Source organism: Oncorhynchus nerka, linkage group LG4 (genome assembly GCF_034236695.1).
Source record: "Oncorhynchus nerka isolate Pitt River linkage group LG4, Oner_Uvic_2.0, whole genome shotgun sequence".
Taxonomy (NCBI): Eukaryota; Metazoa; Chordata; class Actinopteri; order Salmoniformes; family Salmonidae; genus Oncorhynchus; species Oncorhynchus nerka.
This window is the reverse complement of record NC_088399.1, coordinates 44580393-44721419: the sequence shown is the minus strand read 5'-3', so window position 1 is coordinate 44721419 and position 141027 is coordinate 44580393. Positions and strand designations below refer to the sequence as shown.

Genomic DNA, 141027 nt, shown 5'->3' with positions numbered 1-141027 from the left:
CTCAGTATCCTGCTTGCTTTCGGTCTTCCTCTCTCTCTCTCTCTCTGGTGGATTTCTGTGCTTGTATGTTAAATGTTTTAAATGTACAGTTCCATAGCTTTTCGTTGACCTAATTAAGTGTTTTTTAAATTCAAATAGTTTCTCTCTCCCTCTTTCCAACAGGGTTTCTGTTAGGAAACTGTGGCGCCGGACAACGTGAAGATCTTAATTTACTGGCAATTTGAGAATTTACCTGATCAATGGGTGCTCATAACCCGCGGTGATCAGAATGACAGAAATCACATGTAGATTATGGTAATGCATTTTAGCAGAACATGCAACTCAGGTAATGAAGCAGCCAATTAAATAACACAAAAATGATCAATGGAAATCAAATGTATCAACCCATGGAGGTCTGGATTTGGAGTCACACTCAAAATTAAAGTGGAAAACCACACTACAGGCTGATCCAACTTTGATGTAATGTCCTTAAAACAAGTCAAAATGATAATCCTCTCTGGATTATTGACCTCTGCCTGACCTGACCCAGCCTGCTGTTCCACCCTATCTGGATTATTGACCTCTGCCTGACCTGACCCAGCCTGCTGTTCCGGTGCTTTACACCTCTCTGGATTATTGACCCCTGCCTGACCTGACCCAGCCTACTGTTCCACCCTCTCTGGATTATTGACCCCTGCCTGACCTGACCCAGCCTACTGTTCCACCCTCTCTGGATTATTGACCTCTGCCTGACCTGACCCAGCCTGCTGTTCCACCCTATCTGGATTATTGACCTCTGCCTGACCTGACCCAGCCTGCTGTTCCACCCTCTCTGGATTATTGACCTCTGCCTGATCTAACCCAGCCTGCTGTTCCACCCTCTCTGGATTATTGACCCCTGCCTGACCTGACCCAGCCTGCTGTTCCGGTGCTTTACACCTCTCTGGATTATTGACCCCTGCCTGACCTGACCCAGCCTGCTGTTCCACCCTCTCTGGATTATTGACCCCTGCCTGACCTGACCCAGCCTGCTGTTCCACCCTCTCTGGATTATTGACCCCTGCCTGACCTGACCCAGCCTGCTGTTCCACCCTCTCTGGATTATTGACCTCTGCCTGACCTGACCCAGCCTGCTGTTCCACCCTCTCTGGATTATTGACCCCTGCCTGACCTGACCCAGCCTGCTGTTCCACCCTATCTGGATTATTGACCTCTGCCTGACCTGACCCAGCCTGCTGTTCCACCCTCTCTGGATTATTGACCCCTGCCTGACCTGACCCAGCCTGCTGTTCCACCCTCTCTGGATTATTGACCCCTGCCTGACCTGACCCAGCCTGCTGTTCCACCCTCTCTGGATTATTGACCCCTGCCTGACCTGACCCAGCCTGCTGTTCCACCCTCTCTGGATTATTGACCTCTGCCTGACCTGACCCAGCCTGCTGTTCCACCCTCTCTGGATTATTGACCCCCCTGACCTGACCCACCTGTTCCACCTATCTGGATTAGCCTGCTGTTCCACCCTCTCTGGATTATTGACCTCTGCCTGACCTAACCCAGCCTGCTGTTCCACCCTCTCTGGATTATTGACCCCTGCCTGACCTGACCCAGCCTGCTGTTCCGGTGCTTTACACCTCTCTGGATTATTGACCCCTGCCTGACCTGACCCAGCCTGCTGTTCCACCCTCTCTGGATTATTGACCCCTGCCTGACCTGACCCAGCCTGCTGTTCCACCCTCTCTGGATTATTGACCCCTGCCTGACCTGACCCAGCCTGCTGTTCCACCCTCTCTGGATTATTGACCTCTGCCTGACCTGACCCAGCCTGCTGTTCCACCCTCTCTGGATTATTGACCTCTGCCTGACCTGACCCAGCCTACTGTTCCACCCTCTCTGGATTATTGACCTCTGCCTGACCTGACCCAGCCTGCTGTTCCGGTGCTTTACACTCTCTGGATTATTGACCCCTGCCTGACCTGACCCAGCCTGCTGTTCCACCTCTCTGGATTATTGACCCCTGCCTGACCTGACCCAGCCTGCTGTTCCACCCTCTCTGGATTATTGACCCCTGCCTGACCTGACCCAGCCTGCTGTTCCGGTGCTTTACACCTCTCTGGATTATTGACCCCTGCCTGACCTGACCCAGCCTGCTGTTCCACCCTCTCTGGATTATTGACCCCTGCCTGACCTGACCCAGCCTGCTGTTCCGGTGCTTTACACCCTCTCTGGATTATTGACCCCTGCCTGACCTGACCCAGCCTGCTGTTCCGGTGCTTTACACCTCTCTGGATTATTGACCCCTGCCTGACCTGACCCAGCCTGCTGTTCCGGTGCTTTACACCTCTCTGGATTATTGACCCCTGCCTGACCTGACCCAGCCTGCTGTTCCACCTCTCTGGATTATTGACCCCTGCCTGACCTGACCCAGCCTGCTGTTCCACCTCTCTGGATTATTGACCCTGCCTGACCTGACCCAGCCTGCTGTTCCACCCTCTCTGGATTATTGACCTCTGCCTGACCTGACCCAGCCTGCTGTTCCACCCTCTCTGGATTATTGACCTCTGCCTGACCTGACCCAGCCTACTGTTCCACCCTCTCTGGATTATTGACCTCTGCCTGACCTGACCCAGCCTGCTGTTCCGGTGCTTTACACCTCTCTGGATTATTGACCCCTGCCTGACCTGACCCAGCCTGCTGTTCCACCCTCTCTGGATTATTGACCCCTGCCTGACCTGACCCAGCCTGCTGTTCCACCCTCTCTGGATTATTGACCCCTGCCTGACCTGACCCAGCCTGCTGTTCCGGTGCTTTACACCTCTCTGGATTATTGACCCCTGCCTGACCTGACCCAGCCTGCTGTTCCACCCTCTCTGGATTATTGACCCCTGCCTGACCTGACCCAGCCTGCTGTTCCGGTGCTTTACACCCTCTCTGGATTATTGACCCCTGCCTGACCTGACCCAGCCTGCTGTTCCGGTGCTTTACACCTCTCTGGATTATTGACCCCTGCCTGCCATTTTTTATTTTGTATTTTTTTCACAACCTTTTTTAACTAGGTAAGTCAGTTAACAACAAATTCTGAGAACAAAAACTGCCTCGTTCAGGGGCAGAACGGCATTTTTCTTTTACCTTGTCAGCTCAGGGATTTGATCTAGCAACCTAATTCCAATAAATCGTACACCCCTTGATCTTCAAGAATAGGACTTTGAATTATGGAAGTATAGGTTAGCCAAATTGTTTTACTTGAGCATAACCCCAAAACAAAGGACTTATTAGCCAGCTCTACTCTGTTTATGACTTTGTCATGGAGGACTGATTGGACTCATTGATTCTAGTTGAAAAAGTTTATGCTACGCTCATGGTATGGCTTGCTTTGAGCACTACTGAAAAGTGCTGTTTAACTGTGAAAAATGAATGCCTTATGCTGCATTTGCTATAGGCCTATTGTTAACCTTTTTAGTGGGTGACACTTTGATATCTTGATAATGCAGCTGTTTAAAAGACAAATCCACAGATGAAACAATAACAAAATGGCCGCCCTGCCTCTGTTTTGGTAAAAAGTTGAGGGATGGGCCTGGAGAAACCTAACTGCTCAGCACTATGGATGCAAGGACTGACCAGCCACGATATCAAAATGATTGTTTTAACCATGTTTTGAGGCTATACAGTGTGTTTACATTTACAATGTTTACAAACATTGGAGAAAAACACGCTTACTTGGGGTTTTGGGTGTGACACTTGAACTAAACTCATGAGGCATTTTAAAATTATATTCTTCAATAATCAATGTGTGTGTGTATATACACTTGAAGTCGGGAGTTTACATACTTAGGTTGGAGTTATTATAACTTGTTTTTCAACCACTCCACAAATGTCTTGTCAACAAACTATAGTTTTGGCAAGTCGGTTAGGACATCTGCTTGGTGCATGACACAAGAAATCTTTCCAACATGTGTTTACAGACAAATTAATTTAATTAATAATTCAACGGTATCACAATTTCAGTGGGTCAGAAGTTTACATACACTTAGTTGACTGTGCCTTTAAACAGCGTGGAAAATTCCAGAAAATTATGTCATGGCTTTAGAAGCTTCTGATAGGCTAATTGACATCATTTGTGTCAATTGGAGGTGTACCTGTGGATGGATTTCAAGGCCTACCTTCAAACTCGTTGCTTGACATCATGGCAAAATCAAAAGAAATCAGCCAAGACCTCAAAGAAATTGTAGACCTCCCCAAGTCTGGTTCATCCTTGGAGCAATTTCCAAACGCCTGAAGGTACCACGTTCATCTGTACAAACAATAGTACGTAAGTATAAACACCATGGGACCATGCAGCCGTCACATCGCTCAGGAAGGAGATGAGTTCTAAACGTACTTTGGTGCGAAAATTGCAATTCAATCCCAGAACAACAGCAAAGAACATTGTGAAGATGCTGGAGGAAACGGGTGCAAAAGTATCTATAACCACAGTAAAACGAGTCATTTATCGACATAACCTAAAAGTCCGCTCAGCAAGTAAGAAGCCACTGCTCCAAAACCACCATAAAAAAGCCAGACTACAGTTTGCACAAAGATCATACTTTTTGGAGAAAGGTCCTCTGGTCTGATGAAACAAAATAGTAGGCTATCTGTTTGGCCATAATGACCATTGTTATGTTTATGGCCCATTATCAGCAAGCATCGCTCCTGGTGTGCAAAATGGCAAGTTGTGTTAGCTAATCCAAGTTAATCATTTTAAAAGGCTAATAGATAATTAGAAAACCCTTTTGCAATTATGTTAGCACAGCTGAAAACTGTTGTTCTGATTAAATAAGCAATACATCTGGCATTCTTTAGACTAGTTGAGTATCTGGAGCATCAGCATTTGTGGGTTCGATTACAGGCTCAAAATGGCCAGAAACAAAGAAACTTGTCAGTCTAACCTTGTTCTGTGAAATTAAGGCTATTCCATGCGAGAAAGTGCCTGGAAACTGAAGAACTCTTACAACGCTGTGTACTACTCCCTTCACAGAACAGCTCAAACTGGCTCTAAACCAGAATAGAGAGGAGTGGGAGGCCCTGGTGCACAACTGAGTAAAGAACAAGTACATTAGTGTCTAGTTTGAGAACAGACGCCTCACAAGTCACCAACTGGAAGCTTCATTAAATAGCACCGCAAAACACCAGTCTCAATGTCAAAAGTGAATAGGCAACTCCGGGATGTTGGCCTTCTAGGCAGAGTTCCTCTGTCCAGTGTCTGTGTTATTTTGCCCCTCTTAATCTTTTCTTTTTATTGGCCAGTCTGAGATTTGTCTTTTTCTTTGCAACTCTGCCTAGAAGGCCAACATCCCGGAGTTTCCTCTTCACTGTTGACGTTGAGACCTCTGCCTTTTTCTGTGGCTAAACCAACTAGGCTCGTAATTTATTTTTATTTTTATACCCCCTTTTTTCCCCCAATTTCGTGGTATCCAATTGTTAGTAGTTACTGTCTTGTCTCAGCGCTACCCCTCCGGTACGGGCTCGGGAGAGATGAAGGTCGAGAGCCATGCGTCCTCCGAAACACAACCCAACCAAGCAGCACTGCTTCTTAACACAGCGCGCATCCAACCCGGAAGCCAGACACACCAATGTGTCGGAGGTAACACCGTACACCTAGCGACCCGGCCCGTCACAGAAGTCACTAGTGCGCGATGAGACAAGGATATCCCTCCTGGCAAAACCTTCCCTAACCCGGACGACGCTTGGCCAATTGTGCGTCGCCCCATGGACCTCCCGGTCTCGGCCGGCTGCGACAGAGCCTGGGCTCGAACCCAGAGTCTCTGGTGGCACAGCTAGCACTGCGATGCAGTGCCTTAGACCACTGGCAGGAGGCCTAGGCTCGTAATTTAACCATTTTATTTGTATTTACAGATGATATACAAGTTTGATAATAAGGCACATGAAAGTTCACATGTGCGAGAAGGCATTTCGGCCAAAAAGCAAGTTCAGGGAGTGAATACATTTAATGAATAAACAAAACATAATACAAAACACGAACAACGCACAGACATGCTTTTCTTGAACATGTGAACTTTCATGTGCCTTAACATCAAACTTGTAATGTCATCTGTAAATATGAATAAAATTGTTCAATTACGAGCCTAGTTGGTTTAGCCACAGAAAAAGACAGCAGTCTCAACAATTTTATTCGACATACAAGTTTGATATTAAAGGCACATGAAAGTTCACATATTCGAGAAGGCATTTCTGCCAAAAAACGCATTTTGATAAATATTTTTTTTACGTTCAAAAGGCTCTCCTGTGAAGTCGTGACTTGCGACATACGCCTAGTTTCTTGAACTGGGTCACATTTGGTGTGTCATCATAGTGGTCTCTGACTTGTGGTCGGACTCACTCAGGTGGAACAAACTTAAATGTGTGTCTTTTTTCAATGCTGATCTAAATGTCATTGAGAAGACATAGAAGTGTCAAAGATTGCGAAAAACAAACATCCTTTCTGAATTTGAAAGTAATCCAAGAAGTAATCATCTAATTTTTCAAAAGTATCTGCAATCTGATTACAACATTTGTCACGTGTGCTCCCTCTCCGGCCTCTAGGTCACCAGGCTGCTCGTTATGACGCACACCTGTCACCATCGTTACTCGCATCAGCGCATAATGACACTCACCTGGACTCCATCACCTGCTTGATTACCTGCCCATATATCACTCCCTTTGGTTCCTTCCCCAGGCGTCATCGTTTCGGTTTCATGTCTGTGCATAGAGTGCTCCATTTGAGCATGCGTCTGGTTACTCTGTCCTGATAATGTTGAGGGAGCGCAAGCACCTGAGCACCCATAGACTTTCCTGGCCTGCTGCACAGAAATGTAGGAAAGTGTTTGTTTTTTAACATCCATTGCAAATGGTAATATATTAAAACTGTAGTTCCTCACAGTAAGCTATTTGAAAAATCATTCCAACAAACTCCCCCTCGATGATCAACAATCCTCGGTGTGAAAGAGCAACCAATGAACGTTTTAGGCCTACTGCTGCATTGGTTTATAGGCCATCAGTTCCATGCGCTTATGTCTTTAGCCGCCAATGGATCTCGGTGTATCAATGTGTCATATGGTAGAGGTTGGTGATCTCACATTAGTTGACTTTTAACTTTCAATTTTTTGGTTTGTTTTGAATTTTCATTCACATTTTATGATTGACCATGTGGCAATGATTTTGAGAAACTTTATTCCTGAACTGAAACTGTTTCACGAAAATGCACACATGAAAATCATCACTGGGACGCAGAACGGTAGAAATGGTAGGATACATTTTAAGCTTCCCCAAACTTTAAACTCACGCTCAGCCGACTAAGTCTTTATTAAATAACTTCCTCGACGTTCCCATGTTTGGATTTTGCCTGTAGGCTACTTTGAAGCAAGGTAAGACATGCCTCATAATATAAAATAAAACATTTAGGTTTCAAACAAGTATGTTTTCAAAATGCATACGGCCTCCAGCTCACATTGTAAAGTGGTGGGTGAGTGCATTTAGCCTGTTCCCTGCACTTGAATGGTGAATGGGAGCCGAGCTTCAATTACCAGTTGAGAAATAAAAATAGTAGCTATTTTTTTTAATTCTGCACTAAAACTGTTTTAAACACGTGATGGCATTTTGAATTTTTCCATCATGAATGGTCATGTTTTACTCCAATGAAAATACGCACAAGCCTATTTAATTGCACAAAATTATGCAAATTAACCTGTAGACCGATAAGTGTGACTGTCAAATATTTTTACATGGAATGGTATTTCCATCATTGAATAAAAAGCATTATTTTGCAATGGGATTTGTTTTGTCCTGATCATTTTGGCCGGCAACAGTTTTATTTATTGGTTTATCTTTTTTTTTATTGGCCAAAAGCTGGCAATGGCAGGTTAACGGAAACTCTGCTCTCTAATTGTCACAGTCAGTTTTCAGGGTGTAGTGAACCGTGTGTACTAAGAGTAGACACCATCACAGCAGAGGGCCACACACACAACCTTTACAACCCTCCCCTCATTCCCTCCCTTTTTCTCATCACACATCATACTTAATACTGTCAATCACATCCCAGCTCTCATTTACAAACTCATCATCTCTTCCTCTCCCGCTTTCTCATCATCTACAATATTTCTCTCTACTCATCTCCAGCCTTTTACTCCCTTATCATCTCTCATTCTATCCCTCAGTCTTTCTAATTCTCTTTCTCTGCCAGAACTTGTAGACCACCTTGTATAACATTTCTTGAAGTGCTACTTCTCTGTGTGTGTGTGTGTGTGTGTGTGTGTGTGGTATGTGTTCTCAAACTGTGCCACTTCAACTATCAACCCTGGTAACCATGGTAACCCATCAATCAGCCGGCTGGCTGGCATTGAAGTAGCCTATAGTAGGCCGCGTCATTAGCATACAGAACTTTCCTATGTGAGACCACAGAGAGGTAGATTATCTAAGGACTTACATAAAGAGAGAGATGGGAAAGAGAGATAGAGAAAGAGAGATAAAGACAGACAGACAGACAGACAGACAGACAGACAGACAGACAGACAGACAGAAAACACTTACACACTTACAGGCAGTCTGCATTCCCTATCCTCCCCCCTTCCTCTCTTCATTCCATCCTTTCCCCCTTCCTCCATATAAAACAATTAAGGCTTCATTTGGCCTCATTTGCGTCTGCAGCTCTCAATGTTGCTTTAGGGTCCTTTGCACGCCCCCTCCCAAAATAATTAGAGGAAACACTGCTTCCCAAACTGCTGCTGTTTGCAAGTTTACAGTCTGTCCTTTTCACCAGAGACTGAGCCTTCACACAGAGGTTTCCGTGACTATCTCCCCTCTCTGCACAGAGTCTACACCCTCAGAGCCTGCAGCTTGGCTACAGACACACGCTATCCTCCACTACCTCACAAGAGCAGGACCACACATACACACACACACACGACATTAACAAAAGACACAGCCCAAACCCCCTAGACGCTTACAGTCGCTACAGTAGTTGGTTTAGTTGAAGTTTAAAAAAACGATGACAACAGCAACTTTAAGGACATGAGGCTGCGGCTCTAAGGCACGATATCATGTTCTGTGAGGATAAAGCTGCTGCTCTATTATTTCAAACTGTAACACTCTCTCTCTGTGTGTGTGTGTGTGTGCTATCTGAGAGGACATCAGTAGAACACTTCTCTGCCTCTCAATCAGACATTGCCACTTTGAAGCTCTCTGATGTTTTAGTCTGGTTTAAATGCTTCGACGTCTTTGTGGATTGCGCGCGTGCCTGCGTGTGTGTTTTTGTGAAAGTGTGTGTGTGTGTGCGTACATGTTTGCTTTTTTGATGGGTGTTTGTGTTTAAAACCCTCTCACTTTCCAGCCTTTGGAGCTGTGTGTTCGGTAGTCCACTAAGTGGCCTTGATCTGACAGAATCAAACACTGCATTGTTTTTCATGGATGTCCCATGAATATGTTAATCTGAAGCACCAGATAGACATCAATTAAGTTCACAATACATAGACATTACGACCTCCGTAACATCATTGTGATATGTGTCTAAATACAGTGTAATTACAGTCGCCAAATCTAATGGTATAATACTGTTGTAGGACTGTTCCACGTGGTTGTTGCACAGCTGTACCAAACCTGTTTAGGGAGCATGTTCCCTAGCACATGGTGGAAACGGTGACCTCACACACACACACGGTCAACCACATGCACATGCACACGTCACACAGACATTCACATACACACACACACTTCAACCGCACACACCAGAGCTAAACTGAGTACATGGCACACGGGAGGGTCATTGACCTCATCTATAACATCACAATCACAGGAGGAACAGAGTCTGAGGGGGGGAAAGAGTTGACACTTGTATGGACTGATTTGGTTTGTTCAATGTTCAATGGAGCCATGTGTCTGTAGCTGCTATTGCTGTTAGGGTCCTGTTGGTTTGCAGGGGTGTCAGACAGACACACACACACACACACAACACGTCAGACATGGGTGCGGAGGAAATCTAATGTGGTCAAAATGTGATCTAACTTGTCCGCAACACCAACACACAACACCAACCTCTAAGATAACATGACCTGATCTGATGTGACAATGAAAATCCCCCTTCCTGCTGCCTCCAGGCTATGAGCTGATCTCTGTCTCATTAGAGGATGATTGTGGTGGTGTGTTGGTGATTTTTGTTGTCGTCCTATTTCCAACAATGAGCCGCCCTTCTGACACTTCTGATCTCATTGGGGTTTTAACCCAAAAAAAGCACAAAACTGGAAATTATATTCGAAGGTGAATTATGTTGACACCCCTGATCTAGAGCATGTAAATTGATGTTGACGAAGTGATTGTTTTTCAGTCTAGTATAGTATAGTACAGTACATGAATGCAGGTTCATTTCAACGGCAGGGGTTGAATACTGTGCCAAGGTGACAGTAGCAGCACACATTGGAGAGATACAGACACAGGTAAGTACCTAAAGAGAGAAATGCCAAGCGTCGGCTGGAGTGGTGTAAAGCTCGCCGCCATTGGACTCTGGAGCAGTGGAAACGTATTCTCTGGAGTGATGAATCACGCTTCACCATCTGGCAGTCCGATGGACGAATCTGGGATTGGCGGATGCCAGGAGAAAGCTACCTGCCAGAATGCATAGTGCTAACTGTAAAGTTTGGTGGAGGACGATTCTGTGCTTCCAACTTTGTGGAAACAGTTTGGAGAAGGCCCTTTCCCTTTTTCGGCATGACAATGCCCCTGTGCACAAAGCGAGGTCCATACAGAAATGTTTTGTCGCAATCATTCTGCAACAACATGACTGGCCTGCACAGAGCCCTGACCTCAACCCCATCAAACACCTTTAGGATTAATTGGAACGCCGACTGTGAGCCAGGCCTCATTGCCCAACATCAGTGCCCAAGTCCCCACAGCAATGTTCCAAAATCGAGTGGAAAGCCTTCCCTGAAGAGTGGAGACTGTTATAGCAGCAAAGGGGGGACCAACTCCATATGAATGCCCATGATTTTGGAATGAGATGTTCGTCGAGCAGGTGTCCACATACTTTTGGTCATGTAGTGTACATAAGTAGATGTGGAGACCCACAGACAGATTACAGGTTACTGTGTGAATGCAAAAATATATATACGTTAGAAGAAACATTTGTATAAATGTGCTAACACAAAGCTAGTAGACTACTGTAGTGTACACAGAGCCAGTGAATGTGCTGTCTCCACCCTCCAACTGTGAGGATGTAATAGGTCAACAAGAAAACATCTGTACCCAGTCACTGACTCCATGCAGCTCATCACAATAACAAAGATGTCAGCCAGTAATGGAGCTCTTCATAGGGACTATTAGACTTGTATTTCCATATTTAGCTTCCATTCACTACACTCTTAGAAAAAAAGGGTTCCTAAAGGGTTCTTTAGCGGTCCCCATAGGAGAACCCTTTTTGGTTCCAGGTAGAACTCTTTTGGGTTCCATGTAGAACCCTCTGCGTAACAGGTTCTACCTGGAACGAAAAGGGTTCTACCTGAAACCAAAAAGGGTTCTTCAAAGCGTTCTCCTATGAGGACAGCCGAAGAACCCTTTTAGGTTCCAGATAGCACCTTTTTCTTCTAAGAGTGTACATGAGAATATATTAACTACAGCAACTGTCACGAGGATATGGCATACTGGTAGTAGTATGTGCTGCTTCATTCTAAAAGTGTAAAACCACATTTTGAAATATTCTACATGTATTCTAGGTAGGCCTAGCTGTGTAATATCTAACTGCCCATGCTGTCCCTCAACATCCCAGGCCTCTGGTTCTCTCTGGGACAGACACAGTATGCTACGGAGGAAATCAATTGTCATCCCTCCATCCCTCCTCTCCTCCCAACTAAAGTGCACTTTCTATGCGTAATCCCCGTCTGTGCTGCAAATCCTTAATCTGTTTTACGTAAGAAACCAGGGTGAGGGTAGGGTGCCAAACCTCAGTGTCAACACAGCGAGCAGAGACCCAAACCAAAGCACAACCATGTCAGGTGGTGCACTACCATGGTCACTAGGGTACCTAACCCACCTGCTGCTTGTCCACCATGTCCTTACTGACCGTGGCGCCTTTGGGCGCGGGAACCCTCTCGCACGTGCACCCCTCCAGCAAGTAAATCCCGGAGGGCCGAGTGCTCTGGTCGTTTTCGAAGTAAAAGAGCACATTCTGGTAGAGAGCAAAGTACTTGTCATTCCACCGACTGTTCTCCGTCGTCTTCTTGCTCAGGATGCCGCGTTTCGTGCCCTCTTTGCGCGCGACAAGCGACAGATATAGAGCGTGCCCCTCATTATAGCGCACGCTCTTCTGCATTTTCCGTGAGACCCCTTCTCTTTCAGTCGATTTCAAAAAGTGGTCGTTGTTTTTGATGTCATATCTGTGACATATCTATCATATTTTCGGAGAGAGTTGGACAGGATAGGAGAGAGAAAGTAGATGCGGAGGAGAGAGCGCGCTAATCCAAGTTCACCACAGACGCGCAGGGGGGAATTTGAGTCCGGTCCACTCTGTGCGCGGCGAAGAAGCCAGAAATAAATAAATAATCCCACATCTCATGCCTCAAACTTTTTATAAAGGGGATCCAAATCATCCCAAATGGCGAGGAAAATATAGCCTATACAAGTGGAAAATCGCAAAAGACTTATCGTCCAGGCTGTAGCAGCGTAAAACCAAAATAGATTGAGGAGAACAGACGGTGAAAACTGCGCTAATCGGCTTTGACAGTAATTTAAAGAGACAGGTCGCTGTAATGTATTCCACTGGACTAGAGCTACTGTTTGTGTCTGTCTAATCCACTGTACCATAGCCTGGCTACTGTCTGTCTGTCTGCCTGTCTGCCGGGGCGGGGCGGGCCGACGGACGGTCTTCTGTACAGTCTAGACAAGGGTTTGCGCTTCCCTCGCTCTCATTCACGGTAAAAGGTGAAACTGTAGGTTTTACTATGCTGGACCAGCAGTGTTGCTGACCAATGGAATGGAAATTATATGGACAAATATATTTTAACGCCACTATACCAAATCCGTGGCGTTGAGTGAAAACGAGTGTTTTTAGAGTGAACCTGCAACTCCTTCATGTTGCTTCGAGTCGCTGTGAAGTCGTTACTTATAAAATGTAAATTCTTAAACTTGTACTTTATATCTATGTTTGGCCTTTGTTGTTGCCTGCCTTTCTTTGTTTGCTGAAATCCATACTTTTTAATAAACGTTCATCAAATACAACCCCTAACTGTTTCCTCATTGAGATTCAATTGGCACATGGGCATTTGCACTGAGTTGCCTCTTTGAGCAACAGCAACAAGGAAACGGTATTCAATCGAGCAACAGCAACAAGGAAACGGTATTCAATTGGCACATGGGCATTTGCACTGAGTTGCCTCTTCCAGCAACAGCAACAAGGAAACGGTATTCAATTGGCACATGGGCATTTGCACTGAGTTGCCTCTTCCAGCAACAGCAACAAGGAAACGGTATTCAATTGGCACATGGGCATTTGCACTGAGTTGCCTCTTCCAGCAACAGCAACAAGGAAACGGTATTCAATTGGCACATGGGCATTTGCACTGAGTTGCCTCTTCCAGCAACAGCAACAAGGAAACGGTATTCAATTGGCACATGGGCATTTGCACTGAGTTGCCTCTTCCAGCAACAGCAACAAGGAAACGGTATTCAATTGGCACATGGGCATTTGCACTGAGTTGCCTCTTCCAGCAACAGCAACAAGGAAACGGTCAGTGGTTGTATTTGATTAACGTTAAATGAAAAAGTGTGGATTTCTACAAATATATATATATTTTTTTAAGTATCGACTTCACATGATGGAGTTGAGAAATACCTGACTAGAAACGATCAAACTTTAGTGACCACAGTCAGGACACCCCGTTTTAACGTCCCATCCAAAAGATGGCACCCTACGCAGGGCAATGTCCCCTTCACTGCATTGGGGTCTCCTTAGACCAGAGGGAAGAGTACCCACTACTGGACCTCCAACACCACTTCCAGCAGTATCTGTTTTCCCATCCAGAGACAGACCAGGACCAACCCTAGCTTCAGAGGCAAGGATGGAAGGCTGCTGGCGCAGGGTGGTATAGTTTCACCCAGTCCTGATTTCAGATCAGAATTTGACAAAAAAGCATATGCAGATCAACAGGTGATTTCAAAATGCAGTTGTTTGTTTTGAAACTGCCAGCCAGCTTGAGAGAAAACAACAGATGTTCCTATGCTTTAGTCTCTGTGTGTGTGTGTGTGTGTGTGTGTGTTGTGTGTGTGTTTGTGTATGATGTATGCCTCCCTTTGCATTACCAGATGCCAGTATAGTTATGTGATATTGTAAATACCCAGCAGGGGGTGGAGGGATGGAGGGAGGGAGCTAAAGAGAGGGATGGTTAACTTTTTTTTGGACTCGTTTCCAAACAGACTGCTGAAGCGACCAAAGGTGGGAGAGCACACACAGTACAGTACAACAGAGTATAGTAGAATATTTACTTTGAATTTATTTTGCTACATGTACATGTTGTAAATGTGTTATTACGTAATACTTACTTAATTCATACTATTTTGCTTCTTTAGGATTCATTCAAGCAAGCAAAAAAACATTTCATGAGAAAAATGGAACCACCTAGAATCGAGTGTATAATATGGAAAGACACGATAAAGTGTTCCAGAGATCCCCAGCGTTGCCCACTCACAACGCAACCGTCCTACGCTCAGCAGCTCCTCAGCGAAAACACACACACCAAGTGTTTCTTCAGGGGGCCTCTAGCGCCACTAAGAACAGCTCAAAGCTGCTGACTAATGTTCTTATACAGACTCTAAGTGAAGGAAGGCCATGCATGGAGGAACAAAGACGATAACCCCAGATGAGAATAACGCAAGCACTCTCCTATACAGACTTGTTCCACCTCATCGTACTGTACTGTATTGCCCTGAGCTGACCCGCCATCCACCAGCTAAACAACTTACAACAGCAGCCAGATTTGAAAAAAGTCTCATAGCGGCTTAAAATCCTATAACAGAGGTTGAGGGGGGACAGAGAGGCAAATAATTTCACTGAGGTTAGAGGAGAGGCAAGGACATGCTTCTGTTGCATCACCACAGGGGACTAGCTACAGCCAGACAGGGGGCGAGGGGGGGGCTATAGGGAAATGGTGACAAGGGGAGAGGAAAAGGGGACAAGTGACAGTGGGAGAGAGTGTCAGAGGGAGAGCGGGGTCAGGACCAGCGGGACAAGGCTACGACTGTAGAGTTGAGAGAGATTGGAGACAGGCTATCTTCTGTATACCAACCCTACCTTGTCACCTTGTCACAACACAAATGATTGGCTCAAACGCATTAAGAAGGAAAGAAATTCCACAAATTAACTTTTAAGAAGGCACACCTGGTATTTGAAATGCATTCCAGGCGACTACCTCATGAAGCTGGTTGAGAGAATGCCAAGAGTGTGCAATGCTGTCATCAAGGCAAAAGGTGGCTACTTTGAAGAATTTGGTGGAAAAGCACAGTGGATAAGGGAAGTACCAAAACACCTTGATAGGGGAGGAGCATGCAAGCGAATTAGGAAATGTGGCTATATGGAAGACATTATATAGTCAAACCTGCAAAATGGTGAATGTTAATCAGGGACAAAATGCACTACCCTCACCAAAGCAAAAAAAAGTTAGACAGCCCTCCCCTATTTTGGACCAGCCCCCCCATCCCAGTAAATGTCGAACTATCCCTTAGAAAAGGGGAGAGACATAGATAGTGGTCCTGTAGGGGTATTAAAAACCTCTCTCTCCTCAGTGGACAGAGGGAGCACTGAAGGATTATGGGGGATTACCAATACTGTATGACCGTCAATCCTAAAATAACCCCCACCCAGGCCATTAGTCGCTAAAATGACCATACCACACCACAATCTGTTTTGTTGATGTTTGGAGAATAAACAAACCCTTAACGGCAACAGCGAGAAAGGGATGGTGAGAAAGAGAGATTATTTCCTCGTCATCTATTTTATATGTACATATACTGTGCCTTCAGAAAGTAAGACCCCTTGACTTTTTCAAAATGTTGCTACGTTACAGCCTTGTTCTAAAATCGATTAAATAAATAAAAATCCTCAGCAATCTACACACAATACCATATAGTGATAACAGAAAAACTGAAAACACCTTATTTATATAAGTATTCAGACCCTTTGCTATGAAACAGGAAATTGAGCTCAGGTGCATCCTGGTTCCATTGATCATCCTTGCAATGTTTCTACAACTTTATTGGAATCCACCTGTGGTAAATTCAATTGATTGGACATGATTTGGAAAGGCACACACATGTCTATTGTGATGGGCATTTTTACATTTGTACTTTTCTAATAACCAATTTCTGTGTTCTGTTTGTGCTTTTCTATAAACCAATTTCTGTGTTCATGCAAGTGACTGATTGAACGAATCCTCACTATCAGTATCTGCAATTTGGCAGTACGCCCAGAACCTTGTTTAGAGAAAGGGATATCTCAGTTTTCCAGGTCTCAGCTTAGAGAGAAGAAGCGTTGTGAGGTATTGGTCTGTCATGTGCATGACCCAGTATTGGTCATCACATGACTGAAGCAAACATTAATTTTGAATGATGAATAAGCTAAATCATGCAAATATAACTTGTCAGTATATAAGGGAACTAACGGGACTGCCCTGTTAGGGCTCCTGACAGATGTTCACTATGGTGCATCAAGTTTGTTGGAACCTCTCCAGCGCGCTGACAGTGAACAATGATTAATTTAATATTGACTTCGGGGCCTTCCGAGTGGCGCAGTGGTCTATGGCACTGCATCACAGCGCTAGCTGTGCCACGAGAGATTCTGGGTTTGAGTCCAGACTCTGTCAAGACCGAGAGACCCATGGGGCGGTGCACAAATGGCCCAGCGTCGTCCAGTTTAGGGGAGGGTTTGGCTGGCAGGGATGTCCTTGTCCCATCGCGCACTAGCAACTCCTGTGGCAGGCCAAGCGCAGTGCATGTTGACACGGTCGCCAGGCGTACAGTGTATCCTCCGACACATTGGTGCTGCTGGCTTCCTGGTCAAGTGGGCATTGTGTCAAGAAGCAGTGCGGTTTGGTTGGGTTGTGTTTTGGGGGACGCACTGCTCTCAACCTTTGCCTCTCCCGAGTCCGTATGGGAGTTGCAGCGATGAGACAGGACTGTAACTACCAATTGGATACCACAAATTTGGGGAGAAAAATATGTAAACACAAAATAAAGATCAAATAAAAAATATAGCAAAAAAATAAATAATAATAATAATTAAAAATAATATTGACAGAGTGTCCCTGTGTAACAATTTCCTCGACGATTTGGCTCCAACGAACAGGATGACTGATTCTGCTTGCGGAGCTTTCCAGTGTGGGTCTGTGAAGAAAACCGCTTTAAGAAGCGTGAGGGAAATTCCCATCTTACCAAAAGATGACCAGACCAGCCCAGGCCAGACCCTTACTGTGAGCTTCCCAGGAGGAGACACATCATCCGCAAAACAATTGAGGGACGACAACTGATTTCAGTCAATTTAAATTAATTTGTATAAAAAATGTCAAATACAAATATGATAGAACCAATAAAACCAAACATAAAGATGTAGAAGGAGGGTACCACTAGTCTTAAGTAATAGCACAAAGTGTTATTCTATATGTATGGGAAGAGGCAAGACTATAATGTCTATAGAGACCATAGCATTTATTACTATATAAACTATTGATACTATGGCTGCTGAGGGACTATGATGCTGTCAGGACCATAGATACTATGGATGCTATAGGGACTGTGACGCTATAGGGACTATGGATGCCCAGGGACCATGGATACTGTAGAGACTATAGAGGAACCGTTGAAGATACATATGACAGAAGAAGACTAGTCTTAGAGAGAAGACTGGAGCGAGGGAAAGTAACGATACCATGCCCTGTTGACAGCTGTCTGTAGGCATTTATAAGTGTCTACGTGGTCTGCTGCCACTGGTAGAGAATAGCATAATGTGTACTACGTGCTATTCTATATGTATAGTGAAGATACATATGGTGCATAGGAAGTAAGGACAAAGAATTGTTGAAGATACACATGAGGTAATAAGGGAGATTGCTGAGTCTGTTTAGGAATAGTACTAAGTGAATGTGGATGTGAAAGTTGTGTATGGTTGTGTCAGTGTGGAAAGGACGTGTTAAGAGAGCTGTCAGGAGACTACCTCCAGTGTGAATGTGGAGTGAAGTGTGAGCTGAGTTTTCCAGTTCTGTGTGGCTGAGTTTAAAAAAAATCTATAACGTTATCTAGGGGTTCCGTCCACCACTGCCCATCGTAGTCTGAGACTACTAATAATAGCATGTGGTGTTATTGAGCACGGGGTGTTGTTTTATATGAGTGGTGTGGATGTGAATACCTAAGTATAGAAGTTATAATGGGAAAAGTGAATGTTAAGATATGAAAGAATATAAGTACTATTTCTGAATATGCTGTTAAATAGAACACTAGAGCGAAGATTTAAACTCCTGTATGAATAGAACACTGGTGTAGAGGAGAAATTTGTGATGTAACACAAATGTATAATGGGTTACTTGAGATAAAGGAACATAATAGTGAGTATAATCGGTTACTAGAGATCTGATGAAGTAACAATAGAAAAAGTATAATAATAAGCGGTGTAAAAGTATTCTGAGGAATGTTCAGAGTGGATCATTTGAGAAAAATAAGGTTAACGCATTGTACGGGACTTGACTTACCCCTACCCAATAAAACTATAAACAATTAGAGATTTCTTCCACCCTGGTAATACATTTTGAAATAAACCCCATTCCCTGTTAAATAGAACCAATGGTTTTCTGTATTCACCTACTCAACTGTTTTACGTGCTTGGTAGAGGCTTATTATGGGCAGAGCATGCCATCTATGGGGGACTGATAGACAGTGCCAGCCCAGTAATACATATTGATCCCTCCAAAGCATTACATGTTACAGCCCAGCAATACATGTTACTAAAATATTGGACATTTAATAAGTGTGAAGCAGAAAATGAGTATCCAACATAAATTTGAAATAAATATATAGAGTAACATTGTCATGACTTGCTCTCCTTGGTGAGGATCAAAGGTGCCAGATCAGCTTGGCAAATGGCTGACAGATAGCCAGACCTCCCCCTCCCCATCTCCCACAGGAGTGGAGAGGGGGGAGTTGGGACGGTTTTATGACTCTTAACAACCGGTCATAAACAGTTTGCAGAAAAGGACTCCTTTTGGTCTCTAGTATTGGAAGACTGAAATCTCCTTTGCTACAGAGAGACTCTTGTTGCCAAAAACGTTTTCTAAAAAAAGTAAACGTTAGAACATTATTCCTGACATCCAAATGTTTGGAATGATTAGTGGGGGTCTAAAGAATAATCATGTCATATTATTATTTTGTGATGTCATTAAGGATGGTATAATGAAATAAGAGTAACTCTGAAAGTGGACATGTTCTATTTATCAAGTTTACATCTAAATGTAGTATAAAATATATGATTAAGTATGAGAGTACTTTTGTGAAGATAGCAATGTGATTTTATTATTTTAATGAAATAATTGTTTTATATAAACCTTTTCTCAGTCAGTAACCATGCCCAAGTGAGCACAGACATTGTGTCGGTATGATGGACGATCAACAATGTTTCTCTTGCTGCGGGTGATTTCTTGATCCACCTCTATGCAGACAACACCATTCTGTATACATCTGGCCCTTCTTTGGACACTGTGTTAACAAACCTCCAAACAAGCTTCAATGCCATACAACATTCCTTCCGTGGCCTCCAACTGCTCTTAAATGCTAGTAAAACGAAATGCACGCTTTTCAACCGATCGCTGCCCACACCCACTAGTCTGAGCGGTTCTGACTTAGAATATGTGAACATCTACAAATACCTAGGTGTCTGGCTAGATTGTAAACTCTCCTTCCAGACTCATATTAAGCATCTCCAATCCAAAATTAAATCTAGAATTGGCTTCCTATTTCGCAACAAAGCTTTCTTCACTCACGCTGCCAAACATACCCTAGTAAAACTGACTATCCTACCGATCCTTGACTTCGGCGATGTCATTTACAAAATAGCCTCCAACACTCTAGGACGAACTGAAACACTATCTGAAGAAGAAAATGTAGAAATGCCAGAAGGATGAGTGCCAATAGGAAGGGGGTGGTTGAGAGAATACCAAGAGTGTGTAAAGCTGTCATCAAAGCAAAGGGTGGCTACTTTGAAGAATCTCAAATATAAAATATACATTTTTTTTTTTAAATGTTGGTTACTACATGATTCCGTATGTGTTATTTCACAGTTTTGATGTCTCCACTGTTATTCTACAATGTAGAAAATAGTAAAAAATTAAGAAAAACCCTTGAATGAGTAGGTGTGTCCAAACCTTTGACTGGTACTGTACATTTTTCCACCAGCAGTCTTAGATCGACAATGTCAAAAGCCGCACTGAAGTCAAACAAAACAGCCCCGACCGTATTTTTATCATCAATTTCTTTCAGCCAATCATCAGTAATTTGTGTAAGTGCTGTGCTTGTTGAATATCCTTCCCTATAAACATGCTGAAAGTCAGTTGTCAATTTGTTTACTGTAAAATAGCATTGAATCTGGTCAAACACAATTTTTTCCAAAAGGTAACTAAGGGTTGGTAACAGGCTGATTGGTCGGCTATTTGAGACAGTGAAGGGGGCTTTACTGTTCTTAGGTAGCGGAATTACTTTTACTTCCCTCCAAGCCTGGGGGCACACACTTTCTAGTAGGATTCAATTGAAAATGTGGCAATATCGTCCGCTATTATCTTCAGTAATTTGACCTTGTATTCCTACCACTGTATCATCAAAGGTATTATCTAAGTGAGTTTCAGAGATATTCAGAATATGAATGCCATCTGTTACTAGCAAATTATTGTTTTCAGGGACCTTGTTTCTTCAGCTACATATGTTAACGTGAGCTATTTTGAGCACTTTTCTTCCAGGATGCTTACTTGTTTTCATTGCTTTACTGGGAAGCTTAGCAGAAGTAGATATGCTCATGTTATTTATGTTAGTGCAGGGTGAACTGCACACAGTGGACTTCCTCCTAGGGCACACCGCCTCAGTGCTAACAGTATAAATCTGATTCATAGGCACATGATTACTACATACAATAGCTGTAGGATCAACAGAGGCATTCAGGGCAGTTAGAGTGACATAAATTAGTTTACTTACATTGTGTCTACCAATGCCCCTGGTGTAATGTACATTGGCTGAAGCATTATGACAACTCTGCGTCACAATGGTAGGGATTAGCTGAGCTGGGCTTTGGGTCATTGATAAGTCATTGTCTTAACGTAGCCTTATAATGCTGTGAAAGGATCCAGGAACCCAAATGATTTGGGTGGATCCCATCCTCCTTAAAAAACGTGTTTTGTTACCAAAAGGTATCCAAATGATCAACAAAAGTTACAATCATTGAGCTGCAATAATCACGAAGCCAGTTGTGAAGAGAAATAATCCTGCTAAAGCGTTCAATGCCACGATTCAGAGAGGGCACAGGGCCAGATATGATGGGTCTTTTGTTAGTGTCTAGCAGAGAGTCAATCAGCTCTTTAAAATCCAGTTTCAACTGTTCAGAGCTGCCTTCATAATGTTATTAAAACTCACACAAACTACATTTACATTTACATTTAAGTCATTTAGCAGACGCTCTTATCCAGAGCGACTTACAAATTGGTGCGTTCACCTTAAGACATCCAGTGGAACAGCCACTTTACAATAGTGCATCTAAATCTTTTAAGGGGGGGTGAGAAGGATTACTTTATCCTATCCTAGGTATTCCTGAAAGAGGTGGGGTTTCAGGTGTCTCCGGAAGGTGGTGATTGACTCCGCTGTCCTGGCGTCGTGAGGGAGTTTGTTCCACCATTGGGGGGCCAGAGCAGCGAACAGTTTTGACTGGGCTGCGCGGGAACTGTACTTCCTCAGTGGTAGGGAGGCGAGCAGGCCAGAGGTGGATGAACGCAGTGCCCTTGTTTGGGTGTAGGGCCTGATCAGAGCCTGGAGGTACTGAGGTGCCGTTCCCCTCACAGCTCCGTGAGGCAAGCACCATGGTCTTGTAGCGGATGCGAGCTTCAACTGGAAGCCAGTGGAGAGAGCGGAGGAGCGGGGTGACGTGAGAGAACTTGGGAAGGTTGAACACCAGACGGGCTGCGGCGTTCTGGATGAGTTGTAGGGGTTTAATGGCACAGGCAGGAGCCCAGCCAACAGCGAGTTGCAGTAATCCAGACGGGAGATGACAAGTGCCTGGATTAGGACCTGCGCTGCTTCCTGTGTGAGGCAGGGTCGTACTCTGCGGATGTTGTAGAGCATGAACCTACAAGAACGGGCCACCGCCTTGATGTTAGTTGAGAACGACAGGGTGTTGTCCAGGATCACGCCAAGGTTCTTAGCGCTCTGGGAGGAGGACACAATGGAGTTGTCAACCGTGATGGCGAGATCATGGAACGGGCAGTCCTTCCCCGGGAGGAAGAGCAGCTCCGTCTTGCCGAGGTTCAGCTTGAGGTGGTGATCCGTCATCCACACTGATATGTCTGCCAGACATGCAGAGATGCGATTCGCCACCTGCATTCTGCATGGACTACAATAGAATCGATTTCCATGTCCTGACGTAGTACAATCGGGAGCAGCTTAGTAATGTAATTTACTCAAGCTCCGGTATAGGACATTTTTTAATATACTGTATGTCAATGTAAATGTATATTCTGCCAGTATCGATGTGTCGGTGTGTGCTAAGTTGAGGGTCTTAAATTAAAGTGATAGAACCAATGTGAAGCACTAAGGACTGTCATTCTAAATTTGGGGGGGATAATTTATCAATAGTTATAATTATGATTTGGAAATGCGAGGCTTCTTGAGACAGAGCTATGCCCCTAAAATGTGAGGAGAGACACTAGATTTTAGCTTGGGCTAACCTTGCCCCAATCTCATTCTTATCAATGTTGGTGTGGAACTGTTATAACATGTGTTCTCTCTCTTCCCTGTGAAAGTCAATATGCATGTGCCCTAGACCAAATTCGGAAGATATCTAGAGACGTAGAGAAAATTGTCAATGCAAAAAAAAAAATCCCCACAACCAGACTGGATGCCTGCAACTTGGTTGGAATTCCTGTTTGGAAGTTGGGGATCCTAAGTTGCAAAATGGGCTGCAGCGTGTTTTTTTTTCTTAGTTTGTCCGAATTGTGATATTTAACATGCTGTGTGTGTGTGTGTGTGTGTGTATTTTGATCAATTCACTCCCGGTAATAGAAGTATAACCTTTATTATGATAATAATATTAGCATACTAATTGGATTGTACAACCAAGAATGAAGGGTTTGAAATGATGAAGTGTTTGGGTTTCTGTGATGATTTCCCTTACTGAAATAGAAATATGATATACAAGCTAAAATCTAAATGCTTACATTGAAATGGTATGATTATTTTCACACAAGTGATAAGAGGATGGAATGCGATGGCCATTTTTATGTTTGTGCTTTTCTGATAACACATTTCTGTGCTCTGTTTGTGCTTTTCTATAAACCAATTTCTGTGTTTGTGCAAATCTTCCCTGCAATTTAATATTGACATTGAGTGCCCCTGTTTAAGTATTTTCACAACACTATATAAGGCCCACAGTTATCAGAGCAAAAACCAAGCCATGAGGTCAAAGGAATTGTCTGTAGAGCTCCGAGGCAGGATTGTGTCGAGGCACAGATTTGGGGAAGGGTACCAAAGCATTTCTGCAGCATTGAAGTTCCCCTAGAACACAGTGGCCATTCTTAAATTGAAAAAGTTTGGAACCACCAATACTCTTCCTAGAGCTGTCTGCCCAGGCGAAATGAGCAATCGGGGAGAAGGGCCTTGGTCAACAAGATGACCAAGAACCCGATGGTCACTGACAGAGCGCTAGAGTTCTACTGTGGAGATGGGAGAACCTTCCAGAAGGACAACCATCTCTGCAGCACTCAACCAAACAGGCCTCTAAATATTACTATTAATCTACTCTATTTCTTGAACTGCATTATTGTTTAAGGGGTTGTAAAGTAAGCATTTCACAGTAAGGTCTACACCTATTGTATTCTGTGCATGTGACAAATATGATTTGATCTTTCTCCCTCCCCAACCAGTCTCCTGCTGCAGACAGGTTAGGTCAGACTGTGACTGGACAACACCAGGGTATACCTCTCATCTCACCAGCAGACCTTCCCATTGAGACATGATGACATTTACAATATATTATCCTGTAGTCATAAAGCAGGCACTTTTTATTATGTTTTTTCAACCAAACGATTCAACCATAGACTGTTAGAGGGGGGTGTCATCTGGTGGTAAAACATGGAACTGTCCTAGAAATCCATATTCATGAGAATGGCCCTGGCATGACCTCACTGAGAATCGTCTTTTAGGCCTACTGGTCCATCTGTGATCATGTAAACGTGTAACAGAGGTGATCGACTTGAGTAACGTTAGCTGAGACCTGAGGACTTGTTTTGGCTCCCCAATGGTTCACTAAGCGAATGCACAGGTTTTGGTTTAGGGGGTTATGTGCTTTTTTTTGGAACCTGGAGACCCAAGTTCAAATCCTGTCAGTCACATTGGGCCTGTAACTCAGCTGGATATCTGCAAGAATAATTAGGTCAAAATGTGGTGTAGTGTAAAAGTAGTTTGAAACCAGCCTTCCATGATGTGTGACCACATGAGACCTGAAGACTTCTGTTGGCTCATCTAGACTGTGAAACAAAGCATTATTAAAGAAAGCAAAGGTTTACAACATGTATGTCCCCAATCCCCAAAGCAGACACATAGGACAGGAAGACCACATATTTAACCGTATTTAACTACTGTTTAGCAAGCAGTGCCACACTCATAAACCTTTATATAGTGTTTGATTAAACTAATTTCAGAACAAAAAATAACGCAATTAAGCAGTTTCCCTTTAAGAGCCAGGTAAACAAAGAGCGGGGTTTGCTTTATGTGAGCGGTATTTTATTTTACGGATTTTAAAATTCTGTAAAGTTGCACCGGGCAACTTTCGTAAGGATTGCGCGACTCGCGAGCGTAAATGCTTACTGAATGTGAAAATCTGCGCGCATGCACTTTGTTAGGGGGAGTGAGAGAGGAGCATGAATGGAGCAAAATGGCGGATCATGTGCAGGTAACCACAGCTTTATGTTTTTGTAGTATATAAATCCACAATAACTATTTGAATGAGCTGTAATATATATTTCGATACATTATTTGATATATAGAGTGAATGCATCCATTAAGCAGTCGCCATACAGGTTGTGTGGGATATATGTATAGGATGCGGGCTGCAGTGTTGACTTGTGGCCTGTCATCGTGTTACGTTAACTTTCGCCGTTTAGCTAGCTAACTACCTAGAGATGCGGACAGAACACATGTTTGTTTATGAAAGAGGACGGTTTCAACTGGGCGATTGTATCGCTTGTACCGGCTAGTTACTGTGTCTTATATCTTGCCTATTTAAGGAAGTAACGCCAAACAAACCCTTCAACAGATATGTTCAATGGGTAGGCCTATCTGCTAGCTAGGAGAAGATGGAGGGGGGCTAACTTGCTACAGTAACGCTAGCTAAGTTGTTAGCTAGCACTAATTGGTTAGCAACTCAAGACCGCATTCGCCGCTCTGAACTAAAATGTATCTAATGTGCAAATGTAATTGTTGGATTGTGATTGGCTTGCTTGGTCAGACCTCAATGTTGTGCTATTGGTTAGCGAAGGAGTTGGCTGTTGCTAGCTTACAAGCAGCACAATACATTTCTCCCGCGCTACCCCTTTCGAAATATCATTGCGTTTTTACACGCTGTGAGCAGCAATGTCGCTAGCTCGACAGCTCGTGCATCGTTGTTATTTGGCTACTTAAACCACACCGTGCACATTATGCAACCAGAACAATGTTCCATTGCGAAACTGACATGCATAGTTAGCTAGCATAGCATTAGCAAATCAACTAACGTTAACGTTAGCCAGCTTTCCAGCCAATTCTACATAGCTAGCATTCCAGCTACAAGCTAGCTATGTCGAGCTGTCATGTGGGCACCTTGTACCATTGACATTCGGTAGCACTTACAGCTGTCACCTCAAGCAATGAATACATAAAACTACATTGAAAAATGTTTACCTGTAAATGTACAGCATTATACTGGCACCGGAGTTGCCAGCTTAATAGGTAGCCTGGTGGTTAGAGCGTTGGGCCAGTTGCCCGAAAGGTTGCTGGATCGAATCCCCGAGCTGACAAGGTACACATCTGTCGTTCTGCCCCTGAAGAAGGCAGTTAACCCACTGTTCCTAGGCCGTCATTGTAAATAAGAATTTGTTCTTAGCTGATTTGTCTAGTTAAATAAAACCTTTTTTTCTTCTCAACCCTGCTGTGCATTTAGAGATGCTGTAATATTTTACAGTAAAAAAATAGTACTATGAAATGTATTACATCTTTGCTGTAAATTAAAATGACAGTATTAAGCTGGCAAATCTGGTGTCTTAATCTAAATGTAAGACAAACAATACATTTGTACATGCATTTATTCAAATTGGTAACAGCAAATTAACAGAATTGGCAAAAGAAGTAACAGCAGTTAACACATTTAACCAAATAGGAGCATCATTACCACACTAATTTAAAAATTATATTTGGGGTGTGCTGTGGAGGGAGAGACAGAGTTACAATTGGGATTGGGTACAATCCTAGATCTATCAGAGGCAACTCTTATTTGGGGTAAGGGGCAGAGGCAGTGAAACCCACAACGGGACCATTTGGACAGAAGCGAGAAGTCTGCAAAGTGTCAGGTGTTCCTAATGGGGCTCCGGAACAATCATCCTCAGTTTGGATTTGTCAGCTCTTCTCACCCCTAGGACAAGCATAGAAAAATAAATCAATTGAATGACAGCACTGTGGGTTAAAAGACCGATGACAAGGGACATGTCAAGTTGTGTGTGTACATGTACCTCACCAGAGGTCTTCATTCAAACTCTGTGAGCTCTTGGAAGAATGGTTGAGAGTGGTTGAGAACAGGTTGAGTTCCATCTTCAGTGTTCATCTTGGGTTGATTTGAACCTACAGCATATATCCAATATAGTTTATGAAATCAATTGAGGCATTGAACAAATTAAAATAAGACGGCTAGATAAAACATTGCTATAGCCTACACCAAGGCTCTCCAACCTTGTTCCTGGAGAGCTATTCTCCTGTAGTTTTTTTTCTATCCAACCCCAGTTGTAACTAACTTGATGCAGCTGATCAACCAGCTAATTATTCAAATCAGATGCCAGGATTTCTGTTAGCTGGGAAATGCCTGCTTTTGACCTATTTTTTATTTTTTTTATTAAATGAAAAGTTGGTATATAAAATTTCCTGCCGAATTGTCTGGGAGATGGAAATACCAGTTGTGCTCCAAAATTGGCAAAGATTTAGTTGATTATCCCTGTTTCCAGTGTACCTGCTGAGAGGGGATTCTTTCTCCAAAACAGAGTAAACACCAGAGACAGAGTCAAGATCACGCCTTCTTGAGGACTTAGTAACAAGGCTGCAAGCTTCCCAACAGCAGCGACTACCTTTGAGCAGGCCAAGGCCCGCCGCAAACGCAAGTAAATTAGAGGCAAATGATTGTGTTGGTCAGGCCTGGTCCTAGCTGTTCTGCATATGCTGCCCCTGTGTCATGTATAGTATAAAGATTTGGAATGGCTTGAGTAGAGTGATGATGTGTATCATGCGCAATTGGTTCATTTTTAGTTGCGCTTATTCAGTAGCGCAACTTGTAAACGAAACATCGTTGCCAACTATTCACATCGGTGAGTTCGTTTTGAAGTCACTAGGCAGCCAACTGCCTTTAGTAGGAAACAGAGTTATCAGTAAGCCATTTATATCACACATGACACGAGTCAAGACCCCACGATGGTTTAAATTACAATAAATTTAACATCACCCAGTAGAAGTGTAAAAAGAGGTATAATTTGAGCTTTGGAAACAAGTGCTTTCATAAATACATGGCTCTGTCTTTGTTTCACATGAGCATTGTAAAATAAGCTTTCTTTCAATGAACCAGTCTTAACAAATTATGTTTATTTACATATCGAATTTGTTTGTCCAACATCAGTTTTATAATTTTTTAATTTTGTGACAGTCTGGAGTGGCCTCCTTCCACTGCTGTGGTGCTGAATCGCAGCGGGAGTGGGGCGGGCCGGCCCAGGTGTTACTAGAGAGCCATGTTTTTGTTAGTTATTAGGCCTAATTAAAATGTTCATGCCTAAGCTAAATTAAATTGGAGAGGCCAATATTGTATTTGAAAACGTGTTTTGTTATTTATTAATTAAAATGTTCATACAAATAGCCGATAGGACAGGTCGTTTGGAAATAATATTTTACAGATATATTTTGACATTGTTTTATTACTGTGTAGGCAACTTGTTATTCAAGGCTAAGTGTTTTAAATTATATTAGTTTATGATTTATAGCAGGGATGAAGACGCAACAGACAATGTTAGGTTTTATTGAAAAGCACATCATGTTGGCATACTTTATAAAAACTTTACAGGCTAATTTCTATTCAGATGAATTGCAATAATCTGAATGTGATTTTGAGCACTGTGTGTGGACGCCCTAAGGCATTACGCACCCAATGCATATGGATGTCTGGTAAGTTTCTCAAATGTCCAGTAAATTGAAATCTTGCCGGTCACTTTGTCCAGCGCCAAATTTTCCTAAGCGAACCCTGTCAGGTGCGCTAGATTAGGGCTGTAATGAAAACCTACTGGACGGTAGCTCTCCAGGAACAGGGTTGGAAGCCCTGGCCTACATAGATTAGGGCTGTAATGAAAACCTACTGGACGGTAGCTCTCCAGGAACAGGGTTGGAAGCCCTGGCCTACACAATACCACTGATTTATTTTTTACCAGACTCACAACCTTTTTCTTCTTCTTTCTGTGCCACCGAATGTTTGCGCACTACTGGTAAAGTGAACAGGTTTAGCTAATACTGTAACATTCTGGAACAATGTTTAAATGAAACAAATGGTTAGTGGGGAGAGGCTATACAGACACTCCTGGTCTGCAAACGGTTATGTATCTGACCTCAAGTGTGTTCTCTATGGCATTCAGAAGCTGTTGTACAGCGAGGCCTATCATCATCACAACATTTTATTTTTGTGTGACGTTTTCCTAGGTTGTACGTCAATATTTTGCAGAGCAATTTAGAAAACATGCAGTAATTCAAAGTTGGCTAGCAATAAAGATACTTATAAGCAAGTCAATCCAGCAGCTGCTGAAAATGTTATTCCACTTCACACCCACTTTACTAAAATAGTCTGAGCTTCATGTCTCACCCGACAGCATGAGATTGTTGCCTGGAACAGATCATTTTAATCTACAGTAGGCATAAGCTATTACTGAAAATAAATACATTATGTTCAAGTAATTTTTACCATAGGCTTCCAATTAGTGAAGTATTTTTCACAATTTGACCCACAATGGAGTCAGTGTTTAATGCTGTAAAGCACATTTACTGTGCTTGAAATGACAAAGTCTTTGTGTATATCTGCCTCATGCTGTCCATAGCTCCTTTTTGTGTTTGTAGTAACCTCAAGCTGTCGGTGACTACTTAACTTAGCCAGCTACACTGCTGATGCAACAGTATCTGGCTAATCATTTTGTTGATAGCTAAGTCGGACATGTAGCTATGTAGCAACACCTATGTGTTGATTAAATTGTCTTCACCCCTCCCATGTTAATTCTGTGCATAGAAATGCACAATATTAGAGATCCGCAGTGTCAGTATTTAGGTAACTTTAGCTTAGCGGGCTCGTGAGAGACCCGGATAGATAGCTTATCAATAATTACTGCAGGTGCATTTGCACTGAGAGATGCGCTTTCTGGTCAGGATGCCTGACCGTGTGATGTAACAGTCCCTTATTGCGAAGTCATCATGCACGACACACACTGCACGCTCTAGACACGCACATTCTATTTTGGCCTGCTCAAACCATTAGATCTTGAGACTGTTCTCAGGAACCTGGTATGACATGCTCTAGGTAGCCCACATCCTTAGCCAGCTATGGACTACACAGCATCAGGACTGTGTATTCATAGGAGCCATATTAGTGTGTGTGTCAGCAGTAGTGTTGGGGGTATTGAGCTCTTATCTATGCGTGGCAGTCCTCTTCTCACCAGCCATGTGGCTCCCACCCTATCTATACTAGTACATACTGTACTATATCAGCAGCTAGCGTCACACTATCTTTGGGATTCTGCTGACTAGTCCTTGAAACAATATGGTGTCGGTCAGGCTAGCTGGGAGGTGTGTGATTAGGTAAATAGTTCTTTACAACAATGGTGTTACTGACGGGAGCTGAGGTGAATAGTCGGCAGCAGTGTTACTGGTGGATTTAGTGTCAGTTAGGTGGATGGGTTTAGTTGGTAAGTTAACTAACCATTACCCCAGTACAACACACTATCTGGTGACTAGTCCCATCCAGCCCCTTTAACCACTACTGCACCCGTCTCTCTGTCTGTCTCGCCCCTGTGTTTCTATCTAACGAGGGGCGCGTTCAATAGGGTGCTGCTGAATGTTTATTTTGGTTAACTTTCTCCTCGTTGTAGAAATGAGAGCGAGGCATGTCTGTTGTGTAAAATGGGCTGTGGTCTTGTCTTATTTCTGTCTAAAAGGTCTACATCGTTGTGCCGTACTGAACACAGCCCAATACACCTATACACCCGTCTCCTGGCGGTTGACACGGAACGCTTTTAGTGCTCTACTCACTTCATGTCTCTCTCTCTCTCTCTCTCGTGTATGTGTAGAGCCTAGCCCAGTTAGAGATCCTATGTAAGCAGCTGTACGAGACAACAGAGACGGGGGTGAGGCTGCAGGCAGAGAAAGCCCTGGTGGAGTTCACTAACAGCCCCGACTGTCTCAGCAAGTGTCAGCTACTACTGGAGAGAGGCAGCGTGAGTAGTATACACACACACTGACGCTATATCAATAAACTGTTGATATTACATTATTACTTGATCAAAAAAAGCTCAGCTGATGTTGCGGTGTCTCCTGTCTATGCCTGTATCCCCATATTCCCTCTCTCTCTCTCTCTCTCTCCAGTCTTCCTACTCTCAACTCCTTGCAGCTACCTGTCTGTCTAAACTGGTATCGCGTACAAGCAACCCTCTTCCTTTGGAGCATCGCATTGACATCCGTAAGACTCAGTCACACACACCCCACCAGTCTATATTCATGCTCCACAAGTCAGTCCGTAAGGCTCATATCTGTGTGTGTGTGCAGGGAACTATGTGCTAAACTATCTGGCGACGCGGCCGAAGTTGGCCGAGTTTGTTACCCAGGCTCTGATCCAGCTGTACTCCAGGTAAACGTCTCTTCGCTGTCCTCTCTCCTCCTCCTCATCCGTCTCGCCTCCATGTGAGTAATTCTCTCCGTGTTTGTCTCCTCCAGGATCACCAAGCTTGGCTGGTTCGACTGTCAGAAAGACGACTATGTCTTCAGAAACGTCATCGCGGACGTCACACGCTTCCTACAGGTACAACCGTGTGTCGCCAATAGAATGTGTTTTAAGCCAATAGAATGTGTTTTCTTGAAACAGGAAGTGAGCTGATCGAATCTGCCTGTATCTGTCTGTCTGTCAGCAGGACAGTGTAGAACACTGCATCATAGGCGTCACCATCCTATCCCAACTGACCAATGAGATCAACCAGGTACACTACCTCTCCCTCTTTCCTCTCCTCCTCACCTCTCTAGCGTAGTACCTCGTGTTATTGGCATATTCAACAGAGTTTAAGAAATCTATTAACACAGTTGAAGGTGTCTTGTGATCAAGCCATTTAATGTTTTGTGATCATTAGTCTAGTAAAAATGTTATCTAAAAGGTTAGCAATTAGCTAAAAAAAAAGAATACATTCCGTATTATCTGCATGCAGTCCCCAGTTATTGACCACCGTACTATTTTGTTAAATTACAAGATCTGTCTGTTTTAAATTTTGTTTTAAAAAAGAGACGACAACCTCGTATCCGAAGTGTTTACTAGATAGTTGACTAGTTGGCTAGCCTTCCAGTAAAAAACCAATGGCTTGCCTGTCAACTTTCCATTTGCGCAGCCCTGGGCGCCCTCCTGTAGACTCTTAATGGTTCTTCACCAACGTCTTTTCTTCAGTGTTTTACACATTCATCTTATGTTTTGAGAAAGTAGATAACGGTTTAATATTCACATATACATGAGCATGAATAATGTAGGTAAAAGTTTGATATTAAATGTGTGGTCTGTCGCGCAGTCGAATTTGACAATATACAGCGTGTCCCACAATGTGACTTTTTGTTGTTGTTGTTGAAAACTCTCAAAACCTAACTTGCATAAACTGCAATGGAAATCGGTGGTCAGCTAGAAGGGTGTCTTTAGTCGCAAAACGCACTGTTATTTTCCAGGCCGTTTGAATGTTGAGCTCGAGGGGATTTTAATCCTCCAACCGCTAGAGAGTGTCCGATGTTAGGGGGTGTCCGATGTTAGGGGGTGTCCGATGTTAGGGGGTGTTCGATGTTGGGGGAAAATGGGCTACTCTTATTTTCCCTTCTTTCCTCTCATTTAAAGTGGTGGTGTTGTATGCGTTTTTGAAAGTGTGTGTGTGAGTTAAATCTGTGTTTGCGTGTACAGGCAGACACCAGCCACCCACTGACCAAACACAGGAAGATTGCGTCGTCGTTCAGAGACTCGTCCCTCTTCGACATATTCACCCTGTCCTGCAATCTCCTCAAACAGGTGTGTGTTTAGTGATGGTGGCAGTAGCAATAGTCGTAGTAGCAGCAGCCTGTGTGTTAGAGATTGTAGTAACGTATTGACATTTCCAGTCGTTCGTGTGTGTGTGTGTGTAGGCGTCGGGTAAGAACCTGAACCTGAATGATGAGAGTCAGCATGGTCTGCTGATGCAGCTGCTGAAGCTCAGCCACAACTGTCTGAACTATGACTTCATCGGAACATCCACAGACGAGTCCTCTGATGACCTCTGCACTGTTCAGATCCCCACCTCCTGGAGATCAGGTGACACCTTTTGCCAATTCTGTAAAATAGCTGTGCTGTGCCACCCATTACTGTGTAGTAACCTAACCGGTCTCTCTTTCTCTCGCAGCGTTTTTGGATTCCTCCACTCTCCAGCTCTTTTTTGATTTGTATCATTCCATCCCTCCCTCCCTCTCCCCGTTGGTGAGTAAAGCTGAACGTGTGTCTGGTATATTCACTTCAGAGCATAATGGATGTAGTGTTTAATGGTGTGTGTGTGTGTAGGTGTTGTCGTGTCTAGTCCAGATAGCGTCGGTGCGGAGGTCTCTGTTCAACAACGCAGAGCGAGCCAAGTTCCTCTCTCACCTGGTGGACGGAGTCAAGAGGATACTAGAGAACCCGCAGGTATTACACACAAACACTGTTGCGTGTTACATGTAAAACATTTGGTTTTGTTTTTTACCTTTATTTAACTAGACAAGTCAGTTAAGAACAAATTCTTATTTTCAATGACGGCCTAGGAACAGTGGGCTTAACTGCCTTGTTCAGGGACAGAACGACAGATTTTTACCATGTCAGTTCGGGGATTCAGTCTTGCAACCTTTCAGTTACTTGTCCAACGCTCTAACCACTAGGCTACATGCCCCTGTGCTGTGTGAAATGATGTTCTCCCTTCAGATCCATCCTTGCTTTTTGGGTTATTTTTCTTGCTGACCCGTATCTCTCTGATACCACATCGTGTGCCTCAACCAGCGCTGCTGTGCTTGTGTTCCAGAGCCTGTCAGACCCTAACAACTACCATGAGTTTTGTCGTCTGTTGGCGCGGCTGAAGAGTAACTACCAGCTAGGAGAGCTGGTCAAAGTAGAAAACTACCCAGAAGTCATCAGGCTTATAGCCAACTTTACTGTCACCAGTTTACAGGTACTGTGTGTGTGAGCTCCTATGCCTTAGTCATGTCACTTGTGCGTGGGGTGGGATGGTATGTTAGACGCAAGCGTTAATGTTCTACTGAAACCTTTTTCCTCCTTATTGATGTATCAGAAAAAGATTGTCATTGTTGTATGTTAACCTTTTTATATTGTGTGTGTGTCAGCACTGGGAGTTTGCCCCTAACTCTGTCCACTACCTGTTGAGCCTGTGGCAGCGCCTGGCAGCGTCTGTCCCTTACGTTAAAGCCACCGAGCCTCACCTGCTAGAGACATACACACCTGAAGTCACCAAGGCCTACATCACCTCCCGCCTCGAGTCTGTCTGCATCATCCTCAGGTAACTGTCTCAAACTCGCAGGTCAAATTGTGGAACTTTGAAACCATTTTCACGTGTGTGTGTGTGTGTAGGGATGGGCTTGAGGACCCTCTAGATGACGCAGGTTTAGTCCAGCAGCAGTTAGACCAGCTCTCCACCATCGGTCGCTGTGAATACGAGAAGACCTGTGCCCTATTGGTCCAGCTCTTTGACCAATCAGCACAGACCTACCAGGAACTACTGCAGTCTACCAACTCTAGTACCATCGACATCACTGTCCAGGAGGGTGAGTCTCTCCCTCTTAATCAATCAAAGAAATATGTGACAAAATAGCGCTTTAAACAAACATGTTTTTGTTACCTGGCAGGTTGTTGTTGGTGTATATAATTATATCTCTACAGGAAGGTTAACATGGTTGGTGTATATAATTATATCTCTACAGGAAGGTTAACATGGTTGGTGTGTATAATTATATCTCTACAGGAAGGTTAACATGGTTGGTGTGTATAATTATATCTCTACAGGAAGGTTAACATGGTTGGTGTATATAATTATATCTCTACAGGAAGGTTAACATGGTTGGTGTATATAATTATATCTCTACAGGAAGGTTAACATGGTTGGTGTATATAATTATATCTCTACAGGAAGGTTAACATGGTTGGTGTATATAATTATATCTCTACAGGAAGGTTAACATGGTTGGTGTATATAATTATATCTCTACAGGAAGGTTAACATGGTTGGTGTATATAATTATATCTCTACAGGAAGGTTAACATGGTTGGTGTATATAATTATATCTCTACAGGAAGGTTAACATGGTTGGTGTATATAATTATATCTCTACAGGAAGGTTAACATGGTTGGTGTATATAATTATATCTCTACAGGAAGGTTAACATGGTTGGTGTATATAATTATATCTCTACAGGAAGGTTAACATGGTTGGTGTATATAATTATATCTCTACAGGAAGGTTAACATGGTTGGTGTGTATAATTATATCTCTACAGGAAGGTTAACATGGTTGGTGTGTATAATTATATCTCTACAGGAAGGTTAACATGGTTGGTGTATATAATTATATCTCTACAGGAAGGTTAACATGGTTGGTGTATATAATCGGGGCGGTCATTGGAGGAAGAGTGTCCTTCGCCTCCACAGATGAACAAGATGCCATGGACGGAGAACTAGTCTGCCGGTATGTCCGCACACAAGCAACCTCACCCTAACCAATACCGCCACCTACATGTCCTATTGCAAATATTTGTCCGGATTAGGGCTGACCCCATTTAGTCGACTGGCCCATTGATTGGTCGATAGGCTGTAAAAAATGTCGCAACACTAATGAATCAAATATTATTTTATAACATGCGCTTTCTCCCACGTTTGATACGGTCGTTGTCAACGGTTCTGAAACATTGTCTTTAGTGCGCTGTAGAATTGGCTCTTTTCCCTATGTTGCTATGTGCATAATATATGGGGATTGAGGACATTGCGGCGGAGGCAGCAGACGAGGAAACAGCCCTTGCCTCATTGTCTAAGAAAATTGGGTCTATAATCAATAGCCTAACTGTTAAATGTGCTTAATAGCTTACTGATTTCGTGTGCACCAAGCCTCATGCAACGACAAAATGTTGCATGAAGCAATTTCACAGATTCGGCTGTTTTTCTTTACGCTTTTCATTGCTTTAATAAAGGCTTCACACTTTATTTTTCATTAGAATAGACTGGTATTTTTGTTCGAACGGACACTTTGTTTACACTTATAAATGGTCAGAAAAAAATATATTGTAATCTAACAGCAGTGTTCTGAGTTTATTACCAGTGTTTATGTGATGGGATATAGGTCAGGCCATATTGGTCGGATGCGATGCTTCCATGTTTCACGTAAGAGAGCAAGGGTTGAGGGAATAGGGAATGTTTTTCCTAAACAATTTAGGGATTTCGCTAACCAAAACTTTTCAGTTAGAAACAAGTAAAACAACTAAATGGCTGTAATGATGGTGCAGCATCAGCACGGACAGCGCAATAAACAGTTGCTGTGGTACCTTTTCGCTGCAGTAGGGAGGAGAGCGAGACAACGTGCGCCAGTCACACAGGCACTCACTGTCATTTCAAAAAAAAAGTGTGACCATCGGGCTCTTTTGAGTTATCTGTATCGTAATGATGTAATCAAACGGTGTGCTTAAAGCATCGGACAAGCTCATTGCATATGTCATTTTTATTCAAACACATAGGGGGGTGTGTCTGTCAATAAATGGAAAGAAACATTTCGATCGGTGGAAAGAACAGGATCGCTCTCGGTCGAAGATTTGTTGTTGTCTGGGACAGCCCTGCTATGGATGCTGCAGCAGATGAATTGATCAGTGTGTGTCGTCTCAGGGTGCTCCAGCTGATGAACCTAACAGACTCACGGCTGGCCCAGGCGGGTAACGAGCGGTTGGAGTTGGCCATGCTCAGCTTCTTCGAACAGTTCAGGAAAATCTACATCGGAGACCAGGTGCAAAAGTCCTCCAAGGTAAGTACTTTTACTGTTACCACACACACACTGTTATGCTTCAGATCTGAAATGTGATCTAATGTTGAGATGATCCACAGCAATGTTGTGTCTAGGACAATTTCCCCCACCAAGGACAATGCTAGGCTTGAGCGGTATACCGTATACCAGGGTGTTTGGAAAAAGCCACAGGATGGTTTTTCTTTGTAGTTTTTCAATACACTTGAATAGTTGTAGCTACTTTTTAAGTGAATGCCTTCAATCAACTTGTGCAATACGTTTGGAGATTAAGCCGATTGCGTTCTTCATTTCGCCTATCACATTATGAAGCTTACCGTAGTTCCCCGGGAAACAGTTGAGCCAGTCACGTGTTAGTACAGTAAATAGCACAATGGGAGAAAGCGAGCTGCTGGTGTTCTGTATCTATTGGTGAGTCTCTGTCTGTACAGCGCACATAAGGTGAAGTTAAACATGTATGAAACTACTAAGTGTTTGCCATCAGATATTTTGTAATGGATTGCTGCCAGAAGTTAGAGCTCTGGATGAGTTGTCTGTACAGCTACCATTTTGTTTTCCTTTGCTTCTTACTAGCGATTTTACTTTATTTATTTTCTATAAATGATTATTTTAAAAAATCCCCTCTGTTCTCCCATCTGCTCCGTGTACACATGCTGCATCCCCTTTGTTCATTTACACAATTTCTCTTGTAAATGGCCACATTTGCCAAAAATGATATTTGGTAGCTACTAGCCATTATTGTATAATTTTATAAGCTGGATTTTCCTGTCTTTGCAATTATTTTATGTTTGTTTTTGCTTGTTAGCATTTAGCTAACAGCATCTGTGATTTCGCTATTTGTTTGTGCTAAATTTGTTAACATTCTGGTAATGGATGCCCAATGGACTTTTCTTGCGTTTTTAGCACCCCCTTGTGTGCTATGCCAGTAATAACATAAATCCCGGGATGAGAGAAGGACGATATGAAAATCTGGATAGCACCCAAGCCTAGACAATACAGTTTATCCTATTAAATGTCTGACTAACTCTGTTAATCTCTCTCCCTTTCCCTCCCTCCCTCTTTCTCTCTCTCTCCCTCTCTCTTTTAGACTGTTACTAGTGAGAGTTATGTGTTATATTTTAACTAGCAGCTCTTTTGTCCCAGACTCTATTGTCTGTGGGTGTGTTAGAGCAGACACAGCCTTTCTACAATACAACTTGGGCTGACTGACTGCGTTTTCTTTGTGCTGGGCAGAGGCTGCAAAATGTGAACAGCCCAGATAAGTGGCGACAGTAGAGAGAGCAGCCCCCCACGCTACATGTCTGTTTGGTGTTATAGTAATCCTCTCCTACCCCTTCCTAGTGACATGGTCAGTGTTACTGCTAACATGGCTAGCCAGAAAGAGCCCAATGGAAATGGGGTGGAGGCAGGGGAGTTCTAGAATAATTTGTATGATGAGGGCTCTGGAATGTCTGATATTTCAAGTTGTGTATGTGTGAGATGGACCGTATGAGTCTGACCTGTTAGATTAAAGAACAATAAAGACCAGCAGATGATACATACCCCTCTATAATACCCCTCACTCTAATCCCCATCCCTCCCGCTACTTAGGCAAATCACCCTCAGCTCTGCTCAATTTAACACTCTACCACACACACTACCTCACATTTTCATTTGGCATTTTAAACATTTAGCAACTTAGAGATTTTATCTGAAGATGGCTAGGTTGGAAAACCACATACAGTGCATTCGGAAAGTATTCAGACCCCTTCCACTTTTCGACATTTTGTTACGTTACAGCCTTATTCTAAAATGGATCAATCTACACACACTACCCCATAATGACAAAACAGAAATACCTTATTTACATAAGTCTTAAGAACTTTTGCCATGAGACTGGAAATTGAGCTCAGGTGCATCCTGTTTCCATCATTCTTGAGATGTTTCTACAACTTGATTGGAGTCCACCTGTGTAAATTTCAATTGATTGGACATGATTTGGAAAGGCACACCTGTCTGTATAAGGTCCCACAGTTGACAGTGCATGTCAGAGCAAAAACCAAGCCATGAGGTCAAATGAATAGTCCATAGAGCTCCGAGACAGGATTGTGTCAAGGCACAGATGTGGGGAATGGTACCAAAAAATGTATGCAGCATTGAAGGTCCTCAAGAACACTTGCCTCCATCATAGTTAAATGAAAGAAGTTTGGAACCACCTCTTCCTAAAGATGTCCGTCCGGCCAAACTGAGCAATCGGGGGAGAAGGGCCTTGGTCAGGGAGGCGACAAAGAACCCGTCACTCTGACAGAGCTTCAGAGTTCCTCTGTGGAGATGGGAGAACCTTCTAGAAGGACAACCATATCTGCAGCACTTCACTAATCAGGCCTTTTATGTTAGTGGCCAGACGGAAGCCACATAACAGCCCGCTTGGAGTTTTCTAAAAGTAATCTAAAGAACTCTATGAGAAACAAGATTCTCTGGTCTGATGAAACCAAGATTGAACTCTTTGGCCTGAATGCCAGGCGTCACATCTGGAGGAATCCTTCCACCATCCCTACGGTGAAACATGGTGGTGGCAGCATTATGCTGCAGGGATGTTTTTCAGGGACTGGGAGACTAGTCAGGATCAAGGGAAAGATGAACGGAGCAAAGTACAGAGACATCCTTGATGAAAACCTGTTTCCGGACAAGTTGCTGAATCTCGAGTGGCCCAGCCAGAGCCCAGACTTGAACCTGATCAAACATCTCTGGAGAGGCCTGAAAATAGCTGTGCAGCTACCCTCCCCATCCAACTTGACAGCACTTACGAGGATCTGCAGAGAAGAATGGGACAACTCCCCAAATACAGGTGTGCCGAGCTTGTAGCATCAGGTAGCCTAGTGGTTAGAGCGTTGGACTAGTAACCGAAAGGTTGCCAGATCGAATCCCGAGCTGACAAGGTAAAAATCTGTCATTCTGCCCCTGAACAAGGCAGTTAACCCACTGTTCCTAGGCCGTCATTGAAAATAAGAATTTGTTCTTAACTGACTTGCCTAGTTAAATAATGGTCAAATAAAAAATGTAAAAATACCCAAGAAGACTCGGCTGTAATCACTGCCGAAGATGCTTCAACTAAGTAAAGGGTCTGAATACTTATGGAAATGTAATATTATCGTTTTATTTTATATACATTAGCAACAATGTCAACCTGTTTTTTTTGCTTTGTCATTATGGGGTATTGTGTGTAGATTGGGGGGGGGGCGATTAAATCCATTTTAGAACAAGGCTGTAATGTAACAATGTGGAGAAGGGGTCTGAATACTTTCCGTATGCACGTTCTCATTAATAGTACACTTTTCCTAAATAAACTAGTTTTACTATCAGCAAAGTCAGAGCTAGTAAGGGGGGGGGGGGTGAAGTGCGCATGTTTGTTCACAAAAGGCATTTTGCTCACACACAATAATATACCTCCGAGTTGTGGAGGAATATACGGCCATGCTGGGGAGATGAGAGCAGAGTTGATGGGTGTGTGTTGTCTTCAACCCTGTGGAGATGTATGGCTGGTGTCACGTTGCTAGCAGATTATATCCTAGTTTCTCCTAATTTAGCTGTGTAGCTGCTCTCTCTCTAGGGGGTGTTCCAATGGTTAATGACGTGTGTCTGTGTGTGTCCCAGCTGTACCGGCGGCTGTCAGAGGTTCTGGGGCTAAATGACGAGACCATGGTACTGAGCGTCTTCATCGGAAAAATGTGAGTTTACTGTGGTATTGGTACTAGTACTGGTACTATGAAGTAACGATTGATTGATTACCATTTGTAATTGCAGCATCACCAATCTGAAGTACTGGGGCCAGTGTGAACCGATCACCTCCAAGACACTTCAGTTACTCAACGACCTTTCCATAGGATATCCTTTACTGTGTGTGTGAAAAGGGGTGGGGTTTCGTTTTCTGTTATATTCCAGCTCCTGTGTTGTCTCCTTGACGGTGTGTGTGTACATACAGCAGTGTGAGGAAGTTGGTGAAACTCAGCGCTGTTCAGTTCATGCTGAACAACCACACAGTAAGAACCCTTACCCTGACAACTAACTGCCTGAAACTCAATTTATGCCTTTTGATCCAGTTATTTTTCGGTAATGCCTTTTGCTTTTCTCCTATGTCAGAGCGAGCACTTCTCCTTCCTGGGTGTGAACAACCAATCAAACCTCAGCGACATGAGATGCCGCACCACATTCTACACCGCGCTGGGACGTCTGCTGATGGTCGACCTAGGTAGACACACACACACCTATCTGCACAATTATCAGTAATATTTCTTATTTGGATAACTTTTCATTCTGTCACCTTTTCGTGTGTGTGTAGGTGAGGATGAGGACCAGTTTGAACAGTTCATGCTGCCCCTGACGGCAGCGTTTGAAGCGGTTGCTCAGATGTTCAGCACCAACACGTTCAACGAGCAGGAGGCCAAGAGGACGTTGGTGGGGCTGGTCAGAGACCTGAGAGGTATCGCCTTTGCCTTCAACGCCAAGACCAGCTTCATGATGCTCTTCGACTGGATGTATCCTTCACTGACCCCAGACCTCTATACACCCTCAATCCTGTCCTCTGACCTGTAACCCCTGATCTTTACTGACCAGGGTTTAGGAGGTTACAGAATGTTAGGAATGCGTTGTCTAGAAGAAATAAGACCGTCTGTCGCAGAATAGGGAATAACTGTAGCAGCGGAGATGTGATTGGTTGACAGTTTTGTCCTTAACCCCTCCACCAGCTACCCAGCCTACATGCCCATTCTGCAGAGAGCAATAGAACTCTGGTACCACGTACCAGCATGCACCACTCCTGTCCTAAAGCTCATGGCTGAGCTCGTCCACAACAGGTACACAAACATGCACACACTTCTAGCCCTGATTTATTGTATTTTTTTCTGACCAAGTGCATCCCCGATTCCCGAGGGGAAATTGTTTTTGGCAACTGGAACAAATATGTACAATTTTCGATGTCACACTAGTGTGGAAATACAAAATATGCAATGCTACCAGAACCCTGACACTTCTCCCTCGACCTTTAACCCTGTGTTGGGGTTAAAAGCTGGAATTCTTAATGGTGAAACTGCGATGTCCGTTTGTGATATGACAATGAGGTTTCTGTAGACAACAAACACTGTTTATTCCCCTCTGACATCATTGCATGTGCAATAGAACAGCGGTGTGCTGCAATTTCTTTTTCATCGTGATGTGCGACTCTTCCCAACTCTTCTTCGTCAACAAAACAATAACGGCCATGGGGGGGGCTGTTTTACCTACTGCGGATTCCATCTTCAACGCCGGTTTCACTGTAGTGCAACGCTGGTTGCACCAAAATAGAAACAGCGGCTGCTAACAAAACGCCTGATACATTGTCTGCAAAAGCGCTCAAGGAAATAGACATTCGCAAAAATGTTCCATGTTACACTAACAAAAGCGATGGGTCAGATTTACTGGGAATTGACCGAAAGCTGTCCATGGTGCTGATTTTATGCTATTAGTACTGTTAGGTTCTAAATGAACCTATTAAAACTCACGGGTGATTAGTAAAGCTTAAACCAAGTTTGTTCACCCATTGGGTCAATACAGCTGCATAAGACAAACATATTCACACAAGCACTCATATGGGGAGGCATGTAGCTTAGTGGTTAGAGCGTTGGACACCGAAAGGTTGCAATATCGAATCCCTGAGCTGATAGGTAAAAATCCCTGAGCTGAAAGGTAAACATCTGTTGTTCTGCCCCTGAACAAGGCAGTTAACCCACTGTTCCGAGGCCGTCATTGAAAATAAGAATTTGTTCTTAATAACTGACTGGCCTAGTTAAATTAAAGTTACAAAAAAAAAGAAACCTTTATTTTTTTACCCTTTTTCCTATGCTGAGTCTCCTCCTACACATCTGAACAGCCAATGCATCTCTGTTGCTAGATAGAACCTTAATGATATCTGTTCTTCCTCACTTCAGCTGACCTGACCTCTGCCCCAAAGTGCTCACTCATTCCTACTCACGGTTGTCATGTTGACTCTTCCCAGAATGTGTCTCTCTTCCTACCATATGGTCCCTTCTGGCTAACAATAATGCATACGGACAGAATGTAAACGTTATACATTCCCCTCTCTCCCTCAGGGACATGAATAAATATATTTCATATTTTCAGAACCCAACAGTACTATTTGACGCGGTTTGCTTGTCTGTCACAGTGAACATACAGTTGAAGTCGGAAGTTTACATACACTTAGGTTGGCGTCATTAAAACCCGTTTTTCAACCACTCCACAAATTTCTTGTTAACAAACTAAAGTTTTGGCAAGTCGGTTAGGACATCTACTTTGTGCATGACGCAAGTAATTTTTCCAACAATTGTTTACAGACAGTTTATTTCACTTATAATTCACTATCACAATTCCAGTGGGTCAGAAATTTACATACACTAAGATGACTGCCTTTAAACAGCTTGGAAAATTCCATAAAATTATGTCATGGCTTTAGAAGCTTCTGATAGGCTAACTGACATCATTTGAGTCAATTGGAGGTGTACCTGTGGATGTATTTTAAGGCCTACTTTCAAACTCAGTGCCTCATTGCTTGACGTCATGGGAAAATCAAAAGGAATCAGCCAAGACCTCAGCAAAAATGTGTAGACCTCCAAGTCTGGTTTGTCCTTGGGAGCAATTTCCAAATGCCTGAAGGTACTACGCTCATCTGTACAAACAATATATAGTATAAAAGTATGGGACCACGCAGCCGTCATACCGCTCAGGAAGGAGACGCTCTGTCTTCTGTCTCCTAGAGATGTGTGCAAAGTGCAAATCAATCCCAGAACAACAGCAAAGGAAGACCCCAAGCATACTTCCAAAGTTGTGGCAAAATGGCCTAAGGACAACAAGGTCAAGGTATTGGAGTGGCCATCACAAAGCCCTGACCTCAATCCCATAGAAAATTTGTGGGCAGAACTGAAAAAGTCTGCGAGCAAGGAGGCTGACAAACCTGATTCAGTTACACCAGCTCTGTCAGGAGGAATGGTCCAAAATCTTATTGTGGGAAGCTTGTGGAAGCTACCTGAAATGTTTGACCCAAGTTAAACATTTTAAAGGCAATGCTACCAAATACTAATTGAGTGCTTGTTTGCTTCTGACCATTGGAATTGTGATACAGTTAAATAATTGGTCTGTAAACAATTGTTGGAAAAATTGTCATGCACAAAGTAGATGTCTTAACCGACTTGCCAAAACTATAGTTAGTTAACAAGATATTTGTGGAGTGGTTGAAAAACGTCACTATGTAAAATTCCGATTTCAACTGTTTTTGTATGTTGACACCTGCTCGTCGAACTTCTCATTCCAATATCATGGGCATTATTATGGTATTGGTCCCCCCCTATGCTGCTTTGATAGCCTCTACTCTTTTGGGAATGCTTTCCACTAGATGTTGAAACATTTCTGCGGGGACTTGCTTCCATTCAGCCATAAGCAGTAGTGAGGTCGGGCACTGATGTTGGACGATTATGCCTGGCTCGCAGTCAGTGTTCTAATTCATCCCAAAGGTGTTCGATGGGGTTGAGGTCAGGGCTCTGTGCAGGCTAGTTGTGTTCTTCCAGAACAATCGTGACAAACCATTTCTGTATGGACCTTGCTTTGTGCATGGAGGCATTGTCATGTTGAAACAGGAAAGGGCCTTCCTCAAACTGTTGCCACAAAGTTGGAAGCACAGAATCGTCTAGAATGTCATTGTATGCTGTAGCGTTGAGATTTCCCGTCACTGGAACTAAGGGCCCTAGCCCGGACCATGAAACAGACCCAGACTATTTTTCTTCCTCCACCAAACTTAACAGTTGGCACTATGCATTGAGGCAGGTAGCGTTCTCCTGGCATCCGCCAAACCCAGATTTGTCCGTCGGACTACCAGATGGTGAAGCGTGATTCATCACTCCAGAGAACGCATTTCCACTGCTCCAGAGTCCAATGACGGCGAGCTTTACACCACACCAGCCGGCGCATAGTGATGTTCTCGGCCATGGAAACCCATTTCGTGAACCTCCAGACAGTTCTTGTGCTGACGTTTCTTCCTGAGATAGTTTGGAACTCTGAAGTGAGGGTTGCGACCGAGGACAGGCGATTTTCACACGCTACGTGCTTCAGTACTCGCCGGTTCCGTTCTGTGAGTTTGTGTGGCCTACCACCACGCGGCCGAGCTGTTGCTCCTAGACGTTTCCACTTCACAATAACAGCACTTAAAGTTGACCGGGGCAGCTCTAACAGGGCAGAGATTTGACAAACTTGTTGGCATCCTATGACAGTGCCATGTTGGAAGTCACTGAGCTTTTCAGTAAGGTCATTCTACTGCCAATGTTTGTCTATGGAGATTTCATGGCTATGTGCTCAATTCTATACACCTGTCAGCAACGGGTGTGGCTGAAATACCTGAATTCACTCATTTTGAAGGGGTGTCCACATACTCTTGTGTATATATGGTGTATCTAATGCTGCGCTAAACAAAGTCCCTACATAACTCGCTTATCATAGTATATACAGTCAGAATCTTCCCAATTGCCCTGATAGCCAGGCAGCTGCTCTTAAAGGGGAGAGGAGAGAGCATACAAGCTGGGTGACATCTTTCTGTCGGCGGTAAAATTACCATCATTTTCACTAGCTGTAATAACCTACAATTATTTGACCATTTGGCCAACAGTGCTTCATAGGCCTACATTCAAACTATAAGTTACAGCAACTAAGTAGTAGGATGACTTTGAAATAACTTTGAGTTGATTCAATTGCAACACAACAAGAAACCGTTAGATTCCTCTGTGTATTTCTCAATTTACAGTGGTATAATTGTCGATTTTCCCCTTGCTGGTATTATATGCTTTTAGATAGCATTTCCGGTTTGAACTAGAATCTCAGGATGTCTGGGAAAGTCTTGGGATGGAACATTTGTTAGATTTTTCTGTAAAATAGGAATCCCGAACTCTGTTTGTTTCCAGGTCACAGAGGTTACAGTTTGACGTGTCGTCGCCCAACGGAATCCTGCTGTTCAGAGAAACCAGCAAGATGATCACCACCTATGGTAAAACATTTAAGTGTCTTATTGCAACAGTTGCTGTTCACTGGAGCATTGTAATTTGGTTGGTCAGCCACACAATTTTATGTTCATTTCCTTGGTTCTCCCTCTCCCCTTCTCCAGGTAATCGTATCCTGACCATCGGAGAGGTGCCTAAGGACCAGGTGTACAGTGTGAAGCTGAAGGGTGTCAGTGTGTGCTTCTCTATGCTGAAGGCTGTGCTTTCTGGGAACTACGTCAATTTCGGGGTGTTCCGTCTCTATGGAGATGACGCACTGGACAACGCACTACAAACCTTCATCAAACTGCTGCTGTCCATACCACACAGCGACCTGCTGGTAGATGCATACATACAGTGATCTATTTCTCTGAACATTGTAAATATACAATCTGACAATGGCAGTTCCAGCAAAACTTGCACCAACTCTCCTTTGCTCTCCTGTCTGCATCCCTCCCTCCAGGACTATCCCAAGTTGAGCCAGTCGTTCTACAGTCTGTTGGAGGTGTTGACTCAGGATCACATGAACTTCATTGCTTCTCTAGAGCCGCATGTCGTCATGTACATACTGTCATCTATCTCCGAGGGACTCACTGCACTGGGTAATATATATATATATATATATATATATACACACACACACACGCACCACACTGTACTGGGTAGTATACAGTGAGGCAAAAAAGTATTTAGTCAGCCACCAATTGTGCAAGTTCTCCCACTTAAAAAGATGAGAGGCCTGTAATTTATCATAGGTACACTTCAACTATGACAGACAAAATGAGGGGGGAAAATCCAGAAAATCACGTTAATGAATTTATTAGCAAATTATGGTGGAAAGTAAGTATTTGGTCAATAACAAAAGTTTATCTCAATACTTTGTCATTGCCAACAAAGGGTATATAACAGAGGTGAAGACTTACAGAAAACATTTCACATACTGTTGCTGGTATTTTTGGCCCATTCCTCAATGCAGATCTCCTCTAGAGCAGTGATGTTTTGGGGCTGTTGCTGGGCAACACGGACTTTCAACTTCCTCCAACGATTTTTTATGGGGTTGAGATCTGGAGACTGGCTAGGCCACTCCAGGACCTTGAAATGCTTCTTACGAAGCCACTCCTTCGTTGCCCAGGCGGTGTGTTTGGGATCATTGTCATGCTGAAAGACCCAGCAAAGTTTCATCTTCAATGTCCTTGCTGATGGAAGGAGGTTTTCACTCAATCTGACGATATATGGCCCCATTCATTCTTTCCTTTACACGGATCAGTCGTCCTGGTCCCTTTGCAGAAAAACAGCCCCAAAGCATGGTTTCCACCCCCATGCTTCACAGTAGGTATGGTGTTCTTTGGATGCAACTCAGCATTCTTTGTCCTCCAAACACGACGAGTTGAGTTTTTACCAAAAAGTTATATTTTGGTTTCATCTGACCATATGACATTCTCCCAATCTTCTTCTGGATCATCCAAATGCTCTCTAGCAAACTTCAGACGGGCCTGGACATGTACTGGCTTAAGCAGGGGGACACGTCTGACACTGCAGGATTTGAGTCCCTGGCGGCGTAGCGTGTTACTGATGGTAGGCTTTGTTAATTTGGTCCCAGCTCTCTGCAGGTCATTCACTAGGTCCCCCCGTGTGGTTCTGGGATTTTTGCTCACCGTTCTTGTGATCATTTTGACCCCACGGGGTAAGATCTTGCGTGGAGTCCCAGATCGAGGGAGATTATCAGTGGTCTTGTATGTCTTCCATTTCCTAATAATTGCTCCCACAGTTGATTTCTTCAAACCAAGCTGCTTACCTATTGCAGATTCAGTCTTCCCAGCCTGGTGCATGTCTACAATTTTGTTTCTGGTGTCCTTTGACAGCTCTTTGGTCTTGGCCATAGTGGAGTTTGGAGAGTGACTGTTTGAGGTTGTGGACAGGTGTCTTTTATACTGATAACAAGTTCAAACCGGTGCCATTAATACAGGTAACGAGTGGAGGACAGAGGAGCCTCTTAAAGAAGAAGTTACAGGTCTGTGAGAGCCAGAAATCTTGCTTGTTTGTAGGTGACCAAATACTTATTTTCCACCATAATTAGCAAATAAATTCATTAAAAATCCTACAATGTGATTTTTCTTCTCAATTTGTCTGTCTGAAAATTACAGGCCTCATCTTTTTAAGTGGGAGAACTTGCACAATTGATGGCTGACTAAATACTTTTTTTTACCCCACTGTATACAGTTGAAGTTGGAGGTTTACATACACCTTAGCCAAATACATTTAAATTCAGTTTTTCACAATTCCTAAAATTTAATCCTAGTAAAAATTCCGTTTTTAGGTCAGTTAGGATCACCACTTTATTTTAAGAATGTGAAATGTCAGAATAATAGTAGAGAGAATGATTTATTTATTTCAGGTTTGAATTCTTTCATCACATTCCCAGTGAGTCAGAAGTTTACATACACTCAATTAGTATTCTGTAGCATTGCCTTTAAATTGTTTAAATTGGGTCAAATGTTTCGGGTAGCCTTCCACAAGCTTCCCACAATAGGTCGGGTGAATTTTGGACCATTCCTCTTGACAGAGCTGGTGTAACTGAGTCAGGTTTGTAGGCCTCCTTGCTCGCACATGCTTTTCAGTTCTGCCCACAAATATTCTATGGGATTGAGGTCAGGGCTTTGTGATGGCTACTCCGATACCTTGACTTTGTTGTCCTGAAGCCGTTTTGCCACAACTTTGGAAGTATGTTTGGGGTCATTGTCCATTTGGAAGACCCATTTGCGACAAAGCTTTAACTACCTGACTGATGTCTTGAGATGATGCTTCAATATATCCACCTAATTTTCCTTCCTCATGATGCCATCTATTTTGTGAAGTGCACCAGTCCCTCCTGCAGAAAAGCACCCCCACAACATGATGATGCCACCCCCTTGCTTCAAGGTTGGGATGGTATTCTTCGGCTTGCAAGCCTCCCCCTTTTTCCTCCAAACATAACGATGGTCATTATGGCCGACGAGTTCTATTTTTGGTTCATCAGACCAGAGGACATTTCTCCAAAAAGTACAATCTTTGTCCTCATGTGCAGTTGCAAACCGTAGTCTGGCTTTTTTATGGCAGTTTTGGAGCAGTGGCTTCTTCCTTGCTGAGCGGCCTTTCAGGTTATGTCGATATAGGACTCGTTTTACTGTGGATATACATATTTTTGTACCTGTTTCCTCCAGCATCTTCACAAGGTCCTTTGCTGTTCTGGGATTGATTTGCACATTTCGCACCAAAGTACATTCATCTCTAGGAGACAGAACGCGTCTCCTTCCTGAGCGGTATGACGGCTGCGTGGTTCCATGGTGTTTATACTTGCGTACTATTGTTTGTACAGATGAACGTGGTGCCTTCAGGTGTTTGGAAATTGCTCCCAATGATGAACAAGACTTGTGAAGGTCTACAAATTTTTTTCCTGAGGTCTTGGCTGATTTCTTTTGATTTTCCCATGATGTCAAGCAAAGAGGCACTGAGTGTGAAGGTAAGCCTTGAAATACATCCACAGGTACACCTCCAATTGACTGAAATGAGCGTATCAGAAGCTTATAAAGCCATGGCTACATTTTCTGTCATTTTCCAAGCTGTTTAAAGGCACAGTCAACTTAGTGTATGTAAACTTCTGACCCACTGGAATTGTGATACAGTGAAATAATCTCTGTAAACAATTGTTGGAAAAATTACATGTAATGCACAAAGTAGATGTCCTAACCGACTTGCCAAAACTATAGTTTAACAAGAAATTTGTGGAGTGGTTGAAAGACGTGTGACTAATGTGTGAGTGTGTGTGTGTTATAGATACCATGGTGTGTACTGGGTGTTGTTCCAGTCTGGACCACATCGTCACCTACCTGTTCAAACAGGTAACAACTGCCTCCATGTAGATCTATAATCTATTCATATGACAACTGTGTTGTGTTGTGTTGATATGAATGTAAATAAAATGTCTTGTCATTTCTATTCAGCTGTCTCGCTCCACTAAGAAACGACCTGCAGCTATGGCAACAGATGACCGCTTCCTACACATCATGCAGCAACACCCAGAGATGATCCAACAGGTACAAACACACATGATATTTCAGTTTTTTATTTTGAATACATTTACAAAAATGTCAAAGAACTGGCTTTTGCCTTGTCATTATGGGGTATTGTGTGTAGATTAAAATAGATTCCATTTTAGAATAAAAATATTTGGGAAAAGTCCCGGGGTCTGAATACTTTCCGAATGCACTGTAAGTAGGCCAGTTGTAAAATAAATATCATTGGCCTATTGCTGTCATTTTGTTGGGTAGCCTATAGTACAGGCACTCACCTTTTTGTTGGTAAGCCTAATTGCTGCAATATAGGCTGTTCAAAACTTTTGTGAAGGTTTAAACCAGTTTCTTTAAATATGCAACAAGTATTTTTTTTCATTCTGTTGAGCCATTTTCTTTGGCTAAATTAAGTTCTAACTTTAATGTTGTGTTTGCAGCAGTATAATGGAATTACGATTGTTAATCGCACTCAAACCATGAAAAGAAAAAACCAAGTAGACCGAGATGAAAAAAATTAACAATGTAATGCTGCAATTTAATAACCTGTTCATATTTTCCCTATCAACAATGGCTTTACTTACTTTTGTTATTACCCAAATAAAGTTTGGAAACTTTTGTGAACATTTGGTGTGTTGTGGCTATGATAGGCTTTAGCTACAGCAGGCCTGTCTAAACCGGTGCTCCCAACTACCTCGACAGTTGAACTTGATGTGAGGAAGAATGTTTTAGGCCTGCCAGAGTAACTCCTTTAATGTAACAATATATAATGCTCATCTTTATCAAAAATATTCTGATTTAAATGAACTATTTAGTCTCCTTCTGTACGCCTATCTCTTTGTAGCAGTAGTAGACGATCTGGGTCTGTTTTTCCAGAGTCCTTTTTCCGTACTGGTCTGACTGTCCTCGAGTCCATTCGGAACAGGCCCCAGTTTTATTTCTTTCTATTTATGCATATTGGGTTAGGTGGGAAAGCCACTGGTCCAACATTTAGGACCTGTGAAGACCTCTAATGGGTGCTATTCTGTTTCTCAACTGTGCTGCAAAAGAAAGGAAGACAAAGTAGGCAAATCGCCTCATTGTACAGTGCATTTTCACAAAGGCATGCACGTGGTGTCAGTTTAGGCCAGGGATGGGAAACTTTGGGGGTGGGATCCAGAGAGTTAATTTTGTGCAATTCTACACATTTTGCCTTGGGGCATAGAGAAAAAGTAGCTTTTTTTAAAGCATGTTTGCTGCAATTCTACAAATTGTTCCATAGGGTGGAGAGAGATGTTTGCAGGTTTTAATATGATACACTATATATACAGAAGTATGTGGACACTCTTTCAAATTAGTGGATTCTGCTATTTCAGCCACACCTGTTGCTGACAGGTGTATAAAATCGAGCCCACCAGCCATGCAATCTTCATAGACAAACATTGACAGTAGAATGGCCTTACTGAAGAGCTCAGTGACTTTCAACGTTGCACCGTCATAGAATGCCCCTTTTCCAACAAGTGTCTGCCCTGCAAGTGCTGCCCTGTTCAACTGTAAGTGCTTTTATTGTGAAGTGGAAACATCTAGGAGCAACAACGGGTGAGCCGTGAAATGGTAGGCCACACAAGCTCACAAAACAGGACCGTCGAGTGCTGAAGACTTTGTGGCAACAGGTTGGGGAAGGCAGTTTCCTTTTTTAGCATGAGAATGCCCCAGTGCATAAAGGGAGGTCCATACAGAAATGGTTTGTCAATCGGTGTGGAGCAACTTGACTGGCCTACACAGAGCCCTGACCTCAACCCCATCGAACACCTTTGGGATGAATTAGAACACAGACTGCGAGCCAGGCATAATCGGCCAACATCAGTGCCCAACCTCACTAATGCTCTTGTGACTGAATGGTCCCCGCAGTGATGTTCCCAGAACAGTAGAGGCTGTTATAGCAGGAAAGGTGGGACCATCTTAATATTAATGCCAATGATTTTGGAATGGGATGTTTGACGAGCATACTTTTCATCATGTAGTGTATCTGAGTGAGACTAACAAAATCAATGATCTGAGCGGGCTGCCAGTTTCCCATCCCTGGTTTTAGGCTTTTGTTTACCATTTTTTTTGGTTTCAGCAAACATTTGGCTACTGTTCAATACAAAAATGTTGAGTTAAAAACGTCATTGTTGAAGAGGCAAAAAGGGAACTAACTGTACAGTGCAATTTCTATATTTGCGGGTTAGGATCAGGCCTCAGGATTTCACTATCACATAGTTGGGCAGATGGGTTATTAGTAATTACGGGTGGGTGCTGGTGAACAAACAGCTGACCCACGCATCACTAACACAAACGCACCCTAATCAATCTGTGTGTTTGTCCTACAGATGCTGTCCACGGTGTTGAACATAATCATCTTTGAGGACTGCAGGAACCAGTGGTCCATGTCCAGACCTCTACTGGGCCTCATCCTGCTCAACGAGAAGGTACAGGTACACAACCACACACCCACTATCCCACCACTCCCTGGAACACATGTGCAGGGGTTAAAGGATTTTTCGTCATATGGATTCTGGAGAGGCCATTTTTGAGATCGGCAAGAAAAATCTCTGTGGGGCTTGTTTGAAAATGACATGGCCTAAATCAGAATCATGTCTGTTTTATGAAAGACACTATACTACCGTTCAAAAGTTTGGGGTCGCTTAGCAATGTCCTTGTTGTCCATGAAAACATACATGAAATGAGTTCCAAAATGAATAGGAAATATAGTCAAGACATTGACAAGGTTATAAATAATTATTTTTCATTGAAATAATAATTGTGTCCTTCAAACTTTGCTTTTGTCAAAGAATCCTCCATTTGCAGCAATTACAGCCTTGCAGACCTTTGGCATTTTAGTTGTCAATTTGTTGAGATAATCTGAAGAGATTTCACCCATGCTTCCTGAAGCACCTCCCACGAGTTGGATTGGCTTGATGTGTACTTCTTACGTACCATACGGTCAAGATGCTCCAACAACAGCTCAATAGGGTTGAGATCCGGTGACTGCTGGCCACTCCATTATAGACAGAATACCAGTTTACTGCTTCTTCCCTAAATAGTTCTTGCATAATTTGGAGCTGTGCTTTGGGTCATTGTCCTGTTGTAGGAGGAAATTGGCTCCAATTAAGTGCAAGGTATGGCATGGCGTTGCAAAATGGAGTGATACCCTTAAATTTCCCACTTTACCACCACCAAAGCAGATTCGTCTGTCCATATCACTTTTTTCTAATCTTCCTCTATCCAGTGTCTGTTCTTTTGCCCATCTTAATATTTTATTTTTATTGGCCAGTCTGAGATATGGCTTTTTCTTTGCAACTCTGCCTAGAAGGCCAGCATCCCGGAGTCGTCTCTTTACTGTTGACATTGAGACTACTATTTAATGAAGCTGCCAGTTGAGAACTTGAGGTGTCTGTTTCTCTAACTAGACACTCTAATGTACTTGTCCTTTTGCTCAGTTGTGCACCGGGGCCTCCCACTCCTCTTTCTATTCTGGTTAGAGCCAGTTTGAGCTGTTTTGTGAAGGGAGTAGCACACAGCGCTGTACGAGATCTTCAGTTTCTTGGAAATTTCTCGCATGGAATAGAACCCACAAATGCTGATGCTACAGATGCTCAACTAGTCTAAAGAAGGCCATTGATTCTTTATTCGGCGCAAGTCTTCAGCTGTGCTAACATAACTGCAAAAGGGTTTTCTAATGATCAATTAGCCTTGTTAAAATTATAAACTTGAATTAGCTAACACAACGTGCCATTGGAACACAGGAGCGATGGTTGCTGATAATGAGCATGTGTAGGTATTCCATAAAAAATCTGCCGTTTCCAGCTACAATAGTCATTTACAACATTAACGATGTCTACACTGTGTGTGATCAATTTGATGTTATTTTAACGGACAAAAAAATTGCTTTTCTTTCAAAAACAAGGACATTTTCTAAGTGACCACAAACTTTTGAACGATAGTGTATATTTTCTCTTGTGTGCACTGAACTGACATACAAAACATTAGGAACACCTGGTTAGTCTCATTCCATGACTGACCAGGTGAAAGCAATGATCCCAGTGTAGATGAAGGGGAGGACACGGGTTAAAGAAGGATTTTTGACCTTTGTTTAAAAAATTTGAAAAAAAAATGTTGATCCCAGTTTTCCATTGCTACCACCATACCACGTTTAATTATCTTCTACTCCTTCAATTGCGCGTGTGACATTTTACAAATGCAGTTACAAGTGAGATTTAGGTGTAGCTGCGCAACAAATGCAGAAGAACAAACCCCATGCTTCAGCCTATGTACACTTATTTTTTGCCATTATGCTGCATTAGTTGGGCTACAGGTGATCATGCTTATTGCTTATAACACCTTTGATAATATAGACCATGTGTAGGCAGTGTATGGTCCAGTATGTTATTGGGCTCATTTCTGGAGGTGGAAATTATATTTTAGATGGTGTCATTATTTTTTAGATTAGATTGTCTTTTTTAGCTTCTGTCCTACATAAAAATGATCCCGGGGAAGACCCCAGACCTCCTAAGCAAGTGAAAATACATGTTCAAAATGAACCCCTTTCCCTAAAAGCATAATGCTAATTCCTATCTTACATGAAAGGGGAGGTTAACTTGGTCCCAGACAATCAATCTGAGATCGATTTACGTTTGTCATGGGATTTTTTTTGCTTGTTGCTGAGTGCACGATCCTGGTAAAAAAAAAAAAGACAAAATCCTGACACAGCTTCTACCTGTGTGTGTGTGTATATACCTCCATTCCTGCAGTATTTGTCCGATCAGAGAAGTTGAATTTTTGTCTGGGTGTGTAGTATTTTGCAGACTTGAGAAACAGTATTGTGAACAGCCAGCCTCCAGAGAAGCAGCAGGCCATGCATCTCTGCTTTGAAAACCTGATGGAGGGGATAGAACGCAACCTGCTAACCAAGAACCGAGACAGGTACACACAATCCCAGCGACCCTCTCTCCACACGTGTTATCGGTGTGCACAGTCCCTGTTAACTCTCTCTGTATTAATCTGTGCAGGTTCACCCAGAATCTGTCGGTGTTCCGGAGGGAGGTGAACGACAGCATGAAGAACTCTTCTTACGGCGTCAACAGCAATGACATGATGAGCTGACCTTCCACGCACTCCTGCTCCACACAGAGCAGCTTCCCCCTCCCAATTCAACCCCTCCTCTCACCCTTCCTCTCCTCCCCCTTTTGGTTCCCCCCTCCTTTTTATAGAAGCCTATAAATATACAGATCTATTTTAAAGCCAGTTTGTAGAGGTCACCGCAGGTCGCTCTGCTGGGAGGAGAGGAGGAGAAGGAGGATACCTCTACACATTCTGGCGGGAGAGAAGTGGGGGGGATGAAAGAGGAGAGCGGGTGAAAAGGGGGAAGCTGGTAAATGTAGTTCTCTGCTTCTGCCTGCCTTGTATAGAAACAACAAAACAAGTGTACATTTTTTTTCATAACATTTTGAACAATGTTTATATTGATTGAATTTAAAACAAAATGAGAAACGTGTGATTGAACTTTTTACAGTGTAGTGAGTCAGTGCACCTGTTTGTCTGTGGGGAGCAAACTTTCTACAGGGGATGAGAGAGCACTAGAGCTGCAAAGGGGCAGAGAAAGAGTGGCTGTGTTGTACATTTCCTCTGGCCTTTTAGTTGGAGCGCTGTAAATACCCCCCCCCCTACTCCCTAGACACTAACCCTAGCACCGAGACACTTTGCCTAGAAAATGATTACTTGTTCCATTAGGATTTGGGTATGGGGCAGGGTTAAATGGGTTAAGGTTATGCTCCACTTTACCCTCTGGTAGGCTGGTTGGAGCTGACACTAACCTTAAGGGAGTTAGTTGGGTTAGGGGAGGGGTGTAGTGTCTGAGCAGGCTAGTGTGTAGGGGTCACATATCTGATAACTCAACAGATAGGAGCGTCACTGCAGTCTCTGGTGTGTTAGTGTGAGGTTTGTGTGTGTGGCCTCCTAGGGTGCTGTGAAGGAGCGATGAGCTCCAGCCAGGATCTACCAGGAAATTCTAGAACTTTCAGCACTCGTCTCCAAGCTCCCTGAAGGATTGTTTATTTCTAAATGATTAAATGAAGAATGCAACCTTTAGTAGAACAGAGCTGTGTATTACAGGGATATGGATGATAGGAATAAGAATACAGAACTGTATTAGAGGAGATGGGGGTTCAGAGTTCATTAGCAACTTGTGCTACTCTACAGATGTTGCTGCTAACTGTTTGTGACGACTAGCTCATCTCTAACCATGTTGATTTGACTTCTGGTTTCTATTGTTTTGGTTCCCTGAAGTTTGTGTGTGTGTGTGTTGGATCAGTAGCTTGGTTCTCTGATGTGAGTGTGTGTTGGATCGGTAGCTTGGTTGAGTTGTGTGGATGTCGGCTACATATTATAGTGTCATCATTGACTGCAAATAAACGTCATTTGGTTTGTATACCGCGCTGTCAGTTCTTCCACTGCACAACATGTGGTAATGTCTTTAGTGTGTGGTGCAGACTAGCAAGATAATATCGTCATAAGGATTAAACAAACACAGGCTACATGCTGATTCCAGACATCCATTTATTCAGATTTGTATTTTTACCATTCACGCAACCAGTCAGTGAATGTGGTCGGATACACTCACCGGGCAAATCAAAAAGGACACCCCATTTTCCAATATAGTGCACCACTTTTAACCAGCACACTGGTCAAAGTGGTTCACTATAAAGAATGTCATTTGAAACAAGCTGTACAAGAACGTACCCAGAAATTATTGCCACAAGTTAGAGAACCTAATTACATATACAACGCCTTAAAGTATTCACACCGTGGGATAAAAAAAGTCCTTGTGTGAACAATCTACACAATACTCATGTCAAAGTGGGAGAATTATATTTTTTAGACAAGTATTCAACACCCTGAGTCAATTCATGTTAGAATCATCTTTGCACACCTGGATTGTATAATATATGCACATTCTCTTAAATTCTTCAAGCTCTGTCAAGTTGGTCATTGTTAGACAGCCATTCAAGTCAACTATGCCACTCAGGAACATTCAATGTCGTCTTGGTAAGCAACCATATTTAGCCTTGTGTTTTAGGTTATTGTCCTGCTGAAAGGTGAATGTCTCCCAGTGTATGTTGGAAAGCAGACAACCAGGTTTTCGCCTGTGCTTAGCTCTATTCTGTTTATTTGTATCCCAAACTCCCTAGTCATAAATATTAAGTGCTACTCAGTGATGTTGGATTTGCCTCAAACAATGCTTTGTATTCAGGACAAAGTTAATTTCTTAGCCAATTGTTTGCAGTTTTACGTTGGTGCCTTATTGCAAACAGTATACATTTTTGGGAGAATGTCATTTCAGTTATTGTGGAGTAACTACAATGTTGATCCATCCTCAATTTTCTATCACAGCCATTAAACTAACTGATTTAAATTCACTATTGGCCTCATGGTGAAATCCCTGAGCGGTTTCCTTCCTCTCTGGCAACTGAGTTAGGAAGGATGCATCAATTCACCAGCCAAAGTGTAATAACTTCACCATGTTCAAATGGATATTCAATGTCTTTTTTTTTTTACCCATCTACCCTTTGAGACATTGGAAAACCTCCCTGGTCTGGATAAATCTGTGTTTGAAATTCACTGCTCGTCTGAGGGACCTTACAATTATCTGTGGGTTACAGAGATGAGGTAGTCGTTAAATCATGTTAAACACATTTCTACTCCTGAACCTATTTAGGCTGGCCATATAAAGGGTTGAATACTTGACTCAAGGCTTTGGATTTTCTAAAAACATAATTCCACTGACATTATGGGGTATTGTGTAGGCCAGTGACACAATCATAACTTCCACTTTAAATTCAGGCTGTAACAAGATGCGGAAAATCAAGGGGTGTGAATACTTTCTGAAGGCTCTGTAGCTACCATGCTCAGTTTGGACATCAGTACACGCACTCATGCACAGTGGGATGCAGGCTGCAGTGTGGACCTCTGGGCCACCCTCAGTAAGCAAACGTTGCAGATAAGTCATTGTTCTATATATCTATGTACGTTCCACAACGTGGTGCCCTGCTGAACGTGCCACTGGTCTAGTATCCAGTCGACGATCACAGGAAAAGTGTAAGGAGATGGATGTCAAGCAATGGGGATGGTAACCAGGGCTGTTGAAATGTTATCTGTTCCTGGGTTAGAGGTTGTAGGTGATGTGGGGTTCAGAGTATCCCATACCTAGGTCAAAAGGTAGGGTGTCAAACCAGGGCTGTTGAAACTCTTCCTTGGTTGGGTTTACAAGGGTGTTGGCGACTAGGCTAAGAAGGTTATAGGGTATGGGTTAAGAAGGCTGTTTTTTAGCCTGAAATACAGGGGTGTTGAATCCTTCTCTGTTCCTAGCGATCTCGATGGCAAAGAACTGGATCCTGGTGGCTGCAGGAACAACATGATCGAGGTTAACACTGGTGTAGTCACTCGGCTACAGAGGACCCTTACACTGCTATGCTCCTAATGCCACTTTAACAGTGACTACGTTTTGTATGTGTAATAGTGACTCGCTGAACATACCAAATATGGTGTTTTCCTCTGTGTAGTCCTTCTCACAGTCAAGTCGTAGCAAAGTCCCGTAGTTAAAGTCCTCCACCACCCCGTCGAACTGGTTACAGAACGGACGCCACTTCTAGACACCAACACAGAGACTTAAGTTAGTTTCTCACTCTTCCGCAGTCCCTTTTTGTATTTCTGACACCTATAACACACCCAGTCCCCTACCTCTTTGGCATCGGCCGTTTTGAGCATGTCTGGGTCCAAGTTCTTGATGTTGAGGTCTGAGAAGGATTCTCTGAAGGACGTATAGATCTGGTCATCCACCTTGGTCAGCTTCAGATTACTGGGGTCTACCGACGAGATCAGCTACACACACACAGACACGATTAGCTGGAGGGAAGGACTAGATCAGTGCAATGTGGCTGCTAGTATTGGTATTATGCTCCACCTACCCACATAAAAAAAACATACTATGGTCTAAATACTGTAGTATTATAGTGCGTTTGCAGACTTTACTGTTAACTTTTGTGTTTACTACAGTATTTAATGTAGTGTTTTTGTGGACTGTTGTATACTGTAGTACAGCTATTCTCAACTGGTGGGTCGTGACCCCAGTTCGGGTCCGGGGAGGTTTTGAATATATACATACAGTTTATATTTAAATGAAAACTACAAACCTGGAAGAATATATGAACTATCAATGTTTCAAAATAGATCTATAAGCAGCACTATTTTGGTTGATTTGGTGGTCTCAAGCCAGTGAGTTTAACATTCTTGAAGAATATGGGCAAAATGTATTTATTGAAAATGAGAGGTGAGAATGTTGTTCCCTTGTCAGAATTGCCACATTTACTATCAATATAACATTACATATAGTATTGTATATTGGGTCGCGACTGAGGCAACCTGGTTCAATTTGAGTCCTGAGGCAAAACCTGTAGATCCACTGCTGTAGTATTTACTGTAGTGTTTTTGAGGACTAATAATATACTGTAGTATTTACTGTAGTGTTGTCTATAACCTGTATGGCACACAATATGGTTATACTTAGCATGTAGGTTTCTCACTTATGGGTGGCAAAATTGGGATATTGGGGGAGGGAAATGGGCAGAGTATATGCAAATTAAATACTGTAGTGTTTTTGTATATAAATACTGTAGTATTTACTACAGTTTTTTTGTGGATAATACTGTACTATTCTATAGTAAACTGTAGTATCTTTTCCATGTGGGTAGTTTACCTGATTTCAGGTGCTTGTGAGAAAGAGATACTCACATTAAAGTAGATCTCTGCATGATTGTAAGCCTTCATCGCCCACATCACCTCCAGTTGAGGCTGAGGCACACACACACACAGGTTAGTTGCAATGTTGGGAAAGAATTCTCTAGGTAAGAATTGAATGACTGTTTTACACCTGTTGTATCCTGTGCACGTGGCGAATAAACTTTGAAACTAACACACTAGAAAACTATTGTGTTGTGAGTTTGTGTCAGAGAGGAAACCTAAATAGCACCGGTGTGTTACTCACATCGTTCCCATAAGCCTCAGCTGGTAGAGACAGAGCCTGGGCGGCTGCTGTAGCTCCCTCCACGCCCTGAATAACATAACCATTACAAAAGAAAAGTATTACAATTGATATCACACCCTATATAACGACAAAATGTCATTAGCATTTGTAATTCAATATTGCTGCAGTGTAATGGTAAGCACATGTTTAACTCAATCAACGTTGTCCTCGTTTAGCCAGCGGCATTTTAAACAGCAGGCCTGCATCAGTCCAAATAAAACATGCATCATATACTTTAACAGTTCCCTTATATATGCAGCTACAATATACCCGTATATTACAGGTACATGAAGTTAAAATACTGTTATTTAATCTTGTGGATTCTCACCAGAGAAGCAATTCCATTTCCCGACGCCATAGCTGTAAACTTTGACCCAGTGACGTCACGTCGTTCTAGCGCAAGCTGTCTACGCCTCTGCAATGCTGCAAGGCAAACGCAGCGTTTCATTGGAAATGAATGTAATTCTGGTGTACCAAAACGCAATAACGCTTCGAACACCCCGACAGTGAATTTGCGCTAAATAGTACGCAGCATCATCAACATTCACCTTCTGCTACTATTTCTGTCAAGCCGTCTACGCACACGTTCGATAAATTCAATGTATGCACCACAAACGAACGCACTGCAACTGCAATGCAATGTTGCAAGGCAAATGCGGCGTTTCATTGGAAATTAATGTAATTATGGTGTACCAAAAGGCAATGATACTGTTGGTGTGATCGAAGCGTAACGCTTTGAAAAATAGTATGCAGCGTCATCTGGATATGTGCGCAACAAAAGTTCATCATACCATTTTTGTCAAGCCATCTACTCATACACGTTCGGTAAATCCAACATATGTACCACACCGAACGAGCTGTATCTGCAACACAATGCTGCAAGGCAACGCAGCATTGGAAAGTAATGTATTTCTGGTGTACCAAAATGCAGACACTGTCGACGCGTTACACTTTAAGAGCAGAGGTGTCAATCACATTTTTCAATGTTTGGAAAAGATATTCCTCTATCCATTGTTTTTGGAATGTTTGATACTCTCCGACTGTTTAGCTTTAATTTTGGTGATTAGTAGAGAGCTGTATACAGTGAAGAAACTGTGTAGGTCCAGTGGTGATTTTAGCATGTAAATCTTGGTGGGGCAAACAAAAAACATGTGCGACACATGCCAGCAAAGCCACTACACTACACAACACAACACTAAACAATACATGAATTGCACTATAACGGTGTCAAACGGTGCACACAAACTATTAGGGCCTACATAAAGCTGCCCCAACAATGAGGTTAGTCATTTAATGTTAGCCATATTTGTTCGGTAACATTGAAAACGTTTGCATTGAAGATTACGGTCCTTGTAAATCTATTGATTCATGAGTTACCACTGCTACACCTGGCTATCAGCGGAGCCTTATCTGGCAGCGAAACAGTTCATTCAGTCTCATTTACTGCCTTTAAAAAAACACAGCTGATATGGCAGTCTTGCTTAAACAAGTGTGGTTTATACTGCCAATTGAGATGTACAAACTATGGCATAAGGGGAAGACAAGCGGGTAAGAGGCAATCCGTCATTTCAATTAAGACATTAATGAGCAAGCGATGACCGACAAAGTCAATATAACTATTTGTTCAGTACTTTTGAAATGTACAGCGACAGAATTCAGAACATGGGCGGTTCTTACAGTGTACAAGTCAGAACCGTAGGATAAATACAGGGGGCATATAAACAGACAATGAAAGCTCTTATAATATTCAATGATTACATTTCTCTAAAACAGGTTATAGGCTACATGTGCACCACCAAGTTAGAACAGTAGGCGAAATTAAGAGATGAAAATAGACTAAATTGTTAGAGTGAGGCACATTGAACGCCATTTGGGTCTTTGCATGTAAAAAAAAAAGAGCACTATTTGACGTGTGAAATAAGCTTTTAATTTGACACGTCAAATAACACAATTCTATTATAGAATGTGGTGTATGCTGAATTTGCAAGTGCAAGCCAAGCACAACCACTACTATCAGTAGCACTGTCAAATCTGTACAAAAAAAAGATGTAACTCTCTCTTGGACAAGGTGACATTTATCAATGTATTCAGCTTTATTTACTCTCATATTCGAAAATGCTAATTAACATCAAATTAGACATCATGCAAGACTACAAATCCCTGCAAGCTCTTGCATGTAATCTCTTGTCAAAGCCTTTGCTGTCAGCAAGCTAGCTAGTATCTACCTTGATCCAAAAGGAAATGTAACATTTTCATTAACTGTTCCATATTTTATTTAACAATTATTCGTTGACTTATTTATGCATTTGGTCTTCTCTTGTACATAATACTTTCCTAGTAGTGATCTTCATCTGGGCCTTGACAATGGGGCTGTGTATTATCATGCTGAATCATGAGATGATGGTGGCAGATGAATAACACGACAATGGGCCTCAGGATCTTGTCACGGTATCTCTGTGCATTCGAAATTGCCATTGATAAAATGCAATTGGGTTCATTATCCATAGCGTATGCCTTATCATACCATAACCCCACTGCCACCATGGGGCACTCTGTTCACAAAGTTGAAATCAGCAAACCGCTCGCCCAAACTACGGCTGCCATTTGCCCACTGAAGTCAGTTACCACACTGAACTGCATTTAGGTCCAGACCCTGGTGAGGACGATGAGCACGCAGATTAGCTTCCCTGAGATGGATTCTGACAGTTTTTGCAGAAATTATTTGATTGTACAAAGCCACAGTTTCATCCACTATCCAGGTGGCTGGTCTCAGACAATCCCGAAGGTCAAGAAGCCGGATGTGGAGTTCCTGGGTTGGCGTGGTTTCACGTGGTCTGCAGTTGTGAGGCAGTTTGGACTTCCTGAAAAATTCTCTAAAATGACGTTGGAGGCGGCTTATGGTAGAGAAATGAACATTACATTCTCTGGCAACAGCTCTAGTGGACATTCCTGCAGTCAGCATACCAATTGCATGCTCCCTCAAAACTTGAGACATCTATGGCATTGTGTTGTGTGACAAAACTGCACATTTTAGTGGCCTTTTATTGTCCCCAGCACAAGGTGCATCTGTGTAATGATCATGCTGTTAATCAGCTTTATATGCCACACCTGTTAGGTGGATTTATTATCTTGGTATAGGAGAAATGCTGACTAACGGGGATGTAAACAAATTTGTGCACAAGATTGGAGAGAAATAAGATTTCTGTGCATAATGTAACAATTCTGGGATCTTTTAACACTTTACATGTTGCGTTTATGTTTTTTTTCAGTATATATTTTTGCTCAGTATAGTTGACTGCTGTGGCTAGCCAAAAATGACTCGTTTTGAAAGTTGGACCGTCTTATCCATTGAAGCTTTAAGTGTTCTTACACTGTGATTTTGAACATTTAAAACAACTGGGGAACGTACATGGCAGGCATTGTCACCTTACCCTGCTACATAACTTCTGAGTGATAGCAAGCACTTCTACCAATCAGCCTACACCACTGCGCACACACTGGTTGTTACTATGACAACTAGGGTAGCCATGTCAGCAAATGATTGCTGTCTGAACACACATCCGATTTTGTCACATGTCACTTGTGGACAGTCAGTATTCCAAAACGGATATGAAAAATAAAACTTATTTGAGCAGTGTGAAAAAGGCTATAGTGCATACTAAAAGTATGTGAAACCTTGGATTTAATAACTGGTTGACCCTCCTCTGGCAGCACCAACCTCAACCAAATGTTTTCTGTAGTTGCAGATCAGACCTGCACAACAGTCAGGAGGAATTTTGGGCCATTCCTCTTTACAAAACACTTTTCAGTTTAGCAATATTCTTGGGATGTCTGGTGTGAACCGCTCTCTTGAGGTCATGCCACAGCATCTCAATCGGGTTGAGGTCAGGACTCTGACTGGGCCACTCCAGAAGGCGTATTTTCTTCTGTTGAAGCCATTCTGTTGTTGATTTACTTCAGCGTTTTGGGTCGTTGTCCTGTTGCATCACCCAACTTCTGTTGAGCTTCAATTAGCGGACAGATAGCCTTACATTCTCCTGCTAAATGTCTTGATAAACTTGGGAATACATTTTTCCGTTGATGATAGCAAGCTGTCCAGGCCCTGAGGCAACAAAACAGCTCCAAACCATGATGCTCCCTCCACCATACTTTACAGTTGGGATTAGGTTTTGATGTTGGTGTGCTGTGCCTTTTTTTCCTCCACACATAGTGTTGTATATTCCTTCCAAACAACTCAACTTTAGTTTAATCTGTCCACAGAATATTTTGCCAGTAGTGCTGTGAAACATCCATATGCTCTTTTGCGAACTTCAGGCGTGCATCAATGTTTTTTTTGGACAGCAGTGACTTCTTCCGTAGTGTCCTCCCATCAACACCATTCTTGTTTAGTGTTTTACCTATCGTAGACTCGTCAGCAGAGATGTTAGCATGTTCCAGAGATTTCTGTAAATCTTTAGCTGACACTCTATGATTCTTCTTAATCTCATTGAGCATTCTGTGCTGTGCACTTGCAGTCATCTTTGCAGCACGGCCACTCCTAGGGAGAGTAGCAACAGTGCTGAAGTTTCTCCATTTAGAGACAATTTGTCTTACCATGGATTGATGAACATAAAGGCTTTTAGAGATACCTTTGTAACCCTTTCCAGCTTTTTGCAAGTCAACAATTCTTAATCTTGGGTCTTCTGAGATCTCTTTTGTTTGAGGCATGGTTCACATCAGGCAATGTGTCTTGTGAATAGCAAACTCAAATTTTGTAAATGTTTTTTTATAGGGCAGGGCAGCTCTAACTGACATCGCCAATCTGGTCTCAATGATTGTACTCCAGGTTAGCTGACTCCCGACTCCAATTAGCTTTTGGAGAAGTCATTAGCCTAGGGGTCCACATACTTTTCCCAACCTACACTGTGATTGTTTAAACAATGTATTCAATATAGACAAGAAAAATACAATAATTTGTGTGTTATTAGTTTAAGCAGACTGTGTTTGTCTGTTGTGACTTAGATGAAGATCAGATCTAATTTTATGACCATTTTATGCAGAAATACAGATAATTCCAAAGGATTCACATAGTTTTTCTTGCCACTGTAAGCATTCAGACCCTTTACTTAGTACTTTATTCTTGGGTATGATTCTATAAGCTTGGCACACCTCTATTTGGGGAGTTTCTCCCATTCTTCTCTGCAGATCCTCTCAAGTTCTGTCAGTTTGGTTGTGGTGCGTCGCTGCACAGCTATATTCAGGTCTCTCCAGAGATGTTCGATCGGGTTCAAGTCCGGACTCTGGCTGGGTCACTCAAGGACATTCAGGGACTTGTCCCGAAGCCCCTTCTGTGTTGTCTTGGCTGTGTGCTTCGGGTCATTGTTGTGATGGAAGGAGAACCTTCCCCCAAGTCTGAGGTCCTGAGCTCTCTGGAGCAGGTTTTCATCAAGGATCTCTCTGTACTTTGCTCCATTCATCCTTCCCTTGATCCTGAAAAACATCCCCACTACATGATTCTGCCAACAACATGCTTCACCGTAGGGACTGTACCAGGTTTCCTCCAGACATGACGCTTGGCATTCAGGCCAAAGAGTTCAATCTTGGTTTCATCAGACCAGAGAATCTTGTTTCTCATGGTCTGAGAGTCCTTTAGGTGCCTTTTGGCAAACTCCAAGTGGGCTGTCATGTGCCTTTTACTGAGGAGTGGCTTCCGTCTGGCCATTCTACCATAAAGGCCTGATTGGTGGAGTGCTGCAGAGATGGTTGTCCTTCTGGAAGATTCTCCCATCTCCACAGAGGAACTCTGGAGCGCCTTCAGAGTGACCATTGGGTTCTTGGTCACCTCCCTGACCAAGGCCCTTCTCCGATTGCTCAGTTTGGCCAGGCGTCCAGCTCTAGGAAGAGTCTTGGTGGTTCCAAACTTCATCCATTTAAGAATGATGGAGGCCACTGCGTTATTGGGGACCTTCAATGCTGCAGACATTTTTTGGTACCCTTCCCCAGATCTGTGCCTCGACACAATCCTGTCTCAGAGCTCTACAGAAAATTCCTTTGATCTCATGGAGTGGTTGTTGCTCTGATATGCACTTTCAACCATGGGACCTTATATAGACAGGTGTGTGCCTTTCCAAATCATGTCCAATCAATTGAATTTACAACAAGTGGATTCCAATCAAGTTGTAGAAACATCTCAAGGATTACCAATGGAAACAGGATGCACCTGAGCTCAATTTCGAATCTCATAGCAAAGGGTTTGAGTTCTTATAAAAGGTTTTCAGTTTAAAAAAAAAATACATTTGCAAAAAATGATAAAAACATTTTTTCTTTGTCATTATAGGGTTGTGTGTGTAGATTGCTGAGTTTTTATTTAAAAAATATATATTTTAGAATAAGGCTGTAACGTAACAAAATGTGGAAAAAGTCAAGTGGTCTTGAAACTTTCCGAAGGCACTGTGTCGTGGAAATTCTTACACGGCGACACTCTAAGTCAATCTTAAATTAATCATTGTTTTACTGTCAGTGCATTGGAGAGGTTCCAACCAACTCAATGCACCATAGTACACATGTCAATAAGGAGCTCTCCCTGTAGACCCAGCAGTTGTCTTATATACGGCTATACATAGACAAGTCATATTTGCATGATTTAGCATAATTCATTATTCATTACCATTTTGTTTAATTCATGTGACCGACCAATACTGTTTCATAACATGTGAGAGACCAACACCTCACGAGGCTTCTTTCTCTGTAAACTGAGACCTTGAAACTGAGATATCTTTCGTTCGTTCTCAATACAAGGTCTGGGCATACTGCCAAATTGCAGCTACTGCTGCAAGTGAGGATTTGTTCCAGTCAGCCACTTGCATGAACACAGAAATTGGTTATTGGTTATTAGAACAGCACATGAATAGAAGACAGAAATTAGTTATAAGAAAAGCACAAACATGAACATTTCCCTTACAACTATACAGTAATAAGGTGGCTAGAGTTGAGGATACAGTTGAAGAAGGAAGTTGACATAAATCTTAGCCAAACACATTTAAACTACATTTTTCACAATTCCTGACATTTAATCCTAGTACAAATCCCCTGTCTTAGGTCGGTTAGGATCACCACTTTATTTTAAGAATGTGAAAAGTAAGAATAATAGTACAGAGAATGATTTATTTCAGCTTTGATTTCTTTCATCACATTCCCAGTGGGTCAGAAGTTTACATACACTCAATCAGTATTTGGTAGCATTGCCTTTAAATTGTTTAACTTGGGTCAAATGTTTCAGGTAGCCTTCCACAAACTTCCCACAACAAGTTGGGTGAATTTTGGACCATTCCTCCTGACAGAGCTGGTGTAACTGAGTGAGGGTTGTAGGCTTCCTTGCTCACACACGCTTTTTCAGTTCAGCCCACAAATTTTATATGGGATGCGATGGCCACTCCAATACCTTGACCGTGTTGTCCTTAAGCCATTTTGCCACAACTTTGGATGTATGCTTGGGGTCATTGTCCATTTGGAAGACCCATTTGCGACCAAGCTTTAACTTCCTGACTGATGTCTTGAGATGTTGCTTCAATATATCCACATAACGTTCCTTCTCATCATGCCATCTATTTTGTGAAGTGCACCAGTCCGTCCTGCAGCAAAGCACCCCCACAACATGGTTGCCACCCCCGTGATTCATGGTTCGGATAGTGTTCTTGGGGTTGCAAGCTTCCCCCTTTTTCCTCCAAACATAACGAGGGTCATTATGGCCAAACAGTTCTATTTTTGGTTCATCAGACCAGAGGACATTTCTCCAAAAAGTACCATCTTTGTCCCCATGTGCAGTTGCTTTTTTAGGGCAGTTTTGGAGCAGTGGCTTCCTCCTTGGTGAGCGGCCTTTCAGGTTATGTCGGTATAGGACTCGTTTTTACTGTGGATATAGATACATTTGTGCCTGTTTCCTCCAGCATCTTCACAATGTCTTTTGCTGTTGTTCTGGGATTGATTTGCACTTTTCGTACCAAAGTACAGTCATCTCTAATAGACAGAACGCGTCTACTTCCTGAGCGGTATGATGGTGTTTATACTTGCGTACTATTGTTTGTACAGATGAACGTGGTGCGTTTGGAAATTGCTCCCAAGGATGAACCAGACTTGTGAGGTCTTAGCTCATTTATTTTGATTTTCCCATGATGTCAAGCAACGAGGCACTGAGTTTGAAGGTAGGCCTTGTAATACATCCACAGGTACACCTCCAATTGACTCAAATGATGTCAATTAGCCTATCAGAAGCTTCTAAAGCCATGACATAATTTTCTGTCATTGTCCAAGCTGTTTAAAGGCACAGTCAACTTAGTGTATGTAAACTTCTGGTCCACTGGAATTGTGATACAGTGAATTATAAGTGAAAAAATCTGTCTATGAACAATTGTTGGAAAATGACATGTGTCCTGCACAAAGTAGATGTCCTAACCGACTTGCCAAAACTATAGTTTGTTTACAAGGAATTTGTGGAGTGGTTGAAAAACTAGTTTTAATGACTCCAACCTAAGTGTATGTAAACTTCCGACTACAACTGTATATGATAAACAGAGTAGCAGCAGCAGCATATAGGATGATTGTATGTGCATATTATGTGTCCGTGAGCAAGTGATGGAGTGAGTGTTTGTATGTGTGTTGGAGTATCAGTGTCCGTAGTGTGTAAGGGCTCTGTGAGTGTGCATGAAGCTGGGGCAAAAATAGGAATAAAATACAGATAGTCTGTGTAGCCATTTTGTTAGCTATATAGTTACCTATTTAGCAGTATTATGACATGGAGATAGAAGCTGTTCAGGAGCCTGTTGGTGTCAGACTTGATGCACTGGTACCACTTGCCGTGAGGAAGCAGAGAGAACAGTCTATGGCTTGGGTTGTTGGAGTCTTCTTTCAGAACGGCTGATATAGAGATCCTGCATGGCAGGGAGCTCGGCCCCAGTGATGTACAGGGCGGTCCGCACCACCCTCTGTAGCACCAATGCGATCGAGGGTGGTGCTATTGTCATTCCAAGCAGTGATGCAGCCAGTCAAGATGCTCTCAATGGTACAGCTGTAGACCTTTTTGACAATTTGGGGGCCCATGCCAAACCTTTTCAACCTCCTGAGGGGGAAGAGGCGCTGCCCTCCCCCTTTTCCTGTAGTCCACGATCAGCTCCTTCGTCTTACTGACAATGAGGGAGAGGTTGTTGATCAGGCCTATCACCGCCGTGTCGTCAGCAAACTTGATGATGGTGTTGGAATCGTGCATGGCCACGCAGTCGTGGGTGAACAGGGAGTACAGGAGGGGACTAAGCACACACCCCTGTGGGGCCCCCGTGTTGAGGGTCAGTGTGGCGGAGATGATGTTGCCTATCCTCACCTCCTGGGGTCGGCCCGTCAGGAAGTCCAGGATCCAGTTGCAGAGGGAGGTGTTCAGTCCGGGGGTCCTAAGCTTGGTGACGAGGTTGGAGGAGACAATAATGTTGAACGCTGAGCTGTAGTCAATGAACAGCATTTTCACATAGGTATTCCTCTTTTCTAGGTGGTTGAGGGCAGTGCAATTGAGATTACGTTGCCTAGTGATCTGTTAGGGTGGTATGTAAATTTGAATGGGCCTAGGGTGTCTGGGATAATGGAGTTGATGTGTGCCATAACCAGCCTCTCAAAGCACTTAATGATTACAAATGTGAGTGCTATGGGGTGATAGTTATTGTGGCATGAAGTCTTAGATTTCTTGGGAATAGGAATTTTATGTTTTACATTTTAGTAATTTAGTAGACACTCTTATCCAGAGTGACTTACAGTAGTGAGTGCATACATTTGTAATATTTTTTCGTACTGGGAAAATTCATAGATAGAGCTTTGGATGCAGTAACAATATGTTTTTTTTCCGCCATGTACACCCCTAAATATTTAACATAATCTTTCACTGGAATATTCTCAATGGATTGGTAATTTGAATTATGCAGGAACAATACTTCACATTTACTGTATTTAAGTTTGAAAATGTCGCTTTGGATAAAAACGTCTGCTAAATTACTAAAATGTAAATGTACGTTAAGTTCCAGATCAGAAGCTGAAGAGAATGATTTGATAGTGTTAAGTACAATAGATGACAGCTTTACACACTCTTGGCATTCTTCAACCAGCATCATGAGGAATGATAGTCCTACTAATCGCAAACCAGATGGGATGGGTTATGCTACAGAATGCGGTGGTAGCCATGCTGGTTAAGTGTGCCTTGAATTATAAATAAATCACTGATAGTGTGACCAGAAAAGCAACCCACATCATCACACCCCCTCCTCCATGCTTCATGGTGGGAACCACACATGCAGAGATCATCCGTTCACCTACTCTGCGTCTCACAAAGGCACGGCGATTGGAACCAAAAATCTCAAATTTGGACTCATCAGGCCAAAGGACAGATTTCCACAGGTCTAATGTCCATTGCTCGTGTTTATTTGCCCAAGCAAGTCTCTTCATCTTATCGGTGTCCTTTAGTAGTGGCTTCATGGTTCTCACCCCCTTCCACAGTAATTATGGCAACTTCCAGAGGACGTCCTCCAACCTATCAGAGCTCATGCAGCATGAACTGACATGTTGTCCACCCAATCAAAATATCAGAGAATAAACACTGAACGCATAATCTACAGCTAGCTAGCACTGCAGTGCATATAATGTGGTGAGTAATGACTCAGAGAGAGAAAGACAATAGATGAACAGTTTTGAACAAATTAATTTATCCTGAAATAAAAAAGAAGCGAGAGAGAAAGAGAGCTAGCTATATTTGGTTATATTTTAAAAAAAACTTTTACTTTGATTTGGCTAAATAATCTGGCTGTAGACTGTAATGTGTATGCTATGTTGACTATGACTTGACAATGATTTAGTCTGCGTGTCGTGGTTATAATGGTCATGATATGAAGGCTTGGCTTGGAAAGGTTTTTTCGGCTGGTCACAGTCAAGCGAAGGGAAAAGGTGAGAGGAGGAGATCGCGTAGATAGTTGCGAGAAGGAATTATATATACAACGAGCAACGTGATGACACTGTTTTTATGTGGCTGCTGTGAACGTGAACTGTGTTTGTGTGTGATAAGGGGTGTATTCCTTCCTCCGATTCTGTTGAAAACAAATGCTTAAACGGAAGCAAACGAAAGGAAACTGAGATAAGAAAAGACCTGAATTTATCCAATAGAAATGTACATTTGCAACTGTTGAACTAATGATTACTGTCTGGATCAGCTAGATGCAGGCAAGAGTGTGCAAGGTGGTATTGAATGTGTCACTGTCTGTCACTTTAGGTACTCAAAATCCTCTATGTTGTAAACTTACATTCATAGGCTAGGTTGTAGAAACCTCATGATGGGCACAGGGGAAATTCGAGAATCATGTAGCAGACTAAACCTGTTGATGTTGCATTGAGCTGGGTTAATGGAATATGAATGACATTCATCCAATATGATGTAATAGAAATAAGGCCATGCTCATAAAAAAACTGAATCATCCTCCCTCATCTGAAATGGCACCAACCGCCACTGGTTGGGTGGGGATGATGGAAGACTAGAGAATAGAAGAAGAGAAGAGAGGAGGAAGCTACTAGATTGAGATGCAGCCCAGGGGCAGTCTCTTTGCAGCCCAAGCCCCGTTTTGATACACGCACTCACGCACGCGTACATCCTCCCTTCCTCCACTGTCCTCCGTGTCTAGGAGCGCCGTTAAACCGAAAGCCTCTCGCCCATGGCACGCGACTGATGGGATTCTGGCATGCTTGATCTGTTCCCATCATTATAGTTCGTGTTATTTTGTTGATGACGGCGGATCGATCGGTTTGATTGGCAGGTAAAATCGGATTATTTGATTTCATTTTATTATTAGGCACGTTTATAAAAACATTGCATTTGAAAATCAACTAGGGCATATTGGCCCGAGGGCGTCTGGGAAGGATAAATAATGACCTATATCCTATTATCACAGGGGCTGATAAGCACATTTCATGTAAATAATTCAAGCATATTGTTTTGCTACGGGCAGCTCTTTGTCTCATTCCCCCTCGTGCGCATTTATCGACGGAAAGCCGTATGACGTGATTATTATAGTCTTATTGGTTAGAGAGCCTATAATATGATAGGCTTACATGATATATTACTAATAGGCTGCTATAACCTAAATGAGCCTATGTTCATCTGGTGCGTTGAACATGTTTATCTATTTTGAGGCTATATTGTTATACATCTTTATCATAGCAAATATGACTCCTTGAAAGCGACTCCAAACTGTATCTTTAATCAGACAAGGGCACCAGCCAGCCCACTCGGTGATGTTGCATGCTGCGCATGTTTACGCAGCCCCTCTATTGTGAGCCCTACGCGTTCAAACCAGGCCAGCCATCTGACTGTGCTTAATTAGACCTTGTGGGTGTGTGAGAGAGAGTTTACTGTTAATTTCTGATTGCTTATTTCACTTTTGTTTATGATCTATTTCACCTGCTTTGGCAATGTAAATATATTGTTCCCATGCCAATAAAGCCCATGGAATTGAGACAGAGAGAGAAAGAAAGAGAGAGAGGAGAAAGTGTGTGTGTGTTTTGGGGCAGTGGCCATGCAGGATGTGGTTCTAAAGGAAATTCCTCTGTGAGCAGGGTTGGGAACTTGAGTCTGTCCTCAAGGGCACTGTCCACAAACAAACAACCCTTAACCCCCCCAACCCATAAGCACTTATGTAGATCTGAACAGATTGGATAGGTATAAGCAATGCCTATAAGAGGGCAAGGTGGAGCTATTAGCTCTTCTATTACCCTATAGACTAGACCCCATCTATATTTTACTGTGGCGTCTGCGACCTGCCTGCTCCCTATAGATCTCCTAAGCCGGATCCACTCTCAGAGCAACAGATCCCAGGCCAGATCCCAATAGATCAATATTAATCTGCTAACACAGTTGACAGAGAGCTCAGAGCTGCCCCACACTGCTGTCTACACACTGTACCAATGTGTGTGTGTGTGTGTGTCTGTGTGTTTGTGTGAGAAAGGCGGAAGGGGGGACTGGGAGAGAAAAAGGGGAAGACAGAAGGGGAGAGGGACATAGAAAGCCAGAGGGAGAGAGAAAGCAAAAGAGAGGAGGCCTCTCCAAAGTGATGATCCCCAGTGTGGGGAGTGTAACCGTGGTGATGGCTGGCTGGGCGTCGGCCTGACTGGCAGGACTGATAAACAGTTCAGTTAGAGAGAGAGCGGGAGGAGGCAGGAGAGGGGGAGGGGGAAGGATGGAGGTGGGTGCCTGAATCTTTAAGGAATGGTTTAAAAAAATCTGACAAACAAGTGCACTTCAGAGAGAAGGTGAGGCCAACCAGAACCTAGCCAGGGAGAGGGGAAATGGAGAGAAAGGGGAGTAAAGAGATCGATGGGAAAGGAGGGTAAGAGGATGAATAGATCCTTCAGCAGAGGAATTCATCCCTCTACCCCCACTCTCCTCATTCACTCGCTCTCCCTCTCTCTCTTTCTTTAACCCCTAGAGCCAATGTCCGATCCACAGTGCAAATCTAATTAGCAAAATACAAAAATCCCCATAAAAATCCGTTGGTTTAAATTAGAGATATCTATTTTTTGTATTAGATGCATCATCCACCGCATTCGCCGATGTCGCCCTTCCGTATCTGCGGTGAAAGGTGGCAGAGCTACAGCGGTGTTTTTCAGACCACGAGACTTCCCGAAAATTGGTCTTCTCACGAAAACGTCTGTAGCGGCCTTACGGTTTGGCCTACAAAATATTATGACCCCGTCTAATGGAGTCTCTCACGAAGACGTACACAGTTGGTTGTTTTGCTCTAGGACAAACACAAGCCTCATCTGAAGATACCCCGGTACAAGTTGAAAAAATGAATGGAATATATATGGAAGTAGTTTATTGCTTAGAATAAAGGGGGTTAAAAATGTTGTTTCCTGATCTTTCTTTTTTTTCTCAGATATAGGACAGACACTTCACAACAAACTTCCTTTACAGTTTTTTCTAGACTATCTGTTGTTCCATGTAGTGAATCTGTTATTCAATAGGTTTCGATGGGCTAATAGCAGTAAGGCCAAATTCAATGTTTCATCAAATATCTTTTGTATATATATTGTTTTATACATTAAGGGGTCTTAAAATAAAAAATCATATAGCTAAATGATCCTTGGTATGACCGTCTTAAAATAATTCCATATGTTAACTTAGCATGCCAAGAGAGTCATCATGCACAAACAAAAATTGACAGAGCAAAATATTTGCATAAAAAAACATAAAATAATTGATCTTTCGTCTCTATGTGTTTCATAATTTTACTTCAATTCGCAGGAGGCTGAATGTATCTCATCGAAGAAAGCATCTGAAGCGAGCGAAACATCGCTGTCTCTGTATGTGTAGAGGCGATTCTATCTGAGTATGACATTGTTGCTGTCGGTAGCATTGAATGCAAGGGAAGCCAGTGAGCATTTGGCCTCCCTTAGTAAAAAAAAGTATGAAATAACAGCCAATCAGCGTTGAGCTCAACTGTGAATGGTCATGGCGCACCAAAAAAAAGTGTCAAGGGAAGCCATTTTGGATTTGGCGTCACTCCAATCACATTACATCAAGAGCAATACGTCATTGACAGAAACAGCTTGAATTGTTGCATCTCGTTGTGCTTTGTGGACAGAAGTTGTTCTCCTGTTTTGTCATGAAACAAAGGTGTGGTTGAATTTATTCCACGGTGTCTTCTTATTGTCTCGGCCTTAGGCCTATGTATCACGGTCGATAGGCATATGAACTAACAGGTTATAGAGCAAACAACGCAATTATCACAACACATAGGTTGTAATACGGCTTTTTGTTTTCTGGCTAGACTTCCCCAGTGATTTTACCCACACACCGCCACTGAAGAGAATCTTTGTTTTCATCACATACAGCCAGAGGGTGCGTGTGTCACACTATGTCGAGTGACTATCGAGGGCAGTGGTTTTGGGCTGTGTGTGTGTGTGAGACAGTGTGAGTGGGATGTTGTTGTGAGGAGCTTGTGGATGCAGTTCACAGTGGCAACAATATCCTCCATCAGAAAGAAGGGCTTTATGAATGTTGATCCTTATCCACATCACTGAGTTGTTCCGCTCCTCCTAACCTCCCTCTATTTTCTCTCTCCAAGCCATCTGGTTTAAACCACAGGAGAGATTTTCACCATCATGCAGAAGGTAACACACACACACACACATACGTCTTCCTCTGTGTAGGTGGAGGGAGGGGTTAGGTATGATTTATAATGTCTGTGTGTAGGTGGAGGGACGGCCAGCCCCGGGCAGCATATCCTCCTCCTTGCGGGGTCCAAGTGCTCCTGGCTCACCCAGCATCATGGTAAGAGCGAGAGAGACACACACACACACACACACACACACACACACACACACACACACACACACACACACACACACACACACACACACACACACACACACACACACACACACACACACACACACACACACACACACACACACACACACACACACACACACATGGCACCAACACACACTTTCTTGCTCTTCCTCCAGGCCCGTGTGAATGACGAAGTGGTGGAGTACAGGGATCTTGCTGCTCTGCCCAGAGATAAAAGTATTCTACAGGTAGGGTCTGTGTGTATGTGCATGGTGTCTGTGGGGGGTATGTGTGTGTGTGCATGGTTTCTGTGGGGGGTATGTGTGTGTGTGCATGGTTTCTGTGGGGGGTCTGTGTGTGTGTGCATGGTTTCTGTGGGGGGTATGTGTGTGTGTGCATGGTTTTTGTGGGGGGTCTGTGTGTGTGCATGGTTTCTGTGGGGGTATGTGTGTGTGTGCATGGTTTCTGTGGGGGTCTGTGTGTGTGTGCATGGTTTCTGTGGGGGGTATGTGTGTGCGTGCATGGTTTCTGTGGGGGGTATGTGTGTGTGTGCATGGTTTCTGTGGGGGGGTCTGTGTGTGTGTGTGCATGGTTTTTGTAGGGGGTATGTGTGTGTGGTTTATTGGTGCATGTGTACGGTGCGTGTTTGTGATTCAACGCTGTCTGTGCTATTCTGTAGGTGGAGAGACCAGATTTGATGACCTACCAACCCCACCTCACCTTCTCACCGCTAGATGCGCCGCGTACGCCCCGTAGAGAGGTACAAACACACTTCGTGTTAGAGTAAGTAACTCATAACGTCTGTATAAAAAGGGGGGAGAGTGGGATGTGACTGTGTTCTCCTCTTCCTTCTCCAGAGATCCCTCTCTCCTTCCTCCATCTCTCCTCCTCCCTCTCCTGAGGTAAGACACTTCTGTGAGCCTCTCTCCCTCCTTCTCTCCCCTTCTTCTCTCCCCCTTTCTTCCTCCCTTTATTTCTCTGTGTTGGGTGGGTCTTTCTTTTAATCCAGTTACCCAGCAGTAGTAACTCTCTCTCTCTTTCCGTATCTCTTTCTCTCTCTTCTCTCTCTCTCTTCTCTCTCTCAGCTGAAGGAGTATAGAGAGGGGGGAGGGTCTCCAGGAGGCTCCACATTGCAGCTCCGAAAGACAGCCACCCCTGTACAGCAACACTTCCACACGCCAGGTACACACAAACAACACACACACTTGCACACACAAACAAAACACACACACACACACACACATCTACTTTTCTAATTCTGTGTTTTATTTTAGATAATGGTGCCAACATCTACAAGAAGCTGCCAAATTTTAAACAGGGTACAGTATATTTGTTTGAGATTGTGTGTGTCTGATAATTCTAAGAGTGTGTGTGTGTGTGTGTATCTTTGCGTGTCTAATTCTTTCTCTGCCTGTCTGTAGAGGTCAGCAAGCAGCACGTGATGGCCAGCATCATCCAGTCGTCTATGTTCCCAGCAGCTCAGAAACCAGACCCCAACCTGCCCTCAAAGATAGAGACAGAGTACTGGCCTTGTCCTCCTTCACTGGCTACTATGGGTAACGCGCGCACACACACACACACACACGCACACACAGACACACACAGACACGCACAGACACGCACACACGCACACACGCACGCACGTGATTGGAGAGGTACTGGTAGTGTGTGGTCTAATCTCTCCTGTTGTTGCCACAGAGATCGAGTGGAGGAGGAAGAAGGAGGAAGAGGAAGAGGGGAAGGATGAATTTGAAGACCTGACTGATGACGCCAAGACACTGCAGGAGCAGGAGCTCCACAAGGTAACCCATCCCACGGAGACCGTCTTATAAGTGTTTTCATAACGCCTTTTCAGCTATGTATAATGCATTATAATGCAAAACATATTATCATAGAAAGTGTAACCGTCTTCACTAGTCAATATGTATTGATTGATGGTGTGTATGTCTGCATTTGCGTGTGTGTGTGTGTGTGTGTGCGTGCGTGCGTGTGCGTGCGTGCGACGTGGGTGTGTCAGATCAAGTCTAACCTGGGCAGGCTGATCCTGAAGGAGGAGAAGGAGGAGAAGGAGAAGGCTCTACTTGGCATTGGACGCAGGAAGACTCAGTCACTGCCAGACAGAACGCACATGCACACCAGTAAGTTACAGTCCAGTGTGTGTGTGTGCGTGTGTAAGAACCTGATTCTGATTGGTTGCTCTGATTACTACAGGTTCCTCCTTGAAGTCCTCCTCCCGCTCAGGTCTGACCAGGGTGAGTGTGTGTGTGTGCGTGCGTTGCAGTAGCTGTATGTGTGTGTGTTTGTGGTTGATAACTTACACGTGTTACCTCTATGCAGATGCAGTCAGCAGAGTTCGCTATAGAGGGGGATCAGGGCAGAGCAGGTAGGCTATTAGCATGTGTTACAAAAGCACTTGTGGTAGTGAAGTTGGGCCCATACAAGCAAGTTCGCCAATATATATATATATATTTAAGTCTATATTTATGTATGAATATAACTATTTCACTCTCCTTTTTTTGTCTCTCCCTGTCGTGTTGTGCAACTGAAGAGGTAAGAGGTTAGGCCGAGATTCATTTTGATATGCGCTAGATCTGCGTAATAGCATGCTTGACCTTTAAAGGCAATTTCTAATTGAACCGATGTCTTCATTGTCTACAAGCACGATCCGATTGAATCCCGGACGTGTTTTCAAAGCGACTCTTCCCTCTGCTCAAGTCATATCTATCTACCTATAGTGCATTTTGGATTTCACTAACTGTGTGTGTGTGTGTGTGTGTGTGTGTGTGTGTGTGTGTGTGTGTGTGTGTGTGTGTGTGTGTGTGTGTGTGTGTGTGTGTGTGTGTGTGTGTGTGTGTGTGTGTGTGTGTGTGTGTGTGTGTGTGTGTGTGTGTGTGTGTGTGTGTGTGTGTGTGTGTGTGTGTGTAGAATGGAGAGGCACCGCGGGAAAGGATGGACAGAGGAAACTCACTGCCAAGTATGCTGGAACAGACGGTGAGCACTAACACGCACTATGCACACAGACAAAACCCCACTAAAATCACAGTGAAATTTCTTTAAGATAATAAATTCTTTTCCATAAAAAAAAAAAAAGACCCAGCCAACACTGTGTTTTCTCCTCAGATCTACCCATATGAAATGCTCATAGTCACCCATAGAGGGCGCCGCAAGCTTCCGCCGGGCGTGGACCGTACCAGGCTGGAGGTTTGTGTGTGCATGTACAGTTGAAGTCGGAAGTTTACATACAATTAGGTTGGAGTCATTAAAACGCGTTTTTCAACCCCTCCACAAATTCCTTGTTAACAAACTATAGTTTTGGCAAGTCGGTTAGGATATCTACTTTGTGTACTTTTTAATTTTTCCAACAATTGTTTACAGACAGATTATTTCACTTATAATTCAGTGTATCACAATTCCAGTGGGTCAGACGTTTACATACACTAGGTTGACATGGCTTTAGAAGTTTCTGATAGGCTAATTGACATCATTTGAGTCAATTGGAGGTATACCTGTGGATGTATTTTAAGGCCTACCTTCAAACTCAGTGCCTCGTTGCTTGACATCATGGGAAAATCAAAAGAAATCAGCCAAGACCTCAGCAAAAAATTGTAGACCTCCACAAGTCTGGTTCATCCTTGGGGGGCAATTTCCAAACGCCTGAAGGTACCACGTTGATCTGTACAAACAATAGTACGCAAGTATAAACACCATGGAACCACACAGCTGGAAATAGACACGTTCTGGGACCACTCAGGAAGTAGACACGTTCTGTCTCCTAGAGATGAACGTACTTTGGTGCGAAAAGTGCAAATCAATCCCAGAACAACAGCAAAGGACCTTGTGAAGATGCTGGAGGAAACAGGTACAAAAGTATCTATATCCACAGTAAAACGAGTCCCATATCGACATAACCTGAAAGGCCGCTCAGCAAGGAAGAAGCCACTGCTCCAAAACTGCCATAAAAAAGGCAGACTACAGTTTGCAACTGCACATGGGGGCAAAGATCGTACTTTTTGGAGAAATGTCCTCTGGTCTGATGAAACAAAATAGAACTGTTTGGCCATAATGACCAACGTTATGTTTGGAGGAAAAAGGGGGAGGCTTGCAAGCCGAAGAATACCATCCCAACTGTGAAGAGCGGGGGTAGCAGCATCATGTTGTGGGGGTGCTTTGCTGCAGGAGGGACTGCTGCACTTCGCAAAATAGATGGCATCATGAGGGAGGAAAATGATGTGGATATATTTAAGCAACATCTCAAGACATCAGTCAGGAAGTTAAAGCTTGGTCACAAATGGGTCTTCCAAATTGGCAATGAACCCAAGCATACTTCCAAAGTTGTGGCAAAATGGCAACAAAGTCAAGGTATTGGAGTGGCCATCACAAAGCCCTGACCTCAATCCTATAAAAGATTTGTGGACAGAACTGAAAAAACGTGTGTGAACAAGGAGGCCTACAAACCTGACTCAGTTACACCAGCTCTGTCAGGAGGAATGGGCCAAAATTCACCCAACTGAAATAAATCATTCTCTCTACTATTATTCTGACATTTCACATTCTTAAAATAAAGTGGTGATCCTAACTGACCTAAGACAGGGAATTCTTACTTGGATTTAATGTCAGGAATTGTCAAAAACTGAGTTTAAATGTATTTGGCTTAGGTGTATGTAAACTTCCGACTTCAACTGTACGTATGTCATATGTGTGTTACTACTGAAATGTGTTAGTTTGTGTGTGTGTGTTACTAAGTGTTTGTGTGTTCTCTCCTCAGAGACACCTTTCTCCTGAGGACTTTGAGCGTCTGTTCGGAATGCCCATTGCTGAGTTCGACCGCCTGTCGCTATGGAAACGAAATAATCTGAAGAAAAACGTTCAACTTTTCTAGCAGGAAGTGACCTTATCCGTCAGACAGGAAACAGGAACCGCTACACTGCCTAACGAAGAATACCACACAACACCAAACTATCACTCCCTAACTATCCATATCACATACTAACTTATCCTATATCATATCGTACACATTCTTCTATCTGTATGTTCCTTCGTATCCTTTAGTCGCCACTAGCTTTACTATAGAGCATCAGTATAGAGACAAGCCTGACCCTAACCAACCCTAACATTTGCAATGAGAATCTCCTAGTATCTACTGCCTCCCTACCCCCATACACAGACGCAACCGCCTACACACACAATACATATTATGGCTTTTAATACACTCAAACTGGAAATATTATTTTCATGATAAATCCATGTACATTATCAGAGATCTTGTAAATGTGGTTAATGATTGATCGATTGGGATCTTTGTCTTCTGTAACGTATTAGTTCTTAATTCATGTTAATGTGTTACCCAAGATTGAGGTTGACCAAGAGAGATTATATCTCTTAGTCTCGCAAAACAGTAGAGCAATCGTTTTTCCTTGTGGAACATCAGAAATGACTAACATTCCAATCCCACATCGAACCAAGGACCAGACCCATACCCCCTACCTCCCAACCCTACAGTGTATATGCAGAGTTTAGAAAATGAATAAAATATGAATAAAATAAAGCTGTGTTTATTTTTTTTGTAGAATGCTAAATGTATAAAAGAAAAACTTGTTTTCAACAAATTCTACAAGTTAACAAAATTGTTCCTTTTCAGTTTTTATTGAATGGAGTGATACATCTACAGAAATCAGAGGCCTCGCAGTACAAGTACTTGACAAAAAAAAAAAACATTTTTTTATTCAGCTATTAAGAAAAACCTTGATTAAACAATCTCTGTACATTCTGTGAGATATGTTGAGGAGCTGGAACAGAAGTCAGAAAAAAAATGAGGCCCCGGCCCCCCTCTCCCACCCCCTTACATACAGTACACCTCCACAACACCATTCTCTATTAACGCCCCCCTCCCCCACAACCAAAAACCCACACTCCAAACAGCCACTCGTCTCGCCGACTCACCTCCACTTAGTCATCATCCACCTACACCCATCCTCTCCACACACAAACCTTTCACTCATACATCTTGCTCTCTCTCTCTCACACACACACACACACAATCTTCAACTCCTCCACTGGTAACCAACTGACATCTTCGCAAAGAGACAACTCTCATCTTTACTTCACCCCCCCCTGGCTGATCTAGGTATAACGCCTAATTCTACTTTTCGTAAAAATAAAAAAAATAATAAAAACAAAGTCAAAATCACATTGAGAGAAGGGAACATTTATAATGTACATATATAATATAAATGTCAATACTCTGTCACACTATCATTGGCATAAGAAAGGATGGATTTAATGCAATGGAGGTTCCAATCGATTATTCTTTTTTACTCAAGTGCTCTTGCTTGCTCTTTTTGGGTGGGACACAAACAGACACGGCAAATGTACTTTAAACTTTATCTTAGGCACCATAGCATAGGTACTTCATATTTTAGGTACCATAGCCGAGATACTTTATATCTTAGATGAGTAAAGACCTTTATATGAGTTACAGCACAGGTCTTCCTTTGCCAAGCACACAAAGTAGTAACAGATAAAAATGTGTTCTGAATATTATCCCAAATATCAACTCAAAATTACAAAATGGATTTGCCTTTTATTTAATACGGCAGTGAAGCCCCAGCCTAGGGCCAGTCTACATAGAAATGTACATTGTATATTGAATCGTTATGTATCATTTATAGAAATGTACACTGTAGATTTAATCATCATGTGTCATTTGTTCAGATCCACTTTTAAACTGATGACATTAGATTCATTCTAGATGAAATAAATAAACATGATGTTGGACTGATTCTCTGGAGGCCAAGTAACAAAGACCCATCCTACTGCCCCTCACAGAGAGAAGAGAGGGAGAGAAGGAGAGGAAGAGAGGGAGAGAAGGAGAGGGAGAGAGGGAGAGAAAGAGGAAGAGAGGAAGAGAGGGAGAGGAAGAGAGGGAGAGGAAGAGAGGGAGAGAAAGAGAGGGAGAGAAGAGAGGAGAAGAGGGAAGGGGAGACAGTGAAAAAAGAGAGGACAGCAGAAAGGGAGAAAGGCACAAGAGAAAAAGGGAGAAGAGGGAAAAACAGAGGGAGAGAGTGAGGGAGGTGGGCCAGGTGTCTAGGCCTGTGTGTTGGTCCCGTTCTTGTCGGGTGGGGCGCTGGCTGTAAGGTTGTTGGAAGGGGGAGGAGCATCTTGACGGGGGGGCATCCTCTCATTGACCCTGTCCAGACCTCGGGCCTCCTCAAAGGACTGGATCTTATGCTGCGGGTTGAACCCTTGGATGGCTGGAGGAGAGATGTAGAGTTTAGCATCAGTGCAGGAACCCAACACACTCCACAGTTGCAGGGTATAAAGAGGGTAAGGGGGATACAACTCTAGGTTGGGATGATGCTGGGTAAGGGAGGTATATGGGTAAAGAGAAAGGATAAGGTAGTAGGTAGTGGTCATATGTATAGTCTAATATGGTAATGTTAGGTTGCTAATACATGATAAACTAGTATAGTTTAATATGGTAATTTAGTCACTAATATATGGTAAACTAGTATAGTCTAATATGGTAATGTTTAGTCGCTAATACATGGTAAACTAGTATAGTCTAATAGGGTAATGTTTAGTCACTAATACATGTTAAACTAGTATAGTCTAATATGGTTAATGTTTAGTCGCTAATACATGGTAAAGTAGTTTAATATGGTAATGTTTAGTCGCTAATACATGGTAAAGTAGTTTAATATGGTAATGTTTAGTCGCTAATACATGGTAAAGTAGTTTAATATGGTAATGTTTAGTCGCTAATACATGGTAAAGTAGTCTGATATTTTATTCAAATGGCACTCCCCAATCTGAGCTCTTTGTTGCAGGTGCATGGTAACATGAGAAAAAAGAAGAAACCTGCACACTGCTCTTGCTAGTATCACTGTGATACTAGAAAGAGCAGTGTGTGGGTTTCTTCTTTTTTTCTCAGACGAGAGAGGTTTAGTTGTTAGACTTGGTGGTTAGAGGTAAGACACTTACTTCAAGAACATCAAGGCAGCATGGGCAAACAAACGAGAGAGATTGAGACCAGGTGGAAGAGAAAAAGAGGGAGTGCATGGGAGAGAACGAGGGAGTGGAGGGTAGAGAAAGAAGGAGTGGAGGGGAGCAAACTGGCATAAACAGTCTGATACTTTAAGGTCAATAGCCTGATATTTTGTGTTGCTAGTTAAGCTAACAAAAAAAATGAGAAACACTGTTTACATGGTAGTTATGTAGATCAATACTGACTAATGGGCAACATTTTGTCCACAAAACTGCACTTAACCCGGTTAAAAAAATACCTTAAACCCCCTAAGGTTGATGTCCGCGCCCCCGGGGAAATCAAATTAGCATAATAAATAAGCTAGAGACGTTAAATGTTTTTTTTTTTTAAATGGATGCAACTCAATCCACCGCATCTGCCTATGTCGCACTTCCGCATCTGAGGTGAAAGGTGACAGAGCTAGAGCAGTGTTTGTCAGACCATGAGACATCCCGAAAATTGGTCTTCTAAAAAATCCTCTGTAGCGTCCGAATGGCCTACAAACTATTATGGAAAGATGAGACTCTCACGATGGCGTTCTCCATTTTGCTCTACGACCTCCACAAGTGTCAGACTCGGCTGAAGTTGGTACAGCTGATCTGCCAACTTCTGTCTGTAAGGTCCGAACCGTTTGGTCGACAAACTAATATGACCCCTCTGTGCAAAGATGACTCTCACAAACATGTACATGTCGGTTGTTTTGCCCGGGGATGCCCACTGGCCTCACAAGATTCGTCTGTAGGTCCCCGGTACCAGTTGACAAAAATGAATGGAAGTACAGTATATATAGAGACTATTTAATGCCAATAATATGGGGTTAAATACATGTAAACATTAAATAAAAAAATAAAAAACACTTCCTGATCTTTCTAATATCGCTCCGATATAGGAGAGACACTTCAAAAACAAACTTCCTTTTGATATTTTTTTGGAACTATCGGTTATTCAATGTTTTTGTATGGGCAAATAGCAGTTAGGCCCAAAATAATAATTAATAAAAAAACGTTTTACATATTTTTGAGGGTTACTTCAAGGGGTCTTAAAATTTCAAATCACTTAACCAATTCCATATATCTTAGTAGAACCCCCCTTAGTCTCTGATGGGTTGAAGGTAGAGTTGGTAATATGTACATAAACAACAATAAGCTCAAACTTTGAGGAGGGAGGAGGGGAGAGAGAGAAAGAGAGAGAGAAAGAGATGACAAATGACTTGCGTACCTCGTGCCTCTTCTGCCTCTACGGTAGCTGTGTAAGCGTGAGTAGTAGAGCCATGCCCAAAACATACAGAGAGAGAGTGTTAACATTACCAACAGAACCAGATCAGTGAGTAATCAATGCATTCAGAGAGTGTTAAACATCATATATAGTCAGTGAATTATGTTTTCAATGCATTCAGTGTTAAACATAATCTATAGTGAGTTACACTACATGGTCAAAAGTATGTGGACACACCTTCAAATGAGTAGATTCGGCTATTTCAGGCACACCCTTTGCTGACAGGTGTATAAAATCGAGCACACAGCTATGCAATCCCCATAGACAAACATTGGCAGTAGAATGGCCCGTACTGAAGAGCTTAGTGACTTTCAACATGGCACCGTCATAGGATGCCACTTTTCCAACAAGTCAGTTTGTCAAATTTGTGCCCTGGTCAACTGTAAGTGCTGTTATTGTGAAGTGGAAACGTCTAGGAGCAACAACGGCTCAGACGCAAAGTGGTAGGTGACACAAACACACAGAACGGGACCACCGAGTGCTGAAGCGTGTAAAAATGGTCTTGTCATCGGTTGAAACACACTACCAAGTTCCAAACGGCCTCTGGAAGCAACATCAGCAAAACAACTGTTCGTCGGGAGCTTCATGAAATGGGTTCCTTGGCCGAGCAGCTGCACACAAGCCTAAGATCACCATGCACAATGCCAAGTATCGGCTGGAGTGGTGTAAACCTTGCCGCCATTGGACTCTTGAGCAGTGAAACACGTTTTCTGGAGTGATGAATCACGCTTCACCATCTGGAAGTCCGATGGACGAATCTGGATTTAGCGGATGCCAGGAGAACGCTACCTGCCCCAATACATAGTGCCAACTGTAAAGGTTGGTGGAGGAGGAATAATAGTCTGGGGCTGTTTTTCATGGTTTGGGCTAGGCCCCTTCCAGTGACAGGAAATCTCAATGCTACAGGATAGGACATTCTATACGATTCAGTGCTTCCAACTTTGTGGCAACAGTTTGTGGAAGGCCCTTTCCTGTTCAGCGTGACAATGCCCCTGGGCACAAAGCGAGGTCCATACAGGAATGGTTTGTCGAGATCGGTGTGGAAGAACTTGACTGGGCTGCACAGAGCCCCGACCTCAACCCCATCAAACACCTTTTTTGATGATTTGGAACACCAACAGCGAGCCAACCCTAATCGCCCAATCAGTGTCCGACCTCACTAACGCTTGTGGCTGAATGGAAGAAAGTCCCCGCAGCAATGTTCCAACATCTAGTGGAAAGCCTTCCCAGAAGAGTGGAGGCTGTTATAGCAGCAAAAGGGGACCAACTCCATATTAATGCCCATGATTATGGAATGAGATGTTCGATGAGCAGGTGTCCACATACTGGCCATGCAGTGTATGTTATCAATGCATTTAGAGAGTGTTAAACATCTATAGTCAGTGACTTGTTATCAATCCAGTCAGTCAGTCAATGATCATTCAACCACATCCCCAACCTCCCCCTGCCCTCTCCCCTCTCAACCCCGACACAGGAGTACTAGGATTTACAGTGACAGTCACACATACACCCAGTCACAGTGGTTAGTGCAGAAGGAGTGCAGGAATGTTTTTGGTTTAAGAGCTTGATCGAGGTTGAAATATATTTTTGTCGGTTAAAGGAGAATGTGGATTAGGGATTGGTGTGTGTGAGTGAGAGGTAGTGTGCGTTCTGGGAGAGAGAGGGAGAGAGTGATTTAGTAGTGTGGGTGTATAAGTGTGTGAGTCAGAGAGAACGAGAGAGGAGGGGTGATGAAGATTTTGTCTGTTGGTGGGTTTGAGTGCAGGCAAAAGAGAAAGCATGATGCCATAGTAATTCAGGTTAGAGTGTATGAGTGTAGGTGTATGTTTGTGTGTAGGTTTAGGTGTGTATACGTACCGCTCTCCAGGGTCTGCCGTCCTCCAGACAGAACTCCTACAGGCAAGGCCCCAGTCGGGGTCAGCCCCTTCAGCTGTAACACACTCTCATTCTCCTCTCTGTCAACACACACAAATTCCATTTTCAAATTCAAAAGCATGGTTGTTACAAGGGAGGCACCGTAGAAAGATTGGATTGAAAGCTGAACCTAACCAAGGCCAGGTCTTTTATCAATACTGTCTGTAATGGTGTGCCCCAGGGCTCTGTACTTGGTTCTCTCTTATTCACTATTTATATAAATAATTAAGGCAAAAATGTGCAACTTCACTTTTATGCTGATGATACTGTTATTTATTGTTGTGCCTCGTCTCTCACAAAAGCTTTTGAGAACATGCAAACTGGTTTTTATACGATTCAACATATCTTGTGTCAATTGAAGCTCATCCTCAATACTGACAAAACTAAACTAATGGTGTTTTCTAAAGCAAGAAATAAATCTCTGAACCTTTCACCCATTACTACCTGTCAGGGCAAGGAGATTGAGACTGTAACCTCATATAAATATCTTGGAATTTTAATTGATGACAGCCTCTTTTAAAATTGAAGTTGTGATTTTATTTTAGGAATAAAGCCTGTTTTTCTTTTGAAGCCAGGGGGCTAGTATCAGCTACATTCATGCCTTTACTAGACTATGGGGATATTTTATATATGATGCTTCCGCTCAGTGTTTGAGATCAATTGACACCCTTTACCATGGCACTTTGAGATTTATTTTAAACTGAAAAACCCACTGCACCAGGGTTGGCTGGCCTTCTCTAGTCACTCGTAGGCTGTCACTGGTATACTTTTATTTACAAAGCCATTTTGGTTTTACTACCATTTTATTTGGCTATTTTTATTGTTCAGAAATGTGGTGGGTACTCTCTTCGTTCGCAGGACTTTATCCTGCTAACTGTTCCAAATGTCCAAACTGAATTTAGTAAAACGGCTTTTATGTACTCTGCGCCATCGTCTTGGAACGCCCTAGAAAATACTTTTAAACTGGAAGAACCTGTCCCGATTGGTATTTTTAAATCACTGATGAATGATCTTGAGACGGATTCCCTGACCTGTCAATGTTTTTAATTTGCGGTTTTATGATTTTGTTATACTCTTGTAAATTCTATGGTTTTTACTAGATTACTTGTAGTGTTTCATGTTGTCTGTCTGTAATTGTGTAATGACTTGGTGCTGCCTATCTTGGCCCGGAAGCTCTTGAAAAAGAGATTTCTAATCTCAATGAGCCCTTCCTGGTTAAATAAAAGGTAAAAATCTAATTTAAAAAACCTTTACAGAGGTTGATTACATCATCAATAAAACCGTATAGAGACAAACACACACTTACCGGAGTACAGAAAAGACGCGGGCCATCTTCCCGATCGCTCGGATCTTATTCCTGATCACCTCCTTCCTCACAGCAGAAGTTCCAGCTGAGAGAGAGACAGAGAGCGGAATGGGGAGAGACAGGGGGGTAAGGGACTGGTGAAACAAAAACTACCCATCATAGTCACGCACATCACGACACACACTGGCAGTGTTCAAGAGCATCAAAACTCATGGGTAAATTGTGATCTATAAATATTATTGAGTAGTTATTTATGATGCTAGATCAGTAGATCAGTCCGTCTCGACTCTCCTTTAAAGTCGAACACGCGTGCACCCGCACAAACACGCACACAGCTCAGCTGATACTCAGCTGGCATGTGGCATCAATAGAAGCTTTGATAAGGTATTGGTGCAACAACAGATATTTAAGACTGAATAGTGTGATTTGGCCACGTTTTTTATTTATTTTTTATTTTACCTTCATTTAACTAGGCAAGTCAGTTAAGAACTAATTCTTACTTTCAATGATGGCCTAGGAACAGTGGGTTAATTAACTGCCTGTTCAGGGGCAGAACGACAGATTTGTACCTTGTCAGCTCAGGGATTTGAACTTGCAACCTTCCGGTTACTAGCCCAACGCTCTAAACACTAGGCTACCCTGCCGCCCCAGGTTGTGGTTTGACTTGGATTCCATTTTTGTCACTGGCCTACACACAATACCCCATGATGTCAAGGTAGAATTGTTTTTCAAAGTTGCTAAAATGTCTTGAGTCAATAAGTATTCAACCCCTTTGTTGTGGCAAGCCTAAATAAGTTCAGGAATACAAAATGTGATTAACAAGTTACGGAATATGTTACATGGACTCACTGTGTGCAATAATAGTGTTTTACATGATTTTTGAATTACTACTATTACTATTGGAAATCATTTGAGTCAATTGGAGGTGTACCTGTGGATGTACCTTCAAACTCAGTGCCTCTTTGCTTGACATCACGGGATAATCAGAAGAAATTAGCCAAGAACTCTGCATTTTAATTATTATTTTTTCGACCTCCACAAGTCTGGTTCATCCTTGGGAGCAATTTCCAAATGCCTGAAGGTACCACGTTCATCTGTACAAACAATAGTACGCAAGTATAAACACCATGGCCCACGCAGCCGTCATATTGCTCAGGAAGGAGACGGGTTCTGTCTCCTAGAGATGAATGTACTTTGGTGTGAAAAGTACAAATCAATCCCAGAACAACAGCAAAAGGACATTGTGAAGATGCTGGAGGAAACAGGTACAAAAGTATCTATATCCACAGTAAAACGAGTCCTATATCGACATAACCTGAAAGGCCGCTCAGCAAGGAAGAAGCCACTGCTCCAAAACTGCCATCAAAAAGCCAGACTACGGTTTGCAACTGCATATGGCCACAAAGATCGTACTTCTTGGAGAAATGTCCTCTGGTCTGATGAACCAAAAATAGAACTCATCGGCCATAATGACCATCGTTATGTTTGGAGGAAAAAGGGGGAGGCTTGCAAGCCAAAGAATACCATCCCAACCGTGAAGCACGGGGGTGGCAGCATCATGTTGTTGGGGTGCTTTTTGGCAGGAGGGACTGGTCCACTTCACAAAATAGATGGCTTCATCAGGAAGGAAAATTATGTGGATATATTGAAGCAACATCTCAAGACATCAGTCAGGAAGTTAAAGCTTGGTCGCAAACGGGTCTTCCAAATGGACAATGACCCCAAGCATACATCCATATTTGTTGCAAAATGGCTTAAGGACAACACAGTCAAGGTATTGGAGTAGCCATCACCAAGCCCTGGCCTCAATCCTATAGAAAATGTGTGGGCAGAACTGAAAAAGCGTGTGCGAGCAAGGAGGCCTAAAAACCTGACTCAGTTACACCAGCTCTGTCAGGAGGAATGGGCCAAAATTTACCCAACTTGTTGTGGGAAGCTTATGGAAGTCTACCCAAAACGTTTGACCCAAGTTAAGCAATTTAAAAGGCAATGCTACCAAATACTAATTGAGTGTATGTTAACTTCTGACCCACTGGGAATGTGATGAAAGAAAATCTGAAATAAATAATTCTCAACTATTATTCTGACATTTCACATTCTTAAAATAGCGTGGTGATCCAAACTGACCTAAGACAGGGAATTTTTTCACAAGGATTAAATGTCAGGAATGGTCAAAAACGGAGCTTAAATGTATTTAGCTAAGGTGTATGTAAACTTCCGACTTCAACTGTAGTCACTACAAAGATACAGGCGTCTTTCCTAACTCTGTTGCCGGAGAGGAAGGAATCCGCTCAGGGATTTCACCATGAGGCCAATAGTGAATTTAAAACAGTTTACTGGCTGTGATAGGAGAAAACAGAGGATGGATCAACAACATAGTAGTTACTCCACAACACTAACCTAATTGACAGTCAAAAAAAGGAAAGGAAAGCTTGCAGCATCGTTTACAACAAGGCACTAAAGTAATACTGCAAAAAATGTGTCAAAGCATTAGACTTTTTGTCCTGAATTACAAAGGGTAATTTTTGCGGCAAATCCAAAACACATTACTGAGTACCACGCTCCATATTTTCAAGCATAGTGGTGGCTGCATCATGTTGGGTATGCTTGTAATCATTAAGGACTGGGGAGTTTTTGAGGATAAAAAAAAAGTAACACAATGTAGCTAAGCACAGATTCAGCTGGCATTACACACTTGGCTAAAATAACACTGTAGTTCTGTTGTCATAACTTTCATAGATACCTTTTGGAAACCGAAGATGCTCTATAGGAATGACTGAGTCCATCCAAATCATCTTGGTTCTGGACCCTGTCTAGGGCTGGGCTGTATACCATATTTTACGATATACCGGTATTGATGCACGGACCGGTTTGGGTTTTTACTTTACCTTCTATAACAGTATTTGAATGTTTGGTTTGTTAAATGTGATACGCCGTGTGTAACATCCATTTTTATATTTTACTTAGCTATTTGAGCCTTCTCTCTCTCCCCTTGCCACTTTCAATACAGACATAGCCCTGCCCCCTCTCACTAAAGGAGCACATGTGTTGTTCGTCGACCATGAGACACTTGTTTTCAGTCTGCATGGTCAATACAGCACATTTAACAATGCTTTTTTAATTGTGCCTTTATTTAACCAGGTAGGCCAGTTGAGAACAAGTTCTCATTTACAACTGCGACACAAACAGAGTTACACATGGGATAAACAAACGTACAATAACACAATAGAAAAACCTATATATAGTGTGTGCAAATGTAGTAAGAATAGGGAGGTAAAGGCAATAAATAGGCCATAGTGGCGAAATAATGCATTAACACTGGAGTGATAGATGTGCAGAAGATGAATGTGCAAGTAGAGATACTGGGGTGCAAAGGAGAAGAAGAAAAAAAATAACAATATGGGGATGAGGTAGTTGGGTGGGCTATTTCCCGATAGGCTGTGACAGGTGCAATGTTCGGTAAGCTGCTCTGACAGCTGATGCTTAAAGTTAGTGAGGGAGATAAGACTCCAGCTTCAGTGATTTTTGCAATTCGTTCCAGTCAGAGAACTGGAAGAAAATGGCGGCCAAAGGAGGAGTTGGCTTTGGGGATAACCAGTGAAATATACCTGCTGGAGCGCGTGCTACGGGTGGGTGCTGCTATGGTGACCAGTGAGCTGAGATAAGGCGGGGCTTTACCTAGCAAGGACTTATAGATGACCTGGAGCCAGTGGGTTTTGTGACGAATATGAAGCGAGGGCCAGCCAACAAGAGCATAGAGGTCGCAGTGATGGGTAGTATATGGGGCTTTGGTGACAAAATGGATGGCACCGTTTGCTGAGTAGATTGTTGGAGGCTATTTTGCAAATGACATCGCCGAAGTCAAGGATCGGTAGGATAGTCAGTTTTACGAGGGTGTTTGGCAGCATGAGTGAAGGATGCTTTGTTGCGAAATAGGAAGCTGAATCTAGATTTAATTTTGGATCGGAGATGCTTAATGTGAGTCTGGAAGGAGAGTTTACAGTCTAACCAGACACATAGGTAGTTGTAGTTGTCCACATATTCTAAGTCAGAACCGTCCAGAGTAGTGATGGTAGATGGGCGGGCGGGTGCGGGCAGCAATCGGTTGAAGAGCATGCATTTAGTTTTACTTGCATTTAAGAGCAGTTGGAGGCCACGGAAGGAGTGTTGTATGGCATTGAAGCTCGTCTGGAGGTTTGTTAACACAGTGTCCAAAGAAGGGCCAGAAGTATACAGAATGGTGTCATCTGCCTAGAGGTGGATCAGAGAATCACCAGCAGCAAAAGCAACATCATTGATGTATACAGAGAAAAGAGTCGACCTGAGAATTGAACCCTGTGGCACCCACATAGAAACTGCCAGAGGTTTGGACAACAGGCCCTCCGATTTGACACACTGAACTCTAAGTAGTTGGTGAACCAGGCGAGGCAGTCATTTTCGAAACCAAGGCTGCCGAGTGTGCCAATAAGAATGTGGTGATTGACAGAGTGGAAAGCCTTGGCCAGGTCGATGAAAATGGCTGCACAGTACGGTCTTTTATTGATGGGGGTTATATCGTTTAGGACCTTGAGCGTGGCTGAGGTGCACCCATGACCAGCTCGGAAACCAGATTGCATAGCGGAGAAGGTACAGTGGGATTCAAAATGGTCGGTGATCTGTTTGTTAACTTGGCTTTCGAAGACTTTAGTAAGGCAAGGTAGGATAGATTATAGGTCTGTAACAGTTTGGATCTTGAGTGTCTCCCCCTTTGAAGAGGGGGATAACCGCGGCAGCTTTCCAATCTTTAGGGATCTCAGACGATACGAAAGAGAGGTTGAACAGGCTAGTAATAGGGGTTGCAACAATTGCCTCATATAATTTTAGAGAGGGTCCAGATTGTCTAGCCCCGCTGATTTGTAGGGGTCCAGATTTTGCAGCTCTTTCAGAACATCAGCTATCTGGATTTGGGTGAAGGAGAAATGGGGAGGCTTGGGCAAGTTGCTGTGGGGGGTGCAGAGCTGTTGACCGGGGTAGGGGTAGCCAGGTGGTAAGCATGGACAACCGGAGAAAAATGCTTATTGCAATTCTCGATTATCGTAGATTTATCAGTGGTGACAGTGTTTCCAAGCCTCAGTGAAGTGGGCAGCTGGGAGGAGGTGCTCTTATTCTTCATGGACTTTACAGCACCCCAGAACTTTTTGGAGTTTGTGCTACAGGATGCAAATGTCTGTTTGAAAAAGCTATCATTTGCTTCCTAACTACCTGTGTATATTGGTTCCTAACTTCCCTGAAAAGTTGCATATCGCGGGGGCTATTCGATGCTAATGCAGTATGCCACAGGATCTTTTTGTGCTGGTCAAGGACAGTTAAGTCTGGAGTGAACCAAGGGCTATATCTGCTCCTAGTTCTACAATTTTTGAAAGGGGCATGCTTATTTAAGATGGTGAGGAAAGCACTTTTAAAGAATAACCAGGCATCCTCTACTGACGGAATGAGGTCAATATCCTTCCAGGATACCCGGGCCAGGTCGATTAGAAAGGCCTGCTCACTGAAGTGTTTTAGGGAGCGTTTGACAGTGATGAGGGGTGGTCATTTGACAGCGTACCCATTATGGACGCAGGCAATGAGGCAGTGATCGCTGAGATCCTGGTTGAAGACAGCAGAGGTGTATTTAGAAGGCAAGTTGGTCAGGATGATATCTATGAGGGTGCCCATGTTTAGGGATGTACCTGGTAGGTTCCTTGATCATTTGTGTGCGATTGAGGGCATCTAGCTTAGATTGTAGGACGGCCGGGGTGTTAAGCATATCCCAGTTTAGGTCACCTAACAGTACAAACAATGAAGATAAATTGGGGGCAATTAATTCACATATGGTGTCCAGGGCACAGCTGGGGGCTGAGGGGGGTCTATAACAAGTGGCAACAGTGAGAGACTTATTTCTGGAAAGGTAGATTTTTAAAAGTAGAAGCTCGAACTGTTTGGGCACAGACCTGGATAGCATGACAGAACTCTGCAGGCTCTCTCTGCAGTAGATTGCAACTCCACCCCCTTTGGCAGTTCCATCTTGGCGGAAAATGTTGTGGTTGGAGATGGACATTTCTGAATTTTTGGTGGACTTCCTAAGCCAGGGCTCAGACATGGCTAGGACATCAGGGTTGGCGGAGTGTGCTAAAGCAGTGAATAATACAAACTTAGGGAGGAGGCTTCTGATGTTAACATGCATGAAACCAAGGCTTTTACGGTTACAGAAGTCAACAAATGATAGCGCCTGGGAAATAGGAGTGGAACTGGGGGCTACATGCCTGGGTTAACCTCTACATAACCAGAGGAACAGAGGAGGAGTAAGATAAGGGTACAGCTAAAGGCTATAAGAACTGGTCGTCTAGTGCGTTGGGACAGAATAAAAGGAGCAGATTTCTGGGCGTGGCAGCATAGATTCAGGGCATAATGTACAGACAATGGTATGGAAGGATGTGAGTACAGTGGAGGTAAACCTAGGCGTTGAGTGACGATGAGAGAGGTTTCATCTCTGGAGGCTCCAGTTAAGCCAGATGAGGTCATTGTTGATGACAATGCGGTTTTCACTTTGCAACTTAGTATAAATCCAGTAGCGTTCCATAATTCACTAGTAGTTTGTGTCTGTTACATCTGCAAACAGCTAGTTTGTCTTTTCTTAGCAAGTTGGGCCTAAATCGTTTTAGCTGGCTGGCTGGCTAGCTAATAAATGTACTGAGTCAGAGCAAACGTAATTAGCTATACAGCCTGATAATACCAGTGATATAGACCTGAATCAGCATGTTGTATGTGCAATAGTACCTTCTAAATCAAAGAGGAATATGCAAATAATTAATATGTTAGCTACATGAACTAGCTAAGAGAAAACATTAAATGTAGCCAAAGATTATAGCATCCCCGAGGAAACACTTATCAACACTTTGGATCCTACCCTGCCAAAATAACTCCTCCCTTGCATTTTAATTCGTTATCATGTCAAACACTGTATTAAAAGTGCACACTATTATATTCTACCTATATAATTAGATGAATCATTCTATTTCCATGATTACAACAGGTCACCCAAGTGCTTTCCTCGAAATCGCAAGTCAGATTGTTTGCCCATATCGTGCATCCCTTCGTGGCAGTGTGGACATGTAATTTACCGATGGTCCCTAGGCTATTTAAAAACATAAAATACAGGCAAATCGTCATTTCTTTGTCGTTGAAATACCTCAATATGATATTTTGGCCATATCGTCCAGCCCTAACCCTGTCCATGCATTTTAACACTGCTTTGAGAAAATGATTTATCAGTGACCCAAGCCCAGCTCAGATAATCCCTACCCTTGAGTCGCCGAGTTGTCGTAGTGCTGCTGCAAATGTACATTGTCCCAGGGGCGTTGGCAGTCATAATGTAAGTAACCTCATTTTTGTCCCTCTAACTCCTCTGAATGCCCCTGCCAATCCTACATCTTTTGTATGCAGTAATCATGGGCCTATGAACCTGAGTTACACTGCTAGCACTGAGCCGGTTTGCCTTAGAAGGAAGTCCACTGTGTGCTGCTCTCCCTGCATCATCAGCTCAAACATAAATATCACTGTCATGTCTACCTCTAATAAGCTTGTCAAGTAAAAGCAATAAAAAAGAAACACCAAAAAGTGCTAAAAAGAACATGCGAGTAACCGATAACATTCATATACTGACTTTCTCTGAAAGTCACTTAGATAATGCCTTTTGATGATACAGTGGTAGCAATACATGGCTTCAACATCTTCAGAAGAGACAGGAATGCCAAATGGTGGAGGTGTTGCCGTGTATGTTCACAGTCATATTCCTGTAAAGCTTAGAGAGGAAATGCTGTTGATGTAATATGGCTACAGATGATTCATTTGCCTCCCCTAAAGCCCATTCTCGTGGGAAGCTGCTATAGACCAAGTGCACACAGTCAGTATCTGGATAATGCGTGAAATGTTTGATAATGTGCTATCAACAGAGAGGTATTTTCTGGGTGACCTACATATTGACTGGCTTTCATCAAGCTGCCCACTCAAGAAAAAGCTTCAAACTGTAACCAGTGCATGCAACATGGTTCAGTCAACCTACCAGGGTAGTTACAAACAGCACAGGAATGAAATCCTAAACATGTATTGATCATATCTTTACTAATGCTGCAGAAATCTGCTCTAAAGCAGTATCCAAATCCAACAGATGTAGTGATCATAACATAGCAGCCATACCCAGGAAAAACCAAAGTTCCAAAAGCTGGGCCTAATATAGTGTGTATAAGATACAAGACGTTTTACAAGATGTTTTCTAGTGATTCCTATGTTGAAAATGTGGTGTGTAATTTTATTTATTTAACCTTTATTTAACTAGGCAAGTCAGTCTTATTTACAATGACGGCCTACACTGGCCAAGCCAGGACGACGCTGGGCCAATTGTGCGCCGCCCTATGGGACTCCCAATCACGGCCGATTGTGATGCAGCCTGGATAATGAGGAGCAACCAGACGCTGCACTTCACACATTTATGAAATTGCTTATTCCAGTTACTAAATAAGCATGCACCTATTAAGATAATTAATGTAAAAACATTTGAATCAGTGTGGATTGATGTGGAATTGAAAAATTGTAGGGTTGAGATGGATGAGGCAAAGGGAATGACAAATCGATCTGGCTGCACAGCCGATTAGCAAACACACTGTACATTGAGAAATCATGTGACAAAACTGAACAAAAAGAAGAAGATTGTACTATGAAACAAAGATAAATGATATAAAGAATGATAGTAAAAAGCTGTGGAGCACCTTCAATTAAATTTAGGCCAAAAAGGCAAACTCTGCTCCATCATTCATTGAATCAGATGGCTTATTCATCACAAAACCCACTAATATTGCAAACTACTTAAATTATTTTTTCATTGGCAAGGTTAGGAAACTTAGGCATGTCATGCCAATAACATATTCTGAACCTACACATCCATGCATAACTGACCAAAGTATGAAAGATAAGCATTGTAATTTTAAATTCCGTAAAGTAAGTGTGGAAGAGGTGAAAAAAAAATAACAAGCCACCTGGGTCTGACAACTCAGATAGAAAATGGCTGAGGATGATAGCGGACGATATTGCCACTCCTATTTAGCATTTCACTGTAAGGTCACCTGTTGCATTCAGAGCATGTGACAAAAAATTTGATACAATTTTAATTGCAATCTCTTCAATCTAAGCCTACTGGAATGTGTGTGCCTACAGGCCTGGAGGGAAGCAGGTAAGGGCATTCAACACTTATATAAGTGACTGATGATTGGCTGAGAGAAATTGATAATACAAATATTGTGGGAGCTGTTTTGATAGACTTTAGTGCAGCTTTTGACATTATCGATCATAATCTGCTGCTGGAAAAACTTGTGTTTCTGGCTTTACATCCCTTGCTATATTGTGAATTGTCTAACAGACCACAGAGTGTGTTCTTTAATGGAAGCCTCTCCAACATAATCCAGGTAGAGTCAGGCATTCCCCTGGGCAGCTGTCTAGGCCTCTTACTTTTTTCAATCTTTACTAATGACCTGCCACTGGCTCTGAGTAAAGCATGTGTGTCTTTGTATCCTAATGACTCAACACTAGACACATCAGCTACCACAGCAAGTGAAACCCCTGCAACACTTAGAGATGCAGTCAGTTTCAGAATGGGTGGTAAAAAATAAGTCCTAAATATTTCAAAACAAGAAGCATTGTATTTGGGACAAATCATTTGGGACAAATCATTCACTTGCAATGAATAATGTGGAAATTGTGCAAGCTGAGGAGACTAAACTGCTTGGAATAACCCTGGAATGTAAACTCATGATCAAAACACACAATAAAGCACTGCTCTGCCTTCCTAGCAACGCTATCTACAAGGCAGGTCTTACAGGCCCTAGTTTTGTCGCACCTGGATTAATTTCCAGTTGTGTGGTCAGGTGCCACAAAGAGGGATTTAGGAAAATTACAACTGGCCAAGGGCAGCAGGGTTGACCCTTAAATGTACACAGAGGGCTAACATTAATGATATGCACGTCAATCTCTCTTGGCTCAAAGTAGAGGAGAGATTGACTTCATCATTACTTGTATTTGAGAGAGGTATTGACATGTTGAATTCACCAAGCTGTCTATTTAAACTACTAGCATGGCCACCCATGCATACACCACAAGACATGCTACCAGAGGCGCACAGTACTACATAGAGCCATGACTAAATGGAACTCTATTCCACAACAAATAACTCATGCAAGCAGTAAAATTTGATTTAAAAAAACACCTTACGGAACAGCAGGGACTGTGAAGACACACGCACACGTGGATTTTGTGTTGTAGATATGAGGTAGTAGAGGAGTGGCCTGAGGGCTTACACTTAATGTGTTGTGAAATATGTTGCGTAATGTATTGTAATGTTTTTTCAATTGTATATGACTGCCTTAATATTGCTGTACCCCAGGACTAGTAGCTGCTGCCTTGGCTAATGCAAATCCATAATAAATAGAAATACTGAAACCCTGTTTCAGTCTGCTTTCCACCAGACACTGGGAGATAAATGAACCTTTCAGCAGGACAACAACCTAAAACACAAGCCCAAATCTGCACTGGAGTTGCTTACCAAGAAGAAAGTGAATGTTCCTGAGTGGCCGAGTTACAGTTTGGACTTATATCTACTTGGAAAAACAGTTGAAGTTGGAAGTTTACATACACCTCAGCCAAATACATTTCAACTCAGTTTTTCACAATTCCTGACATTTAATCCTAGTAAAAATTCCATGTCTTAGGTCAGTTAGGATCACCACTTTATTTTAAGAATGTGAAATGTCAGAATAATAGTAGAGAATTATTTATTTCAGGTTGGATTTCTTTCATCACATTCCCAGTTGGTCAGAAGTTTACATACACTCAATTAGTATTTGGTAGCATTGCCTTTAAATTGTTTAACGTTTTGGGTAGCATTCCACAAGCTTCCCTCAATAAGTTGGGTGAATTTTGGCCCATTCCTACTGACAGAGCTGGTGTAACTGAGTCAGGTTTGTAGGCCCCTTGCTCGCACACGCTTTTTCAGTTCTGCCCACAAATTTTCTGTAGGGTTGAGGTCAGGGCTTTGTGATTGCCACTTCAATACCTTGACTTTGTTGTCCTTAAGCCATTTTGCCACAACTTTGGAAGTATGCTTGGGGTCATTGTCCATTTGGAAGACCCATTTGTGACCAAGCTTTAACTTCCTGACTGATGTCTTGAGATGTTGCATCAATATAACCACATAATTGTCCTCCCTCATGATGCCATCTATTTTGTGAAGTGCACCAGTCCCTCCTGCAGCAAAGCACCCCCACAACATGATGCTGCCACCCCCGTGCTTCACGGTTGGGATGGTATTCTTCGGCTTGCAAGCCTCCACCTTTTTCCTCCAAACATAACAATGGTCATTATGGCCAAAAAGTTATATTTTTGTTTCATCAGACCAGAGGACATTTCTCCAAAAGGTACGATCTTTGTCCCCATGTGCAGTTACAAACCATAGTCTGGCTTTTTTATGGTGGTTTTGGAGCAGTGGCTTTTTCCTTGCTGAGCGGCCATTCAGGTTGTGTCGATATAGGACTTGTTTTACTGTGGATATACGTAGATACTTTTGTACCGGTTTCCTCCAGTATCATCACAAGGTCCTTTGCTGTTGTTCTGGGATTGATTTGCACAGTATGGTCGTCTCCTTCCTGAGCGGTATGACAGCTGCGTGGTCCCATGGTGTTTATACTCGCATACTATTGTTTGTACAGATGAACGTGGTACCTTCAGGCGTTTGGAAATTGCTCCCAAGGATGAACCAGACTTGTGGGGGTCTACAATTTTGTTTCTGAGGTCTTGGATGATTTATTTTGATTTTCCCATGATGTCAAGCAAAGAGGCACTGAGTTTGAAGGTATGCCTTGAAATACATCCACAGGTACACCTCCAATTGACTCAAATTATGTCAATTAGCCTATCAGAAGCTTCTAAAGCCATGACATCATTTTCTGGAATTTTCCAAGCTGTTTAAAGGTACAGTCAACTTAGTGTATTGCATACTTCTGACCCACTCAAATTGTGATACAATGAATTATAAGTGAAATAATCTAAATAATTACTTGTGTCATGCACAAAGTAAATGTCCTAACCGACTTGCCAAAACTATAGTTTGTCAACAAGAAATTTGTGGAGTGGTTGAAAAACAAGTTTCAATGACTCCAACCTAAGTGTACGTAAATTTCCGACTTCAACTGTATATGGCGATTGTGTAAAATGGGTGAGATTTTTATTTATTTTTTTAAATAGAGAAAAAAAATTGAATTCAGGCTGTCAAACAACAAAATGTGTACTAAGTCAAGGGGTATGAATACTTTCTGAAGGCACTATATCTCCGGGGCTAGTTTGTGTTTGTCAAAAGATGACACAATGTAAATGAGTCCATATTTTCATGCTGGCACACCTTTTAGTTATCATTAAATGCTTTCAAAATGGGTACATGATTTTCAAAAAAATATATAGTTGGTTTGAGGTTTATAAATCATAATTTACCGATGGTCCCTATGCTAAATATACCACAGGCATTACGATACGGTGGCGTGCAGCTGCACTCCGGATTGATAATTACTTGTGTGCAGTCAGCTGCGGGCATATGGCTTGATTTGAAACAAACCCCACTTTCATTCACGTTGTGATACTGTCTCGTCCACAAATCACACCACACTGTCTCGTCCACAAATCACACCACACTGTCTCGTCCACAAATCACACAACACTGTCTCGTCCACAAATCACACCACACTGTCTCGTCCACAAATCACACAACACTGTCTGGTCCACAAATCACACAACACTGTCTGGTCCACAAATCACACAACACTGTCTCGTCCACAAATCACACCACACTGTCTCGTCCACAAATCACACAACACTGTCTCGTCCACAAATCACACAACACTCTGTGAACTAAAATGTTCTTATTTACACTTAATAGTACATTTTGAGAGTAGAATAAATATTTCTGACTAATATTAACGCCACATAGGCTATTTTCTAAATGAGAAGTTGGTTTTTAGGGGCAGTTGCTCTTTAAAAGCAGACCTTGAGTCTCAAACTTATAATTGATGCTTTTAACCAGAGGAAGAGGCGACGCAAGAGGTTTCACTTTTGCCAAAATCTGTCCATAAATACCCCAATGCGTTTCTATGGGCTTATCTTGCACCTAAGCTTGTCGCCTGCCTTCCTGCCTTTGAGACAAGGACTCAAGGGCGGCAGATGAGCATCGCGTCAATTTTAGGGATGTGTTCTTTGAATATTTGAACGGATGCTAGTATTCGAATACATTTTAGCGAGAAAACAATGATAGGCCTATTTTATAACTGAAAAGGCTTTTTCTAATTAAAAAAAATGTAATATTCATGTGACATAGTTGCATACAAGAATATACCATGATTTTCAAATGACTAATTTCATAAAACAACAAACTTTTCAATTTAGTTTTTACAATGTGCACGGTGCGCCCCATACAAATACTGACAGATGACCGGTAGCCTTCATGTGTGTAACTTGCTGTTTTTGTTGGCCAATCAAGGGGGCAAAGAGGCTCAGCGTGTAGCAAGTGGAGTGAGAGTTTACTAAAGCAATGCAAAATGGATGAAATTACAGAATTAAAAGTTACAGAAATGAGAAGGAGTAGGGCAACCAACAGGTAGGCTGTTGTTTTATCTGAATGGGGGTTTGGGAGAAAGTGCAGCATGTGGCCTCAACTAGCTGACTAGCGGAGCTAGCTTCTCTAGCTAGGCTACTCCAGTCAAGACAGGCACTGTTATATGGGATCATAAATAACATTGTGGCTGCTACAAGTGAGATAGTCTAGGCTGTAGTAGAGTTGCTCTCTCTTCCCCCGTCTGCTCGTTCCCATCTCATAAATTACAAACAAGGCCCATCTGCATCTGCAGCAATAGAGCGGCAGCCTTTATCCCTCACGCAGCAGTGCTCAGGTTAGAAGAGTCACATGTATTTCGAATATCCGGCAAAAAAAATGCATGATACTATTCCAATAGTGAAATTATTTCAAACCCACATCCCTAGTCATTATATACAGATCTCTGTTCTAACAACCCTTTAGATCTGTCTATTTACCTTCACATCTACCGTTGCTCTGTGATGAGCAATAACGCACTTCAGTCAAAAACAACTTCACTTCCTTAAGTTTCAGTTCCTCCTTGAAGAAACAAAATACTGCTATTTCAGCCTCTTCTCATCATTTGCTTACATTGAAAGTCAATATATATAAAAGAATATTGAAAAAAATAAAAAGAGTTCTTAACAGGGTGTGTGTTTTTACCCTCGCAGGTGTCGTCTCCTTCAGACATGAGCTCGTCGTCAGAGCAGATGTTGAGCACGTTAACCAGCATCTCTGTCACTGTAGGAACACACACACACAGGGTTACCACACGAACACACAACGTTATCTCACAGGTCAGTTTTGCAAAGGTAACATGGAGCCCAATAGTTATCACACACACTCACCTTTCTCGCCTACAAAGGGCAGAGACCAGGTGAAGACGTCCATGAAGTTGGGCAGCCAGTAGGGGTGGGGGGAGCAGTTGAACTGCCTGATGTTCATCACGTTGTTCTCATACTTCAGCACCGCCGCTACAAGGACACACACATATATATACATAATCTATCTACCCTGTGTTGCCATGGTTTCTATCCTGTCGTCATGGTTTCTTCCCTGTTGTCATGGTTTGAAATGGAGTGTGGCCTTGGTCATTTCTTTACCTTTGTTGTTGTACACGTCCAGGTAATTCGGAGCAGAAAAGATCGTGATCAGAGAAGGAAAACCTGTCGTCTGGCTTTTCCTGTACATTCTATACCTGAAATGCACATTAAACAGGAAATACACTGTTAATATCACGAAACAGTATTATACTACTACTAATATTATTATTATTAATGCGTCATATTATGGATAATACTCACCCAGCGTCTTGGGCTTCATGTGCTCTTATTACTGACAGCAGATTATTGTTCATCAGAAAGTCACATACTGCTGGGTAACTGTAGAAGTAGGAGCAGCCTCTAACAGAGTTATGAGCAAAGTGTTCCTGGGTCTTCTCAGAGCCGTAGTCTTCTCCAGGGTCTGACCACAGCAGGTCACACATGGGTCCGAATGCAGGGGGCTCCTTAAACCGATCCAGCTGGTCAACACAAGAGTTAAACAAAGTTGATCTACAGGGTTTCCCAATTAAAAAACTGTTAAATAACTCATTAGACCAGTCAAAACACTTAACATAGCCAGCTAAACCAATTCAAATGATTAAGTTAACCCAGAGCAGGTCAGGGGATAGAGGTCAGGGGTCATACCTTGCGTATGTCATCCAGGCAGGTGATTTCAGGGCTCAGGCCTCCGTGGACACATAGGAACTGCTGGTTGAGGAGCGCAGCCAAGGGAAGGCAGTCAAACGCCTCCATACACGCATCATACACACGCTCAGAGTACTTTATCTTACCTAGAACACAACAAAGAGGACATTATTACTATTACACCCATGCACCCACCCACACATAGGCACACCCACAGGCGCACACACTAAATACACAAGGGCCACTCACACTAAATACACAAGGACCACTCACACTCTTGTTTAAAGGTGAAGTACTCTGTGAGATGTCGGCACTCATGGTTTCCTCTGAGTAGGAACAGAGTGGTGGGGTGGTTGATCTTCAGAGTCCACAGGAACAACACGCACTGAAGATAGAAAGAGTGTGTGTGAGATCCCTCTCATGATGCTAACGTTAGTATCATAATAAGAATCATAGCTAAGACGCTAACGATAGTTGGCTACGATTCCTACTAAGACGCTAACGATAGTTGGCTACGATTCCTACCATGACGCTAACGTTGGCTACGATTCCTACCACGATGCTAACGTTGGCTACGATTCCTACCACGACGCTAACGTTGGCAGGGATTCCTACCACGACGCTAACGTTGGCAGGGATTCCTAACGTTGGCAGGGATTCCTACCACGACGCTAACGTTGGCTACGATTCCTACCATGACCCTAACGTTGGCTACGATTCCTACCATGACGCTAACGTTGGCTACGATTCCTACCATGACGCTAACGTTGGCTACGATTCCTATCATGACGCTAGCGTTGGCTACGATTCCTATCATGACGCTAGCGTTGGCTACGATTCCTATCATGACGCTAGCGTTGGCTACGATTCCTATCATGACGCTAGCGTTGGCTACGATTCCTATCATGACCCTAGCGTTGGCTACGATTCCTATCATGACGCTAGCGTTGGCTACGATTCCTATCATGACGCTAGCGTTGGCTACGATTCCTATCATGACCCTAACGTTGGCTACGATTCCTATCATGATGCTAGCGTTAGCTATGATCACCACAGCTAGGATAAAGGCCAACTTCTCTCACATTTCCTCCCATGCACCAACCACCTAGCAAATCAAGTTCAAGACAATGAGATTCAGTTCCTTGCCATTTGATTAAGGGCTAGCAAGACGCACACCAGCAGAAAGAAAGAGAGCAATGACGTGGGGCACATATCTTCACATACACTATGTAACGTAGTACGGAATTTTCAGGGACCACTTGTCTCTAAAGCGCTACTTTCACAACTACTGGCTCTAAAGCGCTACTTTCACAACTGCTGGCTCTAAAGCGCAACTTTCACAACTGCTGTCTCTACAGCGCTACTTTCACAACTACTGGCTCTACAGCGCTACTTTCACAACTACTGTCTCTACAGCGCTACTTTCACAACTGCTGTCTCTAAAGCGCTACTTTCACAACTGCTGGCTCTACAGCGCTACTTTCACAACTGCTGGCTCTACAGCGCTACTTTCACAACTGCTGGCTCTACAGCGCTACTTTCACAACTGCTGGCTCTACAGCGCTACTTTCACAACTGCTGGCTCTACAGCGCTACTTTCACAACTGCTGGCTCTACAGCGCTACTTTCACAACTACTGTCTCTAAAGCGCTACTTTCACAACTGCTGTCTCTAAAGCGCTACTTTCACAACTGCTGTCTCTAAAGCGCTACTTTCACAACTACTGTCTCTACAGCGCTACTTTCACAACTACTGTCTCTACAGCGCTACTTTCACAACTACTGTCTCTACAGCGCTACTTTCACAACTACTGTCTCTACAGCGCTACTTTCACAACTACTGTCTCTACAGCGCTACTTTCACAACTACTGTCTCTAAGCGCTACTTTCACAACTACTGGCTCTACAGCGCTACTTTCACAACTACAAAAGTACCGGAGAATCTCTTTAATTCATTAGAATACATGCTATTCACAGCCTTCCCACAATATTTTTAAACCCAACAGTGTGTGTTGGGTTAGGGAGGGAGTGTACGTTTCTGTTAGTCTGTGTGGGGGAGGGCGGTGGTACTGGGTAGTGTGCTTCCTGTCTATTTAAAGATGTGCTCCTAAGCCCTGCGACTCAAGGCTGTGTAACAGGCCATGACTCCAAATGTCAGATGAAACAGCAGATGCTGAAACACACACTGACCTCGATGCTGAAGTACCCTCGATCGACATAGTCCCCCAGGAACAGGTAGCGGGTGCTGTTGGGCGAGCCGCCCACCTCAAACAGCTTCATCAGGTCAAAGAACTGGCCATGGACATCCCCACACACTGCAACACACACACGTTAGAGATCCGTCTGTCGGAATATGTTAGGGGTTAATTAGAGGTCAGAGGTTACCTGTAATAGGTGCTTCCACCTCCAGCATGCATTTCTCTTGTCGCAGGATGTTGGCTCCATCAGTGATGATGCGTAGAGCTGCTTCCTCCTCAAGGCGGCCCTCCTTAACCAGATGGCTCTTCAGTACCTCAACACTGGGCTTCCCATCTACATACAGGTCCTTTACAGTCAGCCTGGAACCAGGGGGGTAGGGCACCGCTACAACACAATAAAAACAACATTTGTAATTTTTTATTTTATTTAACTAGGCAAGTCAGTTAAGAACAAATTCTTATTTACAATGACGGCCTACCCCGGCCAATGCTGGGCTAATTGTGCGCTGCCCTATGGGAGTCCCAATCACGGCCGGATGTGATGCAGCCTGGATTAACGGAATACACACTACTAACTAGAGGTTAATCGGCATGGCCGATTAATTAGGGCCGATTTCAAGTTTTCATAACAAATTGGTGAATCAGACTTTTTGGATGCCGATTATGGCCGATTACATTGCAATGGCAGGCTGACCACCTGTAACGCGAGTGCAGAGTCAAAAGGATCTTGTGGCTGCAAGGAGCCAAGGTAAGTTGCTAGCATTAAACTTCTTACAAAAAACAATCAATCTTCACATATTCACTAGTTAACCTAGTCAACCATGTATAGTTAACTAGCTTGTCCTGCATTGCATATACAGTTGAAGTTGACAGTTTACATACACCTTAGCCAAATACATTTAAACTCAACTTTTCACAATTCCTGACATTTAATCACAGTAAAAATTCCCTGTCTTAGGTCAGTTTGGATTACCACTTTATTTTAAGAATGTGAAATGTCAGAATAATAGTAGAGAGAATTATTTATTTCAGATTTCATCACATTCCCAGTGGGTCAGAAGTTTACATACACTCAATTAGTATTTGGTAACATTGCCTTTAAATTGTTTAACTTGGGTCAAACGTTTTGGGTAGCCTTCCACAAGCTTCCCACAATAAGTTGGGTGAATTTTGGCCCATTCCTCCTGACAGAGCTGGTGTAACTGAGTCAGGTTTGTAGGCCTCCTTGCTCGCACACACCTTTTCAGTTCTGCCCACAAATTTTCTATAGGATGAGGTCAAGGCTTTGTGATGGCCACTCCAATACCTTGACTGTGTTGTCCTTAAGCCATTTTGCCACAACTTTGGAAGTATGTTTGGGGTCATTGTCCATTTGGAAGACCCATTTGCGACCAGGCTTTAACTTCCTGACTGATGTCTTGAGATGTTGCGTCAAAATATCCACATAATTGTCCTCCCTCGTGATGCCATCTATTTTGTGAAGTGCACCAGTCCCTCCTGCAGAAAAGCACCCCCACAACATGATGCTGCCAACCCTGTGCTTCACGGTTGGGATGGTATTCTTCGGCTTGCAAGCCCCCCCTTTTCCTCCAAACATATCAATGGTCATTATGGCCCCACAGTTCTATTTTTGTTTCATCAGACCAGAGGACATTTCTCAAGTATGATCTTTGTCCCCATGTGCAGTTACAAACTGTAGTCTGGCTTTTTTATGGTGGTTTTGGAGCAGTGGCTTCTTCCACGCTGAGCGGACTTTCAGGTTATGTCGATATAGGACTAATTTTACTGTGGATATAGATACTTGTGTACCGGTTTCCTCCAGCATCTTCACAAGGTCCTTTGCTGTTGTTCTGGGATTGATTTGCACTTTTCGCACCAAAGTACATTCATCTCTAGGAGACAGAACGCGTCTCCTTCCTGAGCGGTATGACGGCTGCGTGGTTCCATGGTGTTTATACTTGCGTACTATTGTTTGTACAGATGAACGTGGTGGTACCTTCAGGCGTTTGGAAATTGCTCCCAAGGATGAACCACACTTGTGGAGGCCTACAATTTTGTTTATGAGGTCTTGACTGATTTATTTTGATTTTCCCATGATGTCAAGCAAAGAGGCACTGCATTTGAAGGTAGGCCTTGAAATACATCCACAGGTACATGTCCAATTGACTCAAATGATGTCAATTAGCATATCAGAAGCTTCTAAAGCCATGACATTTTCTGGAATTTTCCAAGCCGTTTAAATGCACAGTCAACTAAGTGTATGTAAACTTCTGACCCACTGGAATTGTGATACCGTGAATTATAAGTGAAATAAACTGTCTGTAAACAATTGTTGGAAAAATTAGATGTCCTAACCGACTTGCCAAAACTTCAGTTCGTTAACAAGAAATGTGTGGAGTGGTTGAAAAACAAGTTTTAATGACCCCAACCTAAGTGTATGTAAACTTCCGACTTTAACTGTAATCAATGCGGTGCCTGTTAATTTATCATCGAATCACAGCCTACTTCAACTTCGCCAAACAGGTTATGATTTAACAAAAGGGCATGCCGATAAAAGCACAGTCTTTGCACAAATGTACCTAACCATAAACATCAGTGCCTTTCTTAAAATCAATAGACAGAAGTATATATTTTTAAACCTGTATATTTAGTTAAAAGAAATTCATGTTAGCAGGCAATATTAACTAGGGAAATTGTGTCACTTCTCTTGCGTTCAGTGCAAGCAGAGTCAGGGTATATGCAACCGCTTGGGCTGTCTGACTCGAGTAATCGGTATCGGCTTTTTTTGGTCCTCCAATAATCATTATCGGCATTGAAAAATCATAATCGGTCAACCTCTACTACTAACACTAACCGCTGTAAATAATTGGTGCATTATAACACCCTCTAGCATCTATTGGTCAATTGAACCCCAGGACCCACCCCCTAATGTATCGGTCAATTGAACCCCAGGACACACCCCCTGGAGACCTCAGGGTGCCCATCCTTTCACAAAGAGGTGTTGGCTCTAGAGAAAGACAGAGAGCGTTTATGGGTGTACTGCATGGCTGAGTGAGTGGGTAAGAATAGAGCGTCACATTTGCATTAGGACTAGTTACTTCTATCAGGAAGAGCAGGTTTGACTGGCAAATAACCATCTCTATCTGTGTCTCTCTCTCTTCTGTCTGTCTCCAGGCTATATTAAATGTTAAGTCCTAGCCACATTATTAATCTACCATTCATTCATTAGAACCCGGTCTTTTATGTTATCGTCGGCGTGGCGCCAGGTATTGCATCCATAATTCCCGCTATGAAAAGAGCAAAAATATTTATTCTCTTCGTCTCGCTATATCTCGATTGGCTTTCTCGGCCGAGTGATCTAGTTAGTGTAAAACTTCAAAACAGAAGCAGGTCACACAGACAGACTGAGCCAATCATGTCACACTAAACTAGTTCATCATATCTAACCCATACACTGAATACTAGTTCATCTTATCCAGAGTGACTCCGCACTAAACACACTCTAGTCCCGGGCCCATATCCATAGAGTTCTTCCCTGGGACCTGCATCAGGGCCCATATCCATACATGCATGTGTGACATAGTCGTTACACAGGCAGTGATGCAGCTGGCTGGCCTGATCAGGTTACCATCGGTAAATAAGCCAAAAGGTCAAAACATCAACCCTCACAGAGCAACCCACAGAGCAACCCACTCACACAGGCGCCCACACACACACACACCTCTGACCAAAAACGGATTATTGATCGCAGCCAATTCTTTTAAAAAGCATGCTCCCGTCACACTAGAAACATTTAAAGGCATAGGCCGCATTATTTTTGACAAAAAAAACGGTCCCCCACTAATCAAAATATTAGCATGAGAGATGTGTTCTGCCAACTTTCTATTTGATTTTAAATGCTATAAAAAATACATTTAAAACTACAGGTAACATCAGATTAAGCAGATTTGGATTTACACAAGTTACATCGTGTGTGTATATAATTTAAAGAATATTTTTGAAATGTAATTGAATGTGTACTATGCCAGCTACAAGCTGAATTAGAGTACACTAACACATACAAGAAAAACATTTCAATTAATAAGATGAAATACAACCAAATCAAAAAATAAGGGAGCAAGAAGCAAGAATGGAGGTAGAACAGTCTGAGCGGTGGAGGGAGGGGGGAGCATCTTGGTCAGTCACAGCCAGTGGTCATGTCAGAGTCATGCTATAGACCTATGTATGAGTGTGTGAGGGCTAGCAATGTGATCGTTATATAGCCTAGTGCTTTCTGTAGGATGATGGTTAGCCTGGCAGCGTCAGAGAGATGCAGGTATAATGACATCATCTTCATGCTCCTAAGCACCACTTACCCACTGAGCCTATCACTCACTCACACTCTCTCTTTTTGGGTCCACAACAAAGTACATTGGCTTTATGACAGAGGTCACTACTTACTCCTCGTCAATCCCTGTGGCCAAACCCAAAGTCCATGAGTCCTATTTTAATAATATAGATCAGGGTTAGATCAGGCTACACGCAGTACCTGCTACCTGTTACAGTTGAGACAGAGCAGTAGCTATGCACTGTTAGGCCTGCCATCTGCATGCTGTACCATTCAAGTCCATTACAAATAGAAGCAGATTCTTCAAAAGCAAATGTTGCAATTTGGTAGCAAAGCAAATCCCCCCCTCCTAATAGGCCACCCTGGCTGTAAATCAAAAAGACCCGCTCTATGGCACTCAATCCACTGACAGTCATTCAGCATATGCCGCAGGAACCGTGTGTGTGTGTGTGTGTAGACCCACACACACCCTCTCTTTTCTCACACACACACCACACACACAGGTCTACTGAACCAGACATACATCAAACAGACACACACACATTTATTTCAGTTCAGTCAGATTCAACAAAAATAGAATCACTTAGGAGGCTCAAAAACAGTTGACTACCTAGTTTGTTAGTCCAAGATTGACGGTGTCAAATATTTACTAGCTAGCTGCTTGACATTATATCATGACATGTCATGTCCTCCTACTAGTACTGCAGGCTAACAAGCTAGCAAGGGATGCTAGGAAATAAACAGATGCCATATTATCCCACTTGCGCCAAACAGTGAACAACAATGACCTAACTAGCTAGTTAGCTTGATTGCTAGTTAACTAACTAGCTGTAATAATCGTGTAACTAGCTAGCTAACGTTAAATTCTCTGCAACCACTTGCTGAATTAATAGAGATACGACTGTATACCTTTAATGGGCCGCTCGGTGGTGGACAGTTTGGTTGGCGTTTGGTCTTTCGTCACCGACATCTCGGTGTGTCTTCCCCAGCAGGAAACAGCTAGCTAATGGTGTGAATTCCTCGGCGTAGCTAGCAGGCTAGCTGGTAAAATGAGCTAGCCGTGCTGCTAGCTAGCTAGCTGGAACAGCACCTCTGGATCCACAGCCTTCCTCTACGGCAGCGGGCTTGTAGACTAGGGCAGTGCAGATCAACTAGGCAGGAGCGTAAATTAGTTAGCTAGCTATAGATGTGAGGGGGAGGGAAAGGGGAAGATCACCTTAACCACTAAATTAAAGCTTTTTTCCTGCCTTGTCTCTCTGCCCTGCGCTGCGGAGGTAACGTTAGCTAGCCAGCTGCTGTCAATTTCTGTCAGATGAATCGACCGCTCCGGTCCAGGAAACGATTTCCAGCCAATCTCACTGTCACTTTGCTCAGGTTTACACACCGCGCATCAGTTCATGTCTTAATTTCATCTGTTTGTTCTTGGCTGTACCTCATTTGGTCCAGGCCTCTCGGTTTGGGTTTTGGTCGTGATCAAATGTATCGTCCAGACTCTGCTGTCGGATTACTGTAATCCACCACAAACGGATTTCCTACAACATGGCTGTGTCTGTCTAACGCATGGTGTTGTGGGTAGTGTAGTATTATTGTCATGCCGGCACACACCTATGGGACACACACTTATGGGACACACACTATGGGACATACACTTATGGGACACAGGACACAGCTGTCTGCTGGTAGGCCGCACACACACACACTGGTTTTCTTTCAACACCAACATATTATTGTTCAAGTGTCTTGAAAATGTACCTTCGTGCACGCTGTTAAGGCTGTTTGGACATTTTGCATGTGTAAACTCGTTTTTATGCATAGTGGGGGACATGCTATTGGACATACCGCACCTACATACCTAACCTGCTGTGTCACCGTCTCTTCGCTGCTTTTCTTCACTTCTGGTTCAACAGACAATTCACCTCTCAGAACAGTTGTTTTAGTCAATATACTCATCGGCCACTAGATGTCGCTAGCCACTAGTGATGTAGGCTTCAGTACAATGACGTTAACCTGACTCATGCAAGAAATAGCTTTCTACTGTCAGTTTTTGACTATTTAAAAAACAATTGAAATCCACCTTTGCCCCTACAACGAAAAAAAACTATATGTCTGATGTTGATTGAAGTCTTTATTGTATTGAGAAATGGCTCAAATTACTGCACAGCTCATGAGACCTCCACATTTATTTATTTATTTATTTAACCTTTATTTAACCAGGTAGGCAAGTTGAGAACAAGTTCTCATTTACAATTGCGACCTGGCCAAGATAAAGCAAAGCAGTTCGACACATACAATGACACAGAGTTACACATGGAGTAAAACAAACATACAGTCAATAATACAGTATAAACAAGTCTATATACGATGTGAGCAAATGAGGTGAGATAAGGGAGGTAAAGGCAAAAAAAGGCCATGGTGGCAAAGTAAATACAATATAGCAAGTAAAACACTGGAATGGTAGATTTGCAGTGGAAGAATGTGCAAAGTAGAAATAAAAATAATGGGGTGCAAAGGAGCAAAATAAATAAATAAAATAAATACAGTAGGGAAAGAGGTAGTTGTTTGGGCTAAATTATAGGTGGGCTATGTACACATGATGATGAGTAGGCCTATTCCTCTCCCCTCAGCGGGTTAGCTTGGGCAGACTGGTCACAATGGGGGCAGAGTGTAGGCACTGAGAGGGTTGTTTATAGTAGGGTTCAAGCTGTAGTTATACATGTTGAACACGTTCTAAGGGTTGTAGTAGTTGGGGTATGTGTAGTAAGGGTTGTAGGGGTTGATTGGTGATGGTCCGGGTGGTAGCTGTAGTGCCAGTGGGTTGGGCCAATGGAGCTCCAATAAGGCTTGGACTCTGGGAGAGAAGACATCATCAATGATATGAGAAATAAATCATGAGCGAGACTTTTTCCAACACCACCTCCTCCTAAAAGATAATACAACGTCACTATGGCCGTGTAAGTACAGACATGCTTTAAAGTGTGAAGAAGACATGGCAATGTTCTCTTAACTCAACATTTCCACTCTTTTCAGGTTCTTGTTGATCCACCTATATTATAGTATTATAAACAGAAAATGTATTTTATACACTTGTGTCCCCTGGTATCAAATCAAAATCAAATCAAATGTATTTACAGTGCCTTGCGAAAGTATTCGGCCCCCTTGAACTTTGCAACCTTTTGCCACATTTCAGGCTTCAAACATAAAGATATGAAACTGTATTTTTTTGTGAAGAATCAACAACAAGTGGGACACAATCATGAAGTGGAACGACATTTATTGGATATTTCAAACTTTTTTAACAAATCAAAAACTGAAAAATTGGGCGTGCAAAATTATTCAGCCCCTTTACTTTCAGTGCAGCAAACTCTCTCCAGAAGTTCAGTGAGGATCTCTGAATAATCCAATGTTGACCTAAATGACTAATGATGATAAATACAATCCACCTGTGTGTAATCAAGTCTCCGTATAAATGCACCTGCACTGTGATAGTCTCAGAGGTCCGTTAAAAGCGCAGAGAGCATCATGAAGAACAAGGAACACACCAGGCAGGTCCGAGATACTGTTGTGAAGAAGTTTAAAGCCGGATTTGGATACAAAAAGATTTCCCAAGCTTTAAACATCCCAAGGAGCACTGTGCAAGCGATAATATTGAAATGGAAGGAGTATCAGACCACTGCAAATCTACCAAGACCTGGCCGTCTAAACTTTCAGCTCATATAAGGAGAAGACTGATCAGAGATGCAGCCAAGAGGCCCATGATCACTCTGGATGAACTGCAGAGATCTACAGCTGAGGTGGGAGACTCTGTCCATAGGACAACAATCAGTCGTATATTGCACAAATCTGGCCTTTATGGAAGAGTGGCAAGAAGAAAGCCATTTCTTAAAGATATCCATAAAAAGTGTCGTTTAAAGTTTGCCACAAGCCACCTGGGAGACACACCAAACATGTGGAAGAAGGTGCTCTGGTCAGATGAAACCAAAATTGAACTTTTTGGCAACAATGCAAAACGTTATGTTTGGCGTAAAAGCAACACAGCTCATCACCCTGAACACACCATCCCCACTGTCAAACATGGTGGTGGCAGCATCATGGTTTGGGCCTGCTTTTCTTCAGCAGGGACAGGGAAGATGGTTAAAATTGATGGGAAGATGGATGGAGCCAAATACAGGACCATTCTGGAAGAAAACCTGATGGAGTCTGCAAAAGACCTGAGACTGAGACGGAGATTTGTCTTCCAACAAGACAATGATCCAAAACATAAAGCAAAATCTATAATGGAATGGTTAAAAAATAAACATATCCAGGTGTTAGAATGGCCAAGTCAAAGTCCAGACCTGAATCCAATCGAGAATCTGTGGAAAGAACTGAAAACTGCTGTTCACAAATGCTCTCCATCCAAGCTCACTGAGCTCGAGCTGTTTTGCAAGGAGGAATGGGAAAAATGTCAGTCTCTCGATGTGCAAAACTGATAGAGACATACCCCAAGCGACTTACAGCTGTAATCGCAGCAAAAGGTGGCGCTACAAAGTATTAACTTAAGGGGGCTGAATAATTTTGCACGCCCATTTTTTTTTGATTTGTTAAAAAAGTTTGAAATATCCAATAAATGTCGTTCCACTTCATGATTGTGTCTGACTTGTTGTTGATTCTTCACAAAAAAATACAGTTTTATATCTTTATGTTTGAAGCCTGAAATGTGGCAAAAGGTCGCAAAGTTCAAGGGGGCCGAATACTTTCGCAAGGCACTGTATATAGCCCTTCGTACATCACCTTCGTACATATCTCAAAGTGCTGTACAGAAACCCAGCCTAAAACCCCAAACAGCAAGCAATGCAGGTGTAGAAGCACGGTGGCTAGGAAAAACTCCCTAGAAAGGCCAAAACCTAGGAAGAAACCTAGAGAACCAGGCTATTTGGGTGGCCAGTCCTCTTCTGGCTGTGCCGGGTGGAGATTATAACAGAACATGGCCAAGATGTTCAAATGTTCATAAATGACCAGCATGGTCGAATAATAATAAGGCAGAACAGTTGAAACTGGAGCAGCAGCACGGTCAGGTGGACTGGGGACAGCAAGGAGTCATCATGTCAGGTAGTCCTGGGGCATGGTCCTAGGGCTCAGGTCCTCCGAGAGAGAGAAAGAAAGAGGGAAGGAGAGAATTAGAGAACGCACACTTAGATTCACACAGGACACCGAATAGGACAGGAGAAGTACTCCAGATATAACAAACTGACCCTAGCCCCCCGACACATAAACTACTGCAGCATAAATACTGGAGGCTGAGACAGGAGGGGTCAGGAGACACTGTGGCCCCATCCGAGGACACCCCCGGAAAGGGCCAAACAGGAAGGATATAACCCCACCCACTTTGCCAAAGCACAGCCCCCACACCACTAGAGGGATATCTTCAACCACCAACTTACCATCCTGAGACAAGGCTGAGTATAGCCCACAAAGATCTCCGCCACGGCACAACCCAAGGGGCGCCAACCCAGACAGGATGACCACATCAGTGAATCAACCCACTCAGGTGATGCACCCCTTCCAGGGACGGCATGAGAGAGCCCCAGTAAGCCAGTGACTCAGCCCCTGTAATAGGGTTAGAGGCAGAGAATCCCAGTGGAAAGAGGGGAACCGGCCAGGCAGAGACAGCAAGGGCGGTTCGTTGCTCCAGAGCCTTTCCGTTCACCTTCCCGCTCCTGGGCCAGACTACACTCAATCATATGACCCACTGAAGAGATGAGTCTTCAGTAAAGACTTAAAGGTTGAGACCGAGTTTGCGTCTCTGACATGGTTAGGCAGACCGTTCCATAAAAATTGAGCTCTATAGGAGAAAGCCCTGCCTCCAGCTGTTTGCTTAGAAAATCTAGGGACAATTAGGAGGCCTGCGTCTTGTGACCGTAGCGTACGTGTAGGTATGTACGGCAGGACCAAATCAGAGAGATAGGTAGGAGCAAGCCCATGTAGTGCTTTGTAGGTTAGCAGTAAAATCTTGAAATCAGTCCTTGCTTTGACAGGAAGCCAGTGTAGAGAGGCTAGCACTGGAGTAATATGATCAAATTTCTTGGTTCTAGTCAGGATTCTAGCAGCCGTATTTAGCACTAACTGAAGTTTATTTAGTGCTTTATCCAGGTAGCCGGAAAGTAGAGCATTGCAGTAGTCTAACCTAGAAGTGACAAAAGCATGGATTAATTTTTCTGCATCATTTTTGGACAGAAAGTTTCTGATTTTTGCCAAGTTACGTAGATGGAAAAAAGCTGTCCTTGAAATGGTCTTGATATGTTCTTCAAAAGAGAGATCAGGGTCCAGAGTAATGTCCTTCACAGTTTTATTTGAGACGACTGTACAACCATTAAGATTAATTGTCAGATTCAACAGAAGATCTCTTTGTTTCTTGAGACCTAGAACAAGCATCTCTGTTTTGTCCGAGTTTAAAAGTAGAAAGTTTGCAGCCATCCACTTCCTTATGTCTGAAACACATGCTTCTAGCAAGGGCAATTTTGGGGCTTCACCATGTTTCATTGAAATGTACAGCTGTGTGTCATCCGCATAGCAGTGAAAGTTAACATTATGTTTTCGAATAACATCCCCAAGAGGTAAAATATATAGTGAAAACAATAGTGGTCCTAAAACGGAACCTTGAGGAACACCGAAATTTACAGGACAAACCATTCACAGAGACAAACTGATATCTTTCCGACAGATAAGATCTAAACCAGGCCAGAACTTGTCCGTGTAGACCAATTTGGGTTTCCAATCTCTCCAAAAGAATGTGGTGATTGATGGTATCAAAAGCAGCACTAAGGTCTAGGAGCACGAGGACAGATGCAGAGCCTCGGTCCGATGCCATTAAAATGTCATTTACCACCTTCACAAGTGCCGTCTCAGTGCTATGATGGGGTCTAAAACCAGACTGAAGCATTTCGTATACATTGTTTGTCTTCAGGAAGGCAGTGAGTTGCTGCGCAACAGCCTTCTCTAAAAGTTTTGAGAGGAATGGAAGATTCGATATAGGCCGATAGTTTTTTATATTTTCTGGGTCATGGTTTGGCTTTTTCAAGAGAGGCTTTATTACTGCCACTTTTAGTGAGTTTGGTACACATCCGGTGGATAGAGAGCCGTTTATTATGTTCAACATAGGAGGGCCAAGCACAGGAAGCAGCTCTTTCAGTAGTTTAGTTGGAATAGGGTTCAGTATGCAGCTTGAAGGTTTAGAGGCCATGATTATTTTCATCATTGTGTCAAGAGATATAGTACTAAAACACTTAAGCGTCTCTCTTGATCCTAGGTCCTGGCAGAGTTGTGCAGACTCAGGACAACTGAGCTTTGAAGAAATACGCAGATTTAAAGAGTCCGTAATTTGCTTTCTAATAATCATAATCTTTTCCTCAAAGAAGTTCATGAATTTATCACTGCTAAAGTGAAAGTCATCCTCTCTTGGGGAATGCTGCTTTTTAGTTAGCTTTGCGACAGTATCAAAAAGGAATTTCGGATTGTTCTTATTTTCCTCAATTAAGTTAGAAAAATAGGATGATCGAGCAGCAGTAAGGGCTCTTCGGTACTGCACGGTACTGTCTTTCCAAGCTAGTCGGAAGACTTCCAGTTTGGTGTGGCGCCATTTCCGTTCCAGTTTTCTGGAAGCTTGCTTCAGAGCTCGGGTATTTTCTGTGTACCAGGGAGCTAGTTTCTTATGAGAAATGTTTTTAGTTTTTAGGGGTGCAACTGCATCTAGGGTATTGCGCAAGGTTAAATTGAGTTCCTCAGTTAGGTGGTTAACTGATTTTTGTCCTCTGGCGTCCTTGGGTAGACAGAGGGAATCTGGAAGGACATCAAGGAATCTTTGTGTTGTCTGTGAATTTATAGCACGACTTTTGATGTTCCTTGGTTGGGGTCTGAGCAGATTATGTGTTGCAATTGCAAACGTAATAAAATGGTGGTCCGATAGTCCAGGATTATGAGGAAAAACATTAAGATCCACAACATTTATTCCATGGGACAAAACTAGGTCCAGCGTATGACTGTGACAGTGAGTGGGTCCAGAGACATGTTGGACAAAACCCACTGAGTCGATGATGTCTCCGAAAGCCTTTTGGAGTGGGTCTGTGGACTTTTCCATGTGAATATTAAAGTCACCAAAGATTAGAATATTATCTGCTATGACTACAAGGTCCGATAGGAATTCAAGGAAATCAGTGAGAAACACTGTATATGGCCCAGGAGGCCTGTAAACAGTAGCTATAAAAAGTGATTGAGATTTCATGAGATTTCATGACTAGAAGCTCAAAAGACGAAAACGTCATTATTTTAAATTGAAATTTGCTATCGTAAATGTTAGCAACACCTCCGCCTTTGCGGGATGCACGGGGGATATGGTCACTAGTATAGCCAGGAGGTGAGGCTTCATTTAACACAGTAAATTCATCAGGCTTAAGCCATGTTTCAGTCAGGCCAATCACATCAAGATTATGATCAGTGATTAGTTCATTGACTATAATTGCCTTTGAAGTAAGGGATCTAACATTAAGTAGCCCTATTTTGAGATGTGAGGTATCATGATCTCTTTCAATAATGACAGGAATGGAGGTGGTCTTTATCCTAGTGAGATTGCTAAGGCGAACACCGCCATGTTTAGTTTTGCCCAACCTAGGTCGAGGCACAGACACGGTATCAATGGTGATAGCTGAGCTGACTACACTGACTGTGCTAGTGGCAGACTCCACTATGCTGGCAGGCTGGCTAACAGCCTGCTGCCTGGCCTGCACCCTATTTCATTGTGGAGCTAGAGGAGTTAGAGCCCAGATAGCAATACTCAAGTGCTTAGCTATTATTCAGGATCCATTAGACTTGCCAGAGCAGTAAGACATACACTAAAAGTTTGTTCTGTGAGAAGGACAATGACATACAGACTGGAGTTAATGTGGGCTACAGTTATTCCTCTATAGTGGTTCCCAACCTTTTTTGGTTACTGTACCACCAAGTACATATTGCTCTGCCCAGAGTACCCCTGTGGTCTCATGAGTCTTCTCAAGGAGCCCCTGTGTCCTAGTACCCCTGATTGGGAAACACTGCTCTACTGGGAATCCAATGGTGTCTACTCTATAGGATTAGCTACATCCTTTTAGCATAAAGCTCTTGGTCAAGGATTATGAGGGTTTTGAGGGGTATGATTAGGGGTTCGATAAAAGCAGAATAGTATACTTGTACAATATAAAATCAATAATGCCAGAGGGGGTGGGGTATATGGCCAATATACCACAGCTAAGGCCTGTTCTTATGCACGATACAACACGGAGTGACTGGATACAGCAATTAGCTGTGGTATACTGGCCAAATATCAAACCCGTGAGCTACCTTATTGCTATTATAAACTGGTTACCAATAATTAATTAGAGCAGTAAAAATACATGTTTTGTCACACCCGTGGTGTACGGTCTGATATACCACAGCTGTCAGCCAATCAGCATTCTGGGCTCAAACCAACCAGTTTATAATGAAAAATAGAAATCACTATGAAATCCACCAACATGATCCATATGAACCAATCCAAATGTCAACATTTATAATGAAACACCTAAAGCCACTACTGTAACATGTACACTGGGAGTCAGGAAGCAAGTATAGGGAGTGCAAATTTAATACTTTCTCGCCCAAAACAAGACACAGACAAAAAAAGGGGGGGTGCAGACATGAACCAGAGTCAATAACCCCTGAGGAAAGAACCAAGGGGAGTGACAGATACAGGGGAGGTAATCAGGAAGGTGATGGAGTCCAGGTGAGTGTCATGAGGCACAGGTGTGCACAATGTCAAGCGCTGGAGATTTCTTTTTACCTTCATTTATTTAGGCAAGTCAGTTAAGAACAAATTCTTATTTTAAATGACAGCCTAGGAGCAGTGGATTAACTGCCTGTTCAGGGGCAGAACAATAGATGTCAGCTCAGGGGTTTGAACATGCAACCTTCTGGTTACTAGACTCTAACCAACACTCTAACCACTAGGCTACCCTGCCGCCCCAGGAGACAGGGGGAGTGGGAGTAAATATGACAACTACATTATGAAAGTGAATTGGACTTCAAACCAAGCTCATTTATTTTTTCCACAATCCCAAATTACAATTGAAGCCACCAGAATCAAGTCTAGACTTTACCATCACAGCATTGCTCCACCCTTTCTATGATATGCTCACCTCAGAAAATACATCAATACTGTGTGTTATTTCTTGTCCAGCAGTATTGGAACACCCCCTCCCCCAAAAGCTTCTTTTTTAAAAACAATCAAGGGGAGACATCTTTCATTTCATAATAACTGATCAGTGATTCATATTGAATTAAGTTATGGTGGGACTTTGTTTTTGTGGTGAAACTAATTAAACAAATAACAGGGCAGTGATCTGATTGGATAGCTCAGAATAGGTGAACCATATATATAAGCCCACTAAGATGTCAAATTGGAATTGTAGGATACACAGTCATCTAACTGGATTCATACTCTTTGAACATTTTGTAGATTCACTTTATTCATTGTAAATGGCATGTCAGGTAATTCTGTCAGGTAATTCTGATCTATACAATTCTGATTATCCTTCATACAGGTAGCCTTATAATGACGGTTATTCTACTTGTGAGCTTCTGTCTTGCTGCCCCAGTAAGTGCATGATTAAAATAATGTAACACATTTATCAAAATGGTACGTCACCTGAACATCAGTTCTGATATATTAGATTACTTTCTCTCTACATAGGTGGATGACAAAACAAGGGGAGTGGAATAACCAGTCAATTTTGGGGTGAGTGTCTGTGATTGTAAATAATGTGTGCTTCTGATATTGATCAACATTCACAAGGCCGCAGGGCCAGACGGATTACCAAGGAGTGTACTCCGAGCATGCGCTGACCAACTGGCACGTGTTTTCACTTACACTTCATCGTGTCCCTGACTGAGTCTGTAATGCCAACATGTTTCAAGCAGACCACCATAGTCTCTCTGCCCAAGAACACTAAGATAGCATGCCTAAATGACTGCCGACCCGTAGCACTCACATCTGTAGCCATGATGTGCTTTGAAAGGCTGGTCATGGCTCAAATCAACACCATTGTCCTAGAAACACTAGACCCACAGATGACGTAATCTCTATTGCACTCCACACTGCCCTTTCCCACCTGGACAAAAGGAGCACCTGTGTGGGAATGCTATTAATTGACTACAGCTCAGCGTTCAACAGCATAGTGACCTTAATGCTCATCACTAAGCTAAGAACCCTGGGACTAAACACCTCCCTCTGCAACTGGATCCTCAACTTCCTGATGGGACACCTCCAGGTGGTAAGGGTAGGTAACAACACATCTGCCACGCTAATCCTCAACAAGGGGGCCCCTCAGGGGTGCGTGCTCAGTCCCCTCCTGTACTCCCTGTTCACCCATTACTGCACGGCCAGGCACGACTCCAGCACCATCATTAAGTTTTCCGACGACACAACAGTGGTAGGCCTGATCACCGACAACGATGAGACAGCCAGAGGAGGTCAGAGACCTGGCAGTGTGGTGCCAGGACAACAACCCCTGCCTCAACATGATCAAGACAAAGGAGATGATTATGGACTACAGGAAAAGGAGGGCCGAGCACACCCCCATTCTCATCAACGGGGCTGTAGTGGAGAAGGTTGAGTGTTCCTTGGTGTCCACATCACCAATAAACTATCATGGTCCAACCACACCAAGACAGTTGTGAAGAGGACACGACAACGCCTGTTCCCCCAGGAGACTGAAAAGATTTGGAATGGTCCTCAGATCCACAAAAAGTTCTACAACTGCACCATCGAGAGTATGGTTGCATCACCGACTGGTATGGAAACTGCTCGGCCTCCGACCGCAAGGCAAAATAAAGGGTAGTGCGTACGGCCCAGTACATCACTGGGGCCAAGCTTCCTGGCCTCCAGGCCCTCTATACCAGGCAGTGTCAGAGGAAGACCATAAAAATTGCCAAAGGCTCCAGCCACCCTAGTCATAGACTGTTCTCTCTGCTACCACACGGCAAGCGGTACTGGAGTGCCAAGTTTAGGTCCAAAAGACTTCTTAACAGCTTCTAATCCCAAGCTGTAAGACTTCTGAACAGCTAATCAAATGGCTACCAGGACTTTTTGCATCTCTGTTTATTATCTATGCATAGTCACTTTACTTCTACCTACATGTACTGTACATACATTCAGACTCCTTCACATTTTCCACATTTTGTTATGTTACAGCCTTACTATAAAAATCCTTGTATTCTACACGCAATACCCCATAATGACGAAGAGAAAACAGATTTTTTAAAACATTTTTTGCAAATGTATTAAAAATAAAAAACAGATACCTTATTTCCAAAAGTATTCAGACACTTGGCTGTGAAGGTGCATCCTGTTTCCATTGATCATTCCTGAGATGTTTTTACAACTTGATTGGAGTCCACCTGTTGTAAATTCAATTGATTGAACATGATTTGGAAAGGCACACAACTGTCTTTATAAGGTCTCACAGTTGACAGTGCATGTCAGAGAAAAGCCCAAACCATGAGGTTGAAGGAATTTTCTGTAGAGCTCAGAGATAGGATTGTGTCAAGGCACCAAAACATCTCTGCAATATTGAAGGTCCCCAAGAACACAGTGGCCTCCAACATTCTTAAATGGAAGAAGTTTGGAACCACCAAGAGTCTTCCTAGAGCTGGCCGCCTGAACAAACTGAGTAATCGGTGGAGAAGAGTCTTGGTCAGGGAGGTGATCAAGATCCGGATGGTCACTCTGACAGAGCTCTAGAGTTCCTCTGTGGAGATAGGAGAAACTTTCAGAAGGACAACCATCTCTGCAGCACTCCACCAATCAGGCCTTTATGGTAGAGTGGCCAGATGGAAGCCACTCCTCAGTAAAAGGCACATGACAGACCACTTGGAGTTTGCCAAAAGGCACCTAAAGACTCTCAGACCATGAGAAACAAGATTCTCTTGGCTGATGAAACCAAGATTGAACTCTTTGGCCTGAATGTCAAGCATCACGTCTGGCGGAAACCTGGCACCATCCCTACGGTGAAACGTGGTGGCAGCATCATGCTGTGGGGATGTTTTTCAGCAGACTGGGAGACTAGTCAAGATGGAAGCAAAGATGAACGGAGCAAAGTACAGAAACCTTGATGCACTCAGGGCCTCAGACTGGGGTGAAGGTTCACCTTCCAACACGACCACGACCCTGAATGTCCTTGAGTGGCCCAGCCAGAGCCTGGACATGAACCCGATCTAACATCTCTGGAGAGACCTGAAAATAGCTGTGCATCAGCGCTCCCCATCCAACCTGATAAAGGATCTGCAGAAAATAATGGGAGAATCTCCCCAAATACAGGTGTGCCCAGCATCATTAAGCGCACCTGGCATCAATCATTACTCGCACCTGTGCTTCATCACGAGGCACACCAGGACCCCATTACCTCCCCTTTATCTGGCACTCCCTTAGGTTCATTCCCTAGTCAGTATTGTTTCTGTGTTCATGTCAAGACACTACTCCTATGTTGTATTGTTCCATGTTCTTTGTTGTATTAATCTTACCACCTGCACCTGCTTCTCGACTCCCAGCAGAAAACTGCCTCTACAAATGGAAGCAGCAGGAAATCAGAACATCTCCCTGTCGGTCGACGAGAATGGATATCTACTTCGTCAACACCACGACCCCGGATAAATATGACGGCACCCCATCTAAATGCCGTGGCTTCCTAGAGAGGAGGAGCTTTATTTGTATGAGGGGGTTCATGGCTGTCTTCGATCCTCCACCGGAGGGCAGAGAGGGACGTGAGTGCCTACTCCAACTTTGGCAGGAAGACCAGACGGCTGCCGAGTATGCGCTCACCTTCCGGACAGTAGCAGCATTCAGTGCATGGAATGAGCCAGAGCTTCATACGCTATTCTGAAGAGGACTGTGCGAGGAGGTCCAGCCGGCACTGTCCTGTCGAGATGACAACCACTCCGTGGACACACTCATCGCGATAACCTACTTCAGTAGCGTCGGTGCTCTCCTCACTTCCCCCCCCCCCCCCTCCCCCAGTGAACACTTCGGATCAGATCCTGAACCCATGTAGGTAGGGGTCACACGCCTCTCCGTGACGGAGCGATGCAGATGAAGACAACTGGGGCTCTGTCTCTATTGAGGTGAAGGAGGGTACCAGCTCCAGCAGTGTCCGGTACATCCCAACTCGGGATCCACGAGAGCAGAGGGACGATCACGTGATCTTCTACCTGCTATGGCAGGAGTGAGTATCCCCTCTTCATCACCTTCCGCCAAACCCTTTTTGGTGTCGATCACACTAGTTGACTGTCCCTCGTGTATTGTTTCTACAGCGTTAGTGTATTCCGGTGTCGCGGGGAACTTCATTGACCAGACCCTTGCTTCCTCTCTTAACATCACCTCATCCCCGCTCTCCTCTCCTTTCCCAGTTCAAGCCCTCGATAATCGGTCACTAGGTTCCGGGACCATCACGCACATCACCAAACCACTCACCCTCACTGTGGAGTCCATCCATCAGGAGAACACTGCCTTCATCACCAGCTCACAAGATCATCCTCTGCCTCCCTTGGCTTCAACGCCATAACCCCACCATCTCATGGTCGAGGATGAAAATCACGGACTGGGGACCCAAATGCCGGAGGACCTGCTTTCCCGTCCCCTGTGGTTCCACGTTGGTTGAGAGACCTGTGGTTGCCCTTTAGCCCAACATCCTGGAGGTATACCAGGACCTGTGGGAAGTATTTTCCAAAACCTGCGCCACCTGTCTCCCTCCTCATCGCCCCGGGACTGTGCCATCGATCTGCTTGCAGGCTCTGCGTCCTCACATCTACCCTCTGTCGGTGGTTGAAACCAAGGACATGGAGGAACCACCCTGGATGCAACAGGTTGGGCAAGATTGAACTTGTTAGTCAATATTTCTGACGTTATAAAAGGAAATTGCTTAACAAACCATGATTCTTCATTGGTATTTCATGCTACTGTCACGACTTCCGCCGAAGTTTGTGCCTCTCCTTGTTCGGGCGGCGTTCGGAGGTCTTCGTCACCGGTTTTCTAGCTGCCACTGATCCACATTTCTTTTCCCATTTGTTATGTCTTTTTGATTGTACACACCTGGTTCCCATTACGTTATTATTATTTCCCTATTTAACCCTCTGGTTCTCATTATATTTTGTGTGTGATTGTTCCTGTTATTTGTTAGTCTTGTGTGTTAGTGTTTGTTATCCCTACGTGAATTTATTGTACTGTTTATTTTCCCAGAGTAAAGTACGTTATTTTTACTCAGTTCTGTTTCCTGCGCTTGACTCTGTCCTCACCTATACACCACTGACGCTGACAGCTACCTTTTTGACAGCTCCTTGCATGAGATTACAGCAGCTATGACTGGACTTAATTGACTTTTTGTCATTGTCATCAGTCTCAATATAGTACATTTTTCAAAATGGTTGACAGGGTACTGACAAGGAATGTCAGTTCAACGTCTAGTTTTGATTTACGATGGGTTGAGTTTTCAACTAACGTGAAATCAACCAAAAATGTCACTGTCATTGGATTTAGGTTAAATTGGGTGAGGGGGAAGCTAAATTCCTTTACGTTTTCAAATCCAATCAGTTTTCCACAGAAACAACGTTGATTCAACCAGTTTTTGCCCAGTAGGTTTACACTTCGACAGTAATTAACAATGAGTTGTTTCTAACAGGGAATTTCCATTAAACACATTATCCCTATTCTCTGACTCAGTGGCACCAAAATTCCCCCATTTGTCATCAACCTTGGTTCTGGGAAGAAACTTTCCTAAAGGATGATGATGATGATGATGATGATTGGTTCAGTGAAACACAGTCAGGGGGAATGTCTCAGGAAATGTATCTACTTTGTAGGGTTGATATCTGTTTTAGTGGGCGCTGTTTAGTTTACACTAGCTGTTGATACTCAACTGTTTTTGTAGTGTTGATATCTGTTTTAGTGGGCGCTGTTTAGTTTACACTAGCTGTTGATACTCAACTGTTTTTGTTGTGTTGATATCTGTTTTAGTGGGCGCTGTTTAGTTTACACTAGCTGTTGATACTCAACTGTTTTTGTAGGGTTGATATCTGTTTTAGTGGGCGCTGTTTAGTTTACACTAGCTGTTGATACTCAACTGTTTTTGTAGGGTTGATATCTGTTTTAGTGGGCGCTGTTTAGTTTACACTAGCTGTTGATACTCAACTGTTTTTGTTGTGTTGTAAGATCTCTAAGGCAAGGTATCAAAATACACTGAGTATACAAAACATTAAGAACACCTGCTCTTTACATGACATAGGCTGACCAGGTGAATCCTTTATTGATGTCACCTGTTAAATCCACTTGAATCCGTCTAGATGAAGGGGAGGAGACGGGTTAAAGAAGGATTTTTAAGCCGTGAGACATGGTTTGTGTATGTGTGCCATTCAGAGGGTGAATGTGCCTTTGAACCGGATATGTTAGTAGGTGCCAGACACACTAGTTTGAGTGTGTCAATGACTGCAAAGCTGCTGGGTTTTTGACACTCAACAGTTTCCTGTGTGTATCAAGAATGGTCCACCACCCTAAGGACATACAGCCAACTTGACACAACTGTGGGAAGCATCGGCGTCAACATGGGTCAGCTTCTATGTGGTACGTTTTCGAAACCTTGTAGAGGTCCATGACCCAACGAATTGAGTCTGTTCTCAGGGCAAAAGGGGGTCCAACTCAATATTAGGATGTTGGTCCTAATGTTTTGTACACTCAGTGTATATCAGCATCATTTGAGTGTTTGATTTTGTGTGTGTAGTGAGAGGGTCTGAGGAGCCACCAAACATTATCTTCAATTTTTAAATGTATTTAACATCCACAGCATAACCCTGTATTATGTTTTCCTAGCCCCAACCCATATTGGATCAACCCAATGAGCAACTTTGGTTTTAGAAGTGGGGGGGGACATAATTATTCTTATATTTTTTTATCCAGTCGGATAAACACTCAAAACAGCCTACCCGACAGGGGGGACAATTAACAATTTCCCAGTGAAAGTTGTGCCCCTGGCCACAACTTCTACTACTTATGTTACTATGTTTTGTGATTTCTGTGTTTGGCCTGGTATGGTTCTCAATCAGAGGCAACTGTCAATCGTTGTCCCTGATTGAGAACCATACTTAGGTAGCCTGGTTTCACTTTTGAGTTGTGGGTGATTGTTTCCTGTGTCTGTACCATACGGGACTGTTTCGATTTTCGTTTGTGCATTCACGTTATTTTGTATTTTTGTAGTGTTCAGTTTTTATATTAAAATGGACACTTACCATGCTAAACATTGGCCCTCCGATCCTTCCTACTACTCCTCTTCGTCAGAGGAGGAAGACGAAAACCCTTACAGGTTTTGTGAATGCTGTTGTGATAAACACAACAAGAAGTGCAGGCCTCAGTAGCTCCATCTTTTACAATTATTTTCTGATTTAAAAAAAAAAGGTCAAAAAATCTAAATATTGTTTACTCTGAGTAGAGGTCCTGTATGAGCCTACTGTGGAGGAGAACATAAAATGAACAGACATCCAAAGCTGGTGCTAATATAGCCAGGGTCAATGAGTAACATATTGTCACATACCAGGATCCAGGGAAATCTGTTGTTTTACAGGGTCATCCATAGTAGTATGATGCCCCTGGAGAAAATTAGGATTAAGTGCCTTGCTCAAGGGCACATCAACAGAGGTTTTTCCTTATCGGCTCGTGTAATTGAACCACCAACCTTTCAGTTACCAGCCGAATGCACTATCCGTTAGGCTACCTGCCGCAAGGCATGTCTACACATTTTGAATCATAAATTAGTTGGTTTCAGGGAATTTCCATGATATATTGTTGGCTAAGCTTGTGGTTTAAATGATTATCGTCACTAGTTTGAGCTAGTGAGGCTAGAACCTGACTAATCAAATAGTTCAAACTATGTAAAATAAAACCACAGTGTTGCTTCTGGCAAATATATAAATCCTTCTAGTGACAGATATCGTAGCAGCTTTTTTCATTTTCAGATGTTTCAACACAATGGATCTCTTCAACAAAGGAGGGGCTGCCTAGATGATTTACTAATTTGTTTACACTGGAGTTATTTCAGTTTTGGAGTTCAGAGAGGCACATTTTCAGTGATGAAATGGCAGATGGGTGTTACACACAGTCAGAAAGCCTATTCTACTGTAGTGGGAAATATCCGGCCAAGTCATCCTCCTGCAACATTCCAAGGATTAGATGGCTGCCCAACCCTTGGTTTACTCATTGACACTGGCTATATTAACTCCAGCTTTGGATGTCTGTCCATTTTATGTTCTCCTCCACAGTAGGCTCATACAGGACCTCTACTCAGAGTAATCTATATTTGATTTCTGATTCTTTTTAAATCAGAAAATAATTGTAAAAGATGGAGCTACTGAGGACTGCACTTCTTGTTGTGTTTATCACAACAGCATTCACAAAACCGGTAAGTGGGTGAACATTTTGATATTTTCCTTCCTTTTCCATAATTAGTAGTAGTTGTGGCCAGAGGCGCAACTTTCACTGGGAAATTGCTAATTGTCCCCCCTGTCGGGTAGGCTGTTTGGAGTGTTTATCCGACTGGATAAAAAAATAAATAATAATAATTATGTCCCCCCCCACTTCTAAAACCAAAGTTGCTCCCCTGGTAGTGGCTATCGTTACAGTATTTTTCAGGTGCTGTTGTCTTGTGTTTTGTTCACTCCACAGTTTGGCAGGCCTGGACACCATAATGGCCATAAAGCATCACATCCATTGGAATGGTTGAAATGGTACGAGCGGGGTCACTCTTCTGAGGATGTCTTCAGACACAGCAAGGGAAGAGGCCCGGGATCACCAAAGTTCTTTGATTCTTCAGTGTCAATGGAGTCTTCCTCAGAATCTTCAGAATCCAACCAGTCCTCAGAATCTGATGCATCAAGTTCAGAGGAGATCTTCCCTGAGAGGACGACACCTGGACCAATTGCTCCAGCCACAGTGAACCCACCCACTGCTGCCAGGTCAACTATCCCACCGGTGATAGAAATGTCCACAAATGGGCTAGTCATCAATGAAACGACACCTTCACCAGGGGGCGTTACTGCATGTGTCACTGAGGACATTCTAACTCCAGCTCCGCCAACTCCCGCTCCAGCAACTCCCCCTCCAGTCACAGAGAGCAGAGGAGACCGTCTTTAAATGTTTATAAATACTAGTCAGAATTCAAGCTACATTTTTCCAGTTTATCATTATTTGTTGTATGGAAAATGTACTTGAATATATTTACAGTTTTTAATGGATTTATAGCTTTTGTTGTCAGCTTCAGAATAGTATTATAGGTACATTCCCAAATGGAAAAGAGTAATGAAAAACAAATAAGAATCTTGTATGGCATAAGAATATTTTTTTTATACAAAAATCGAATGAGTATCTGGTAAGATTTTGTGTGTTTTGCGTTATGTCAGTAGTGTATTTGAATATGTCTTGACTTATATGACTACTATGACATACACAATTGTGGTGGATTTTCCACATCAGGGGTCTCTAACCTATTCCAGCATGAGAGCATTCTTTTAACATTCAAATAGGCACATTCTTCTCTTTTCCTTCATCCTTGCAAGTCTTCCCTAGGTCCTTGCTGTACAACATGTTTTCTCTCAATATACTTGGTAAAATGATGGTTAATAAACAACTCTAAGGGGCCCCCCCTAAAATGCTATTTGGTATTTTCCTGAATTCTGTTTTCTCTATTAGTTTTTTCCTGGTTTGGGATTTCTTAAAAAAACATGTACTCTCACTATTACAATTACTTATAGAGAAACAACTCATGTGTAGCGATTCTCGTCCTCGTCTGTGGATGTTCTGAGTCCATACCAATTCTTAAATCACAACAGAAGATCATTTTTTACAAAAAAAATAAAAAAAAAAATGTTGTATAATTCCCCTATAAATGCGCAACTAGCAAGAGATGAATGTGTTGAGTTGGGATATTGGGAGACCCAGAAAAGAACGGGCCTAAGGTACTCTGGGCAGAGGAACATTTTGAGCCAGGCTACTCTCACGAGATCATAGACGCACGGTTCTTTTTACAGGTCTCCGAAGTTAATCATCAAATATTAAACCAGGAGACGATTTAACTTTGCTATCAGGGTTCCCCAGGTAGCGAAGGGAATGGCGTCCCTTGAGAGGGCAAGAACGAGATGCATGTTAGGGGCAGTACAATATTATCATAAGGAGACGTGTACATGGAATACAGAGGAGGAATGGAGGGAAAAAACAGGCAGAGGAGGTCGAAGAGGGTGAGATTGAATCTGTTAAGAATGGCGGATAAAAGGGAGCTGGTTTGTTAAAGAAGAATGGTAGAAAGTGTTAGCAGTGTGAGCTGTACGCCGGATCGAAGACAGGAGGAGAAATGGAAGTGAGGGCGAATTATCGGAGGTGGTAGGAGTGGTGAAGTTCTTGGAGCCCGAGGCTTGTACCGAGGGTCAGGATAAAGATGAGTCTGTGACGGTAGGAGTGACATTTTTTGAAAAAGTGGACCCTTGCCTTTTGGCTGATCCATTTGTGGTTTCAGGGTGGGTGAAAACAGAGTTGGGTGCTGTAGAATCGGTGAAGGTGTCACGACTTGTTCGGGCGGTGTTCTGCGGTCGACGTCACCGGTCTTCTAGACATTGCCGCTTCATTTTCATCATTCCATTTGTTTTGACTTGTTTGCTTCACACCTGGTTTGTATTTCCTAATCACACTGCATGTATTTATTCCTCTGTTCCCCTCCATGTCTTTGTGTGAAATTGTTTTGTGTTACGTGGTGTTTTGTATATAGCTGGTTTGTTCCGTGTATGTTGTTCACGTAGATGGTTTGTTTGTTTAAAACTATATATCAGGTTGTGATTTCTCGCGCTGTACACTTTGCCTGCCAAATAAAGTGTGCGCTTGTTTCACAACTCTCTGCTCTCCTGCACATGACTTCTTCACCAGCAGCTCCCAGCCTTAACAGAAGGTAACCAGAAGTGGTCTTGTGATAATTGTTTGTGTTTCTGCTGGTCAGAGGGAGCAGACAGGCACTCCACATCAAACGAATGGGGACAAGAGATGTGAACTGTTTTGCTCTCAAGAAAAGGGCGCCGTTGAAAGGAATGATTGTTTTAGACCCCATCATAGCACTGAGACTGCACTTGTGAAGGTGGTAAATTACCTTTTAATGGCGTCAGACAGAGGCTCTGCATCTGTCCTCGTGCTCCTAGACCTTAGTGCTGCTTTTGATACCATCGATCACCACATTATTTTGGAGAGATTGGAAATACAAATTGGTCTACACGGACAAGTTCTGACCTGGTTTAGATCTTATCTGTCGGAAATATATCAGTTTGTCTCTGTGGATGGTTTGTCCTCTGACAAATGAACTGTAAATTTCGGTTCCTCAAGGTTCCGTTTTAGGACCACTATTGTTTTCACTATATATTTTACCTCTTGGTGATACATGTATTACATAAAGATGGCAAGATGCAGTAGATGATAGAGTACAGAATATACATATACATATGAGATGAGTAATGTAGGGTATGTAAACATTATATTAAGTGGCATTGTTTAAAGCGGCTAGTGATACATTTTTTCCATCAATTCCCATTATTAAAATGAGCTGGAGTTGAATCAGTATGTTGACAGCAGCCACTGTTAGTGGTGGCTGTTTAACAGTCTGATGGCCTTGAGATAGAAGCTGTTTTTCAGTCTCTCGGTCCCTGCTTTGATGCACCTGTACTGACCTCGCCTTCTCGATGATAGCGGGGTGAACAGGAAGTAGCTGGGGTGGTTGTTGTCCTTGATGATCTTTATGGCCTTCCTGTGACATCGGGTGGTGTAGGTGTCCTGGAGGGCAGGTAGTTTTCCCCCGGTGATGCGTTGTGCAGACCTCACTACCCTCTGGAGAGCCTTACGGTTGTGGGCGGAGCAGTTGCCGTACCAGGCGGTGATACAGCCCGACAGGATGCTCTCGATTGTGCATCTGTAGAAGTTTGTGAGTGCTTTTGGTGACAAGCCGAATTTCTTCAGCCTCCTGAGGTTGATGAGGCGCTGCTGCACCTTCTTCACAACGCTGTCTGTGTGGGTGGACCAATACATTTTGTCCGTGATGTGTACGCCGAGGAACTTAAAACTTACTACCCTCGCCACTACTGTCCCGTCGATGTGGATAGGGGGGTGCTCCCTCTGATGTTTCCTGAAGTCCACAATCATCTCCTTTGTTTAGTTCACTTTGACTTTGAGTGTGAGTTTACTTTCCTGACACCACACTCCGAGGACCCTCACCTCCTCCCTGTAGGCCGTGTCATCGTTGTTGGTAATCAAGCCTACCACTGTAGTGTCGTCTGCAAACTTGATGACGGAGGTGAGTGCTACGGGGCGGTAGTCATTTAGCTCAGTTACCTTAGCTTTCTTGGGAACAGGAACAATGGTGTCCCTCTTGAAGCATGTGGGAATGGCAGACTGGGATAGGGATTGATTGAATATGTCCGTAAACACACCAGCCAGCTGGTCTGCGCATGCTCTGAGGACGCGGCTGGGGATGCCGTCTGGGCCTGCAGCCTTGCGAGGGTTAACACATTTAAATGTTTTACTCACGTCGGCTGCAGTGAAGGAGAGTCCGCAGGTTTTGGTAGCGGGCCGTGTCAGTGGCACCGTATTGTCCTCAAAGTGAGCAAAGAAGTTATTTAGTCTGTCTGGAAGCAAGACATCCTGGTCCGCGACGGGGCTGGTTTTCTTTTTGTAATCCATGATTGACTGTAGACCCTGCCACATACCTCTTGTGTCTGAGCCGTTGAATTACAACTCTAATTTGTCTCTATACTGATGCTTAGCTTGTTTGATTGCCTTGCGGACGGAATAGCTACACTGTTTGTATTCGGTCATGTTTCCGATCACGTTAAAATCAGTGGTTTGTGCTTTCAGTTTCGAGCGAATGCTGCCATCAATCCACGGTTTCTGGTTTGGGAATGTTTTAATAGTTGCTGTGGGTACGACATCGCAGATGCACTTTCTAATGAACTCGCTCATCAGCGTATTCGTCAATGTTGTTGTTGGACGCAATCCTGAACATATCCCAATCCATGTGATCAAAGCAGTCTTGAAGCGTGGAATCAGATTGGTCGGACCAGCGTTGAACAGACCTGAGCGCGGGAGCTTCTTGTTTTAGTTTCTGTCTGTAGGCTGGAAGCAACAAAATGGAGTCGTGGTCAGCTTTTCCGAAAGGAGGGCAGGGGAGGGCCTTATATGTGTTGCGGAAGTTAGAATAACAATGATCCAGGGTTTTACCAGCACTGGTTGCGCAATCGATATGCTGATAGAATTTAGGGAGTCTTGTTTTCAGATTAGCCTTGTTAAAATCCCAAACTACAATGAATGCAGCCTCAGGATATGTGGTTTCCAGTTTACAAAGAGTCAAATAAAGTTTGTTCAGGGCCATCGATGTGTCTGCTTGGGGGGGAATATATACGGCTGTGATTATAATTGAAGAGAATTCCCTTGGTAGATAATACGGTCGACATTTGATTGTGAGGAATTCTAAGTCAGGTGAACAGAAGGACTTGATTTCCTGTATGTTGTTATGATCACACCACGTCTCGTTAATCATAAGGCATACCCCCTCGCCCCTCTTCTTACCAGAAAGATGCTTGTTTCTGTCTGCGTGATACGTGAAGAAACCAGCTGGCTGCACCGACTCCGTTAGTGTATCTCGAGTGAGCCATGGTTCTCGTGAAGCAAAGAATGTTACAGTCTCTGGAGTGGAAGGCAAAACACCGGATCCGCTTCGGGAAAGTCATATTCCTGGTCGTAACGATGGTGAGTTGAAGTTGCTCTTATATTCAGTAGTTCCTCCCGACTGTATGTAATGAAACCTAATGAAACCAATGTAAGAAATAACACGAAAAAAACAAAATACTGCATAGTTTCCTAGGAACGCGAAGTAAGGCGGCCATCTCTGTTGGTGCCGGAAATCGTAGGTACTAAGGTTTTGTTACACTGGTGGTTGTACAGTCATCTCAAATAAAAGGACCTCTGTGTTACTTTGGACCCTGATCTCTCTTTATTTCCGTTGTTTTGTCATTATTTAGTATAGTCAGGGCGTGAGTTGGGGTGGGCAGTCTATGTTTGTTTTTCTATGATTTTGGGATTTGTATGTTTCGGCCTAGTATGGTTCTCAATCAGAGGCAGGTGTCATTAGTTGTCTCTGATTGAGAATCATACTTAGGTAGCCTGGGTTTCACTGTTTGTTTGTGGGTGATTGTCTATGTTAGTTGCTTGTGTCAGCACAGGTCTCATTTATAGCGTCACGGTCGTTTTTTGTTTATTGTTTTTTGTATAGTTTGTATTCAGTGTTCAGTGCTTTCTTTTATTAAATATTCATCATGAACACATACCACGCCGCATTTTGGTCCTCCGATCCTTCTCGCCTCTCCTCTTCAGATGAAGAGGAGGACGCCCGTGACATATATCAAGACTGTCTCAAGGACAGCTTTTTTCCATCTACGTAACATAGCAAAGATCTGAATCTTTCTGTCTAAAAATGATGCAGAAAAATGTATCCATGCTTTTGTCACTTCTAGGTTAGACTACTGCAATGCTCTACTTTCCGGATAAAGGACTAAATAAACTTCAGTTAGTGTTGCGACTTTGTTCTGAAGGTAGGAAAGGAGTCAAGCGCAGCAGAGCAGAGAGCATTTTTTAATAGGCAAGTCCAAAAAACTGTACAGGTACAATCACCAAAAAAACGCCCAAGACAATGGGAACTCACAGTTACTCATGGAAGGAGAAAAAACGCCCAAGACAATGGGAACTCACAGTTACTCATGGAAGGAGAAAAAACGAATGCTCCTCACTATAATAAACACACGTGAATAAACTGAGGAAAGCCTCCACAAGCAACATGAAAATAATCCCGCACAAACCTAAGCGGGGAAATTTAGGTAAAGAAACACACAGAAATTTAAGCAAATGAAAACCAGGTGTGAATGAACCAAAGACAAAACAAAAGGAAGAAGAAAAATGGATCAGTGATGGCTAGTAGGCCGGCGAAGCCGACCGCCGAGCACCGCCCAAACAAGGAGAGGAACCACCTTCGGTGGACGTCGACGGCTGCTAGAATCTTGGCTAGAACCCCAAAATTTGATCATATTACTCCAGTGCTAGCCTCTATACACTGGCTTCCTGTTAAGGCAAGGGCTGATTTCAAGGTGTTACTGTTAACCTACAAAGCATTACATGGGCTTGCTCCTACCTATCTTTCCGATTTGGTCCTGCCGTACCTACCTACACGTATGCTACAGTCACAAGACGCAGGCCTCCTAACTGTCCCTAGAATCTCGAAGCAAACAGCTGGAGGCAGGGCTTTCTCCTATAGAGCTCCATTTTTATGGAATTGTCTGCCTAACAATGTGAGAGATGCAGACTCGGTCTCAACCTTTACGTCTTTAGTGAAGACTCATCTCTTCAGTGAGTCCTGTGATTGAGTGTATTCTGGCCCAGTAGTGTGAAGGTGAACGGAAAGGCACTGGAGCAAAGAACCGCCCTTGCTGTCTCTGCTTGGCCAGTTCCCCTTTCTCCACTGGGATTCTCTGCTTCTAACCCTATTACAGGGGCTGAGTCACTGGCTTACTGGTGCTTTTCCATGCCGTCCCTAGGTGGGGTACGTCACTTGAGTGGGTTGAGTCACTGACGTGATCTTCCTGTCTGGGTTGGCGCACCCCCTTGGGTTGTGCCGTGGCGGAGATCTTTGTGGGCTATACTCGGCCTTGTCTCAGGATGGTTGAAGATATCCCTCTAGTGGTGTGGGGACTGTGCTTTGGCAAAGTGGGTGGGGTTATATCCTGCCTGTTTGGCCCTGTCTGGGGGTATCGTCGGATGGTGCCACAGTGTCTCCCAACCCCTCCTGTCTCAACCTCCAGTATTTATGCTGCAGTAGTTTGTGTGTTGGGGGGCTAGGGTCAGTCTGTTATATATGGAGTATTTCTCCTGTCTTATCCGGTGTCCTGTGTGAATTTAAGTATTTTCTTTCTTTCTCTCTCTCTCAGAGGAGGACCTGAGCCCTAGGACCATGCCTCAGGACTACCTGGTCTGATGACTCCTTGCTGTCCCCAGTCCACCTGGCCGTGCTGCTGCTCCAGTTTAAACTGTTCTGCCTGCGGCTATGGAACCCGGACCTGTTCACCGGACGTGCTACCTGTCCCAGACCTGCTGTTTTCAACTCTCTAGAGACAGCAGAAGCGGTAGAGATACTCTGAATGATCGCCTATGAAAAATCAACTGACATTTACTCCTGAGGTGCTGACCTGTTGCACTCTCGACAACCACTGTGATTATTATTATTTGACCCTGCTGGTTATCTATGAACATTTAAAAATCTTGGCCATGTTCTGTTATATTCTCCACCCGGCACAGCCAGAAGAGGACTGGCCACCCCTCACAGCCTGTTTCCTCTCTAGGTTTCTTCCTAGGTTCTGGCATTTCTAGGGAGTTTTTCCTCGCCATCGTGCTTCTACACTTGCATTGCTTGCTGTTTGGGGTTATAGGCTTGGTTTCTGTACAGACTTTGAGATATCAGCTGATGTAAGAAGGGCTTTATAAATACATTTGATTTGAGTGGTTGCTGGTATAGCAGAACATGTGAAAGTTGACCAACTGAAGGGGAAGATTTACAGTGTTTGTGATGCTCGTCGGAGACAGGGTGGCGTGAGTGGTGGAACAGAAGAGTCGATGTCTGTTCTCTTGAGTTTTGTTGTTGAGTGTTTGCCCTACAATGTGATGTTAGGATATACTGTATAAGTTATCCCATACAAGCTTTTGTGCCGAATACATTACGTTGTTACAGGTGTCAGGCTTAAGGGCACGTGGCAGCAGTGTGTTGGAGGGAGGTTCCTAGGTGTGAGAAGTGTGCCGAAGGGCATGAGACAAGGCATTGTGTATTGTTTTACGTTTGGCTTTTGAAGGCAATAGTGGCAAACCAGCAATGGGATAATGTCAAAGTGGCTTTGATTGTTTAGTAGCAGGGAGCTTTATGTTTATGACAGTTTGTGATGGAACACGTACAAAAATGATGCATGTACTTTCAGAATTGATTGGTGGAATACTCATAGGTGGGCTGTAAGCTATTGCTAGCTCACAATCCACTTGTTGGAGACCAGCTGTCCTACATAGATATGGTATGACATATTTGAGGAAAATACAGTGGTACACTTCAACTGTGAGAGACGGAATCTAAAACAAAAATCCAGAAAATCACATTGTATGATTTTTAAGTAATTAATATGCATTTTATTGCATGACATAAGTATTTGATCACCTACCAACCAGTAAGAATTCCGGCTCTCACAGACCTGTTTGTTTTTCTTTAAGAAGCCCTCCTGTTCTCCACTCATTACCTGTATTAACTGCACCTGTTTGAACTCGTTACCTCTATAAAAGACACCTGTCCACACACTCAATCAAACAGACTCCAACCTCTCCACAATGGCCAAGACCAGAGAGCTGTGTAAGGACATCAGGGCTAAATTGTAGACCTGCACAAGGCTGGGATGGGCTACAAGACAATAAGCAAGCAGCTTGGTGAGAAGGCAACAACTGTTGGCGCAATTATTAGAAAATGGAAGAAGTTCAAGATGACGGTCAATTACTCTCTGTTTGGGGCTCCATGCAAGATCTCACCTCGTGGGGCATCAATGATCCTGAGGAAGGTGAGGGATCAGCCCAGAACTACACGGCAGGACCTGGTCAATGACCTGAAGAGAGCTGGGACCACAGTCTCAAAGAAAACCATTAGTAACACACTACGCCGTCATGGATTAAAATCCTGCAGCGCACGCAAGGTCCCCCTGCTCAAGTCAGCGCATGTCCAGGCCCGTCTGAAGTTTGCCAATGACCATCTGGATGATCCAGATGAGGAATTTTAGAAGGTCATGTGGTCTGATGAGACAAAAATAGAGCTTTTTGGTCTAAACTCCACTCGCCGTGTTTGGAGGAAGAAGAAGGATGAGTACAAGCCCAAGAACACCATCCCAACCGTGAAGCATGGAGGTGGAAACATCATTCTTCGGGGATGCTTTTCTGCAAAGGGGACAGGATGACTGCACCGTATTGAGGGGAGGATGGATGGGGCCATGTATCGCGAGATCTTGGCCAACAACCTCCTTCCCTCAGTAAGAGCATTGAAGATGGGTCGTGGCTGGGTCTTCCAGCACGACAACGACCCGAAACACACAGCCAGGGCAACTAAGGAGTGGCACCGTAAGAAGCATCTCAAGGTCCTGGAGTGGCCTAGCCAGTCTCCAGACCCGAACCCAATAGAAAATCTTTGGAGGGAGCTGAAAGTCCGTATTGCCCAGCGACAGCCCCGAAACCTGAAGGATCTGGAGAAGGTCTGTATGGAGGAGTGGGCTAAAATCCCTGCTGCAGTGTGTGCAAACCTGGTCAAGAACTACAGGAAACGTATGATCTCTGTAATTGCAAACAGAGGTTTCTGTACCAAAAATTAAGTTCTGCTTTTCTGATGTATCAAATACTTATGTCATGCAATAAAATGCAAATTAATTACTTAAAAATCATACAATGTGATTTTCTGGATTTTTGTTTTACATTCCGTCTCTCACAGTTGAAGTGTACCTATGATAAAATTACAGACCTCTACATGCTTTGTAAGTAGGAAAACCTGCAAAATCGACAGTGTATCAAATACTTGTTCTCCCCACTGTATATGAATTATGAGTAAAAATGTTCTGACAATGTAATTTCTACAAAATAAATGTTTTACTTTTTGGTTTCACAGTGTTTTTATTAGTCAACATAATAAACAACTTCTTTGCTCGCTTTGAGGACAACACAGTGCCACTGACATGGCCCACTACCAAAACCTGTGGGCTCTCCTACACTGCAGCCAACCTGAGTAAAACATTTAAATGTGTTAACCCTCGCAAGGCTGCCGGCCCAAACGGCATCGCCCAGCCGCGTCCTCAGAGAATGCGCAGACCAGCTGGCTAGTGTGTTTACGGACATATTCAAACAATCCTTATCCCAGTCTGTTGTTCCCACATGCTTCAAGAGGGCCACCATTGTTCCTGTTCCCAAGAAAGCTAAGGTAACTGAGCTAAATGACTATCGCCCCATAGCACTCACTTCCATCATCATGAAGTGCTTTGAGAGTCAAGGACCATATCACCTCCACACTACCTGACACCATAGACCCACTCCAATTTGCTTACCACCCCAATAGGTCCACAGACGACGCAATCACAATCACACTGCACACTGCCCTAACCCATCTGGACAAGAGGAATAGCTATGTAAGAATGCAGCTCAGGAATTAACACCATAGTACCCTCCAAACTCGTCATTAAGCTTGAGACCCTGGGTCTCAACCCCGCCTTGTGCAACTGGATCCTGGACTTCCTGACGGGCCACCCCCAGGCGGTGAGGGTAGGTAACAACATCTCCACCCGCTGATTCTCAACACTGGGTCCCCACAAGGGTGCATTCTCAGCCCTCTCCTGTACTCTCTGTTCACCCATGACTGCGTGGCTATGCACGCCTCCAACTCAATCATTAAGTTTGCAGACGACACTACAGTGGTAGGCTTGATTACCAACAACGACGAGACGGTCTACAGGGAAGAGATGAGGGCCCTCGGAGTGTGGTGTCAGGAAAATAACCTCACACTCAATGTCAACAAAACACCTCTACAACATCAGCAGCGCCTCTTCAACCTCAGGAGGCTGAAGAAATTTGGCTTGTCATCAAAAACACTCACAAATGTTCACAGATGAACAATCGAGAGTATCACCGCCTGGTACGGCAACTGCTCCGCCCACAACCATAAGGCTCTCCAGAGGGTAGTGAGGTCTGCACAACACATCACAGGGGGCAAACTACCTGCCCTCCAGGACACCTACACCACCCGATGTCACAGGAAGGCCAAAAAGATCATCAAGGACAACAACCAACCGAGCCACTGCCTGTTCACCCCGCTATCATCCAGAAGGCAAGGTCAGTAAAAGTGCATCCAAGCGGGGACCGAGAGACTGAAAAACAACTTCTATCTCAAGGCCATCAGACTGTTAAACAGCCACCACTAACAGAGTGGCTGCTGCCAACATACTGACTCAACTCCAGTCACTTTAATAATAAAACATTGATATAATAAATGTATCACTAGTCACTTTAAACAATGCCACTTTATATAATGTTTACATACGCTACATTACTCATCTCATATGTATATACTGTACTCTATATCATCTACTGCATCTTGCCTATGCCGTTCGGCCATCGCTCATTCATATATTTTTATGTACATATTCTTATTCATTCCTTTACACTTGTGTGTGTATAAGGTAGTTGTTGTGAGGAATACCTAGGTTAGGTTACATTCCACTGGATGTCATTGAAAGATATTACTAAATGACTTAAATGTAAATGTAAATGTTAGATATTACTAGAAGCACAAGCATTTCGCTACACTCGCATCCCTAACCGCATTAACAAATTTGATGTGATTTGATGGTGGTGTTGTCCATTCCACTCTCGTGTGGTTATCTGCTGTGCTACACTGCTAAGAGTTCATAGCTTCTTATGAACTTTGTCTTCCTCCTGACTGAGGCAACAGCTCATCAGATGAGACATTTGGGTAAGGAATGAGACGTTGACCGTGACAGGGCCTTTTGTTCATATTTCAGCTCAGAATGAACTGAATGATGGTGTGTGACGGAGTGTGGTTTAGGAGGGCCCTCATATCATAAAGAATGCTGTGTGTCTAGTCTCTTTCTCTGGTGAACACAACTGTGAATGCAGAGTCTGTAATTTAGCTCGTAATGTATGAGTCTCTGCATAGTACTATACACAGAGATCAATGGCTCAGTAGATACAACAAAGTATACAAATGTGAAATAACAGACCCACCATGTGTTTTATGAAAAAAAATGAAATTATTTAGAAACGATACATTATACATACAGTAAAAATGGGACAAACAACATGTAGTGTAAATAATTGTGCAATTGAAAAAATGGACTGTTCTGTATGTCCTGATGTGTTGGCTAGTATTGCTCTTATCAGGTATTATTGACGTACTGTATTAGACCTTAAGGGCCGTCTGTTTGTTATTCTCTCTGTTCTGACCTCCTAATGTAAGGTCATAGAGCACCGTCCTGGTCCTGGTAGCATTCTTCACTGTCGACAGCAGCAGGATGAGAGAGACAGGCCTCTACTAGGCAACTATGACAACGGGAGCGTCGGTATCTATGGTAGCCTCTGTGGC

At 43.2% G+C, this 141027-nt stretch overlaps 6 protein-coding genes and 1 long non-coding RNA gene across 15 annotated transcripts in view; 3 read left to right on the top strand and 4 right to left on the bottom strand.

Annotated features, from left to right (window-relative positions):
* The window catches only part of LOC115117660 (ras-specific guanine nucleotide-releasing factor 2-like), a 58907-nt gene extending 46169 nt beyond the window's left edge, over positions 1-12738 (bottom strand). For 3 of the 4 annotated variants that reach the window (XM_065017568.1, XM_065017569.1, XM_065017570.1), the window contains exon 1: positions 12026-12737. In XM_065017568.1, the coding sequence (XP_064873640.1) occupies positions 12026-12304 (279 nt within the window). In that variant the 5' untranslated portion in view covers positions 12305-12737. Of the gene's footprint in view, positions 1-12025 lie in introns of all 4 variants that reach the window. The other variant, XM_065017567.1, reaches the window with a different exon arrangement.
* A 12324-nt stretch (positions 12739-25062) lies between these two features.
* On the top strand, positions 25063-56309 carry LOC115126130 (exportin-7-like). Of its 5 annotated transcripts, none has more exons than XM_065017566.1 (29): positions 25063-25168; positions 30822-30968; positions 31117-31210; positions 31297-31378; positions 31465-31549; positions 31659-31724; positions 32675-32779; positions 32893-33058; positions 33147-33220; positions 33302-33421; positions 33792-33938; positions 34111-34283; positions 34355-34548; positions 35361-35466; positions 36651-36786; positions 40417-40490; positions 40567-40650; positions 40742-40802; positions 40903-41011; positions 41102-41297; positions 41508-41615; positions 45741-45823; positions 45941-46155; positions 46279-46417; positions 49629-49693; positions 49796-49888; positions 52213-52311; positions 54678-54805; positions 54892-56309. In XM_065017566.1, exons 1-29 carry the CDS (start codon positions 25076-25078, stop codon positions 54983-54985), a joined length of 3336 nt encoding a protein of 1111 aa, XP_064873638.1. In that variant the 5' UTR covers positions 25063-25075; the 3' UTR covers positions 54986-56309. The 5 variants fall into 5 exon arrangements, with proteins under 5 accessions (XP_064873638.1, XP_064873635.1, XP_064873636.1 ...); XM_065017563.1 differs by having other exon boundaries at positions 52213-52317; XM_065017564.1 differs by having other exon boundaries at positions 31656-31724.
* Positions 56310-56420: 111 nt separating this feature from the next.
* On the bottom strand, positions 56421-60394 carry LOC115128945 (protein PBDC1-like). The gene is made up of 6 exons (XM_029659082.2): positions 60289-60394; positions 59922-59987; positions 59669-59728; positions 58619-58759; positions 58415-58526; positions 56421-58279 (listed from the first exon to the last, which is right to left on the bottom strand). Exons 1-6 carry the CDS (start codon positions 60316-60318, stop codon positions 58188-58190), a joined length of 501 nt encoding a protein of 166 aa, XP_029514942.1. The 5' UTR covers positions 60319-60394; the 3' UTR covers positions 56421-58187.
* Positions 60395-71614: 11220 nt separating this feature from the next.
* On the top strand, positions 71615-80854 carry LOC115126121 (dematin-like). The gene is made up of 16 exons (XM_029655716.2): positions 71615-71773; positions 75083-75128; positions 75211-75288; positions 75486-75557; positions 75989-76069; positions 76167-76211; positions 76395-76491; positions 76584-76628; positions 76731-76865; positions 77008-77111; positions 77327-77447; positions 77521-77561; positions 77647-77692; positions 78233-78300; positions 78430-78510; positions 80075-80854. Exons 2-16 carry the CDS (start codon positions 75120-75122, stop codon positions 80186-80188), a joined length of 1137 nt encoding a protein of 378 aa, XP_029511576.1. The 5' UTR covers positions 71615-71773; positions 75083-75119; the 3' UTR covers positions 80189-80854.
* Positions 80855-80933: 79 nt separating this feature from the next.
* Positions 80934-111256, bottom strand: LOC115126103 (serine/threonine-protein phosphatase 2B catalytic subunit gamma isoform-like). Of its 2 annotated transcripts, XM_029655688.2 has the most exons (13): positions 110630-111256; positions 105581-105778; positions 105386-105510; positions 103470-103581; positions 103197-103342; positions 102813-103030; positions 102612-102706; positions 102357-102482; positions 102172-102249; positions 87828-87912; positions 86465-86562; positions 84551-84577; positions 80934-82559 (listed from the first exon to the last, which is right to left on the bottom strand). In XM_029655688.2, the coding sequence occupies exons 1-13, from the start codon at positions 110688-110690 to the stop codon at positions 82393-82395; spliced, it is 1536 nt and encodes a 511-aa protein (XP_029511548.1). In that variant the 5' UTR covers positions 110691-111256; the 3' UTR covers positions 80934-82392. The 2 variants fall into 2 exon arrangements, with proteins under 2 accessions (XP_029511548.1, XP_029511566.1); XM_029655706.2 differs by lacking the exon at positions 84551-84577.
* Positions 111257-127799: 16543 nt separating this feature from the next.
* On the top strand, positions 127800-129450 carry LOC135571294 (uncharacterized). Its single transcript, XR_010463705.1, has 2 exons — positions 127800-128199; positions 128463-129450. It is a non-coding gene; the product is annotated as an uncharacterized LOC135571294 (long non-coding RNA).
* An 11202-nt stretch (positions 129451-140652) lies between these two features.
* LOC115128944 (dentin sialophosphoprotein-like) overlaps positions 140653-141027 on the bottom strand; it is a 4300-nt gene continuing 3925 nt past the window's right edge. The window contains exon 7 of the mRNA XM_029659081.2: positions 140653-141027. This exon is cut by the window's right edge and continues 390 nt beyond it. Coding sequence (XP_029514941.1) covers positions 140977-141027 — 51 coding nt within the window. The 3' untranslated portion in view covers positions 140653-140976.

What these genes read in the sequence shown, in the direction of transcription:
- LOC115128945 (XM_029659082.2), bottom strand. Translation starts at nt 60,318, where the DNA reads ATGGCGTCGGGAAATGGAATTGCTTCTCTG. An exon ending in GAAATGGAATTGCTTCTCTG is followed by an intron (nt 59,988 to 60,288) that starts GTGAGAATCCAC and finishes TATGTTATTCAG; the next exon opens with GGCGTGGAGGGAGCTACAGC. An exon ending in AAACGGCCGATGCCAAAGAG is followed by an intron (nt 58,527 to 58,618) that starts GTAGGGGACTGG and finishes GTTGGTGTCTAG; the next exon opens with AAGTGGCGTCCGTTCTGTAA.
- LOC115126130 (XM_065017562.1), top strand. Translation starts at nt 25,076, where the DNA reads ATGCTTACTGAATGTGAAAATCTGCGCGCATGCACTTTGTTAGGGGGA. An exon ending in CCTGCAATCTCCTCAAACAG is followed by an intron (nt 32,780 to 32,892) that starts GTGTGTGTTTAG and finishes GTGTGTGTGTAG; the next exon opens with GCGTCGGGTAAGAACCTGAA. An exon ending in AGCGTCTTCATCGGAAAAAT is followed by an intron (nt 40,491 to 40,566) that starts GTGAGTTTACTG and finishes TTGTAATTGCAG; the next exon opens with CATCACCAATCTGAAGTACT.
- LOC115126121 (XM_029655716.2), top strand. An exon ending in CTCCTCCTCCCTCTCCTGAG is followed by an intron (nt 76,212 to 76,394) that starts GTAAGACACTTC and finishes TCTCTCTCTCAG; the next exon opens with CTGAAGGAGTATAGAGAGGG. An exon ending in TGGACCGTACCAGGCTGGAG is followed by an intron (nt 78,511 to 80,074) that starts GTTTGTGTGTGC and finishes TTCTCTCCTCAG; the next exon opens with AGACACCTTTCTCCTGAGGA.
- LOC115126103 (XM_029655688.2), bottom strand. Translation starts at nt 110,690, where the DNA reads ATGTCGGTGACGAAAGACCAAACGCCAACCAAACTGTCCACCACCGAG. An exon ending in CACCGAGCGGCCCATTAAAG is followed by an intron (nt 105,779 to 110,629) that starts GTATACAGTCGT and finishes ATTGTGTTGTAG; the next exon opens with CGGTGCCCTACCCCCCTGGT. An exon ending in GCCCTTTGTAGGCGAGAAAG is followed by an intron (nt 102,250 to 102,356) that starts GTGAGTGTGTGT and finishes GTGTTCCTACAG; the next exon opens with TGACAGAGATGCTGGTTAAC.